This window comes from Camelus ferus, chromosome 10 (assembly GCF_009834535.1).
Source record: "Camelus ferus isolate YT-003-E chromosome 10, BCGSAC_Cfer_1.0, whole genome shotgun sequence".
Lineage (NCBI taxonomy): Eukaryota > Metazoa > Chordata > Mammalia > Artiodactyla > Camelidae > Camelus > Camelus ferus.
Genome location: NC_045705.1, coordinates 54,463,222 through 54,597,857, shown reverse-complemented (window position 1 = coordinate 54,597,857; position 134,636 = coordinate 54,463,222). Strand labels below are relative to the sequence as shown.

Below are 134,636 nucleotides of genomic sequence, written 5' to 3'. Positions count from 1 at the left end.
AAGGAAACTGCCTCCTACTGTCCAAACTCATTGACACCACCTAGTTGTCTACTCTGTGGTCCTGTGACCTCCATTCTTGCTCATACTTGTTGCTATTAATGGATCAATGACCATGTCAAATTCATATTTTGTCCTTTACAAGTCTTATAGTCTCACTCTACAACATGTCCAGTCTCCATACTGTTGTTAAAGTCATCTTTTCAAAATGACATTGTTGTTCCTTCATTCAAGATTCTTTAATGCTTCTCCATGACCAGTAGAAACTTTTTAGCTTGGCACAGTAAGACCTTCATGATCTGACCATTTTCTAACCTCACCTTTCTGCTCTAACAATGTGAGGCTCCTTGCAGCTGGTTATATACATTGTAATTTCATTATTCCATTTCTTTGCACAGCTTGTACCTTCTGCCTCCTATCTTTTAACCCAATAATTGAATATAGAAAATTGTAAAAATTACCTAAAATAGAAAACTTCATACATGATCACATTTATGGCAGTTTAATTCATAATATAAAAATTAAAAGTCTAAGTCCCTGATAACATAGAGATAATTAAGTATTATGGTACAGCCACACAATGGAATATCATGTACCATTAACATTTTTAAAAAGTTGTATATAAAAAAGTGATTTTTATTTTTTATGAAAAGACACCAGTAAAAATAGAAAACAATACAGAAAAGTATGAAGTACATAAAGATAACTACAATCCATCCTATCAAAGAAACCCACTAATAACATTTTTGTATATATTCAATAGTTTCCCCATGGAAATACCTGTATAAATATATAAATAGAATTTTACCCCATATAGAGTTCTATATCTTGAACTTTTCTCTTAACACCGTAAGTATAGTCTTATCGTTACAACGTTCTTGGAAAATATAAGTTTTAGTGACTGCATAACATAAAATCATATAGGTGCATTATAATTTATTTGACCTTTCCCCTATTTTAGGGGAAGGCAGCATAAAAATACTTCAATAAATATCTCAAACATTTATCTATGTATGTGTTCTAATGTAGTTCAGAATACTTGGTCCAGACCCACCACTTTCTAGAGAAATTTATTTGAACATCAGCCCTAACAACCATGTTACATGCCTGTCATCCCATCCCTGGGCATGTCTGAAAACACCAGAGTGAACATCTGATACGAAGCTAACCAGTCTGAAGCTTACTAGTAGCCTATGGTTTGGACTGGCCTAAAAGAGTTGTCTAGAGGTAGTAATTATAAACTGAGCCAATCATTTTCCCTCATTCAGAAATCTGAATCTCAGACTCAGAAAGAAGTTACATGTTAGTGGTGGGCAATAAAATCAAAAAAACTTAATCAGGGATGTGGTGGTAATTTGATAAGCATGCGCAGAGTGAGTAAACAGGAGGTCAGTCTGTAGAAAGAAAAGAGGATAACCAAAGAAACAAAAATAAGTTCTTGAAAAAGTAGTCTCATTGTCTAATGGCTTTCTGGAGCAAGTTCTCCTGTTGAAGCTTCTGTCCTTGGATTTGTGTGTGTGTGTGATTTTAAAACATAATGTTATATAACTTTATTTAAATGAGGTAAGTTAAGTGGATCTCTGTTCTTTGCAAACAGAAGTTCCCTAATAGAGTGCAACTCTATTTCCACAGGATATATGCCTAGATAGGAAATCAAGGAAAGAGTAGTAACAATTTTGAGGGTCACGATTGGCCAAATTGTTTTCCCAAAAAGTCTATTTACCTTCAACATAAGTAGTAAGTATCCATCTGTACTCTCACTGAAAATAGCTATTATAATTTTTGTTAATAAAAGTTGTATTTCATTGCTTTAATCTGTTGATGTCCTTTGCCATTTTAACTAGGTGTCCATCTTATTAATTTATAAAAGTTCCTATCATAATCATGGAAAATATTTTCCCTATTGTTGTCTTGACTTCCATATGTTCTTAACCTACAGTTTAAAATTTTTTACTGTGGTCCAATTCTTAGGCATTTTTTCTGAGTTCTTCCAGTTCATCAAACTCTCAAAAAATGCACACGTGTGTTATGTTTTCAACTATATAAAAACCATACATAACTATATGTAAAATTGGGTAAATGTTTAAAATTTTATGTTTCAGAGAGTAGCACCTCCTCTTAAAAAATATCTTGTGCTAATCTTGAATGTGAATCACTTAAAAAATGGGGTTAGCTTGTGTTTTTTTTATTTTTGATGACAGCTTTCATGAAAACATATAGGGGTTTGTGGAACACAGGCTGAAAATTTGTGCTTTAATCAATATATATTAGTAGGTCAAAATATATAAGATGTCAGTCATGAGATGAAAGTCTAATTTTATTTTTCACCAAAGAGTTAAATAATTTTCTCAGCACAATTTCCTGAATAATCCTTCTATTCATAAGTCTTTGTCATATGTATTTAAGCATATTTACTTAATGTTATATATACATATGTAATCCATACACTGATTTATTTCTGAGTTATTCAGTAACTGAGCATTCTGAACATTTTTTAAAATGTATGATCAAGTTCTCAACATTTTAATTTCAATATATCATTTATTATATATGAGGGTAATATCATTAATCTTTCTTATAATTATCTCTGCTCTTTTCCAATGTTTCTTTTTCTTAAAAGACTTTATAATATTTTTTAATTTCAGATCTCATTGGGATTTTGATCAGATTTGAAATAAATCTATAAATTAAGGAACATTCCCTCTGAAAAAATTATAGGACTTCTCTATTCAAGTCCTCTTTTATTTACAATTAAATGTTTTGCTTTTCATTATTTTCATTCTACATTTTTGCTATTTGTTCCTATTTAAGAAATTTTAGTATTAAAAACTCTTTTTTGCACCCACTGTATTCTGATTATTGCAAGTATTTAGGATACTATTGGTTTTTATATTTTTATCCACCTTAATGGGTTTAATTAGTTTATTTTTAAATTAACTTTTAAAAACATATTTTGGGATACCTTTATGTTTGCCAAATATTTGTGTATTCTTTTAAATCAATAAAATTAATAGCTCAGTATTGAGCAACTGATCAGTTGAAAATTGATCAGTATTTTGCTTTAATCTTTTCTGTTGTAGAGCATATAGGTAAAATTCTAACTCAATCTAGGGTTTTCAGACTTTTTAAGGGGAGATTTAACTTATTTTGATAAATCTGATTTGCTTTCATCTTGATCCATATTCTCTAATTTTTTAGATCATCTTGTTCTTTCTGTCTTTTGCTATAGGGACTGAATATTCTTTATTTTTATCTTCTGTTTTGAAAGAAATATGTGCTTTTGTTAGTAGTTAGTTGTAATTTCTAACTTTGTAAAAAAAAAAAATTAAGACCTTTATTTCTAGAACTGTTAAAGTCAGGAACAAAATGTAGTGAATCCACGCTATTTAAGATCAGAAATGTAGCACACTTTCTTTTGCTGTCCTTCCCTCATTTAGTTGCCAGATTTAACAAATAAAAACACAAAATGCTATTAAATTCAAACTTCATATAAACAAACAATTTCTTAGTATAAGTTCCATGCAATATTTGGGACATACTTAATACTAAAAAATTATCATTGTATATCTGAAATTCAAATTTAACTGAGTGTCTGAAAACTCTATTTTCCTACCCAGACTTTAACATATAATCTGTTTTTATACTCAGCATTTGTATATTATTTTCTTGCACAACTATTTAAAATTTTTAAAGCTTTGTAAACAAATTAATTATTCCAGACTTAACTGCATGTTTAACTGATTTTAGTGTTTGTCACCAGTTCTTTTATACTGTGACTTCCACATTCTTGAGCTCTCTTTAAGAAAGGTACACATATGATATATTTTGTTTTCTTATCTAATTTGTCACCTACACATGTAAAGGACAATTCAGCTGATTAAAAAAAAAAAACTATAGGCGATAAAAGAGATTTTCAATCTCACAATTCTGAAGATGTTATTCTGTTGTCTTTTGACATTTACTGTTGCAGAGGTCTTTATCCATTCTCCCTCTTTGGTTTTGAGAATAACCAGAATTTTCACACACCTACGAAGAGAAACTAAATCATACTTCTTGTTACTTGGTGTCTGAACCTATGAATAAATGTGGAAAACTGGGGAGGGGAATGGGTGAGTGTATTATGGTAACCTCAGAGTGCAGCACTTCTGTGACAAAAGGACGGTTCTTGAGTTTTCTGGTTGGCAGAAATAACATCTCTAAGATAATCCTATCTTGGATAACGGGTCATACAACGTTTTCCTGTCTTTTGTCATAAGCAACTGAAATCTACTGGCCCTGTAATTCACTTCTTCCGCAGTTGAGCAACAGGTTGTCTACCAGTTAGAATTTCAAGTTTTGTGTTTTCATTTTTTTCTGTAGCTTCCTAGGGACTTTACAGGGGAGTCAAGATGCTGTTTCATTGGTAGCTAACCAATTTCAATTCAAACCAAAATATAGTAAATGTTATGAAGTCAGTGGAAATACAAAGTTGAACATACAGTATAATTGCATACACATAAAAAAGACCAAAATGAAATAGGATGAAAAGTTTTCTTCTTGACTTACATTTTTTTTAGTGATTATGTATAATATTTATAATAGAAAAAATACTTTAATTTAAAATATTAGGCCCTCCTCTTGAAGCAAATGATTCCTAGTATGAATTAGGGCAAATATAAATATTGCTTGAGATTATTTGGGTTATTTATAGAATTTCCTTCCCATCAGCATTTACTGGGCTTAAGGTGAAGCTTTGATTAAAGCTGTTAACTAAATGAACAGAATTATAAGGTTTCTCTTCTGCAATTACTGTGAAGATGTGAATTCTGATCAAATCCCTTATAATACTCATGGCATTTATGAGTTTTCTCTCCTGTGTGGACTCTTTGATGAATTCGAAGAGCTGAGCTATGGCTGAAACCCTTACCACACTTAGCACATTGGTAAGGCTTCTCCCCGGTGTGGACCCTCTGATGAATGTGAAGGTTAGAGCTGTGACTAAAGCCTTTTCCACAGTCATCACATGTATAGGGTTTTTCTCCTGTATGGACTCTCTGATGAATGAGGAGATGTGAACGCTGACTGAATCCCTTACCACACTGTTCACATTTATAGGGTTTCTCTCCAGTATGTACTCTCTGATGAGTGTGGAGTTTGGAACTCTTGCTGAAGCCCTTCCCACACTCATGACACGTATAGGGTTTCTCCCCAGTATGGACCCTCTGGTGAATGCGAAGATCTGAGCTGTGACTGAAGTCCTTCCCACAGTACTCACATTTATAAGGCTTCTCTCCTGTATGCACTCTCTGATGAATTTGAAGATTTGAGCGCTGGGTAAAGCCCTTCCCACAGTCGTCACATTTATAGGACTTTTCTCCGGTGTGGACTAACTGATGAATTCGAAGATTTGAGCTCTGACTGAAGCCCTTACCACACTCATCACACTTATATGGCTTCTCTCCGGTGTGGACTCTCTGATGAACATGAAGTACTGAACTCCGACTAAAACTCTTACCACACTGACCACACTTAAAAGGCTTCTCTCCAATGTGAAGTCTCTGGTGAATGTGAAACAATGAGTTTCTACTGAGGTCCTTGTCACATTGCAGTCTATAGCATTTCTCTTCAGCGTGGACTCTTTGATGATGGTGAAGACTAGGGAACTGACTGAAGCTCTTACCACGCACATTATATATATAAGGCACCTCCCCTGGGTAGACTCTCTGATGAAAGCGAACACCTAAGCTCTGGCTAAGGTTACTGGCAGCTTCTTCACATCTGTACAGCTTGCTACCCATGTGGATTCTTGGATGTCTGTATAGGTCTGACCTCTGGGGGAAGCACGCTGTGCTGATGGAGCATTGATAGAACTTTCCTCCAAGTTGGTTTCTCTTGTGGAGAACACATGGTGAGTTCCAAAAATACATTTCTTTACATTTATCACATCCACAGTATTTCTCTTCTATAGAGCCATTTAGCAGGTCATTTTGGCATATCTCCCCAGCATACTCTGGAAGGTCTTCCACTATTGGAAGGTAAGAATGCTGACCTATGAACTTCTGTTCTTTTTCCATACAGAGATTTTTCCTGGATATGTCAACATGGCATCTACTTTGAAGACCACGTGAATCACGCACATAGATTCCTCTACCATAGTCTTCAGTGTGTTTTGTTTCTAAGGACTGACCAGGTATAAACTTTGTATATTTTAAGTTCCTGGGACCTTTGCCTTCAGAAGTCAGTTCATGGTTGCCATACTCTGGTACTTGTGTGGAGAGTAGTGACCATTCCTGATAGTGGGAAAGGTGTTGCTGCTTTAGGTCTTTGGAATCTCTACCTTGAACACTTTCCTCATAGTTTCGATTCTCATATATCTGAGTGCTGGCATTCCTCCAGCCATGCCAGCAAGAAAGATTGTCATGTGTTAAATATCTGAATCTTTTTTCTTGGGGTTTGTACCTCTCTCTCCAGTTTCCTAGAAAAATAAGCAGATAATCCAGTGGTAAAATGAAAGCTGTGTTTAAAAAATCTGCAACAACCTTTAGAATCACAGGAATATATATGTGTGTGCAAGAGGGGAAGAAGGTTGTGACTTAGGCTGCTCCATATTTGGGTGTGAAATCCATTTGTTTGTATATTCACTCATTCATTCAAAAAACATATCTTGAGCATTTATTACCACGTACTGTTAGAAATAAAAGAGAAAGCTTTCAGGGAAATAGTCTTAAAGACTAAGATTTAATTAGATTATTCTATTCGGGGCATTATTATGAGAAAAAATATGGTTTCTGTTTTTTTGTTCTAGAATAGTGTGGTAGGTTGTACAAACAACTCTTTACTTTTTCTACATCTTTGGGTGTTTTCTTTCCACACTGACTCTATGCTTGGTTATGTAAAATGCTTTTGTCACCGAGACAAAAGTGATACAAGGAGAGACTTGAAAAGTGCTTATGCATTGGGGCTTGGCCTTTCTTGATGGTTTTGAGAGTCCTGTGACCACCACCCTGTAAATGAGCCTGGACTAGCCTCCCTGAAGAGAGACATATGGTCAACATATGCCTGTTATAACACTGATACTGACCAACTGCCAGACATGTGAGTCAGGCTGTCCAGCCTTATCTTAGACCATCCAGCCCCAGTCAAGTCACTCCATGATAGGAGATCCATCTAACCAACCAGAATCATGAAAAATAATAAGGTTTATTTTAAGTCACTAAGTTAGGGGTAGTTTGTATATTATACAGAAAGAGCTAACTTGCACAAATAGTACATGGAGAAAAAATTTAATACTAAACAAAATTATGTGTGAAAATCTGTGCTTTAAGTGTAATCTGGAAAATAATTAATAATAATAATCACAAATACCTATTAATTACATAGCTTGTTTGGAAGATATATCTTTGTCATCTATTTGTCATGTGATTTAAGACCCATTTTTTAGAATAATTTCTTCCACCTCAATATAACACCCAGATAAATAACCAGAATATTCAATGAAACTGGTCCCTGAAGAGACTAACCCTATTTCCTAATAGCTGGGTAACTTTACCTACTGACATGACATTTGTGTAGTTCTCCCACATGACCTCTCTGTAGAGCTTTTTTTGAGAAGAATCCAGGAATCTCCATTCCTCCCAAGTAAAAATAACAGTCACATCTTCAAATGTTACTGCCATCTGTTCAAAGATCAGGCTTTCCAGAAAGAAGAAATCTAAGTGGGAAGATGGACAAAGAAAAAGACATCAGCAAGTAACAGAAGTGGCAAACCAAAAAGAGAAAGAACTCCAATAATGAAGAAAATCAAGAAACGCAAGAGGAGACACAATAATATAGATCAAGTCGTGAAATAATGTATCCAAATCATTGAACACCATCACCACCATCATAAGAGACATTTATATAAGCATTTGTCTGCTAACTACTGGGCTAAGTACTTCATGTACATTGCACATAATCCTCACCGCAATCCTAAATTGTAGATACTACTATCCCCATTTTACAGCTAGAGCCACTTTGTTTTTTTCCAAAGTCTACATACATTGGACCAAAACTGTTTCCCAACTGTACCAATATAGCTTCATGTTGCTTATATTATTGCTTCATGATTGATCATCTTAGATATTATCTATTTACTTCCTACTATGAAATGAGGAATCAGATGCGACCACCCATACCTCCACTCCTCATCCTCATGTAGCATTATCACTAATTTTCTGGTTAAATCAATAAGTAGTGCTTATATGATTTTGAATATGATTATATACTGTTTGGGAGAATTACTTGTTTAATTTTTACTTAATAAATTTACTGTCCTCAAAGTCTTATTACTTTGAAAGGCTCTATATAATCTATTTTATGTAGTGTCTCATCCCCTCACCCACTCCTTTTATCTTGGAAATGTCCATCTTCCTGCTCAAGTTAGGGCTGGCTACTCTTTAGTGCTCCATTTTCAAGATCATATGACTCTTCCTCTTTTGTGATTCACTCCATTAACTGGGAGGCACATAACCAAGTGAGTTCAGTCAGGCCTATGAATGCTAAGCCTGTGGCCACTGAAAAAAGCAAAGGTGAGAAACAGGTGACGTTTTCTTTAAAGGAGAATCTCCAAGCATGTGTACTAGGAAGAATTCCCAAGAATCATATGAATCACTCAAATCATATGAATCACTCTATGCCTGAAGTCTTTATTACTATCCTTCACAAATGGCTGGGTATAGAATTCTAGAGTGAAAAGAATTTTTCTCAGAACTGCTTCACTGTTTATAAGCTTTCAGTGTTGCTAAGAGTGATTAAAAAAAAAAACTGTAATTCCTTTGTAGGCAACTTTTTCTTTCCCCTTGGGAAATATTTTAGGATCTTCTTTTTTGTCTGGCCCTCTGCCCCAGATGGTATGGATGTGAGCCTCTCTGAAGTTCACAGGGCTCATCAGTTCCTTTCTTGTCTGTACTGCCCTAGGGAGTATTCTGGGATGTAATGTCTTTAGCCCTATGTGGCTCTTACCACTCCTCCTCTTGTTGCCTTCCAAGTTTGTGTTGCAATTTCTCATTTGCTGATGGCTCTTCAACTTCACCACTGTAAGTTCATAAATTTCTTAGTTTTTTATTATTATGCAGTTTTAGAGAAAAAGAAGAGATAAATGCATGTATTCTAACTACCTAAAAACAATTCTTTTAGTGGAAATAACATCATAAGTTGGTTAGGTGACAAATTCATTTTATTTCTTTGATGACACATTCTCAACTGTAAAGTTCAATTTATAATGCTCAGTAAATACCAAGAATAAAATAAATAGATACTTTTAAGGAATTTACAATAAAATGTAAGGAAACTAGACTGTCATCATCATCATCATCATCATATCATTATAATCATCGCAGCAGCTAAATACTATCTAGCAGTTATATGAAGAAGGTTATGTTATCTCATTTATCATTACAACAATCCAGTAAGGTATCATTATCAACATTCCTCTTCATTGAAGGAATGAGGAAATTAACATTTAGCAAGATTAAGTACAAGGTCATGTAGTTACAAAGTGGTGGTTTTTAAACCCAGGCATACCTACTAAGCGAAAGTGAGAGAAGTTTTAAAAACAACTTGGGAAGGTTTGTAAATCAGTATTTCCAAGTACAGCCATATTGTGTTAACGTAGAAAGGCAAAAGGAAGATATACTGAAATATTCAAGGATTTAAAATATACCACCCAAGTACTATTTTCCAAATAAACTAAATGATAATCCATGCCTAAAAAAATGAAACATTAATCACAAATCAGAATTCAAGAATGAGAAAATTCAGTGCTGTTTATTTTTAAATGTTTATAAAATAAATGTTAAAAAATTTTTAAGGCAGTAAGTCTACTTTAACACAAACAAATGAGTATATAAATAAGAAACCTGGGATCCTCAGAAGATGAAAATTTGGTGTCATTGTGATAAATGAATTCACTGGTCCTACATTCTGTAAAATGTACAGTAAACAAAACCCAGTCTGTTGTTATTGGCTTTGTTATTTTAACAAAGATTTAAGAATTTATTTAAAAAATATACTAGAGGGGAGGGTACAGCTCAAGTGGTAGAGTGCATGCTTAGCATGCACGAGGTCCTGGATTTGATCCCAGGTATGTCCTCTGAAAAATAAATAAATAAGTAAACCTAGTTACCTACCCCGCCCCCAAAATAAATTAAAAATATACTAGAGATTAAGAGTCTATTTTCTTTTACTGAAAATAAGTTCATAAAAATTATAACAATGCTGAAGTAATACAAATTAAAATTGAAAGCCAACCCTCCCCAAATAACTTAAAAATAACAACTAGAGTTTTCACTGTATCCTTTCTGACGCTTTTCATACATACATAGCCTGCTAATGTTTTTCTGTAACAAAGACATGATCATTCTGCAGTTTGCTTTTTTCATATAACATGTAGTGTACAACTTCCCATTACAGTACATATAGACCTATCTTATTTGTGGTGATTTTAAAATATGCCCACAAATTATTTGGTACCCTTCCCTTCAAAAAGTGGAGCCTAATTCCCCACCCCTTGAACGTGAGCCGATGATGAATAGAAGAAAAAGCAAAAGGGGAAGCAATGGTGTGCAACTTTCGAGACTAGCTCATAAAAGATTCCTCCTTGCTCTTTTTGTCGGATCAGTCACTCTGGGAGAAGCTACCTCTCATGTTGTGAGAATACTTAGGCAGTCCTGTGGAGAGGCCCACGTGGTGAGGAACTGAGGCTATCTGTCCTCAATGAGAAATGAGGCATCTGCCAATAGTCATGTGAGTGACTTAGCATCTTAGCAGTGGATCCTCCAGCCCCAGTGAAGCCTTCCAGTGACAAAGGCCTGCTGACAGCTTGACTGCAACCTCATGAGAAGCCCTGAGCCAGAACCCCACTGCTATGTTGCTCCAGATTCCTGACCCTTAGAAACTGAGTGAGATAACAAATGTTTGTTAATTTAAGCTGCTAAGTATAATTTATTATGCAGCAATAGATGACTAAGATATTGTACATGTTGCATGGCATTTCACTTTATGATGTTCCAGGATTTAACTGTTCCCAAACTGATGCACACTATTTCTAGTTTCCTGGCTATCTCAATAGAGCAGTGATCAACTCTCTCAAATGTATCATTGAACAACACTCACTTGTAATAACATATCTAGATGATACATTTCCAGAATTAGAACCTTTAGGCATGTGCATTTCAGTTTACTAAAAAACACTATAAAACTTCCCTTGAAAATATTTTTTAAAATATGTTGCAAATGATTTCCCCCACTAGAAAAGTTAAAAGCAGGACACCTACATTCAAAATTAGTAGGTACAAAATCTAGAGATGGAAAAAGAAGGAAGTTACATAAAGAATAAATTAAGATGGCAACTAAATTTATTAATAGACAAAAGGATATTAAAACAGTTTTAAAGTATAGAGGCATACTGCTTAGAAGAGACACACTGAACTACTGAATTCTAAAAGATTAAAATTAAGATAGGCTAATCTATAACAAAAATGTGGACAAAAATGAAGTCGCTTTTGCATTATTAATATTACATAAGGTAAAATGAAAGGAAACAGTATTACACTAGATTAGCAGTGATTTTATGAGAAATGAAATTATAGCCCTTTGTGTACCACCAACCAGAACTGATTAAGCTTCTGTCATAATTGCTACAAGACTTTGCATCATCAACAGAGTATGGAAAATTTCAAACATTCACAAGAGTAATAAAGAGGACAATATAGTGAGGTCCCATATAACAACTCAATAATTATCATTTATATATATAAATATATCAATATATATTATATTATTTTGTCAAATTTATTTCAATCCTCTGCTTCCCCTATTATTAATATTATTGTTATTATTATTTGCTGGAGTATTTGAAAGCAAATCCCAAGCCTAAATCATTTCACATATAATTATTTCAGAAATAGTTCAATATATATCTTTCACTAACTAATAGGGACTTTAAAAAACCTAACTGCCTAACAAAATTAATAGTACTTAATATCTAACATTCACTTCAAATTAATACTTGTTACAGCTGAATTGTCTGAATCAGGATCCAAAAAAGATCTACAACTTATATTTGGTTACTGTATATTTCTTAAATCTCTCTTGTCTGTAACAGTATCCTTCTACCTTTTAATTTTTTTAATTTATCATGCCATTGATTTGTTAAAGAAACCCAGACATTTATTGTGTAGAAAACTGGTTCTCAAAATTCATTAAGTATCAGAATCACCTGGAGAACTTGTTAAAGCACAGTTTCCTGGGCCCCATCTCCAGAGACTCTGATTCATTAGGTCCTAGGTAGGACCCAAGATTCATTTATAATAAGCTCTCATGTGATGCTAATGCTGCTGGACCAGGGACTGGACTTTGAATAGCACTTTTACAGAACATCCCTCATCAATTATTTGGCTAACTGTTTCCTTGTGGTGTTTTTACTTGTTCTTTATTCCATTCCTGTTACTTGGTCCTTTTATTCCCGAAGCCTCTGAAGACTAAAGTTCATTTTTTTTTCTGACAAGAATACCTGCTATATACTTCCTGTTATGGTACTTTAGGGTTGCTAAATTTACTAAGCGGTGGGTTCAAGCGCTGTCAGTGCAGTCCTTCGATTCTAATGTTTCCCATAAATCTTTCACTCAAAGTTTTAGCAGTAAATGATGACTATTTCTTAGATCTGTTATTTCATTAAGAATTGCAATTTGGTTTTCTAATTCTGCTATTCCTTGTGCATATATGAGCTGTAATCCTATAATGAAGAACTCCCCATCACAAATTTTCTGGTTACCCTGAAATGTTGTCCAATCAAAAAAGGATAAATGCTTGATTACTTCCCAAAGTACCCCATTTAAAAAATCAATTTGCAGAGTAATGAGATGGGACAAAGTAACCACCAACTACAACTCATACGATTTGTATTATTTTGCTTTTCAGCATTTTTATGAATTCATTGATTTTTACATATTTGATGTGTTTTGATCAAATTGCAGTACTTTTTCTTTTAGATGTTCAACACCCCCCCCCCTTATCTTAGATTAGTGGGATTTCTTTCAGGCTGGCTCTGGGCTCTTGTGACATGATCCCTTTCAGTGTTTGAGAACATCCTTACTTTACCACAACAAATGTCATAGGTTCAGTTTTGTTGCCTTTTCTATACTGACCAAGATTCACCATTTCTCCAGGGAGCTTGATAATTTCCCACTCTCTTCTCTTTCTATATAAATAAACCTCCCCCAGAACATTATGTAAACTTGACATCCCTCTTGTCTTCCTATCCATAAACACAGTTATCTTTCCAACTATTAAAGTCTTATTTAAAAAGTCCTTTTCAAGAAAGGTCTGTTAAAATAATTCTTTATGTATTTGAAATTTTGATTCATTCTTATTATTTTGTCAGGTTTTGCTATATACAAATTTGAAACTCATTCTTAACCATATATTAGTTCATGATTAATAAATCTAATTTTTGTGGCATTATTTTAGGTAGGTCTCTTGCAAATAGCATAGAGCAAGACTTTGTTTTTCATCAAATCTGTATGGCTAATTTTTTTATAGGTAAGTTTTATCCATGTTCATTTACTGTGATTGCTAATATATTTGGACTTATTTCTAAAATCTTACTTATTATTTTTAAAAATTCTTCCTCCATCTTTTCCTGTCTTCTCTTTGAGTTTTATTTTTTATTGCCTCCTATTTTTTCCTCTATGATTTTGATTTCATACATAAAACTTCTGTTTTTTAATAGTTAACCTATATATGCTTTAAACATATACACTTACCTCTCTATATTTTTAACAAATCATTTAAGAAGAGAAACAAATCCAAGAAAGGCTGCATAAGATATAATAAGGAAAGGTGATCAAGTACCTTAATAAAGTGTATTGTGATCATAAAACAAATGAAAACAAATGAAATCAGATAAACAAAACCTGGAACAAAAAAAGAAAAGAAAAAGAGAGAGCATATCTACACCTACCCTGAACTACGGCTGTTGACAATACAAACAGCTGATAAGGGAGGGATGGAGAAAAGGGACATGAGCGTAGGCTAAAGTACTTGTCTTTGTAGAAAAACTTCTTAGATATTAATAAGTTTGAGAAGTCAGTGGGCATAAATCAAAATTAACATGGGTTTCAAGTTAAGGGCAACCACCATAAGAACCAAAGTAGGATCTATAAAGAACAAAACAAAATAAAAACAGAAGACATCCTGTTTCAAAGAAAGAAAGTATATGATGGCAAAAATAGCAGTAATTATAATAAATGTAAAAATACATATTTTTTTCATGAACCCACAGTACTGTTACAGGATTGGCCATGTATTGGTCTATAATGCAGAATACATTCTCTAGCTACAATGTAATAAACTTAGGAACTATCAACAATGGAATTAAAAAACCTACACTTCTGGAATCCAAGTAACATATTAAATATCCCTTGGATTTAAAGGACAATATAATGATAATAAAGAAAAATTTGAATTGAATAATAATAATTACACATCAAAAATTTCAAGACTCAAATAAATAAATACTTAAAGGAAATAAGAATGGCTAGAGATAAAAAACCTAAGCATTCAACTCAGAAACTTAGAAAAGAGAAATCCTCACCCCCCTCAAAAAGGAGCAGACTTCAAAAAAGAAGGATAAAGCTGAAAGTCAAAGATGTAACAAACAGATGATTGAGAAAACGCATAAAGCCAAAAGATGCTCTTAAAAATTTAATAAGTCAGATCTCTGCAAGTCTGATTTTTTAAAAGTATGATTATAAACAAAACACAGGGATATACTTTTTCTCTAAAATTTATAAGTAGGGAAAAGAAGTCCACAAAGACTTAGTTGGAATGCAGTTAGGTGCAGCCATTGTGCAAAACAGTATGGAGATTCACAAAAAAACTAAAAATAGATTTGCCACATGATCCAGCCATCCCACTCCTGGGCATGTATCCAGAGGGACACCTGCACCCCAATGTTCATAGCAGCACTATTTACAATAGCCAAGACTTGGAAACAACCTAAATGTCCATCAACAGATGACTGGATAAAGAAGTTGTGGTATATTTATACAATGGAATACTACTCAGCCATAAAAAGTAATAAAATAATGCCATTTTCAGCAACATGGATGGCCTTGGAGAATGTCATTCTAAGTGAAGTAAGCCAGAAAGAGAAAGAAAAATACCATATGATATCATTTATAAGTGGAATCTAAAAAAAAAAAAGACAAATGAACTTATATATAATGCAGAAACAGACTCACAAACATAGAAAACAAACTTACGGTTACCAGAGGGGGAGGGGGTGGGAAGGGATAAACTGGAAGTTCGAGATTTGCAGATACTGACTGATATAATATAAAGTAGGTAAACAAGTTTATACTGTATAGCATAGGGAACTATATTTGATATCTAGTAGTAGCTTATGGTGAAAAAGAATATGAAAACAAATATATGTATACTCATGTATGATTGAAACATTGTGCTATACATGAGAAACTGACACAACATTGTAAACTGACTATACTTCAAAAAAAAAAAAACTTAGTTCAACCAAGCAGGAAGACTTGTCCTACCAGATAGTGACATATCACCAAACTACAGTAGTAAAATCAGAACAGCCCAGTGGAACAGAACTGAGGACTCAACGACTAAGCAATATTCTTGTTCATATATGAAAACCTATTAACAAGAAAGATGGCATTAAAAATCAAAGAGGAAAGAATGAATTATTTATACTAGATGGTGTTGTGAAACTGATTAAGTATATGAGAAAAAATAAAACTGGGCTCCAACATATCATATACATGGGAATACTAGATGGATTAAAAACTTGAATGTTAAAGGGAAAGTTACAGAGTTAGTGAAATAAAATGTTGGAATTGAAAAACATTTACCATTGCTAAATGAATCCAAAAGCCAGTTCTTCAGGGGGAAAATATTAACAATAAAATAGATTAATCCCCAACAAGCTACCAAAGGAGACAAAAAGGGATGAGCACAAATAGAAAAAAGTTAAAAATGAGATTAGGGAAATAGCAAAGATTAGTTGAATCTTGGGTAGGCACTTTCCACATTCTTTACAACATAAATCTGAAAATCTGAATGGGAAATATATTTTTTCCTAGAAAACCACTCAGTATGGCCCTGAGAAGAAGGAAAACAAACCTGAGCAGATCAGATATTGTGAAAGAAATTAGTCAAGTTATCAAAGAAATATGAAATATTATCTTCACACAACCCAAAAGTTTCCTCAGATGAAGTCTTTCAAATTTTCAAAGAACAGATTATTTGATTATATTAAATTATTCCAAGGTATACAATAATTGTCAAAAATTTTAAGAAATTTAGGAAAACACTAAGACAGCAAATGTTAGAAAACTATAGCTCTATATTAGTAATGAATCTTGATAGAAACTTCAGAAATAAAGTAAAATATAAGGTTGATAAACTGCAGCAACACCTGTATTTATAATCTACTGATACATAACTAGTTATTTCAAAACTTAGTGGCTTAAAACAATAATTATTATCTTTCACGGTTTCTCTGGGTCAGAAATTCAGGGGTGGCTTGGCTGGGCAGTTCTGACTTGGATTTCTCATGGGATTGTTGTTGAGTTGCCATCTAAAAGCTTGACTGGGTTGGAGGATTCACTTCTAGGGTGGCTCACTCACATGGCTGGCAGGTTGACTGTGATTGTTGATGGAAGGTCTCAGTTTCTTTTTAATTGGTCCTTTCATGTGGCCTGGGATGCCCCTCAACATGGTGACAAGTTTCTTGAGAAAGAAAGGCAAGCAAAACCTGCATCCTTTTTAATGAATTAGCCTGGGAAGTCACATATCATCACTTCCGCTGTGCTCCACTGGCTGAGGCAAACACATGCCCCAGCCAAATTTGACAGGAGGGGACACAATCCCACCTATTGGTGGAAAGAATGAAAGTCACATTGTAAGAAGAGCGTGAAGGATAGGGTAAATTATAGTTATGGCCATCTTTGGAAAATGCAATCTACAGGGGGTAGGGTATAGCTCAGTAGTAGAGCACCTGCTTAGCGTGCATGAGGTCCTGGGTTCAATCCCCAGTAATTCCATTTTAATTAAATAAATAAATAAACCTAATTCTCCGCACCCAAAGAATTAAATTAATCTGCTACAATACCAAAGTATATTATAGCATGATGAACTAGTAGCTTATTCCAAAAGGTAAAGGAAGGTTCAAAGGGGAACTCTATTAACTATAAGCCATCATAATAATGTCAAATAAGAAAAGCCATATAATTATTTTAATCAATGCCAAAAGTTATCTCTTAAAATTCACCACTGATCCTTTCTTTAAAACTACAAACAAAGCAAGTTAGCTACAGAAAAATAAAGAAATGCAAATATATCTCAAATCCAAAGGTAAATCATTAAAAGCATTCTCATTAAAATTGGAAACAAGGATACCACAAATTCACTATTTTAAAATCATTAATATGAAAGCACTTGCCAAAGCAAGCAGACAAAATTATCGTAGAGGGTCTGATTGTTTTTCTGGGAAAACCAACTGAAAATTATTAGCAATTATAAGGGAATTCAGTGTCCCAGAAATTCCAGGACTAGGTTTGTACCATAGAGAAACTTACACATTTATACCAGAAGATATGTACAAGCGCATTTAGAGTATCACTGCTCACCAGCAAAAAACTAGAAATAATCCAAAAAGCCCAACAACACCAAGTTGGATATATAAGCTGTTTTTCATACTGTGAAATAGTACACAGCAGTGAAAATAAACTGCATCTACATCAACATGGCTGCATTGTAAAAATCTAACACTATGTTAAAGTAGCCATTCACAGAAGAATATATGCAGTGATTCCATTTATATAATGTTCAAAAATAGGCAAAACTACACAGTTTTGTTTAGAAATGTAGACATAGGTAGTTAAAACTCAGAAAAAAAAAAGGTAGGGAATACAAAATGCAATATTGAAGATAATAGTTTAATAGTTGTCTCTCTAGCAGAAGGAGGAATGAAGATGTGGGCTTATCAGGGGGCTTTTAAAACTATTTGCTGGTCTACATGGTGGCTATCCATGTTGTTATTGTATTTTAAATTGTACATATATGTTTTCATATATTTTTGCATGTATGTAGTATATCCCAATAAATGTTCAAATTAACATATAAAATCCAATTACATAGCTTAGAGTTCAGACATAGAAATAATAATTAAGTTATTTTTAAATGACATTTATAATAGCAATTAAAAAATACAAATTCCTGAAAATAAGTTTAACAAAACTACTTGGAACCTTTATAAAGACAATTTTAGAATTCTGAGGGATTGAAAAAAATAGGAAGATATTCTTCAATCTTAGGTGGGAGAAATAAATATAACTTTGTTCTTATTAAACTTATCAAAATTTTCAGTGGGCTCCCAATCAAAATACTAACAACTTGGGGGTGGGGGGCATGAACTGATTTTCAAGTGCTTTTGTGAGATAAAAGAAAATTAGGAAAAAGGAATAATGAGGGGAGACTAACCCAATGGCATATTAAAACTTTAATAAGGCCTCTATAATTTTAACACTGTGTGGTAGACACAGGAAAAAAGATGATTAATGGAAAAGACTAGAAATCTGGAAATGGACCCAACTATTGTAGTGAATTCTAAACATGACAAAGGTGACATTAAACTTGTGGGGAAAAGATGGCTTATTTAATTAATGATACTGGGACAGCTGACTCACTATTTGGAAAAAAAATTTAAGCTAGATTCCATGCCTCAGTTCTTTTGTCTTAGTGACTAGAAAGAGTTATACCAGATACGCATTATAGCTTAAATATTAACTAATATAATAGCAACCAATTATTAGTTCTATTTGTCAATCACTTACATGTATGACTTTATTTAATCTTTGCAATAACCCTATATAGTAGGTTTTATTTCTCCACTTCATAGATGTGAATCTGGTTAAGTAACTCTGATTTATAGAACCAGAAAGTGGTAGAGACATGAAACAAGCTTAGGTAGTGGGTCCAGGGCTTGTATTTTGATATGCTATAGTAATAAAACATACTAACAGGCTAATATATCCAATATCTAAAAGTTACCATATGTAACTTTTACTTCCTTTTCTCCAAAATGAAAATCATCATAATATTATTCTGTGGAATGTTCCCAATATATGAGCTATTTCCTTCCTTTTCCTTATCCTCATTGAGTGAAAATGAAAGGGGAAATTCCTCTTCATTGCCGATTAAATGCACTACATATAAAGGAATAAAATTAAATACATTCTTCTACCTGTCTAAGAAGTGAGAAATGGACCCATGAAACAGGACAGCCCCAAAAGTGATCTGGGTGCATGAGGGCATGTGTGTGTTAATAATATAGTAATTTAGTATATGAAAAGTTAGCACCACAGTCAGTGGAGAAAGCAGATGTTACTAGGAAAGTAAGTGGGAAAAACACAGAATGTTTTATGTTCTCCCATCATTTCTCACACCAAAATAAATACCTGATAGGTTTAAGAGTTAAACTTTTAAAATACGTGAAGCTATAAAAAATAATTGAGGAAAATAAAAGTAATTACATATTAGATTTGGGAATGGAGAAGAGCTTTCAAAGCATAAAACTATACATAAAAAGAAAAAGAAAAAGAAAAAATATTTCACTTGATGTAAATTCAAGTTATATCAACAAAGAAGTCCTTAAAAGTAAAAGGGAAATGATAAACTAGGAGAAATACTTACAGCATATAACAAATAGTTTATATATTTTATATACAAAGAGTACATTTTATCAAATGGAAACAAAAACTCAGTAGGAAAAAAAGTAATGTATGTTGAGTCAATTTATCAGAGAAGGAATGAAATGACCAATACGTATATGTTTAAAATAGTCGCTCTTAATAAAGACTGAAAGGGTGCAATTCAAGGCTAAATTTTAAAAGTAATATTCAGTGCTGGTAAAGGTTCAACAACACAGGAACTTTCATCAAAAGGTTGTAGTAGTTAGTTCATGCAGTATTTCTACAAAAGAGCTTAAGTTTTCAAAAGCCTAAAACATGTTTATATCCTTTGAATCTGTTATCCTATTTCCCAGAGCATATCTTGAGGAAATAGAGATACACTTAATAAGTTATGTATAAGAATATTTATTATTAGTTGTTTACAATAGTAAAATATTGGGAAAAACTTAAGTTTTTTAAAAGGAAATTTAAATAACGCATGGCACATACCTGGAATGAAAAACTATATAATCTTTAAAACTCATGCTACCAAAACATACTTGGATAAAAGTTCACTGCATATGTTAAATGAAAAGAATTACACATATAACAGCCATTCATACATTCAACAAATATTAATTGAGTGCTTACTATCTGCTAGGCAGAGTTCTATATACCGGGAACATTCCCTACCCTAATGGAGCCTATTTGTCATGATTCAAATTTTTTTATATATACTAATTTCTCTATATTCATGTATCTTAAATTATGTTTGTATGTTTGTGTATGGATACATATGCACACATACTAGTATTTGTACCGATTAGTGATTATGTATGTATATTAAGTACTGGATAAAAGACTGTAAATAAATACATCCAAATGTCAATAATGGCAGTGGACTCTGAGTGGTGCACAAGGATGAGTAATCGATTAAACATTACCAGCCCTCCACAATATGCCCTCACCTTATACATTCACACTTACACTCTACTGCAACTAGACCAGTTTCCTTATTTGTCCCCTCATATTCTGCCTGAGACTGACAATCTTCATGTCTGGAATGATACCTTCCAATTTATAACAATTATTTAAATTTGAGTCCCTGTTCCTGTCTTTTGCTTAGAAGTGCTACTCATTGCAGCATTATTTACTGTGTGATAACTTTAGAAATTCTTATTAACCTCAGGTGCCTTATTTCCCCAAGGTTAAGGAAAGACATTCTTTATCTCAGGCTATCAAAACCAGTTTGAATTATATAGTAGACTTGAATGACTGGCTGAATAAATGAGTAAATGTTGGGAAAAGAAACTGGGTGGGAGGCAGGGCCTTGCTGCATAGGAGGCTTGAAAGCTTCCCAGCCCAGTGAGGAACATTTTCTATTTAGTCTGGCCCATCCATTCCCTTAGCTACTTCCACTACTCCCACTATCCATGGAGAATTCAGGGGCATTTTATAAGAGGAGAGACAATCCCACTCACCTGGGATCAGACTGTGAGGAAAATAATGAACATTCCTTCCTCCTCTATATTCCTTTTTTGGGGAAGGATGGAGTGTTGAAAAGGCTGAGCTGAGGGAAAAAGAAGGAGACATGAAAGACAGCATGATGTAAAATTCCCAGACTCACCACAATCCCCACATACTAACTGTACGTGATCCCTCAAGTCTCCTAGAAAGAGGTCAGAAGGAACCCAAGAACATTTCTGTTCCTTTTCAAGGGAGGAGAGCTATAAGAATTGGCACCCAAGATCTTATTTCTAACCGTTTAAAAAACGTACAATTCTAGTTTGGGCATGAAAACCCAGAATCTGATTGCACAGTTTAGTCTCTCCAGGGATGCAGATATTTTCTATATAATTTAACCTCTCTGAGCCTCAAGGATTTCCTAGTTCATTATGAATAGCAAGAACAATAAAAAATAATCGGAATAATAGCAGCACACTTAGTTTCCTCCTAAAAGTATTTTTCTTATTTTGTTCAATCAGTTAAGTAAAAAGATAATCCCACCACCCTCCCCTACTTCTTACAACATAAATAAAAGTACAGAGCCTTAGCGAAGGATCCCAGATTTAGACTCCCAGGATCTGATCATAGTCTCAACTCTATAACCAACAACTTGTAGAACTTGGAAAAAGACCAGACTCCTAGACCTCCCAGTGCCTCACTTTCCTCACCTGTAAAACGGGGGCATGAGCCTCTGCCGTCCCGGTCCTCCCTTGCTGATCACGGGTACCTGGGGAAAATGATAAACAGTTAAGAGCCTTCTTTCTCTAGAGAGAAAAATGATTCATGGTGTCCCAGGAGCAGGACAGATTTGGGCTCCTCCTATGCAGCAAGGGCCTCCAGAATTCTTACATCTCAAGCCCGGGATTCAGACGTACAAACGGTTCTCACGGAGCGGGACCCGCGCGGCCTCTGCTCCTGCAGCAAAGACACGCCCGGCTTCCGCTGCGCATCCAGACGCCCGGCCCGAACTCCGCCCCAACACCTCCCGGCACCTAGCACTCCGGCCCCAGGGCGCAAGCCGCCTGTGCCTCTCCGTTCCCGTCCCTCACTCCGTTTTAACGTGGGGAGGGCGGCTGTGTAGGACCCCCCCTACGCTGGTATCTCCTAGATTTCTAAGGCGGAGCGGCCTCTCGGCCTCCTGGCTGTCCTTCTGCCACTCAATCTTCAGTCACAGCTCTCCCCGCCCATGTTCGCTTCTAGCTTGATGCTCCCGGGAGTCTGCCTCACTTCCAGAGCCTCTGGGGAGGGACGGGGACCAGCCAAAATTCTCCGTCTAGACAAACAATGGCCGCAGCCCGCTAGTCAGAAACCGAAGCCCCAGGCCTTGGAGTAGACACTCGGGGCGTTCCCATGGAGACAGGAGGGGCGGGGCGGGAAAGAAGAGCGACGGAGGACGTGGCTCCTGATTGGCCAGAAGGATCGGGGCGCAGCCCAGACTTAAACCACCCGCGTTCCTGGAAGGAGGGTGGTGGATGACTGCACTCTACCGAGGAGGTGCTGAGCCACCCAAGATACTAACGTTAATGGGACGATTATAGGTGTTTTTAGGGCCCCTGGAAGGGAGGCAGGGCTGGAGACTCAGGGAAACAGCTACCTTTGGGGGCGAGGGGTGGTTGCGCACATTGTCCCGCGCCCTCGGCGGAATAGGCACCCCACTAGTTCTGGTCGTTGAGTCGTCCCTACATTCGAAGTTGGAGCCACACATCCGCGAAGAGAGCTTTTCAAATTTCGTATTATCATTGCGGAGGACCCGCTTCTCCTGCTAAGGCTCTGGTCGTGTCGGGCTTTCCTCCCGCCTCTCTTCCTGACAAGTCCTGGGCTTCTCTGCTACCATCAGTTTCTCTCACCTGGATTATTATAATAGGCTCTTAATTGGTCCCTTGCTTTTGCTATTGCCACTCCAGTTCTCTTCATGAGGATCCTGGATGATTCTTTCAAAGCATAATTGTGACTATACGCTTTGCTCAAAACCCTCCGTTGGCTCTGTAGTTTATTCCTAGTGAAAGCCAAAGTTCTTACAGTGATCTCTATGGCTCTATATGATGTTTCTCTCCTTACCTTTTCATCTTTCCTACCTCTCCGACTCCATATTTCATTATTCTGTTCCCTCTCCCCCTATTAGCCATTCTGGCTTAATTGTTTTTCCTTCAACTTGTCATGTTTGTTTCCACTTTAGTCCCTTTTTACATCCATAAGGTGTTGTGTTGATTGACTCATTCACTGTTGTAGGTGCTGGGGATGCAACGGTAAACTAAGTGGATAAAAATCTTTATCCATTATGGAGCCATTCTATTTGGTGGGACAGAGTGCGATGGGGAAGGGCATCAATAGTCAATGAACAAAATTGTTTGTTGGGTGAGGAATTTAAGATGCAAAAAAGCCAGGATAATGTAATTCCAACTTTGTAACTCAGTGTGTGTGTTTGGTATGTTATTGTGAGTATAATTATACAAGCATGGAGAAAAAAATACAAAATGATACATTCCAGTTAGTTGATGTACTTAATGTGGTTTATTTATTGGGAAAGATTGATGTGAGTTAAGAGAGGGAGAAAATTGAGGGCCTATAAGTCTCTCAAACTCTTAGTAAAAAGCAAATTCTACGACTTTTATTTTACCTCTGTGCTTGTGGGAAATAAGGAAAATGACTAGTTTTCTTATTTGAGAAATCTCCTTGCATTACCTTTTAGTAACACAGAGATGTCATTTATGATATTATTATCAGATGAGCAAGGACTACAATCACTCAGCATTCATACCTTTTAGATGTTAAAGATATTTTCACAGGGCATTACAATAGTTTCAAAAGTCCAAGTATCTTATAAGAGTACTCTGTACAAATAACACTTTCAAATATAAACATAAATAGAACAAGGTGGTAGGTTTATGAATATTTATGCAGGTCTCCTTATTGGACAGCAAAATAAGATGGATATTTTATTACTGTTTTCCACTTTGCACCATATTAGATTAGTTTTATGAAGAAGAATGGCGTCTCTCCTTCCAGCCGCAGGGGCTTGTGGAAATACCTATAAAAATTTTCAGAGATGCCTTTTTGCTGGTAGTTATTAATTAGAAGACTTACGTTTTAATTTTATTATTCAGCCTTTTAAGAAAAGACATGGGAGAGGGATAAATTAGGGGTTAGGGATTAACAGACACACAACACTATGTATAAAATAAACAACAAGGACCTACTGTATAGTACAAGGAACTAGATTCAGTTTCTTGTAATAACAAATAATGGGAAAAAATCTGAAAAGAAAAAATATATATCTATGCATATGTATAACTGAAACACCTTACTGTACACCTGAAACTAACAATGCAAATCAACTACACTTGAATAAAAAATTTTTTAAAAGAAAAGAAGTTATGGAAAATTAAATTTTACCAAAAGTAATAGAGAAAAGACAGAACAGAATAATAATGCAATTAAAGGCAAGCATATTCTTCCCAGGGGTTCCTTTTAGAGGAAGAGCTAAATCAAAAGGGAAAAGAAACAAAAAAAGATTACACTAAAATACATGATATTATAAATCTTAAGCATTTACATAAAATGAAACGTGGTCAGGTATATATAAATTAAATAAAAATGAAAAATGTCTAATTCATTTTTACTAAGGTACAGTCCTGGGACACTTGGTTTCTAAAACTTTAACAGATTCCTCAGTTTTTAATTTTTCCATGAAATAAATGTGTTCTATTTCATGGTGTTATGAGCATCTTAGAAATGGTTTCAGAACCAAAACCCCTAACATTCATAGCTTCTCTTAAGATGTATGTACTTGTGAATATAACATTTAGCATGATACTCAAATGACTATTATATTCATATAGTAGGCTGGAGCCAAACCAAGAGAGTTTATCCTGTTTTCTCTCATTCTCACACCATTCATTGTCATTGTCCTTTTGAGTTTGTATAAATCTTTATGATCTAGGGCTCTGATTTCTGATAGTGATTAAGATTGTTGGATCCATGTTGCCAACTAGCCTGCCTGAGCCCTTAGTATCAGTTGCCCAGAGAGTACATTTGCTTAAAGCCAATGAATACTGGCTCCTACTTTGCCAATAAGATTTAAAGATCTCCCTGAAGATTCCAGCTAGAGAAATGCTACTTTAAATGAGGTTACAGGCAACTCTAGAATCTCCCAAGTCTTGCTGTTATGTCAATAGGAAAAGGTTTTCAGGATGGGTAATTGGGACAAAAAGGAAGCCATTCTAAGGGGACACACCTTTTGCCTATTTGATCCGAATTCTCTCATCAGAGAGTTAGATGATTCTAATTCCTGAAGATGCTAGAGTTATTAGGGTCTGAGCCAATTTTGAAAGCCCTGTCTTCAGGGGCCAAGACCATAAATTCACAGAAGAGAGTTCTAATCCTGTGGGATTTGGATGAAATTGCATTATCCATATATCAACCCAGAGTCATGGTGACCATGATGCTTGATTTGACTCCAATGTTCCTCAATCTATCAGGCAGGCTCTTGCCTGAGGGCCTCTGCATTTGCTATTTCCTCCCCCTGGAATGCTCCATTTCCAGGATATCTGCATGGCTCATGCCCTCACTTTCTGCAAATGTCACCTTAGCAGTGTCTTCCCTTTCCACCCAGAGAGAAATAGGACCCACTCCCTGGTCCTTACCCTCCAGCACTAGGCCATTACCCAACTCTGTTTTTCTCCTTAGCAGTGATCACTATCTGATATACTACAGTTCATTATCTGTACTCCTTCAGTAGAATGTAAGCTCCATGGGAGGCGTGGAGGTCGGGGATGAGTAGCCAAATGTTGGGTGTTTCCTTCCCTGCTAGAGAAGGCCGAGAAAATTGTCAGGCATGAAGTAGGTGCTCAACAATTATAGAGATTATGGGAGGGATGAATAAAGGCTTGCTGCTTATTAGGAGTCAGCCCGTCTAGGAAAGGTCATCAGAAGCCAGGGTCCAACTCCCAGGCTCCCTCTTCTCCACGTTACTGGTTATCAGAAAAGGAAGGAGATTGTGTGCCCCCAGATGTGCTGCACATGGAGGATCCTGTATAGAACAATGTATCTTCTCCCAGGAGCAGTGCGTGGTAAAGAGGATCCGAGACCCAGGCGGGGAGCGGGAGCGTGGGAGCAGCCCCTTGCCGGGCGAGCCAATGGGAAGAGAGACTGGGCCGGGCGGCGAGGGTCGAACGGCTCCTGGCGGCCTAAGCAGCCCTCCGCGCGCTTGCTCGGCTCCCAGCGGAGGCGGGAGATTTGGCGTAAAGGGTCAGAGTTCCCACTTCGCATCAGACAACAGGTACCTGTTGAGCCCTTCCTTTCCCTTTTCCTCCTTGGCTCGTGGCTTTCAGCGCTGGAATTGCACCTTCCCCACGAATGCCTACTGTGTGACCCGAGGTATGGAATGGGCCTCTTCTGTGCATGTGTTTTGCCGGCTCTGAAGTACAGAGTTAGAGTCCGTAAGTCTTTCCAGCGCCCTCATTCTGGTGGAAGACCAGGAAGGGCAAGCAGACCCCAGCTTGAAGCCCAAGAGGAGAGCTGCCAGGATCCCCCTGGGTGGAGAAGGCAGCAGCCTGGAGGGCGCAGGCCATGACCTCGGGCAGGAGAGGTCACTTTCCACGTTAAAGTCCGCGGTCACGTGGGGGAGGCGGAGAGCTCAAGACGCGGGTGCGCACGTGGGCAAGGAGTCCAGTTTGGGTGGACCTAGAGTGGCCTTTAACTCGGGTGCAATGCTCCGTTTCTTAACTCTCCTGATGTCAGGTGGTAAGATTATCCCCACTTTGATGAATTCAGGCAGGTCTCTCTCTTCTCTGCCCTGGAGCAGGTGTTTAACCTTCACTCCGAGAATCTTCCCTCCACCTGTGCTCCGCGGTGATTTCTCCAGCCTGTGCCGCCTCCAAGCCCCTCTCCAGACCGAAGACAAAACCGCCAGCCTTAAACTTTGTAGTTTCTGTGCTCCCTGATACCAGTTTTCCTCTCTCCCCTTCTTCCTAGCAAAGTTCTAGAAAGAGTATCGCATGTTTGCTCCCTCCACCCATAATAGCGAGGCTTTATCACTCCTACACCCTCCTCCCCAGCAGTGACCTAAAATTGCTCTCTTCACAGAGGTTACCAGTGAGGTCCCACGCGCCAAATTCAAGTACAGTGGGCGGGGCATTCATTTCTTTATCTCTTTGAGATTTGACAAATTGATAATACCTCTGTCACCTTTTTATTTTCCCGCTTATTTAAGTAATATATTCTGATTAAAGAAAGTTGCCACGCGTTGTCCTAAACCCAAAACACAACTGTGGTTAATACTTCAATATATTTTGTCTCGTCTTTAATGCAGAGGTTTTAATTCCTTGGTTATCCTTATATTCCTACCATATGCTTTTAACCATACACATGTTGCATATCGCTGTATGAAGAAATCATTTTAATGACTGAAAAATCAAGTGTGGGCTGTATCTTTGCATTTATTTCATTAATCATAATTAAATTTTAATTTGTTGACAATTATTTACTATTATGCACAAAACTTTCTTTCCTGTATTTGGGAAACTTTCCGTTGCATAATTTCCCAGAGAGAGTTTAATAATTGAAAAGTCATGCATGTTTTACTCCATAGTTGTGGACATGCAGCTTTCCAAGAGTGTAGCAATTAATATTTACGCTAACAAAATCTGCACCATTCCATTCTCATCATCATATAGTATTCTTTAAAGCTCATTTTTGCAGTTTTAATAAGTGTGGAGTGATATCACCTGGTTTGTATTAGTTTTGGTATCTGCTTAAGTTTGAACATTTTCTGAAATACTTGTTAGCAATTTTCCTCCCTCTATGAAAAGGTTATTTACAATAGTTTGCTTTTGGTGCGTTTCTAATATATTCGTATTATGTCTTTCTGGTGATATTAACCTTTTTAAAACCATATTTTAGCATGGACTATAACTCACGTAGAAAATTGCATTAAACTTAGGTGTGCATCTTAGTCAACGATTACCCAGTGATCATTCATGTAAACCATCACCATTTCAAGGAATAGAGTGTTACTAATACTATTTGCATTACTTCAGAGTGCCCCAGAGCCCCGGGAAACTTCCTGACTACAAATTCCTCCCTCCCTGCAGATGTGACCCTAAACTGACTTTTATGGTAGTGACTTCCTTACCCCTACCCCATTTAAAGAATACGACTTTAGAGGGAAGGGTATATAGCTCAGTGGTAGAGTATGCACTTAGTATGCACAAGGCCCTGGGTTCAACCCCTGATATCTCCATTAAAATAAATAAACTTAATTACCCCCTCAAAAAAAAAAAAGAAAGAATATGGCTCTAACACTTATGCCTGCAACCATAAACAGTATACTAGTTCAGTTTTCTACTTTTTTAGCTTTGATTTTTTATAAATGGAATTATATGGTATATGATCTTTTGGGGTTTGGCTTTCACGGATTATCTTTGTGTGATTCATCCTAGGGGCATGTATCTGCAGATCATGTTTTTTCATGGCTGTGTAGGATTTCATTCTATGAATTAATCACAGTTTATTTATTGGTTCTACTACAGGTTTATTCTTGGATCTTTTCCAGTGCTTAGGAATTATAAACAATGCTGCTATGGCTATTTCTGTTATGTCTCTTGGTATATACCTGCACATTTATTTCTGTTAGGTATATTCTAAGGACTGTAACTGCTAGGCCATAGGGTATGCATAATCCAATTTTTAAAAACCATTTTATTTCAGAATAGTTTTCATTTTACAGAAAATTCTTGTGTACCCATCACCCAGTTTCCCCTGTTTTAACATCGTGTATTCCTGTAGCATATTTGTAACAACTAAGGCAATAAATTAAGACTATTTATTCATACTTAGTTCAGATTTCACTTTTTTTTCCTAGTACTCTTTTCTACTCTTGGATCCTTTCCAGGATACCATATTAAAATTAGTGATCTTGTCTTCTTAGTTGCCTCTGGTCCGTGACAGTTTCTCAGTCTTTCCTTGTTTTTGATGACCTTGACAGTTTTGAGAAGTACTGGTCAGGTATTTTGTAGCATTTCATTTTGGGTTTGTCTGATATTTTCCTCATAGTTAGACTGGGATTATGGATTTGGGGGAAGAATATCATAGTGTTTATGTGTCATCTCATCAGATCACATCAGTGGTACATCATGTCAACAATGGCTTATGATTGATGATATTAACCTTGATCGCCAGGCTAGGGTGGTGTTTGTCAGGTTTCTCTGCTTAGTAAACCACTAAGCACTGTCCACACTCCTGGGTGGGGGTGGGCTGGGGTTAAGATCCACCTCCTGGAGGAGAGAATATCTATGTAAAGTATCTGGAATTCTTCTCTAAGTAAAATTTGTCTCTCTCCCCCTGTTAATTTTTGCATTCAGTTGTTTGTCTGCATCAGTATCGACCTATGGACATTTGCTTTATACTTTAGATTATAATCCAATACTACATTATTTAATTTGGCCATTGGGAGCTGTTTTGGGTTGGTTTTTTTGCCATACTTCATCCTTTTATTTTCCTTACTTTCTGGCACAACAAGAAGGTCTAGGCTCAGTTTGTATACTCCTAACCCAGCCCCTGAATCAGCAGTGTCTCCAAGGAGCCCTCGTTGCTCCTGTTGGAGAAGGGTGTTAGAAACCGGCATCTGGGTCTGGGAGCATAGCTCCTGTTTTAGTAGTTAATGCCTACAGTTCTAAAGTGGTTTTACCAATTTACACTTCAACTCTTTACTTGTCAGATTTCCTGTAAACATTTGCTGGTTTTGGCTTCCCTTTTGTGTTTGAATTCTTCTGGACAGGAGGTTTTAATTTCAACATAGTTAACGATGTATCTTCTAACATTCATACTGTTCTTGATCATTTCCTTTATTGTGCCCAAGCTTTTAAGTTCTTCCTCTGGTAAGGTGTGATGAATATGTTCTGCTTTTTCACCCCTCTGGTTTGAAGTATTAACAATTTGCTTATTTGTTATATCTGAAATTTATTCTGTGAGGATCCTAATTTTTGTCTGAATGGTTTACCAGTTGTCCTAATAATCTACACTGAATGTTTCTCTTCCCAATTATGACATTTTTTCTATCATACATTAAAATCTCATGGGAGTGCCTTTTCCTGAGCTATCTACTCTTGTTTCTTTGATTTGTTACAGTTATATCACCGAGAAGGGGTGATGAGTTGTATACACAGAAGGCTTTGGAATTGGTTTCAACCGGGGCAGTTTGCTGCCCAGGGGACATGTGACATTTTGTTTGTCACAACTGTGGGAGATTGAGGGTTCTAATGGCATGTACTGGATAGAGGCCAGGAATGCTGCTAAACATCATATAGTGTACTTACAGTGTCCCCCAAATAAAGAATTACCTGAAAAAAATGTTAATAGTGGTGAGGTTGACAAACTGCTATAGGAGATCCCATTTGGTGCAAGAAAGGAAACCAGGCAGGGATGTATGAAAAGGGGAGAATAGCCTGTTTCCTAGATAAAATGTAACTTCTTCAAGACCTCGTCATCTCTACCCTCTTTGGAAAAGAACCCCTCCTTCCTTCGTGTTCTCCTGGAACTAGAAGATTGCCATTCTCTTCCCCTAGCACAAGGGCAGCTATCAGAGCATAGCCACACAGATTTCATATCACTCTGAATTCCCAGTGCCTGGGAAGATCAAGTGAAATGAAAAGGCAGGTGGCACCTGGTAGAAAGAAAATGAACTTTGCAGTCTGATAAGCTACCTGTCAACTCTGTAACCTGGGCAAGCTTCTTAATTTCTGAGTCCCAGTGTCTATAAAATTGTAGTTAAAACCAAACTTTTGGGACTAGAGAAAATTCTCATAAAGAACCTATCACAGTAGATCCTCAACAAATGTGGTGATTATTAAAACAGCTGGTATCTCACTAATTACTGTAGGATAAAATCCTGATTTACTATGTAATTTTGAGATAATTCACTTTTTGTTTAAGAAGTAAAATCTCCTTTCTGAACATTTTAATATTATTATTGAGGTATAGTCAGTTTACAGTGTGTCCATTTCTGGTGAATAGTATGTTTCAGTCATATATGTATATATAAATTTGTTCCTTTTCATATTCTTTCTCATTATAGGTTACTACAATGTATTGAATATAGTTGCCTCCCTTCTGTACATTTTAATTTCTCCCTTCCATCTTCTCCAATCCCATTGGCAAGAGTAGGGGATGGCGTTTTGAAAGACTGGAAAGGAGAGGGGGCTTAGAGAAAGATCTAGGTCGAGTTCCAGCTGTACTACTTACTATCCCTGTCTCTTTAGGCAAATCACCGAAGAGGGGGTGAGTAACTTGAAGATACAACTTAAATTATGAACTGGAGTGCCCGTGCTAAATAAGAAATTCAATAAGGCTTTTAAGACAGGTGATAAATAAGAGGAAAACACAGGGCTCAAAGGACTAGGATTTGATAACATTTGAAGAACTGTCACCATGGGAGTGAGGACATGAAACTGCTCAATTAACTGGAAGGTATTAATTTAAGAGTTTAATTAATTTAAGGGACTTGGCAGTTTAACAGTTCGTGTGGTCATTGCTGATAAATTCTGAGCGAGAACATCAGAGTGAAATGCTGGAGTGGAACAAGGTCATGGGAGTTGAGGTCAGGGATGGGAGAGAATGCTGTCTGGGATGGGTTTTAACTTTGCACTCACCCAGAATAATTGTGGTGTTGGGAAACAGATGTGAAAGGAGCTTGTGAACTAGGAACACAGACCTTCAGGGACTTGGTATGGATTTGTGACCAGAGATGACATGACAAGAAGACATGAAAGGTGACATATGCCAATTGCATGTGCTTCAAGAGTAATGATGGGGGCACAATAACATTTTATAGGCTGAGATATATGTTGGGTGTTGGTGGGGGAGAGAGGGAATGAGGAAACTTGCCAGTACTTAGGAGGAGTCTGTTCTGAGCCAGGCGACACGTGAACTCTACCTCCTTTAATCCATACTGTAGTCCTCTGAGATTGGCTCTGATATCCTCGCTTGGCAGAAGAGTAATGAAAGATGAATTGCTGTTTTTTTCTTTCTTACAGCTCATAAGTATGGGACTGGGAGTAACTCTTGGAAAGGTGGAAGAAAGGTGAAGTGGTTTGTATCAGAGGAATATTTTTATGATAGAACATGTATTACAGCGGACACTAGGTCAATCCTGAACCCTCATACAGTGGACTTCAACACACGTTTGTTGAATTAATCTAGGTTTTTAGAGGTATTTCATTTTCTAATCTTACTTTTCCATAGGTCCTGTTTATTCCATCTTTTGATTATTTTTCCACACTGAAGCTTGAATATTGATTCATGGACAAGATGACAGATGTGTCTTCTTCCTCCTACTTTTCTGATTTTGGGCTGCTCCTATATTTGGAGGAGCTAAACAAAGAGGAATTAAATATATTCAAGTCATTCCTGAAGAACGAGACCGTGGGACCTGGGTCCCGCAGGATACCCTGGTCTGACGTGAAGAAGGCCAAGCGGGAGGATCTGGCTAACTTGATGAGCCAGTATTACCCGGGAGGGCAGGCCTGGGATGTGGCTCTCAAAATCTTTGGCAAGATGAACCTGAAGGGCCTGTGCCAGAGAGCAAAAGCAGAGATCAGCTGTGAGTGATGCTGGAGACACATCCCGGGGTGGGGAGGAGGAAGTGCTTCCTGGAGCCCATTGATTCTATGAAAGGGACATGGGTGTTAAACTATTCTGTGGATACACACTCCATGATGCTCAAGTACAGTGGGAGCTTGTTGGGTCATTTGAGGAACACCAAAGAGGCCATAGGGTTTTGAGTACTGTTACTCAGCCTGGCTCCTTCACTGGGAGAGATCCATCCATCTTGTACCAGTTAGAATGATTAAAGGAATGGAGTGATAAGAATTGTCCCATCTAATGTTCCTTGGCCTAAACTACAAATAAAGTGACAGGTTAGGCTAAATTTTAAGGACTCACAAATATGATTTTAAATCTTTGCTGAAGGATAAGAAGTGGGCAAAAAATTATTAAGGGACGTAAGCCAAAATGATATTTTTAGTCATTCCCAGCTGTGAAATCCTGTAGTCATCTAAGTTCCTTACACATATACAAGGCTTTATAGCTGCAAAATGTGTATACATTGATGTTGTGTATCTTCTGAGCCTCCCCTTCTCTCTGTGAGGTCAGTATAGACGAGGAAGCTTAGGCTTAGACGAGACCACTTGCCTTAGAGTTACAGGGTGGGAGGCATGGCAAGAGGTGTCCTGCTTCAGTGCTGTTCACACCACTTCACATCTCCCTCAGCTAAGCTGGTCCAGTCTGAGGCTCTGTTGGCTCTAGTTTTCTTAAACCCAAATGATCAGAGAATTGGACCACTGAGGAAAATTGTGTTCTGGTCATCACCAAATTCTCCTTATTTTTGGTAAATCTCATGATCCTGTTGGAATCTGTTGCAGGGATAGCCAAGACGGTGAGACCAGAGGACACCGGGGCCAGAGAGGTACAAGGTCATCAAGAAGCTGTGCTGGGTAAGTTTGAGTCAGCTTTGGGAGGTTGGAGCTTCTGAAGCATGATGAAGGAGGGCTATCTCCCAGGGGACCTTTGTGCAACACTTGTTGACTTCTGGTAATATCCTACCTGTTCAGTGGTTATCTTTGAAAAAGCCATAAAAAAAGAATAACATAATGCCATTTGCAGCAACAGGGATGGACCTGGAGACCGTCATTCTAAGCCAGAAAGAGAAAGAACAATACTATGTGACATCACTTATATGTGGAATCTTTTTTAAAAAATGAGACAAATGAACTTACTTATAAAACAGAAACAGACTCACAGACATAGAAAACAAACTTGTGGTTACCAGAGCGGGAGAAAGGGGGTGGAGGGATAAATTGGGAGTTTGAGATTTGCAGATACTAAGTACTATATATAAAATAGGTAAACAACAAGGTCCTACTGTATAGCACAGGGAACTATATTCACTTCCTTGTAATAGCCTATAATGAAAGAGAATATGAAAAGGAATATATATATTGTATAACTGAGTCACTGTGCCATACACCAGAAATTAACACAACATGGTAAACTGACTATACTTCAATTTAAAAAAAATGAGTTGGCAAAACTGGCTCTCTGGACAAAGTCAGAAACAGGGCTCTGTTAATTCAGAGCCTCAAGAGAGCTGTATTTGGAAATGGCCAGTCAAAAGTTGACAGTCTGAAGAGCAAAGGTATGTTGATCTTGTTTTATGGACTGAAGAGTCCCTGAGTTGGTGGGGACTGTTTGGCTTATTGAATCTCTTTACTTCCATTAGAAATAATGCTGTAATTGAGTTCTGGGATAGTGACCAGCTAGTCTATGTAAAATGTAGTTTCTAGGTCTTCTCAGTCTTAGTTCAGTACCATTTCCATTTCCCCTACTTTGTTTTGAATTCTGTACAACTGAATTCCAGTTTATATAAATGGAATTACATTACAAAGAAAACTCAACCAAGTGAGAAACCTTCATTCTTAACTCAGCTATGCTGCATTCTAACGGGCCACCTAATTTCATTCAAGAAATAACTGAGAACCTACTTCATTCCGAGCACTAGTAAATAGAACTTTCTTACTGTATTAAATGATTTTGAAGATAACTTCCTGCTTGGACTTTAATTTCTAATACAATATAAGCAAGTTTATTTTTGTGGCGTAACTGGCCATAAATTTAGGAAACCAAGGTTCCATCTCCATAGAAATTTACTCTGGAAAATTCGGTAGATAAATGTATAATGAAGAAACTAAAAATCATCCTTATAATCTCAATTTTTAAAAATACAGCACTTCACTAGGTATTATACCATTCAAAGACAGAGTCCCTGCCTTCTAATACCATCCCTTCCACTGGGGGAGAACAAAGCATAATTTAGTGGGAAATGAACTATGTTAGATGTTTGTACCGAATGCCTCAGAGCGGGTGAGACTTGGTGTGTGCCCTTTAAGAGCAGTCTGTTTCCCACAGCCCCCCAGCTCACCTGCAAGTGAGCCCTGCTGCCTTCAAAGTCAAACGTTCTGGGGGCTCAGCCCATCTTCCCAGGGCAGGACCCCAGGGCTGGGAAGCTTGATGTGGGACTCAGCCCTCTCGCTCCTCAGGGAGGATCCTGTAACTGTTCATTTCCGTTAATGTTTTATCTGTATAAAGTGGATTCTTTTGATCTGTAGATTCAGGTCCTCTCTGGCAATTATTGTTAATTGTTGCCTAGGTCCTCTTTTTATCTGGATGATGGCTCTGTTCCCCACACATGCCATCCTTTTTCTCTGTAGAGTAGAAGTACAAAGGAGGTAAAAAATATTTCTAGAACGAATCTAATTTTTTTTTCCACCCTAAATGTCCTGCATTATCAGTTCTATTTTTACACAGCTTCTAATGTAGGTTTTAAATCTGCAGGAATGTTTTTGTTTTATTTCCATTCTTTTCTCATGTAAACTGCTGTAGGTTGATTTCAGCCTGTATCTTGTTCCTGCTCTAAGTCCTCCAGTATTCTTAACATTGCAAACCATAGAGTTTATTTTAATCTTGTGTATCTTTTCCCCCCATCTCCTTTCTAACTGACTTAGGTGATGGAACAAAATACAGAATTCAAATAGAGGAAAAATTTCGCATCATGTCGAATAAGAACTGTTTGCTTGGAGAATCTGGAAATTTCTGTCATGAAATCACTCAGGAGAGCCGAGAACTGTTGGAACGTTTGTTTGGTGAGGATGTCAGAACCGGCGTGCAGCCACAGACAGTGGTCCTTCAGGGGCCTGCTGGAGTCGGGAAGACAACCTTGGTGAGAAAGATGATGTTAGACTGGGCACAGGGCAATCTCTACCAGCAGAAATTTGCCTATGTTTTTTATCTCAATGCAAGAGAAATTAACCCATTGAGAGAGAAAAGCTTTGCTGAAATGCTGTCAGATGACTGGCCCAGCACAGAAGGGCCCATCGAAAGAATAATGTCCCAGCCGAGTAGTCTCCTTTTTATTATTGATAGTTTTGATGAACTGCACTTCGCCTTTGAGGAACCCGAGTTTGTGCTGTGTGGCGACTGGACCCAGGTACACCCTGTGTCCTTCCTCGTGAGTAGTTTGCTGAGAAAAGTGATGCTCCCCCAGTCGTCCTTATTGGTGACGACAAAACTCACAGCTTTTAAGAAACTAAAGCCTTTATTGAAGAGTCCGCGTTCTATACAGCTACTAGGTATGTCTGAGAATGCAAGAGAGGAGTATATTTGCCAGTTTTTTGAAGATGAGAGGTGGGCCCTGCAAGTGTCCAGTTCCCTAAGAAACAATGAGATGCTTTTCAGCATGTGCAAAGTCCCCCTGGTGTGCTGGGTCATTTGTAATTGTCTGGAGCAGCAGATGGAGAAGGGTGGTGATATCACGTTGACCTGCAGGACAACCACAGCTCTGTTTACCTGCTGTATCTCTAGCTTGTTCACACGTGTAGATGGAAGCTTTCCTAGTCTACCCAGCGAAACCCAACTGAGGAGCCTGTGTCACTTGGCTGCCAGAGGAGTATGGACTATGACTTATGTGTTTTACAAGGAGAATCTCAGAAAGCATGGGTTAGTTAAATCTGATGTCTCAATTTTCCTGGACATGAATATTCTTCAAAGGGATGCAGAGTATGAAAACTGCTATGTGTTCCCCCACCTCCACATTCAGGAGTTTTTTGCAGCTATGTTTTATATGTTGCAAGACAGTTGGGACACCGGGGACAGTTCCTTCCAGTCTTTTGAAGACCCAGAGCTGTTACTTGAAAGCAGCAGTTGTAATGACCCCCACTTGCTGCAGATGAAATGCTTTCTGTTTGGCCTTTTGAATGAAGATCTAGTAAAACAACTGGAGGAAACTTTCAACTGTAGAATGTCCCTGGAGATGAAATGGAAGACACTTCAGTGGATGGAAACACTAGGAAACAGTGACCCTTTTCCATCACACCTGGTTTTTCTGGAGTTGTTTCACATTCTATATGAAACTCAAGATGAAGCCTTTATAAACCAGGCAATGAGATACTTCCCAAAGGTTGTCATTAATATTTGTGAGGAAATCCATTTGCTCGTGTCTTCATTCTGCCTGAAGCATTGCCAGTACTTACGGACCATTAAACTGTCTGTAACCATGGTATTTGACAAGAAGGAGTTAAACTCCAGCCCCCAAGCTGAAACTTGGTAAGTGTGTCAGGTCAGTTCCCTGGAAGTGCCCTGCGAGGGAGTGAAGGGAATAGATTTTGTCCGAGGGCAGGGAGGAGTTGTTCGAGGTCCCAGAGCCAGGATAACCTTTCACAGTTGTCCCACCCTGATGCAAGGAGGCCAGGCACTGAAACCCCTTATTGACCAGGCACGGCTCCTGGTGAGGAATGGGCGGAACCCTCCCTGAGGAATGGGCGGAAGCTCTCTTGGCCTGGGGGCTATCCCAAGGGAGGGAGGGGGCTGAGAGCGGTCAGCTGTCAACACCCCCAACAACTGGGGAATGAATGCTTCAGTCCTCAAGGCGGGATGCGGCACGGGGCTACCTTCCATCCACTGCAACACAGTGTTTAACTTTTACGATGATGTCCTCCTGAAGAACAGGGACGAGGAATTTCTCACTGAACCTAGTGTACACGGGTCCTCTCTCTGGGCTGTTTCACTGTACTCGCCTTCCCTGTCACCTAGACAGAGCTAGGGCTTGTATGAAAGGTCTCAGCCCTCTAACAGCTAAATGGAGAGAGTCAGATGTGGGGCAAGAGATAGTAGGTTTTGAAGTGTTTTGAAAGCATAAATGAAGCTTCAGCATTTTAGGCATATTATTTTACCCTCTGCCTTTCCTCAAGTTGCCTTTTTTGACTCTACCCATCTGAGTCTGGGGGAGGAATTGAACTCATAAGTTCCAGATTTAATTCATTGAGGGCTTACTATGTGGTATACAGTTACATAATACAGGGGCTATTTAGCATGTTACCCAGCTTAACGCTGGTCAAAACCATATTTCAGTTTATTTTTAAGATTATAAAAGTGAGATTCAGAGAAATAAGTGTATAATGATTAATTCAAGCACACACCAAATAATAGCTAACATTTGCTTAACACATACCTGACAGTCTTCTAAGTCCCAGCTCAGTCTCCCAACAATCCTAGGTACATACTGTTATTTCCATTTTACTTATTTAAAAAACCGAGGTACCAAGAAGATACATAACTTGACGGATGTCACACGTCTGATTATAAGTCCTTGGTTGTCCCATTTTGCCCAAGCTCTCATTGCCATTACATACAATTGTATTCGTCTTATAAGAACATGTATTTCATTATTCTCTGAACTGTGGGAGTAGGAGTTTTAGGCTGGGATGTTATGACCTTTATTGTCCTTGAGGAGTTGTGATTAGTCACCTTCAGTGAATTTTCTTAATTCTGACTTCATAGTTCTATTTACAGAAGATGTGAGTGAACCCAGGACATTGGAATGTATTTTATGCTTAATAATAAGTGTTAGGAAGGCTTTCTGGCCACTGTCTTGCTAGTCTTTGCGTTACCTTTCCCTCACCTGTGTAATCCTAGAGTTGGCATTGTTGCGAAAATAAAAGAGGATGAGAACTCAGTGTTTTAAAAGGGACATTATCGGTGACCTCAGTCTTTTTCTACAACATAAGTATACTGTAAACGTCATCAGAGCAGGATCTCTGTCTTGTTCACTGTTCTATCTGTAGTATCCGTACATAGTGAGCACTTGAATGTTTGCCTAGTTTTCTCAAATTTAAGACCCCCAGTGATGTAGAGACCACCATTCTGCAGTGTCATTCATTTCACTTTAAGTAAGTCATGGGAGAACCAGTATTTATTGAGTAGTAGAGAGGATCAGTACACGCCACTTCAAAATATACAGCTTTTACTGAAGAATTATCTTACACTGAAGGCATTTAATTTCCTGAAATCCCTTGTCTGCCTAAAAGCAGTCCTCCCAAAAGAACTCAGTTGTCATAAATCCCCTCCCCAGAGCAGTTCTAATCTTGTCTTCTTGGAGACAGAAGTTGGCACCACACCCCGATAGACATTGTCAACAATGACCATACCTCCCATCTATTCTCCTAGGGGCCCGTTTATCTTCCTAAAAAGTCATTTGTTTCTCTATAAGTGCCCTTTCTCCCCATGCCTTTCCCATAGTAATTTAGGCCTATGGACCCCAAACTCTAACCACTCGTTTGAGTTACTCAGAACTGAGTTTCTCCCACGTGAAGCTGCAGTGCACATGCTAATACAATTTGTACGCTTTTCTCTTACGATATCTTTTGTCAGTCTCATTTACAGGGCCCCATTCACAGAACCCAGGGGAACAGAGGGGAAAAGATACTTTTCCTCCCCTACAGTAGCTATAATATATAAGGCAGCATGCTAGACTTTTATGTGTTTTAATATAAATAATAGGAGCTCTCAAATTGTTAGGATTTATAACATTTATAACATGAAACATTCACTAAACATTCTCTATAGATTGTCTTACTTATTCTTTACAGTAATCCTAAGAAATGGAGGCTATTACCTTTATTTTTTAAGATGAAGATAGGTTAGTAATATGGCCAAAATCACCCAGTTTAGTGAACGGTGGAGCTGGGATTCTGGACTGTCCCATTCTAGAGCTTATGCTTAAAATCACTAGGCTATCTTCTATTTTATTCCTTATTACTCTTTAACTGTTTAAATGAGCCTATTGATGATAAGCCCAGGAATTAAATTGGACACCACTTCAAAATTTACACAGTGCTTTTGTGTACCCACTGAAATTGACTATTAAACCCTTACAGCCCAGTGAAGGGAGATGGCATTTGCATTTTGTAGATGAAGAAAATGTGGAGCTCAGAGAACTGATGGAACTTGCTTAAAGTGACACAGCTAGTAAGTGGCAGAACTGGAGCTCACAGCCGGTGCTTCTTAATCTACGCCAGTCTCCTAATGTCTACCCGCTTTTTCTAATCTTACTCCTTGTGCTTATATATTATTTTTCTTCTTGATACTGGCTCTTCAGGTATTTGGAGAGTTCTCTCTTGTCCTTCTTGAATCTCTTCTTTTAATGTGAATTCACCCTAGTTTTTAATTCTGTGTGTGTTGCAGGGATGGCGGGAGCGTTCTATTGGGCCAATAAAACCCCTGGAGTGCCAAGAGGAAGACTTCCTGGGGATGGTGTTCAAGCCAGAGCTGCACTGGGTGGTCTTACCACTTCCAAATACACTTACTTTCATCCTATACCATCTTCGGAGAGCTGCCTAGGCTGAAATAGATTTGTTGGTCTCTTTTTCCAATCATTTAGGCAAAGGGATGGTGGTCGCATTACTCGTTGGTGGCAAGATCTCTGTTCTGTGCTTCATACAAATGAACATTTGAGAGAACTGGACCTGTGTCATAGCAACCTTGATAAATTAGCAATGAAGACTTTTAATCAAGAACTAAGGCATCCAGACTGTAAACTACAAAAACTACTGTAAGTCTGACATGAGAAAACATAATGGAGCCATTGTACTTTCTTTCTTTATCCCACCTCCCAGTCCTATTAAAGGGAACCAACAGTAAACAGATAATTAAAGTCTACTGGGTAAAATACTCTAAGAACATGAATTGCGGAAAGCTCTGGGGACGGGGGAGCATAGCTAACTTGTTCTGAGAAAGATTACACAGAACATAGTAGCAGTTGACCTGGGTCTTTGAGGCTTGGTTAGGAATTTTCTACATGGAGAGGAGCACAGAGCTAAGGCATTCTAGGGAAGTCAACAAGGCATTGTCTAAACAAATTCTGGAATATACTATTTTTTTTTCCATTCAATACAGTGCACAGATATGAAGTGTCCAGTTCATTGAGTTTTGACAGTTGCATACACCTGTGTAACCAGTACCCCAAACAAGCAAGAAAGTAATTACATCTACTCGTGAAGTTTCCCTGTAGTCCTTTCTGTATTCACTCCTCTCACCCTGCCCAGTCCCAAAGGCAACCACTTGCTAACCTCTATCACTTTAGATTAGTTTTGTCTGTTCTTGGAAATCTTTTAAATGGATTCATACAGTATATATATTTTTCTGTCCATTTTTTTTGCTCAACAAAATATTTTTAAAAATTTATTCATGTCACTGCTATTTCAATTGTTTCTTTCTTCTCATTCTGATTAGCATTCCATAGTATGCTATACTACAGCTTGCTTATTCATTCTCTTGTTAATGGCCCCTGGGTTGTTTCCAGTTTGGGGCAATTATGAATAAGGCTTCCTTGAATATTCTTGTACAAATCTATTGTGTGTGATAGATGTTTTCATCTCTTGGTCTAATACTTAGGAATGGAATTGTTAGCTCATAGATGTATGTTTAACTGTTTAAGAAATTGCCAACCAATTCTTCAAAGTGATTTTACCATTGTATAGTCCCACCAGCAGTATATGACAGTTCCAGCTGCTCCTCATCCTCGCCAACATTTGCTATGTCCTTTTAAAAATTTTTATTATATCTTAATTTGATTCTAGATACCCTACTACCTTCTTACACTTGGTCATTTACAGGTCTCCCTCTCTTTGTCTATTGGCTCTGCTAAGAGCTGGAACTGATCCTATTCTCTTTTGTGTTCTGTGCTCATCGACGTGCTCAGGGCTCAGCAGTATGTACCAAATGCTGAACAATCGATAAGATACTTGTTTCCATTAGCACTGTTGATTAATGTTATTTTATGGGGAACAGGCTTCCCCCTAAATACTGCCCATAAAATCTCAGTGTTTTTCGTGAGATCTGACCTTAGATTTTAAGCGACTAGATTAGGTCAGGTCTTGCATGTAGGTATGGGAGGCAGTTACACACACGTTACAATGAAGGCGTTCCTGGAATCCTTTTCACTCACCCCCCATTCATCTCCCGCACAGTGTCCCTTCACTGAATGCCCCCAACCCAGATCCTAACAGTAGCTAGTGCTTCTTTCGGGTTAAATGGCTTCCTCTTTTAGAATGCAAGGGTCTCTCGGGGGACGGCTCCATGAGGGCAGCTCTCAGTCTTTCCCACCTTAGTCTGGCCTGCCTTACTCAAATCACTCTTCCTTAACAAGTGACACTGTACTTTCAACTTAGGTTTAGTGAGTGCATTGGGAACTTTTACTAGAGATGATGGTGAGCACTCTAAATGGGTAAAAGCTTTATTTTCTTGATGTGCTTGGCTGGATGGAGGGTGAGGGCAAAGGGTGAGTGATCTTCAGAAGTGAGGGGAGGTGAGATCACAAAGGGAAGTTTTTGAAAAGTTAGCAGTAGGAACACACTGGGCATCTGGAGCCAGCAGAGGCACTATAGAAGAATCAGATATAGCTAACAATGACTAAGAGATGGAAAACAGGAAGAAAAATTGGCAGATTTAACTTCCTTCATATTTTGCTTTGGGTTGTCTCTACACCTAACAAAGTCCACGAGATGACAGGGAATATTTTGCAATAATGTATTTTGCTAATGATGCACATCAAATAGTTGATATTAACTGTGAACTCATGTTGGGTTATTTAAAGGATTAATATATGGATTAATGTTGTGATTGCAGTATTAGGAATGGCCTCGATAATTTTCGGTCCTCATTCCTGGGACTAAGAGTTCAAAAACTTCTCTTCTGCTTTTCCTGATGCCACACTTTCTTTGCCTTTAGAGTCAAAAGAAAAAAAAAAGTTGAGAGTATCAGTTGTCAGGATATAATGGACATTTAAGTTGTAACCCATTTTTTTCCTAAGCAACATCCTGAAGCTTGAATTTACGACCTTGACCTGAAACAGGAGTAACCCAGTGTAAGATAAGAGATGGCAGGAATATTTAGATAGTATCTCGGAGCTGTGCTGGAAAGGAAAGGGATGTTGGAACCAGGGACAGAGATGATTTTGTAATCCCTCTTGTGTGTTTTCCTTCTGAAGGTTGAGATTTATTTCTTTCCCTGACGCTTGTCAGGATATCTCTAGTTCTTTGACTCACAACCAGAACCTGATGCATCTTGACCTGAAAGGGAGCGATATAGGGGATAATGGAGTAAAGTCACTATGTGATGCCTTGAAACACCCGGAGTGTAAACTACAGAACCTGAGGTAAGTCATGAGTTTGTGCGTGTGTGTGCGTGTGTTTATAATTGAGACTTTCGTCTGCCAAATAGATTCTTACAGCCTGGACTTGCCGTTCACAGGGCTAGCTTAGATCTACTTTCTTGGTATGAAAGAGTGGGGATTCGTAGATTCAGGCTTATTTCCTCCTGATAGGACTTCTAACTCCCCCCGCCCTCCACTGAAGGCCCCTCATTGTATAGTTCTCTGTGTCTCCATCTCCTAAATCTGGGGGGAAAAAAAGGGAGAGGAGACCCAGAATTTATAAATTTTTCATATTTTTTCATATTTAGATGCTGGAACAGCTATAGTCATTATATCTTTGAACTCTCACAGAAAAGGCTGCACAAGCAGTAGCTGAGGGCAGTGCTGAGGCAGGCTCAGTTTTACTTGATTTTTGACACTGAATCTCCCTCACCCATCACTGCAACTCAGTGAGCAGCACAGAAAGTTGAGGAAGAACAGTGTGGCAACTGTCCAGGTGCCTGCTCCCTACCACACACTAGTGATGGGCCTGATTTCCTTTCTCTACGAAAGTGAAAAGATTAGCAATCATGCTTGGTCTCCACATCGTGTGACAGGTTTCGAGAAAAATCTTATTTTCCAATGAAAGACATTTAAATCAGTTTCTGACAAAATAAAACCAACCCAAAAAAAGCAAAACAAAAAAAAAATCATTATAGTAAGTTTTACCTTAGAAATTTTGGAATCCCTAGATCCAGTTCAGGGGGCACAAGACTGAACCTTGATGCAGGAAGGACCAAAGTAGGTCTGTATTTGTGGGAAGCAAATTATAATGTATGTGTAGAAAAAGATGCCAAGAAAAATCTGAACCAAGACCTTCTTTTTGACAATAGGCAGATGAATTCTGTTACCATTGGGGAATTTTTTTTTTTAAGAGTTTCACTAGTTTTTACAGGATGCAACTCACAGTGTGCCTGGAAAGGTGCTGGGTAATTCTTGACCATGTGTTCAGTTGTCAGCAAGCCAGGTTGGGGTGTGGGTTTTACCAACTATGAAGCAGGTTTAGGACATTTTGAGAGATTTTCTGTAACCTGCAGCCTCTGGTCTGGAACCCCAGTGAGAAGTAGGTCATGGGTTCCTCTGTCTAATCATAAACATGTTAGCAGCAAAGATGTGTTAAACAGAGGGAAAGATGTTCTCCTCCAGTGAGAGCCACGGATCCAAGACAGAATGCCGTGGCACTTGCCAGATAGGCAGGACTTGCTATTATCCCTTTCATCAGCTGGGACTTGAACAATGTATTCCAGTGATGACCCTTCATGTAGACCCAGTTACCAGGCTTTCAGATAGGAAACCATCTCTCCGAGCCAACTAGTAGGGCTCTTGCACCAGTGAATAGAATGTTTTGGTGGCAGAAGTCATGAGAGATTTGTAATAATCTAACACTGCGTTATGTAGGACTAGATGTTTTCCCAGTGTGGGTGGTCACTGGGGCGCAATCAATAATCTCATAAGGTCTAGGTATCTTATAAGATTCCCTTGTTATGATAAAACAATAAAAGAAAGCAAAACTATTTTAAAAAATATTTTCTGACTTGTGATACCATCTCTGCTTTTCTTTGCAGTTGCAAAGGAAAGAGGGAATATTTTCTTTTTATGGGGCTCAGATTCCATTTGTCAGACATTAGGAGGTCCATAGCTGAAATTCTATTAATTGGCACTAAGAAAAGGAGAGAGTTCGAGAAACTCAAATTTATAATACAGAAAGGATAAGAGCAAAACAGATTATTGAACAAAAGGACTCTAGGACATCTACTATTTATATCTCCAGTTAGAAGCATTTTTTAATGTTTTCAGTGCCATTTTCTATTTTTTGCTTCACAGATGAGCTACGTTTTGTTTCATTTTTGGTTTGTGTCCAGCTATGTCCAGAAATTTGCAGGTTATATTGCCTGATTTTAATTTAATTGGTGATTATTAGTTACCGCCCTTCAGGGTTTTCTTCCCCAAATAAATACTTGATCAAATTCAAAAGGATCACAACATTTAAAATACCCTTATGTAAGGCAAAACATTTAGTATACCTCTGTGGTACAATTTCCGGTAAGTTAATTTAATCTAGGATTACAAGGGCTAGACATTTTACACTTTGAACTCTTCCAAAACTTCTGACTTTTTATCATGGCAATGCACCTGAATACAACAGTTACTTAGATTAATTCTATGCACATAGTTTTAAATCAATGTATACTGCTAGCTTTTTGGTTTTGTTTTCTTAAATTCACCTTTCCCACTGTACAAACTCTTAATTTTGATTCAGTGCATCATTGGCTGATACAGTTTTAAATTAACATTTTCATGCAGCATGTGAAGGATGCATTTTATGACTTTCTTTACACCCTTTGATCCCCTTTGTAGATGAATGACAACGTGTCTGGGTCTCAGGCCTCCACTTTGTTCTTAACACTGACTTTGCTACGGTAATTTCCAGCATTTAGTGTTCTAGAGAGAAGTCTGAGGATAACCTGACACTTCAACCCCTTAACTCCCTCCCACCTTCCCAACTGTAGTGTTTACTTTCTCATTTGTGTCCTCAGGATTTTTTAAATTACTTTCACATTTTATTACTTTTGATCTGCTCATAAGGTTTTTTTTCCCCCCTTCTCAGAAATAATTTCTTTAAATGGGAGTTTTAAAATGGTTTCAGGGCTCACTCTCTTGCACATGCTGTCACCATTTCTGTTTCTCTGTTTTTCAAGAGCATTTAATCGTCATTAGTTGTAGCTCTTTTCGTATATAACTCTTTTTTTTTTGTCCTCATCTTTTTCTCCCTTCCTTCTTGCAGAGTCTCTCAGATTTATTCATAATGATTTTGCTCTTTATTGCCTCAAATGCAGATCTCAGTGTTGTTGCTTCTAATTTCGTTGCACTCTTTTATCTTAAACCTGCTCCCTTTCTCACTGTCGTCTCCACTCACGAAGTGCTCTTCTCATTTCACAGAGTCGTCATCTTCCTGTACATTTAAAATGTAAAGCAGACCTTTCTAAACACTTTCTTCCATTTCCTAGTTTTTGGGTTTTATATGTGTGTTTATTTTCTGTTCCTTAGTGTAATACTCTCTTTCTGTAAACTTTAACATTTTATCCACAGGTCCCATAATATTGGAATCTCTTTTCTGTCTAAAAGAGCTCTATCCAAACACAGTGTATAAGTTTCCCTAACTGCCTGATGCTGATATAATAAATACCCTTTTGTATGAGTTTGCTCTGGCTGCCGTAACAAAATACCCCACAGACTTGGTGAATTAAAGAATATAAATTTATTTCTCACAGTTCTGGAGGCTGGAAGTTCATGATCAGGGTGCTGGCAGGGTCAGTTTCTGGTAAGGCCCCTCTCCTTGCCTGTGGACAGCTGCCTCATCATTGGGTCCTCACATGGCCTTTCTGTGCGTGTGCTCACCCCTGATGTCTCTTCCTCTTCTTATGAGGACATCAAGTACTACTGGGTTAGGGGTCCATTCTTAAGACCTCATTAGCCTTAATTACCTCCTGAGAGGCCCTCTCTCCATATACAGTCACATTGGTGGGGGGTGGGGGTTAGGGCTTCAACATGCAAATCAGGGGGAAGACAATTCGGTCCATAACACCTCTTCAGAGCAAGCTGAGGCTTTCAGCCTTAAGCCATGTTCTAGGTCGTCCAATAAGGTCTAATTCTGGATTGAGGTGGGAGCTTCCCCTGTTCTGACCTCTCTATGCTCTGATTTTGATGAAGGGAAACAATTCTGAAGGCACTCAAGTTGATAAGTCCTCAAAATCAATAAATGGAACAAGTCCAAGTCCAAGTTCCAGGAGTGCCGCTGCCTGAGTCTTCTTACAAGCAGCTGACATTATGCCCAGCCACGCCCAGACCCAAGTTGTTGCTAAATATGAGTCTGTAAAAACAGGGGCTCTCCATGTACTTCTTCTTTTCTCTTTCTGCTTCCCTTCCTCTTTTACTTTATTTTTAGAAACCATTTTATTAATTTCTTGTTTTCACTGTTAAGGATGGGGTTCCTCAGAAAATGCAGGTTGGCTCCCATGAAGAAATGAGCTCTGGGCAGAGAGTTCTGTGGGAGTCCCCAGCTTTTGCCCCTGCTTTCCAGCCCAACTCTGTTCTGCCTCAAAGTCAAAGAGTGAAGGGGTACACTCCTTCAGTCCATCTTCTTCCATGATGCGGTTAAAGGAAATTCCTCCCAGATTCAAAAAAATGACCATTTAAAAATATTTTTTAATGTTTTCATACATATTTTGTAGGGAGTTAGGGAGGTGGAGATGGAAGAGGGAAGCTCCCTACCCTCCCCCCTACCCTTCCTAACTCTAGCAGAGCCCCGGGCTTTAGGTAAATCATTCTCATTTGATGTAGAGAAGCCAGATTTTCAGAACAGGTCCCAACAACTGAGAAATCACACCCTCTGGCTAAGTGAGTGGGTGTTATAATAATTCTCTGTGGAGTGGTCATTTCTAATTTTCTGTATTGTTTTCCAGCTTGGAATCCTGCAGCCTAACTACGGTTTGTTGTCTAAATATCTCTAAGGCTCTCATCAGAAGCCAGAGCCTGAGATCTCTGAATCTATCGACTAATAACCTACTGGATGACGGAGTGATGCTGTTGTGCGAGGCCTTGATGCATCCAAAGTGTTACCTGGAGAGACTGTCGTGAGTCTTTCTCTACTGTTTTCTGTAGAGTCATTCTGTGCAGTCTTGTATACTTCCGTTATGATCTGAACGGGGAAGCTGCTTGGGGCTTGACACTAACTGGCTGATCCGTCAGTCCTGGATGACTGCCTCCTTTTCTTTGTCTACCTGCATTCCTCTTTGACTTGACTCTTAAGAGACACTTTTTTTAATGACAGACTTCTTACTTTCATTCCTTTCCAGGCTTCTCTTTTCTCCTTCCTCTGTTTATCTCATCAGACCCTGTCCATAGCTGCAATGGAATTCATAATTAAAGTAGGTCTGCCGAGGCTGCTTCTGGAGTAGAGATGGAGGGGTTGTAAGTACCAGCTAGCTTCCCTGTGAAGGAGAAGAGAAGCATGAACCTTCTCTTCCCTCCCCATCTGTATTTCTCCTTCAGCTTAGAACACTGTGGCCTCACGGCAGCTGGCTGTGAGGATCTGTCTTTGGCTCTCATCAGCAATGAACGGCTGACACATTTATGCTTGGCGGACAACGTCTTGGGAGATGGTGGAGTCAAGCTTATTAGCCATGCCTTGAAACATCCACAGTGCACTCTACAGAGCCTTGTGTAAGCTACTAGTTTTCATCCTTCCAATATAACACACCTTCTGACATACATTTAAAATGGAAAAATATTATGAACATATTCTGTCCCTTGCTTTTTTCTCTCCTGTTATCCCTAACGACAGTGAAGATGATGAAGATGATATTAATCATTGCCATTTATTATGTCCTTACTCTGTGCTGAGCCCTGTGCAAAATTTAATCGGCACAAAAGCACCTGTTGGTGTCAGATTAGCCACTTGAGTTTGAAATGCCTCACTGAACAATGAGGAATGTGAGGCATAGAAAGATTATGCAGCTTGCATGATGCTTCCAAGAAAATGATGGATTCAGGCCTAAAGTCCACCCATCCCAGATCGCTTGTGTGCATTCCCTCTGCAGTTCAGGGGCCTGCATTGTTTAATATCTTCACTATGTCTCTCTAATCCTTTTGGTCAATATTAATTAGATAGTTTAAAATAACTTTTGAAATCATTTGATGTTGAACATCTTTTCAAATGTTAACCTTTAATATTCTAGGAATTGCCTCTTCATAAGGTGTTTTCTCCTGGATATTTTCTGTTTTATAGGCTATGTTATTAATTATATTATATATTAATATATATATTATTACTATTACATTATTGCTATTTTTTTATATATTATAAGTAACTTACCTGGCATGTTGCTGTATTTCTTTTATGGTCATTTTTAGACTACAGACATTCAAAACTTCTGTGAGGTCAAATTACCTCCCCCCTGCATGACTTCTAGAAGTTTTTTCATAATTGGAAATCTTTTTTTTTAATCCACTTCTATCATCTTTTTCCTACTCTTTGCGGATGAATTTTTAACATTTAAATGTTAAATTATTCCAAATGTATTGTGTTATAACTTAAACTTTCTTTCCCCCGTACATCAGGCCTATCATCTGCACTTCATTTACATCCGAATACATCTTTTCCCTTCTGGTGGGAAGTGCCACTTTTCCCATGCACAGAAAGTCCTTATTGTATTACGATTGCGCCCATCCTACTTCGCGTGCCTGCGCCTCCGCTCCAGGCAGCTGCTTCTGCAGTAGAACACTGTATTTATGAGTGATGTAAAGATGTTAATGTGTTATTTATAATTCTGAAGAATGTGATTCCAGTTTTGTAGCCAAATCTGGTACCAACCTAAGTACCCAAGTGAGACAGCCAAAGAGGCAGCGAGGGAGGAGGGCCTTAGGTCTGAGATGCAGTGCTGGCAAGTGGATACAGGACGGTAATGTGAAACCTTCCTAAAGATACAGGGCTCTGAGCAGTGACCCCGTCTTCCCTCGCCATCCTCTCCACAGGCTGAGGCGCTGCCACTTCTCGTCACTCAGCAGTGAGTGTCTCTCTGCCTCGCTCCTGCGCAACAGGAGCCTGACGCACCTGGACCTGGGGTCAAACTGCCTGCGAGACGACGGAGTGAAGCTTCTGTGCGAAGTCTTCCGGCGTCCAGGCTGCCATCTCCAGGCCCTGGAGTAGGTTTTCCGTGGCCTCCCGTCTGCGTCGCTTTAAGTACTGTGAGGGCAGGGGGGATGCAGCAGGAAAGGCAGGGAGCCGATTAGCTGTCAGAGAATAGAATCCACAGCCGATTCCCTCTCCCCCTCATTCTGTGAGACAGGCTGGGGAAGTCTGTGGGTCCGATTTTCCTTAAACAATTACTGCAGTGACGACAGTCGGCTTCCCTCAGGTAAGGAGCACCGGGGACACCAGGCCGAGCTTTAGCCGTTTTTTTTTTCCCCTTAGTCATGCTCCAGGGAGTCTACTCTGTGTCTTCTGCCGCACATCCATGAAGCTGAAACTGTGCTCACTGGTTTTTCTCTCTTAAACTCAGGCTTGTAATTCGGTCAGCGTCTAAAGAAGCTGGGAAGGGAAGTTTTTTAAAATATGCAGCAATCCAGTCATTCTCAAACAGCAAAGAGTTTTGCTCTCCTCACGTTCTCTCTTCCTCTGGTAGTGGGCGCACGTCCATGTGCGCGATGTGCGTCTGTGTAGTTGTGACCACTGTGCAGACTTAGAAGTTTCCTTTTTACATGATAGACTTCAGAAGCACATTTAAGTACTTACATACAATTATTATTTTAATGGCTACACGATGTTTAATGTTTCACTAGGTAAATATTGTGGCTAGTGTGAAGCAAGAGAGAGATGTCACTTAGAGATCTTAGCTCATTTCCCACCAGGGCCTCCCGTGGGACTAGCAGCCTGGGTGAGTCACTAAGGGTCCAACCCCAGCATTGCTTTGCTAGAACTCTAAACTGAAGATCGTTGGTATACCCAGAGGTGCTTGGGCTGACGACTGACTCATGAGAATCAGATTTCCAAATGAGTTTAGTAGTTGATTGTAAACATTGTGGTAAACATTGTGGTAAACACTACGGTGTAACACATCCGTAAACACTACGGTGATTCAACTCTTCGGCCCAATAAGCATCTGTACTTCCTTTTGGAAATGTATGGGGTATGGGTTATGATGTGATTCTTTGGTTTCCTTGATGATTATTCAACTGGAAGACAAAATTATACTTAATGGAGTTTATCACTTAATCCAGTGCCATCATGTAATTTACAGAGACATACTTTCTAAGTGACCTATGCATGTAAGCATTGCTGTAACGCCTGGACACACTGCTTTCTTAGCTGCCTTCGCAGCCTCTGTGGGCACATGCCAGTTCTCTCAGCCAGTATTTAAGCCAAATATGAGCTACATGCTCAGAGGACTAAAGGTTATTTCTCAGGTGATGCTTTTGTCCTTGGGTAACTCACAAAATGCCGATGGCAGGGAAAAAAATACAAAGCCAACTATACTACATTCCATCTGTTGTTACAAGGATATGGCAGAAGTCCCAGGGAGCAAGGAATGGGATGGAAGAAACTGAGTTTCTTTAGGCTTAAAAGATAAAGAAGACTTTGTTACGTGCAGATTTCCTAGGCAGAAGGAAAGGAGTGAAAAGAAGGGAAATGCAGATAGATGTGGTATATTTGGGAGAAACTGGACGTGTATGGTGGGAAAATGGGTGAGACAAAGTATGGAAAGAGAACACAAGGCCAGATCGTGAATGCTCTTAAATACCCTACAAAGGACCTGAAAGAAATATCTTTTTGTGTGTAGCTATCTTCCTTGGAGATAACACTTTGAGACAGATTCCTGGAAAGCATTTTTATGTCAAAAATACATTAGAAATTGAAAGCCTAGAGATCTGCGGGTTCCTTCGGAAAGCTTATGTCCATTGGTAGAAATAAGTGTTTATGCCCTAGATTTGGGAAGTTTGTTAGAAAGCAACCTGTTTGTGGGAGAAAGCAGTTTCACTTGCGTTTTTTTTGTTCTGTTCATTAAGAAATCCCATCTGTTTCTACTGTTAATGTTAGATCTTCCTGTGGGCATCCTAGATTGTAGATAGAAAAGGCTCAGAAAAAAAGGCTCAAATACCTGGGCCTCTCTCCTGGGAATAAGCAAATTAAGCCTCACAACTGAGGGTCTCACTTCCCTCTGTGCTTCTCGCAGACTGATGGGCTGTGTTCTCACCAGTGCATGTTGTCTGGATCTGGCCTCTGCTATTCTGAACAACCCAAACCTGCGGAGCCTGGACCTTGGGAACAATGACTTGAAGGATGATGGAGTCAAAATTCTGTTTGAGGCTTTGAGACATCCAGACTGTAATATTCAGAGGCTTGGGTGAGTTCAGTTTTCTATTATGATAATGCTACCTGTTTGATGGCTTGTGTAGCTAGAAGAGATTTAGTATATGGAGAGAGGACAGAAAATAAATGGGGCTAGAAGGTAAGTTACTCTCAGAAATGAGAATGTGAATTTCAAATATATGGATCAATGCAGTGCATGTTGTTAGTACAGAAGCCACATTTCACGTTTGTTTCTTTGTGTCCTTGGTGCCTTGGCCAGAGTATGTATTAAGTAAGTCGTCTTTGATTTAGGTCTGTGTTCTATTATCCTTCCATCTGTCCTTGAATTAATTTTCTTATTAAATCAAAGATTCTACTAATCATCTTCCATCTGGAAAAATGCTATTGATGCTCTCAAGGAGGCTGCAACCTAATAAAATCTCACTCTGTGTGCTGAGTACTTTTTATGTCCAATCATATATTGTTTAGATTTTTATTTTCTTTTTAAATCTTGAACTGATATTGGCTAGTACATTTTTACTTACACGGCATGAATTACTGACATCTGGGTCAAGAATTTTGCTCAGAATGTGGGAAGCCCAGGCACTGTGATATGTCTTCATGATTCTCCCAAGAAAGTGCTCTTTTTTCTGGTTGCATTGACTGTTTATATATGGTTTTTTTGCCCCACAACAATGATGATGTTGTAACTGTTGGGTCTGAATTTTAATTTTATAATCTAATAAGTCAGCCTATTACTGTTTTGTGGATGCTGGCAGGAGACACAGAATCCTATCAGAGTCAGAGGACTTTATTACTTACTCATAGCATAGCCCCCATTAGCTCTGGGCACTTTGGTGTGCTCTTCCCTTGTGCCCCAAGGCCCCCAGGGTGGATGTGGGGGATGAGGATGGATGCCTGCACATGCAGTGGGCTGCATTCCAGGAGAGGAGCATTGAGTTTGGTGGACTCACCATTTTACAGCAAGCAGTGAGCAAGCCTGATCTTTGTCCTGGAGGGAGACATTACCTCAAACCTCAAGGCTGCTCATTGCTCAAACATCCTAGGAAATGGCCCAGGTAAAGAGTTGTCAGGGCCTGGCATTTCTGTCAGCAGTACATATAGGAGTTCCATCCATGGAAGAAGGTCTCCCAACAATATCCAACCCTTTTTTCTACACAGTAATACAGTCTTGGCTTCTGATTATTCCCAAGGATATGCCACTCCATTGGCCACTCTGATTAATCTGACCAGCAGAGGCTGGGACCACCTTTGTTCAGTGTCTCTCATACAATATTTAATTAAGGCCCCTATCAACAAGACTCCAAGCACAGGAAGAGGCCAAATTTGCAGTACTGATTTAAACTATGCCCCCAGGGTCCTGGACTCAGCCAACTGAGTAACAACAGGAGGAACAATAGTGCTTGTTTTCCATTACAATTCCTTGAAAGGAAGTTTAGAAGGACCTGCTGCTCCTGGTGTCACTGGCAGTAAATTAAGGAGGCAAAAGATGGGCCAAAAGCAACCCCTTCCCCATTAAAGAGACATGCAGTGGTCCACACTTCCCCACGTGCAGACAGACATACGACCTGAAGGAGCACAGGCTGCACCAGCGTGGGGTTCGCTGTTATATTTGATCTGGGTCATTGTTACATTGATTTGGTTATGTCAGGTGGGCATCGTCACCAAGTAGTTACAGCTGCTTTGTTTGCCACATGAGGCATAAACCCAAGGCTGTTCCAGCGTCAAGAGAATCTTAGGAATTTGTATCAGACTGAAACAAGGTCCTACCGGTTGTCATGTTTGTACCCAGATGAGAGGGATCCACATTTGGGGTCTGCCATCTATGGCCTCAGGTACAACAGAATCGTTCAGAGCCTGCCATGTCCACATGAGCTTTTCTGTTTTCATAGCACGTGGACAGCATGACAACGGGGCAGTGGGTCAGGCCACCGGCTGCAGCTCCTGCTTGACTAAGCAGATCACAGAATCATTTTGCCAGGTGGCAGTGTTGGATCTGGGGGGAAAAAGAGCCTTAACTGTTCTACCCACTTCCTACACCTTCCAGCTTCTAAGGTGGCCCTTCCCTGGGTCTTAGTGTTGCTAGTCTTCCCCCCCATGAAGTCAGTGCATCCCATCCCGGTGCCTGTGACTTCACTTTTTCTCTAATCATCCCCTGCTTGCACCCAGGCCTTCAGGCCAGAGGGATCAGATGGAAGAGAGACATAAGTAGTTTTACAGTATCTACAGAAACCCATTATCTCCCACTCCTTGGTCCCTAAGGAGATTTATCCAGCATTGTCTTCAACCAGATGATCACTGTCCTCATGATCTAGGGCCTTGTCAATCCAAAAGAGAACCCAGTTGTCTAAACAGATTTAGGTTTGAATCCCAAAGGCCTTTTTGGGTAGCCTACCACCTACCAATCTGGCTGGCCTGGAGCTGCTGTCAGGGAAAGAAAAGAAGCATGCCCAGGAATGGTCAGGATACAATCGTGAAACTTCAAAATAGGTTTTTGGGGTTTTTTAAATATATATAACCTGCTATCCCTTTCATCTTAACCGTTACCCTGGAGGTGGCCAAAAAGAGTCAAGCCATTTCAGGGGACAGCCACGTTTAGTGACCAAACTGCCCCACTAAGCTATGTAGACCGGGAGTTGTTGAGGGAGGTAGGGTCAGTAATCTTTTTGATTTAATTTCAAGGGGCTATTCCAGGGTTTTTTTTTGCATATATGAAAATGTCTTAGTTTTCTATGAACTTGAATAGCAGCCTGGTTGTGTTCATAATATTTTGGTCATCCTCTGAGAGTTTTACGAGTCCGCTGCCTGCTAGCATTGAATCTGGTTGTAGGAAAGTCTGAAACCAGCTGATTCTTCCCCTTCAATGTCCTTATTGGTTTTTAAAAGAAATTTTTTTCCCCTGGATGTCCTTAGAATTTCTCCTTTAGCCCAATAATTTGTCCTGTGTTGAATTTTCTTTATTAATATTTTTCTGGGGACATGATGTTCCATTTAAGCCTGTAGATTGTGCTTTTTAGGGGTAAGGTTTCCTATCTTTAATTTCTTTATATTTGTCAATTTTTTTGCAAGGTCGCCAGTTATGCTTATGTTGGATCTCTTTTGTTTGTATTCCTTATCGATAATTTTCTTTAATCTTTTAAAGACTTTTCTAACTCATCCTACATATTCCTAAGTGTTTTGTTAGCAGTTGTGACTTTTTTGCTCCTTTTAATGAGAACTTCATTCTGTCATTTTAATTTTTCTGTTCTGTTATGTTTAAGCTCTGCCAAATCATATTTTAAACATTTTTAAATAAAATACAGAAAAATAGATTAAACTAGTATTTTAAAAAATCAAGCGTGTATGTAATCACACTCAGGCCAGGAAATTTTCCCAGTGAATTTCCCTCAGTCCCTCCCAAATCACAACAACTTCTGTCTTCTTCAAGAAGTAAACATTATCCTGACTTTGATAGCAGTCACTTATGTGTTTTCTTGTACAGTGAGCCATGATGTACATAATCATAAACAATGGACTTGAATTTTGCTTGATTTTGAATTTTATATTGAGGGAATCATACTTTATATATTCTTTTGTGTTATGATTTTATTTTATGATTGTAAGAGTTATCTGGTTGTTTCCAGTGGCTGTTTTTATTCATCTTTTATTGCTATAAAAGATGAATGAATGACCATACCACAGACTATTGCTAACCTGAAACCAATAGATTGCCAGATATTTCTCTGGCAATAATGGGTTTATTCAGGATCAACAGAGAATTATAATTCAGCATCTGTAACCATGATGAGCTATGTGCAGTCTCCACATGGCAAGGGAAGGAGAATGCTTTTATACAGGGGAAAGGAAGTTGGGAGGGCTACAGTAAACTAAGAGTCCAGGGCTTTTCATCGGCTGAGTCCTTGCCAGAAATAGAAGTCCTTTTTCTTCCAGTGGGGTTCTATCTTTGCAGGGTGTGAGAGCTCCCCCTGCTGGTCTCCCAGTTCTATTTAATTGAGGTTTCTGTTTAGTAGTTTTCCTAGGCTATATAAACCATTCTATTGGTGGACTTTTGGGTTGTTTTCATTTCTTTTCTTTAATGATTAGTGCTGCTATGGGCATTTTAATACATTAACTGTGAGACACCCATGTACACATTTATCTAGGGTAAATAATTAAGAGTGGAATTTAATATCTTGGGGAATATTCCCCAGGGATTAGACTAATTTATTCTACCACTGGCAATGTACAAGAGTTCCTGTTGCTCTCTGTTCTTGTCAATTTTATCAGACTTAATTTTTAAAAGTTTAGCCAGTCATGTGTGGTTTTAGCATATGATTGTGTAAGACTGGAATTATTTCTTCCTTGTACTTTGTAGAAATTTCTGGTGAAGTCATGTGATCTGGAGTTCATTTTTGTGGAGAGTTTTTTGACTTCTGCCTCAATTTTTAAATAATTATATACTTACATAGATTTTCTCTTATTGAGTAATTTTTGGTAAGTGATAATATTCCTGTAATTTTATCCATTTTCAATTTTAAAACTTATTGGCAAGTGTCTAATAATACTGTATTATTATCTGTTTAATGTCTCAATCATCTCTAGTGATTTAGATATCAGTCATGTTTCATTAATATTTTATCTTATTATTTCTTCTACTTTTGTTGAGTTTATTTTACCATTCTTTTTCTAAATTCTTGAGTTGGATGAGTTAGCTCATACATATTTCCTTCTTTTCCTACAGACTTTATGATTTTCCTTCAAATCACTGCATTAACTTCACCCTACAAGATTTTATACTATATGTAGTGTTTTTGTTATTTTTGAGTCTAAAATATTTAACTTCCTGAAGATTTTTTTCTTCAACTCATGGATTATTCTAAAGTGTACTCCTTACTTTTCAAACATAAGAGGAGTTTCTTGTTATCTTTTTACATTTAATCTCTAGCACTGTAGTCTGAGAACACTTCTGTGCATGATTTCAGCTCCTTAAAATTTGTTAACATTTGTTTCACGGCCCATGTATAGTCAGTTTTGTATGTGTCCATAGTGCACTTGAGAAGAACACGAAGAGTTCTGGGCTGCAGTTTTCATATCAGTTAAGATTGTTAATTCTGTTGTTCAAATCATCTGGTATTTTTAGTGATTTTTTTTCCAGATAATTCAATTACTGTGAAAAATAGGTTAAAATTTCTGTTATAATTACAGATGTGTGTATTTCATTTTGTAGTCCTGTTAGTTTTTATTTTCTATATCTTGAGACTTTTATTAGTGACTGCAAATTCAGAATGATTGTTTCCTGATGAATTCTTGATGACCTTTTCTCTTACAATGCTTTTAACCCTAACGTTTACTTTGTATGACATTTATGTAACTTGTGTCAAAATTGGACTATTGCCCCCACCAATTTATGTGTGTTCCATGTGGGTAGCAACTGGAAAATATTTTTACATACTCAGCACCTATATAGACACTTAAATGTTGATAGGCTAGATAAACAGAAGATGAAAATTAAAATTAATGGGTTGGGGGCGAATCATCAGGTCCAGAAGGTTGAGTTGAATATGATTCATCAGTTCGTGATATTATATTATCTTTGGTTTATGCAAGGGCCCTCTGTTGCCTGTTGGTTGGTTGGTTAGTTAATGTATCTCCATTAACCATATCTCCTTCTCACCTGTAGGCAACTTACCTAATGTGTTTGAAATACACCATAGAATTGTGTGTCCTTATAAAAGATGTAATATTGTTTCTAGGTGTATGCATTTTTATTTGCATAAATGGCATGGTGCTAGAGACCTCATTATATACCTTGCCCTTTTACACTCAACACCGTATTTCTAAAATCTACTTATGTTGCTATACTTTTAATCCTGTTCAAGGATTCAGTTGCTTCATAGTTTTCCTTTGTGTGTTTCCACATTTTATTTACTCCCTGGACCATAATTATGACTTTGTAATTCATGATATGATATAGGAGTGGATATCTTCAACCCATAAATAGCTAGAAGTAATGAACATTATACTTATATTCCTTGACTTTACCCATGTTGTGTTCATTTTTTAAGCTTCTGGGGTCCTCCTACATGCCCCGCTCTCAGATCTCGTGTGTGTGTGCTGTCATGGGAGATAGTTCATTTCATCTTTAGTCTCTCCTCCCTGCAGGTTGGAATACTGTGGTTTGACCGCCCTCTGTTGTCAGGATCTCTCCTCTACCCTGAGCAGCAACCAAAGACTGATAAAAATAAACCTGACCTTGAATACCTTAGGGCATGAAGGAATTAAGAAGTTATGTGAAGTCTTGAGGTCTCCTGAATGTAAACTGCAGGTTCTAGGGTAAGTCGTCACTGGCTTCTCAGGGGGAAAGGTTCCTGGAATGAGGGGTTTGGGGAGCCACTCGTTCAGGGCTAGCCTCAGCCTCAGCCTGACTGTGGGTCCTCTGGTGTTGTCCAGGCCCTTATTTGTTTTTCTCCCATCGAACACTGAATTCCAAGAGATATGATGTAGCATAGGAGTTAGGAACCAAGAACTCTGGAGCCAGACTACCTGAGTTTAAATTCCGGCCCTGCCACTTACTAGATACTTGAACTCGCGCTAGTCCCCAGTCTCTGTGTTTCTGTTTCCTTATCTGTAAACTGGATGAAATGCTAACATCTGCCCACAGGGTTTCTGTGAGGCTGGACCACCTGAGTCAACACAGGCAGTATTTAGAGCAGTGCCTAGCATATAATGCGTTTGTGTTGGCTGTTTTCATAGTCATGATTAGTAGAACTATCTTGCTTGAATAGGAAAAGGCTCTCGGCAGATCCTTTAAAATCTTAACCTATTTTCTCTTTCTCTCTATACTCTGTTGTCCTTCAGCTGCTGTATCTCCCTCAGTGGATCGGTCAGTTTCCTTGCCCGCTGCCCAGCCATGTTCATATTCTCTTTCAGGTCTCCCCCGCTCAAATAAATCCCCAGAGAAAGTAAAGGGCTGTGGGGAAACCGGGAGGTGCTTTCGTGGCAAGTAGAGATGTTCCCTTGTTTTCTCAGGCTGTGCAAAGAGGCATTTGACGAGGAAGCCCAGGAGCTGCTAGAAGCGGTGTGCAGCAGCAACCCACACCTTGCCATTCAGCAGGACTGTGATGACCTTGACGAAGAGGACGGCTCCTGGTGGCGGTGTCTCTGACTCAAAAAACCTGGTAGTCTTGAACAGAGCCAAATAAAGAACCCGGCAAGACAAGGCCGGGGGGCTTCATGTCCAGATGTCCCGCATTTGACGTCTGCCAGGTATAGGTTAGTCACTTCTCTGTAAAATGCTCTAGTTCACATGGGGGTTAAGAGGCAAAAATAAAATGGAAGACTTAAAGCTCTGTGCAAGTGTAACATGTTTTTCACTGAACTTGGAATTGAAGAATTCAGAGAAGCCTAGAAGTGAGACTAGAGGAGGGGGGCTGGGGAAGATTACGTTCAAGCACCTGGCTTGCCTTTCTCTCCATTCCCACCGCCAGGGCTTTCTTCACAGCCTCGCCATCTGCGGCACATTTTACTGAATGCTTCCCCGTTGAGTGCCTGGGGCCACTCGGGTCAAAATCACTTGGGTGTTTTTTTAAAATGGAGATTCCTAAGCCCCCACACCAGACTTACTGAATCAAGGTATCTGGGTGAGGGCCCTAGAAACAGGCATTTTTGATAATTTTCCAGGCAATTCTTTGATACATTAATATTTAAGACTCACTAATCTCAGTAGAAACAGGAGTCCACTTCTGCAATCAATCTTTTCCGTAGCTGATTGTGAAGATACAAGGAGATATAAAGGTTATTGGGGTTGGAACTTAAAAACGGATTCTTCCATTTGGCAGAAACACGGCACAATGACATTTTCTGGGAAGGAATCTTTTGGTTATTTATCGCTATGTAACAAACTATTCCAAAACACAGGGGCTTAAAACATGAGTCACTTTGTTATATTTCATGATGTGATGGATTAGAACCAGAAGGGGCTCAGCTAAGCATTTCTTACGCTCCACAGGACATCCCCCTGTGTCCCTTGGTGGTGTTCAGCTGACAGCCGGGTTGCTGTAGAAGCCTGAGGATGACTTTAGTCACATGCCTGGTGCCTTGGACAGGATGGGTGACTGGCAGGCTGAGTTGGGCTGGGCCCCTCTTCCCTCTAGGCTTAGGGCCTCTCCAGCAGGGAGGAAGGACTACTTTGTTAGAGATTCAGGGCTTGAAAAAGTCAAGTGGAAGTTGCCAATGCTCTTAAAAGCTAGGCCCAGAACTGGCATAAGGTCACTTTTCTTTCACTTCCTTGGTCAGAACTATCGAGGCCACCCCAGATTCAAGGGCCATCACTTGTTGATGGCAATAGCGTCAAAGAATTTGTGGCATTCCTTAGTCCACCACCAACTCTTACCAGTTTTTTCTCCCTGTCTGTAGGGGATAAGAAAGCCTCTTAGCTGGGATAACAGCTCCTGGGTCACTGTAGCAGGGCTGGAGACAAGAGTGAACCAAGGCAGTTAGAAAGGGGCAGATGGCAATCATGGGACAACTTGCAGGTAATGTAACTGGAGCTGATAGCTGCACAGAACAGTGATACGCTGACATATGGCAGAGATGATACCTAGAGAGGGGTCAGTATTGAGGTTGACTCCCTGTGATGACAATCATGCTGGTTAGAGAAAGCTAGCCTCGGGCTGTTGTAACAAACACAGAAAAGGAAGTACATGTCAGAGAAGGGGTGTTCCTTTCCCACAGCAGCTTTGGGCTGCAGTGAGCATCTTATCTTTCAAAGACAACAGGATTTCCAAGCTGCCCAAGTAAAACTCCAGCCAAGGTGTTGATAAATGCTTCTCATCAAGGTGATTTTTTTTTTTTACCAAATTTTCAGATAAAAGAAAATTCTTTTGTTTTTTAAACCCAATTTCAGAGCACTGAAGATAACAGAGGAAGATAACTTTCTCATTTCATTTTATACAGTGAGAACTTTGATGATAGAACTTACAAAGGTAGCACTAAAGAGAAAGCTGAATATTGCTTATGAATATATATGCAAAGACCAAATGTATTTGAAAATTAATTCTAACAATTAATTAAAATATACCATGACTATTATGATTTATAACAAGTGCAAGAGAGGACAAGTACTAGGAGGAATGTTATAATTTACGACATTAGCTACTTGGTGGAGAAAGACCAAGGAATCCCCTTTATATTGTCAACTACTTCTGTAGCACGACAAGGACTGTTTCCCTTGTGCTGACAACAGTACACTAGAAGCACCGCCATTTAAATGTTGAAAACATGCCTGGTATCACTGCTGTCAGGGAACCTATGGGCCGGGATTAGGGTGTGGCAAGTGAGGCATTTATTCTCAGGGTTTCAAGTACAGGGTCAGACACTGTCTTTCTTTAAATGTTTAATATTTGGTTACCATGAATATTTTTGCATTGATTTTGACTTTTACAAATATTCCCCTAAAATGTTGTTTATCTTGATTACTGAGGTTCCTTTTTTGTTTGTTTTGTTGTTGTTGTTTTTGGTGGGGGAGGTAATTAGGTTTGTTTATTTATTTATTTATTTATTTATTTAGAGGAGTAATTGGGGATTGAACCCAGGACCCTGTGCATGCCAAGTATGCACTCTACCATTTAAGCTATACCCTCCTCCCCTACTGAGATTCTTTGTTTTTTGGCATCTCCTTAAATTTCATGCATCAGGCAAACCATTCCCCTTATCCTAAACACAGCTCTGTGTTAGGGATGGTTTGTAATTTTAAATGGTGTAGTTAAGGAGTCAAAGAGGATAGTCAAAAAATCAAACATCAGCTTTGTTGATTCTTTATATTTTGTCTGTTTTCTTTTTTATAAGCTTATTTTGTAAATTCTTGTTTCATATTTTCTGTTATCGTTGAATTTGTTTTGTCAGTATGCTTACTTCTTAAGTTAGAGTCTTACCTTATTGATTTCCAGCCTTTTATTTTAAGCATTAAGGTTTTAATTCCCTTCTTATTTACATTTTAGCTGAATTCTCATGCTTTGAACATGGAGTCTTTTTTTTTTGAGGTATAATTGATTTACAATATTATATAAGTTTCAAGTATACAACGTAGTGATTCAGAATTTTTAAACATATTCCGTTTATAGTTATTATAAAATGTTGGCTATATTCCCTGTGCTGTACAATATATCCCTGTAGCTTACTTATTTTATATATAGTAGCTTGTACATCTTAATCTCCTACCCCTATTTTGCTCCTTCTCACTGGTAATCATTAGTTTGTTCTTTCTCTGTTGATCTGAGTCTCTTTCTTTTTCGTTACATTCACTAGTTTGTTTTACTTTTTAGATTCCACATATATGTGGTATCATACAGTGTTTGTTTGACTTTTTTCACTAAGCATAATACCCTCCAATTCATCCAGAATATGGAGTATTTTCACTAACATTCAGGTCCAAATATTTTCTGATTTACACAATTCTTTTTCTGTGACCCATATGTCACAAAGAAGCATGCTTATAAATTTCCAAACAGGCATTTTAAAAGTTATCATCTTGCTATTGGTTTTTAACGTAACAGAGTTCAGATAATGTGTTCTGTATGAAAATCATTTTTGAAATTAGTTAAAATAGAATTTCTGGCCTCATATATAATCAACTTTCTATGTGTACTTGAAAATAATATGCATTTTCCCATGAGTGAAAATGTGTATGTGTATATGTAGCCGTTAAGTCAAGGTTTTTAATGATGCAGTTCAAATTTTCCTGTACTAATTTTCTCAGTCTATAAATTATTAAGAATATTTTCTTTAAATCTTTTAATAGGATGGACAGATTTCCTATTTGTATAGTTCTTTAAAATTTTCCTTTAGATATTTTGAGGCTATGGTATTGGGTAAATGTGGTAGAAACATGTTACAGGCAGCTTGGAGCTCACATGCTTTCAGCTTGGCAACCAAGGAGAAAAGATCTCTTCTTTCCCCTGCTTTGGTTTAAAATGTTTTCCAAAGACTAATTGGTCCATTGTAGATCCAGAGAAGCAGTAAAATAATTTTCAAAGATTTTAAATCATGACTCTTATAGAGATGCAGAGTGAATTCTTGTGAAAGAATATTATCAATTCATTAGTAAGGGAGCTAGTGAGATGCTGATTTACAAAGCATTTGAGGAACAAGAGTTTATATATCCATCATGAAAGGCATTTTTAGAAGTTAGAATAACATAGTAAGGTAGATACAAAACTGATTAATGTCCTACTAGGCAATAAATGATAACCTTTGGGATTATCTTTTCAACCATATAGAGAAAATTTACACTGGTAAGAATTATTTGCACTGCTATTAGGTTTCTACAAGATAACCTTTACCCTTACAAAGTTGTGAATGTTCTGATCAATAGAACTAAGAGTCAGAGAACTGTTAAAATATAAAATGAGGCACATCAAAAATTTTAAGAGTTTATTTAAACAAAAAACTATTTAAATAGGGGAATGCCAAACCAGAAATGGTTAGGCGCACTCCACCCGACAGGAGCTAGGGGAAAGACTTTAATAGAGAAGATGCAAAAAGCAAAGCAAGGAAATTACTTGATTGGCCAAAGCTGAAGTATTTTCCTTATTTGGAAAAGCCTAGCTGGCTGTAATTGGTTGTCCTTAGGTTTCGATTTCTTAACCTTGAGGCATTTATAACCTTTTGGTTTGCTTAGTAGCAAGGTAATACTAAAGTTTTAGAACCACCTCAGTCTAATGGCCTCCTTGTTTAGCTAATTGAACATAAAGAGACACACCCATAGGAAATCAGACAACCCCCAGTCTGCTAGACAATATGCCTCAAACTACAATTAAAAGGACACTTAGTAACACCAGTAATACCTTTTGCCTAATTTTGTTTTGGATAATTTTTCTTAACAGTGCTCACCTCTTAGAACAAGTAGATCTCTGTTGGCGATGTGGCCACCAAGATTATTGTTGGTTGTCACAACTGAGGGTTTCTACTGGCATCAGATGATGTTTCACACATCAAGTGAATCTGGAATCAAAGGATTTGGGATTTAGTCCTTTTACTATCAGTTACAAGTTCTGTAATATTGGCAAATATTTCGTATTTTCATACTTCAATTATCTATACAATGGAGGCTAAAAAAATATGTCTCACTAACTTTCTTGATTCTTAGCCCAGGAGAAAGTGAACTTTGGGTTGAAGGAGGAGGGAGATTGTCTGAAGGACAACTGTCTATACCCTCCTAGGGTGTTGTGATTTATAATAAAATAAATTTTGTTCCTGGCTCGCCACACAAAAACCCTTGGGATTTCCTAATAAGAGCAATGGTAGCATCTTTTGTTCTAATATTTTAATTTTGTCCTCAGTTTCTGAAATTGCTTCAGAGCCATACAGGTGAAATGGGTAACTCATAACAACCCCCTCTCAACCACACTTGAGTTAATGTTATTGCGGTGACTGTTGGAAATCCCTTAAGGATGGGGGGCTGGTTACCAGGGAAACCAACCAATTAAAGAGTTGGAACTTTCAGTCATACCTCCTAACGCCAGGGATGGGGTGCGGCTGGAGGTTGAGTCAATCACCAATGGCCCGTGATTTAATCAATCATGCCTGTGTGCTGCGGCCTCCATTAAAACCCAAACGGAGGGGTCTGGAGAGCTTCCAGAATGGTAAACCAGAACATATCCACCTGCCAGGCTCCAAACTCCTTGGGGACAGAAGCTCTTGCTGTTCAGGACGTTGCCATATGTATCTCTTCGTCTGGCTGTTCATTCGTATCCTTTATTGTCATTTGTAATAAATCAGGTAACCTAGTAAGTAAAGTAAACTACCTTCCTGAGTCCTGTGAGCCGCTCTAGCAAATTAATTGAACCTCAGGAGGGGGTCTTGGAAACCTCAGATTTATAGTCAGTTGATCAGATGCACAGTTAACAACTTGGACTTGTGACTAGCATCTGAAGTGGGAGCACTTTAACCTACAGGATCCGATGCTATCTCCAGGCAGACAGTGTCGGAACTGAGTTAAATCTGTGCGACAGCTGGTCTCATCTGAGGAGAATGGAGTTAATTGCTTGGTGGTGTGGGGAGAAAACACGTATCATACCTTCTATCATCAATACGACATAGAATGCAAGAGAAAATTATAATGAAAAACTAGGTTGAAAAGACTTCTTTTCAGTCTCCTACTACAGCTTCTTTAAATCATCATTTCCTGTCTGGTCTCCTGGCTTCTCTTACTGAATTCTACTGTATTTTCCACACCACTTTCAATGTAATTTTCTTTAAAAACAAAACACAAAAAATGCTCAAGTCTGTTTTCCCCCTCCTTCCACCTCTAATGCTTACATTCAGCCTCATCTTTTGACCCCTAAACACAGTGTAAACCTTTATACATATTCTTTTTCATTATAGGTTATTACAAGCTATTGAATATAGTTCCCCATGCTATGCTATTTTTGTTTATCTATTTTATATATAGTAGTTAGTATCTGCAAATCCTGAACTCCCAATTTATCCCTCCCCACCCTCTCTGTTTCCCCCTGGTAACCATAAGCTTATTTTCTGTGTCTGTGAGTCTGTCTGTGTTTTGTAAATATGTTCATTTGTGTCTTTATTTTTAAAGATTCCACATATGAGTGATATCATATAGTATTTTTCTTTCTCTTTCTGGCTTACTTAGCACGCCAGTCTCCAGGTCGACAACAGTACTTTCAAACAGAAAAACACTGATTAGCTTATCATTGTGTCTGTTTTCCTTTGCATATATTGTTCCCTCTGTAATATTTTTCTCTTCCTGCCTTAGTCTTCATTACTTTATCATCACAAATCTTCTCTCAGCAAATATTGATACTTCTTTAAGAACAGAGGACAGGGTGAAAACTAATGGGTTCCTTTATAGCAACAAGGGGAAAGAAAGACTATGAGCTCACATGTTAGTACTTTTGTCTTTCAGATGTGATTAGTCGTTTAACAGCCCCCTTTACTATTTGTCATCACCTTCAGAATCTCCTTCACCTACAGTGCCTGCCATAGAGCAGGTGCTCACTGCCTGCTCTGCTCGTCCACTCTTCACAGAGCCAGCTCTGGATCATCTACAGACTGCAGTTTCACTATCACATCCTCCCCGATGCTGAGCACTCTAAGTACCAGCACCTTCTCCCCATTTCCTAATGAAGCACCACCGTGTTTCCTTCCTACCACTAACAGATTTCTCAGTAAATGAATGAAAGCAAAAATATCCTACTCCTCCTGGGAACATCTGCATTACTTTCCAGCTTCCCAGCAACTCAATGAAGCAGGTGATCTTTTTAGCACAGGAAAACCCACTGACTCCCACAGTTTGGGAGACTGCTCCAGGAACAGCCAGCTCTCCGGAGGCTTCTGGAATCGCAGCATCCACATCCAGTGGGAGTCCCTGGATCCTAGGTAGTTGAGGAAAGGAGCTCAGCAGGCTTTAGCCGCCCCACGGGAGCAGGTTGGTGCTAGCTGTAGGTAGGGAGGGGCGGGCACCACTGGCCGGGCTGGCGTCTCAGTGGGTGCCGGTCTTTGTCCCTAAGACAGGTGCGGTCAGAACTTGGCTTAGGGCGCCAGGTAGGAGCGTGGGCATGCCTGGAAAGGAGGCGACCCCAACCCTGGTCTCCATACCAGAGAAAGCAGAACCCCAGACAGAGCTTTGAGGCTGCGACTGCTCTCGTTACTTGCTGTCCTGGGTTCTCCTTTCTCTTGTAGTTCCCAGATCTTTGCTGCTTGGTCAGTTTCACGACTCATAATAATCACCAGTGTCCCAATCTGTGAAGGCCCTTCCCTAAAAAGGGCCAGAAATGAATTTCTCCAAAGTGGGCACTTGCTATAAATCATTGTAAGAAATGAATGATAGATACATATTTCATCACATGTAAGAAAAAGAAAGGTGAGGTGATGTGGGAAAGAAAGAAAAAATTATAGTCATCAGTCATCCCCCCTGTGGGAAAAACTGCATAGTCTTACTAGCATCCTCCTCCATCCCAGATCCACCAGTAAAAAGACAAGGACTCTAGTGAGGACACTCCTTAGCCCCACTCGTGTGTGTGTGTGCACACTCATGAAGATGTGCAAGCCAGCCCTTCGTAACTATATCTAGCCCTTTAGACAACCGATGTTTTAACTGTCCATTCCAACTCTCTACCAGACTATTATCTAAGCAGGAGAGCTCCCTGTCCATCTCTTTACAATAGGGGCTGTAAAGGATGTTCCTTGGTCTGAAGAAATGTCACCTGGTGATCCAAATTAGTGCAATACGTACTATAATGGTTCTTTTTTAGAACTGAAGTATAGTTGATTTAAATGCTGTGTTAATATCTGATGTACAACAAGTGATTCAGTTATACATATATAGATATATACTCTTTTGCATTATAGGTTATTACAAGCTATTGAATGTAGTTCCCTGCGCTGTACAGTAGGACCTGTTGTTTGTCTATTCTAGTTTGTATCTAATCTCAAACTCCTAATTTATGTCCTCCCTTCCCCTTTAGTACCCATAAGTTTGTCTTCTATGTCTCTTTCTATTTTTGTAAATAAGTTCATTTGTGTCATTGTTTTAGATTCCACATGTAAGTGATGTATTTGTCTTTCTGTCTGATTTACTTTACTTATATGATAATCTCTAGGTCCATCCATGTTGCTGCAAATGGCATATAAATATGTATGATAAATATATGTGTGTATGTGTGTGTATATGTTTGTATCTCACAACTTCTTTATCCAATCATCTGTCTATGGACATTTAAATTGCTTCCATGTCTTGGCTATTGTAAGTAGTGCTGCTATGAACATGGATGTAAAATATCTGAGACTCAATTCTTTTGTAGATATACCCAAAAGTAGATTGCTGAATCATATGGTAATTCTATTTTTATTTTTTTTGAAGAACCACTGTGCTGTTTCCCATAGTAGCTGCACCATTTTACATTCCCACCAATAATGCACAAGTGTTCCAGTTTCTCCACATCCTGCTCAACATTTGTTCTTCTGGTCTTTCTTTCTTTCTTCCTTTCTTTTTTTGATAGTAACCATACTAATGGGTATGAGGTGATAAGATTATTTTATGTCCTTCAGTCATAGGGACAGTGTCCAACAGCAAGCTAGTAACTGCCCCTCAAATGGAAATTCTCCAGTCAGTTCTGTGGGGCGTTCACAGGCTTCTGCTATTAGCCCCAGTATACATTCCAGATAGGTCTATGGTAGAGAGAATTCACTCGATACCAGCACTCAAGGTTTTATCCTGTACTGTGTGGGCTCAGGCGATCTTGTTTGTTCCCATTGACCATGTCCAACTAATATTGCCTGAAAGGTGAATTTACATGCCTTGTGTTTTACAATGCAATGTCCATCCACATAATTCATTCAAGTAAAAGAGACAGACCCAATCACATCATGTAAAGCATTACATGTTTAAACATTCTCAACTTCCACTTAAATCCTATCAATCCTTACATTTCTATATTCTCTCAATCTAATTGCAGCTCTAGTTTTGATACCATAATGCATGAGCCTCCCTTGTCAAGGAGTCCCAGACCCTTGGGACCACTGGCCATTTTACCCACTCATAAGACTGTGTCCGCATTATTAGAGAAATGAATGAAGACAAACCCTGTGATACAAGAGAAAGCAAGAAAGACGGGAAAAAGGCAAGAAAGGCATAGTTAACAGGCAGCGTACACTAAGCTGGCAGAAAAAAATCTGAAAAATACTGAGCTATATAAGTATTGGACAAAACAAATTAAGGTAAAAATATTATGAATAATGAGAATCATTACATAATAAAGGCATTCACATAGCAATTCTTAATTTTTACATATCTAACAATATAATCTTAAATTACATGAAGCAAAAATGGACATAAAAATAAAGAGAAATTGACAAATCCACAATTAGGGGATTTTAAAACAGTTCTCAGTGACAACTCTATCAAATAAAAAATAAGTTAGGATAAGGAAGACTTGAACATCACTATGTAAGGAAAGAATTCTACCCAAATATTTAGAGAACACACTTCTCAAGCATCTATGGAACATCAGACACACATAAAAAAAATACACATACAAACACACATGTGTGTTAGGTCACAAAGCAAGTCTCAGCAGACACCAATGAATGGATCGTATAGAGCAAGTTAAAGAAAAATCAGAAATACATGTTTGAAAATTTTAAAAATTCTTCGTGAGTCAAGAAAACGAAAAATGAGAAAATGTTAGGAACTAAACAACAATGAAAACACCATGTACCAGCTCAGGACATGCTGTTAACTAGTAAGTACATTGAGAATAAATTTTAAACTTAGATACAAGTAGAAGAAATGTTTTTTTTTAAAAACTCTTAATGCACTGTGTCTCACCTAACCAGGACAAAAATAACACAAATTCTAAATCAAAAGAATATGGAAAGAAGGGGGAAAAAAGACAATAGCAGCAAATAAAATACAGAGGATCAGCAAAGAAAAAGGCTTGTATTTTGAAAATATAAACAAATTCTGGTAACACTGGTCACAAAAAAGAGAAAGCAAAACAGGACATGGCTATTGATAAAATTTGAAGTTAAAGTAAAAAGGATAACTCCCAGAAAAAAGTATATCTTCCAAAGACCAAGTCAAGAAGAAATTTTTAAAACTCTGAATAGACTGAAACTAGAAGAAATTTAGGAGAAATCTCCACTCAGTATGGGGGAAAAAAAGTATTGGCTGATACCTTTTACGCTCAGAAATGTAAAATTTCTAAGTATGAGCAAACAAAAATCGTTAATATAATTAAGAATGAATACATCCCAAACAAGTTTACCTTAGAAATATAGTAATTATTTAATAATAAAAATCTGTTACTGCAGTTCATCACATGAACTGATGCATTTAAACTTTACTTCCATTCATGCATGCTAAAAATCTCAAAACCTTAAAAGATTCGCTATTAAAATCAAAACGTAAAAACACCTGCTTTCACTACCTTTTTCAATGTTATATGGTTATTGCAGCAAACAATATAACATAAGTAAATATATACATGCACAAACAGCACTGAGTAAAGATAGTTTTTTAAAAAGATGTCTTTAGACATTACAATCTCAGGGAAAGATGGTTCACCCATTTACTCGTCACACTTACTTCCATTCAGAAAATATCGTGAGGAACAAATCTGAATTGTGTAATTTGCCTGAATGACCCCCAAATGTTTTGTTTTTCTGAGGTATGCCTGTTTCCAGAGGGTCCAAGTGCTTTTACATTTCGTCTTTATTTTGTCCCTCAAGTGACTTTCTGTTTCAATGTTTAGCTTAAAGGGCAGTTCCAACACTACATAACCATGAGGCCTTTGAAAGTTGAAAAATGGAAGAAAACGATGCAGAAGGGAAAGATGGTACAAAGAATGACTCCCTCATCTTCCTGTTCCACACTTACCAAGTTCTCTCTCCCCGTTCGGCAATGCAAAAAATCTTATTCTTAATACACTACATACAAACTGCATTTTAAAACTTTTAAATTGCCATTATTTCATTTTTCAGTTAATTTTTCCGTCTGAATGTGGTTTCGGTAACTTGGATTGTAATGTATTAAAATTCCTCTCAGGAAGAACAATGGGGGGGAATTTTTTTTTAACCTAACGACTTCTCATTTTGCATCTGTGCTTTCAGGAGTGAACTGAAGAACTTAAGCCAAGGGTAGGTTAATCGGTCGAAGTCGAACGAATGGAAAGAAAGCCGCAAAACCGCCAACCTTCCTGGACGGCGGGACTGCCCTCCCCACACCACCAACCAATCACAACCTGCAAGAGCGGGCCTGGCTGCGAGGACCCGACCCCAGAGGGCACAACCCGGAGCGTTCTGCCCGCGCAGCGGGGGCGGCGACCGCGGTTCCGGGGACGACGCGACGACGCGCCGCCCGACCGGTAGGAGTCGCCCTCGGCGAGCGGGCTCGAAGGCCACGACGTGTGCCGCGCCTCCGCCTCACGCTGCCACTGACCGCTCGACCCGCAGACATGGTGGAAGCGGATCGCCCGGGGAAGCTTTTCATCGGCGGGCTCAACCCCGAAACCGACGAGAAAGCCCTCGAGACCGCGTTTGGCAAGTATGGCCGCATCACCGAGGTGCTCCTGATGAAGGATCGAGAAACCAGCAAGTCCAGGGGCTTCGCGTTCGTCACCTTCGAAAACCCGGCAGACGCCAAGGCCGCCGCCAGAGACATGAACGGCAAGTCCCTGGATGGTAAGGCCATCAAGGTGGCGCAGGCCACCAAGCCGGCGTTCGAGAGCGGCCGGCGGGGCCTGCTGCCCGCCCGCAGCCGCGGCCGCCCGAGGGGCCTGCGCGGGGCCCGCGGCGGCGGCCCGCGGCGACCCCCATCCCGGGGTGGGCCCGGGGACGACGGCAGCTACGCGGGCGATTTCGACCTGCGGCCCTCCAGGGCCCCGATGCCCATGAAGCGCGGGCCTCCGCCACCGCCCCGCAGGGCCGGCCCGCCCCCGAAGAGAGCCGCGCCGTCGGGCCCGGCTCGCAGCGGCGGCGGCGGAATGCGCGGGCGGGCCCCGGCCGCGCGGGGGCGAGACGGCTACGCAGGCCCGCCGCGCCGGGAGCCGCCGCCCCCGCGCCGGGACCCCTACCTGGGCCCCCGGGAGGAGGGTTACTCGCCCCGAGACGGCTACTCGAGCCGCGACTACCCGAGCGCCCGCGACCCCCGGGATTTCGCCCCCTCGCCGCGAGAGTACACCTACCGCGACTACGGCCACTCCAGCGCCCGGGACGACTGTCCATCGAGAGGCTACGGCGACCGAGACGGCTACGGGGGCCGCGACCGCGACTACGCCGACCATCCGAGCGGAGGCTCCTACCGAGACACCTTCGAGAGCTACGGGGACCCGCGCAGCGCCGCCCCCGCGCGGGGGCCCCCGCCATCCTACGGCGGCGGCGGCCGCTACGACGAGTACCGCGGCTGCTCCCCCGACGCCTACGGCGGAGGCCGCGACGGTTACGCCGGTGGCCGGAGCGAGCGCTACTCGAGGGGCCGCGACCGGGTAGGCCGAGCGGATCGCGGGCTCCCGCCGTCCATGGAGAGGGGCTGCCCTCCCCCGCGCGATTCCTACAGCCGTTCGGGCCGCAGGGTCCCCCGAGGCGGAGGCCGCCTGGGAAGCCGCTCGGAGAGAGGGGGAGGCCGGAGCCGATACTGAGCCCGAACAGACCTGGGGCCGAAATCCGTTCTCAGAAGCGCCCGAAAAGAAGAGCCGGTTCTGTGGTAACTACCAGAGGACTAGTACAAGGAAGAGTTGTTTTTACCTTTTAAGAATGTCCTGTTAACTTCCTCTCCACAATTTTTTGTGCTTTTGCGAGGAAAAAGTTAAAACTCGTTTCATTTCGTTTTGGAATTGTTAACGTTTCTTTCAACAAGCTCATTTAAAAGCATACGACTTGAACCTGCGTACTCGTCTTCTTGTGTTTCCAAGTAGAGTCTCCTAAAGGCTTCCTTCCTTGTAAATTTTCCTGATCAGTGAGGCCAAAAGGTCTCAGATCTTTTACAAACATCTGACCACCTAAAGTGGACAATTGGATCATTCTGTCCATTCAAACCAACCAGATTTTGGGGGGAGAGTGGGAGGGATTGGTGTATGCTACTCCTATAAGATTTCAAGGTGTCTTTCAACTGAATCTTAGTGTTGCCCATGTTAAAAAAACAACGGACAGAAATACCAACAAAAACCACTTAGATCAGATGCATATATAAAGAAAATTCTATTCCTTCAGTAGATCTAAAAAAAGCAAATGGAGAATCCTGGCCATATTTTGCCTTTTGCCATTTTCTTTGGAAATCTGCAGAATCTCCTGTTCCCTTGCTCCCAAAAATACCATTCGTGTGTTGAATAAGGATGGAATACTAAATTAAAGATTTGGCTGGCCAACTGCAAAGCTGCAAAACTCCCCCTTCTCCAACATTAATACCACTTATTTTCACCACCTAAAAAGTATTAAGAAACAAGTAGAAAATATATCAATGGTGGATTTGGGGATCAAATGGCTTCCATTCCTAACTCCAAACTCCTTGCCCTTGGCTCTAGAGCCAGCTGCTGGCTCCTGTGGAGAACTGGGCTTCTTCCCTTAGGAGTGGAGAAATCAGAAGTGAGCATCATTAGAGCTCAGAAACTCAGAGAATCCACTCTGAGAGCTTTTCAGCATCTGAGGATCTCAACCTGGTATGACATCCTGGGTCTTCCTGTCCACAAAAGGCAAGAACGTGCGTTAAGTGGTCCATACTCTTAGGGAGAAGGGCTTGAGCAAAGATCATAGAGGCTTCCTTCAGAGTGCCTCAGGAAGGATATGAGAGTCTCCTCTCTTCATCCCAAACTCAGGGCAAGAGACATCTTTTCCATTCAGCACCTGTGGACTCCCCCCTGTTTATCTGAAAGGAAGGTAACTGTACAGTCAGGGGTCTCAAAACAACCAAAGAAAGAAGGATCAGGTAAAAAAAAAAAAATTAGGACTCATGTTTGGTGTATAAACTGCTGGAGGAAACAGATGAACACCTGAACAACAACAAAAATTACCTAAAGAAAGTCTTAAGTGTAACGCACATACATGACTCTAAAAACATGATTTCTTTTACAAAATTATTAGTAGGTGATTTACAGGAGAGGCTGCATTAGTGGCCGAGAAGACCAAATGCAAGAAATAGCTCAAAAAAAAAAAAAAATCTAGGAATTACTCTAGCAAATATGTGTAAGACCTTTATGGAAAAATTATTAACCATTATTAAAGGACATAAAAGAAGCCTAAATAAATGGAGACTTGTCATGTTATGGTTGGGAAGACTTTATCATAACTGTTCTCAACCTTAGCAAATTAATTTGGAAAATCAGTACAACTTCAAATGAAGTTACAACATGATTTTTTTCCACAGATCTCCCTCCTCTCTTTCCCAGTAACACCATATATTGTATTGATCAGCGATGGAATGCTAAATAAAAGATTTGGCCAATCAACCACAAAGCTGAAAAAAGAAATATCAATAGCTTCCTTTCAATACCAACAAATTATTAAGAAACAGATTTTTTAAAAAGACACTAATGGGAGGTTTAGCTAATCCTAAAACTTACATGGTGGAATAAAGAGCAAGAAGAGCCAAAGCAATTTAAAAAAAAGAGAGAGAAAAATTAGAAAGGACTTAACCCTACCAGATATCAAGATTTACTAGAAAATTCAAGCAATTTAAGCTGTGGGACATCGACCAAGATAGACCAGTAGTCACAATAGTGAGCCTAGAAAGAGGCTGACTTGTATGTGAAAAATTATGTTGACAGCTTTAGAAGTAATTGGTAAAAGGATGGATTTCCTTTAATGGCTATCTTTGCAAAACAATAAAATGAGATTCCCTGACTCACAGCATAAACAAAAATACATTCTAGTTGGTTTGAAGATAAAAATGTGAAGAGGAAAAAAATTTCAAACACTTAGAGGAAAATAAAGTAATATATCACACTGAGGTAGAGAGTTTCTTTTTAAGATAAAAAGTACAAACCTAGGAGGAAAATGATAATAGTTTTCCACATTATTATTAAGAATTTTTGTGTGTGATAAAAGACATTGGTAAAGTGAACTATCAACCATAGATTGGAAGAATTTATTTTCATTGAAATAATTTTCAAAGAATACTTAGAAATCAATAAGAAAGAAAAAAACACAAAAAAAAAGTGGGCAAAAGAACTCATACCTTTCTGATATATGTATAAAATGGCAATCACTTTGGAAGTAATTTTGGCAATGCCTGGTAAAGTTGGAGGGTGTATACCTTCGACCCAGAAAATCTGCTTCAAGGAGAGGACCTAGAGAAATTTGCACATGTACACACGGAGATATGCACAAGATTGGTCCTTACAGCACTCTTTGAACATTAGAAAGTAGAAACAGCCTGCTGGAGTGGATCAACTGAGGTGCATTCAGTGAAATTCAATGTAGAAGCTAATGTGAATCAACCAGATCCACATGTATCGACATAGGTAAATACCAAAATATTTGTTGGGTGAAAAAAGGGCAAATTGCATAAATACAGGTGTAACAAAAAGAACAAAAATATGATTGGATAGAGCACACAACAATAAGGATATTTAGTGTAAGGAAGAGAGGAAGATGGGATGAGGTGTGGGCTTCAGCTGAATTTGTAATGTTTTATCTCTTAAAAAGATGGATTTTAAGCAACAGGCTTTGTTCTCTCTTTGTGGGTGATGCCTTATTCTGTTGGACTCAGTTCATAGACCATTCCTATTCTAGACTGTGTTCATAGCTAGCTCTCGGTAACTGCAAGCATAAAACTGTTATATCTGAGAACTATATCTCAGATGAAAATACAGTTTTCCCTTTGATACTCTTTTTGAAGTACTATAGCGATGAAAACCTTTTCCCGGTTAACAGAGTAGTTATTTCTAAAGAGTAGTCTCATGGCTATGGAAACTATTAGTAACTTTTTAAAAAAGTAAGATGCAAACATTTGGAAATAAAGCTTAAATGAGCTCAAGAGATCATAGCTTACAAAGGCTGTGGATTTCTCATGTACATCTATAACAGACTAGATATTTCCTTAGTGGAAATTAATGTATTAGAGCTATCTTTGTAGGAAAATATGCAAGAGAGCTAGTCAAATGAGAACTCGTTTATAATCACCTACATGAGAAACAGAATTATCCTCGTTTCACAGGACTTACTCACTGGGTATAATTTAAGGGATGTGCATCTCATAGCCAAATCCTTTTATCTCCGTCCTTGTCTCAACCTATTCCTGAGACCCCCTTCTCCACATTCCTTCTATCCGAAACAGGGTTCCAGGAGCATCCAAACTGTCCACGTGGCAACTGACAGCATTGCTGAGTTTTTCTCCACCAGGTGAGGCCTGAACGTCTTCCATCTCTGATTGCATCTTGAATCCTGGGGTTCTCTTAGATGCTGGAGGTAGACTTATTTCCTGTAGGTGAATAGCTCAGGGCTATTCCCCTTGCCTGGGGACAGTTACTACGTTCTCTTTGGGGCATATTCACGAACTCACCAGACAGAATCAGACTGTGTTGCTTTGGCTGTGCCCATGTGAAATCCAGTGGTGGTGGGAATTCCTCTCAGAATCTCTATGTTTGCAATGATGTTTCTGAAGCAGTTTCTTTCACAGAACTCTTTCAAGGTGATTCTGAGTCCACATATTTTGTGTGTGACATTGAACATGGGTATCGAGTACCAAAAATAAACTAAGTCTTGAGGAACTACAGAGCGATGTTGATCCACTCTCATACTTACTAAAATATTCAAGGAGAACGAAAAAGCTGAGGATGTGTTATGAAAGTTTTAGGGAAGAAATTAGGAAAAAAATACTCTCACTTCCCCATTAATGTTTGGAGGCTCCTTGCTACAGTAGAGAGGTAATCTTTTGGTCATATATATGAGTCCTCATTTCTGTTATTTATGTGGCCTGGGCAATTTTCTTAAAAATTTTTTTTTGACCTTTAGTTTTTTTCCCATGTGCAAATGGCAACAATCATCTCATAAGATTTTTGAAAGTTTAAAGTAAGATAAGGCATATAAAGCACACAGCACAGTGCCTGGGATGAGTAGGGATCATTAAGCGGTTGTCCCACAGCGTTCTACGCGCAGCAGTAGCATGGTTTTCCTTTCCAGTTTTATCATTGCCACTGACTGGAAAAATTGCTTATGTACTAGGAGTCTTCAGAAAAGTTCAACGTGAGAGTTTTACTGTATTTATTCAAACTATATTCACCCACCTTGAAGTTTGGGAGATGTATTTGACTCTTTACAGCCCTGATTTATATTCTGCTGCCTCTGCCGTCTCCACTTCTTGATAGCTAAGGTGACGGAGAACTTCCATCAGCAGGTGCAGTGTCCCATTCCTAACTAGTCTGAAGTGAGGCAGATGTATGTTATTATCAGGACCTTGATTCCTTCAGGGAAGTGAGTGGGTAGGGGTGAAACAGCCTAAGAGAATTAAGAGGTACAAGCCTCCAGTAATAAAATAAATAAGCACAGGGATGTAACATGCAGCATAAACAGTGCGGTCAGTAATATAGTACTAATGTTGTAAGGGGACAGATGGCCATTAGACTTATCTTGGTGATCATTTCATAATGTATGCAAGTGTCAAATCACTGTGTAGTACACCTGAAGCTAACATAATATTGTGCATCAGCTGTGTTTCAATTTTTAAGAAGTGAGAGACCAAAAGACAAAAGAAAACCCTGATTCCTTCAAATCTCGTAGAGTTCAGGATGATCACTCTGGTATAATTGGCTTAGACGTCACCTCATGGATAAACTAGCTAGCACAGTGCCTAGATTTTTTAAAGTGTGGATGCCATTATTGTTACTTACAATTGACTTGCTGGGCCTGTGCACCTAGGGAAGTCCCTGGGTTGCAGCAGAGTGTAGTGATTCAGAATAAATGGCATGAAATCTAGTAGACCGGAATTCAGATCCTACACCCATCATTCACTAACTGTGTGTTACTGGTCAGGTTACTTCATCACTCTCTGCTTTGTTTCCCTTACCTCTAGGATAGAGATAAGAGTGCTCACCTCGTGAGGTTGTTTGTACACCCCTCCATTCACGTGTTAGATCCAATGTTGAGCTGATATTTATCGAGTACCTGCTGTATATCAAGCACTGCTGATTTCATGCTAGCAAGGCAAACAGCACAGCAGCACCTGTACTTGGCTGCTGAATTAAGGAGGATTCACAGAGACAGAGCAGGAGCAGTTGGTGGTTACCCAGATGCATTCTAGGGGAATGCACAGAAATTCAGCAGGATTAGACATCAGCTTTGGGAGAGAACTCCTACATTTGGGCTCTGGGGCTTTTGAGTTTTACAGTATAGGAAGTGCCAGCCTCTACCCAGGAATAATTAGGGGTTAGGGTACACTTGCAGTGTGTCATGAAAGAACCTTAGCTTTAACCCTCTTGTCATTCACTGCTCATGGTTGGGGCTTGAAGAAATTGAGGCCTTGATAATAAATCTGCCTTACTTCAGAGTGGTTAAGAGGACACTGAGACCCCTGGTGGAGGTTTTTGGCCAGCCCAGCTGTCAAGGATGGGAGAAAGCAGAGACAGTAGAATATGAGTGGGGCTGCAAAGGTGTTACTGTGACTCACACCTCTTATAAGGTGTTAGGGGGCTGAGGTAAAAGTCTTGCAATTGAAGCTGCATGATGGCAAACTAGTGGCAGAATTTACTACATCAGCTTTCATGACTGGGGAAGCATTAGCTCTTTTCTGTAAAGAGCTACTGTTGTCCAAGCTGTGCAGCTGGCCATGATCGATTGCCTTAAAAACTGGACCTTCACCAGTTTCCATTGAACTTTGCATAAGGCCAGTGTTTTGTGGAAGGCCACTCTGCCGGGGATTAGTTTTAGACAAGTTAATCCTGATGGCTTAGCTAAGCAACAGAGACACTGGTGAACAACAGTAGATAGTATTAATCCTCAAAGGAATTAATGTTCAAAAGGGAAGATAGACTTGGGTGAAAAGTGTAAAATTTTAACTATGGTAACCACTATGAAAGAGATGCATAGTGCTACGAGATGCTATATTTAATAAAGGTTTGGTGTAGTATAGCACATCAGAGAATGCATCCTTAAGGAAGTGATGATTGAGGAGTGAAGGACAAATAAACTAGATTTCTGTGAAAGTTAAGTGAGACAATACATTAAAGCATGTAGCACATAGTAAGTTGTCAGTAAACAGACTGTGTTTTTCTTGTTACTAGTCTTTTTGACATTAACATAGTTTTTGCTGAAAGTTTAAGCTGTCCAAATGAGTGAAGGTACACAGATGAATCACTAACATACTAACTTACAAAGGCACACCTTACAGTTGATTAACAGGAGAGCAGAAATTAGGAATACCAAAATGTGGATCCACAAATAAGGAAGGCAGAGAATATGAGATCAGTTTGAGGTCAAACTAATAAGAAAATGAACAGGTAAAATGTAGAAACTAGGAAACAGGCATGGATTGTCTGGATTAATACTCTGGAATGAGCTGCATATGCCCTGATACCCTCTTTAAAATCTCAGGGTCCCTTTCAACAGAGAAAGTCATTCTTCTTAAAGGTGGCAGGGCTGTCTGAGTCTGAGGTGAACCAGATACTGTCTTTACTCTTAAGGCATTCATGGTCTAAGGTGGGTGACAGGTTGTCCCGCATTAAACTACCTAGAGTGCAAAATGGAGAGAGATGAGTGCTATGAGGTAGGCGTGGTCAGTGTGCTGAGGGAGCAAGTGAATTCTGACTAGAGGAGGGCTTTTTGGAGGATGTGAATTTCAAGGTTTCCCTGAAACAAAGAAGGTCCTCTGTAGTGTGTTATGTTACCCACTTTAGATACAGCTAGATCCATTTGTTTCATCTGTAGTGAATTTGGGGGGTTTCCTCATCTTTGTTGGTTTTTATTTCCCTCTCTACTAATTTACATGTACGTTATTCCATTGCCAATTGGAAGCCGTTGAAACTTCTGAAGATAGGAGTGGTGATGTCAGCTGTTTTATAACATTTGACTGTTGTATCCCTGGCATCTGAAAGATGGACTGCAGGGGAAGGTCGGAGGCAGAGGGCCATCCTGTACATGATGAGGCTTAATTTGTTTTTTATATTTAAATAATTGCCCTAGTGCATTAAGAAGCTGGCTACGAGAAAGTGTTTTCTGACTCTGAACAGAGGATAACCCATGAAGACAGCTCACTAGAGGGCACCAAAAGCTTAAGGATTGTGGCTTCATGTTTCCTTCCTTGTATCTGCCTTGAGCTCCAGGGCCAGTGGCTTCTGGCTGGGTGCTGCCTTTCTTCAGGATATAATGAAAATGAAATAGAGGCAACTGGAAGTCTTCATCCGATCAGATAATGAGCATTATATGCAGTTGGAAAGGCCAAAAGTGTATCCAAATCTATGAAAGTATGCAAATTGGTGGGAAAGAGTGAGTAATTCCATAAGTAGTGGTGACTTAATTGGCTAGGTTGTTTGGAAAAAAAATTTATATATCCTGTCATTATAGTCCAAGATAAGTTCCAGGTGAATTACCTCTTTTTTTTTCTTTAGATAATTTTTTTTTTTAATTTTTGGTAAAATACTCGTTAAATTTACCATTTTGATGTTTTTAAGCACACCATTCATTGGCATGAAGCACATTCACGCGGTTGTGCTGCCATCATTCTCTTCCATCTACAGAACTTTTTTCATCTTCTTAAATGGTGGATTAACATTTTAAATATAAAAAATAGAAACTGCAAAAAGCTTTAAAGAAGATGTAGGTGTGTTTTTTATGTAATCTTGAGTTTGGAAAGATTTTTTTAGGCCCCAAAGTAGAGGTATCAAAAATTATATATTTCTTCATTTGATTGCATAAAGGTAAAACTTTATTTCCTTTTAAATAAATAAATGTATTTATCATATGTATTTATACACATGTATATTCCTTCTATTGGCAGAATTCATCTTCATATGATTAGAGAGCTCTAACACTGAGGTCCCTGTTTCCTTGCTGGCTGTCAGCTGGGGACTGGCAGCAGCTTATTTCTTCAAAGCCTGAAGGAGAGTCTCTTCAATTTGCTAATGCAGACTCTCATATGACAACAGACCAGAACATTAGTCTCATATAACATCTCCATAACGTCTCCATAAGCATGGAGACCCCATATCCCATGATTCAGGACATCCCATCACCTTTGCCATGTAATGTAACACAATACAAGGAATGTCCCCTCCGTATCTGTTTATCATATGGAGGAAACATGAAATGTGAGTTTTAAAAAGATACTAAAAAATTGGATGAGAATAGGAATTTTGTGAGGCTTTGTTAAGTAATGTATAGTCTATAGTTGTATTTTCTTTTTAAAATAAATTTACAGTCTAAAATTCATATTGGAACTTATTACTATAAAGAAAGTATACATTTTTTAAAAAAAAAGGTTTTATATACGTAGGATAATATCAGAATATTGGTGTAAATTATGCTGTTATTTAGTCTGTTTAGCCTAGTATTTTTCAAATTCAAAAATAGAAAATTGAGAGAAGTTAAGATAATTTTGACCTATACAATCTCTAAGTTTCCTTTCTGGCTCTAACAGAAATAACTCATATTTTTGAGTGATTCCTCTGAGTAGGCATTAAGATAATTTATCTCATTTAGTCTTCACAACTACCCTATGAAGTAGATGCCTTTTTTATACCCATATTACAGATGAGGACACTGAGGCATAGAGAAAGTGAGTAATTTGCCCAAGGTTACAGAGATAGAAATTTGGTAAAGTAATAATTTTAATCCAGTTAAGTGGCCTCCTAGAGCCCAAGGTTTTACTTCCTAGGTTATACTGCCTGAAAAACAGTCACTATGCCAGGCAGGCCAGGGCATAAGAGCCCAGGTCTCTGTGATGTCAGTCCAAATGACTCAGTTCTAGGAAAAAATACTAAATGGGGAATATTCTCCCCCTATTTAATAAGCATTCATATTTCAGATTTATAGAAAATGTTTATTGAGAAGAACTGTATTAAAAATTAGGATGTAGATTACTTAACAAAGATGAAGCTTCACACAATCCCTAGTTTCACCCAGTATCCTTTTATAATTCACACGTCACACTCCCCCAGGGAGAAGATAAAAGGATAGTACAGGATTACCTCTTGGGTGGCTGTTGTGGCATTCTGAGGGCTACTGCCTGGTCTGAATTACTTTTATCATTAATTTCTTTACACTTAGCATTTTATCCCTCAATCACGTTCAGTCTTGGTTTTGAACTAAGAAATCTCAGTCTTAAATTGGAATTGATTATGTGTGTTTTTAAAGGTCCTACAGTGATTTTTTTATATAAAATGCAGAGTCAGGCTCAACTTTGTCAGAATCTTGGGGGACACACTACCTTCATTTGACCCCTTTCTGGTGGCAATTGTCTGGATATAATTTGAGATAAATCCTTAGTATTTGATTCCCTGGTCAAGCATGCCCTCACCTGCATCCTCCAACTACCTCACAGGCAGCAACTTGTTGACTCTCGTCTGGTTTGAGATTATAAACTCATAAATGTCCTAATTTTTCCATTGCATTGTAGTACCATATGATTTTATTTTCCCAGTAACATCAAGGTACATAACAGGATTCTGTCGCCAGTCTTGAATTTGTGCCAGAGAACTAGATTGTTACAACATTCTTGTTTTCTTTTGTGTTTTATTTCATTATTGAGGCCACATGTACCAGTGTATGGCTGCAGCCTTCCTTTTAGTCTGGACATTTGTTATGTGTTTTTCTCCAGACCTCATTATGTGTTTGGGTGAGATTCTAAACCTTCTACAGCTGGTACGATGGGTGTTTCCACCGAAATTAGAGACCTGGGAAAACGAACCATTTATGTAATATTTACTTCAGGGGACGTGTTCTCGGGATAGTAATCAATCTGGGCATTTAGGCAGACTGGAAATTCAGTTCCATTCTTCACATGCTCAGTGATTTCCAAGAAGACATCCAACCCACTGGAGAGGAATGCATGGCACGGGGCTTGTGGAAGGGAACCACGTCGTGTTTGCAGCTGTCCTCAGCCTCCCGTCCCCTCATTTTGTAAAGATGAATTCAGTGTTTCTTCTGGCTGAGCAAGCTTCTGAAAGGTGGAAATGCAAACATATGACACTGATTATGGTCTCTAACTTTGAATATTTACCTCTCAGTCCAGTGGGGAAGAAAAGACACAAAGTAGAAATTGTAACCCAGCTCACATATAAGAGTACAAATAAAAGCACTTCACACGAGCAGCGGAAAACAAGCTTTTGCTTTGGCATAGAAGGAAAATTGAAGACCAGAAATGAACCTAAATAAAAGGCTGCAGTGAAGTGGGGTTTTGATAAGCCGTTGTGTGTTTCCTCTTTTATGTCCAGTGAAATGTTTTTGACAGCAGAATTCCAAAAGTACATCACAACAGGGAATTGAAAAATTGCTTTCTAGAAGCTTTGAAGAAGCACCATTTCCCTGATGCAAGGAAATCATAAATATTACGAAGGTTTTGATATACTAAAATAACAAACTAAGAAGATTAGTTTTCACCAAATGGATTTTATGGCCTCAATAATAACACTGCTTTATTTATTTTCATTATTTCCAGTGGAGTAAACACTCCCCATGTAACTAATATATTTGGATTAACTCCTCTGTGCTTTATTTGTTCTGGAAAGGATTAACAGCAAAACTAGATTTATGAACCTTGGGGGAGGGATGTGCTTTGTTGAAACACTCATCTGATTTTAGAGATGTTTCTAAACAACTATATTTATAGATACCTAGAATGACACCCCAGAGAGATGAAATTAACCAGACCTCATCTCCTTAAGGGTATGACTGCTGGCTAAGCAGCACGATAACTACAAAATTAAGAAAAGCAGTGGACTAGTGCTCAGTCTAGGGCTAATTTACTGTGGCGGCAGTCGGCACTTTTCTTGACCCCAGCAGGAGGACCTGGTACTGCTGCATCCTAAGCTGTGTGGATGGTGCTTCCCCCAGCCTCAGATAGTTTCCTGATACATGTGCACTGATCAGTTCTTGACTGGATGCTCTAGGTGGACCTTCTGCAGATGTTCAGGGTTCTCTTTGTGCTGCACTTTTCTCTCTTTAGTACTGTAGTCTGCATATAACTGTGGCCTTGTTCCCCTCCAGACTCTTGTCTCTGTATCCTCCAAAAGGATTCTTAGTTAAGACCAGGCTTGGCCTGGGTTCCCCTTCTCTGCTCTTTGTGAAATAGATGTTTTTATAGAAAAACAAAAATTATGGAAATTATAGACTGGGTGCCCATGAAGCAAAATGGAATAGGAGGGTGGGTAGGGAATTAACAGAAAAAAACAATAGAATAAACTGTAACAAGGGGAAGGGCCTTGCACAAACTGATAATGACGTGTGGAGCATGGCTGATTCAATTCCCTGCACCTGGGGCTTAATTTTTTTATATTAAAACAAATAAATAAATGATCTTTCCAGGAAAGACAAGGGCAGCTAGTATGATCTGACACTTCAGAATAAAGTCTTCTTTATTCTAATAAGTAAGGCTTCTCCAGAAGAAAGTCCAGCCTCCTGCTTGCTTGCTCTCAAGTAGATATGTTAAGTTCCAATGTCAGTATGAACCAGGCAGGTCACGTATTCTGCAGGCAGAATAGCCGCCAACTCTTGGCCGACTGGCATTTGTGAATGTGAGCTAAGTATTGTTAGTCTCTATTTTTCAAAAGAAGCCAAAAATATAATTTTTATGTAAAATCTCCCAATTTTTATTTACAATCTAATTTATAAAGTTTAAATCACTATGTGAGTCCTAATTATGCTCATGGGCCAATGATTTAATACATCTGAACAGATATGAAACCTGTCAGTAGCTAAACTCCACCCACAGATACAGAACTTGTCAGTCTTATTCCCTTATTATTAAATGTGAATGGACAGCTGTGGATCACCACACATTTAAGGAATGCCTGCAGCGTGACCATTACTATCGCACATAGTAATCTCCTTTCTAAGTCTAATAACTATTTCCCCATCCCTACTCTGTAAGTTCTAGAAGGTCAGAATCCTTATTGGCTTGCTGGGCTTATGGGAAATTAGATACCTAATCTAGAATGTAATTCACATTGCAGAATCCTGTTGTACTGATAGATGGGTCACCTCTGACTCCACACTGCCTGCAGAGTAAGAGAAGTGTCACCACAGTACTACAGAGTGCTGGGATGTATTAAAATTGATGTACAATTCTTGTGAGAAACACCACCATGTCAGTGTTGTTCATTGTTCTTGATGAGATGCATCGGGCTTTGCAGGCTTAAGACAAGATTTGATGACAGGACACTTTCTTTGTTGCTTTTGTGATATGTTATCCTGGGATATTTTTAGAACCATGTAAAAGGAAAGTGTCAATTCCTTCATACCTCCTTCCATTTTTTAGAGTAATAAGACAGAATAAGGTCAAGCAAATATTTTATTATAATAGCCTATATGCTTTTAAGAAATAATTAGAACAAATCACAGATTTCTTAGTTTGACCTAGAATCTTACCAGGGATTTGTGCTTTAAGATTGATGAATTCTGAGCTTTTAATGCAAAAGTTGAACAGAGGAATTTGCTTGATTATCTGGGTCCTTTATTCCCTAAGTAAAATTCTGTGCCTTTAATGATTCTTTTAGTGACCAAGGTCTACATATTTCTCCATTCAAAACTGTTTGCCACTTGTAATGGAATCTTGTTTTCTTTTTAGTTTAATGAAATGTACTGAGCAACTACCAAAGCACAAGGGTAGGGTGGGGAGGGATACGAAATAGATCAGATGTGAGCTTCACACTCAAAATGCTCATGCTCATCATGCTGAAAATTGCTGGTTGTTTGCATTAGGTCCAAAAAGAAAGCTATATTATAGTTCGCTAGAAATAGTATAATGTAGGCTAAAAATTGTAGGCTCTGGAGTCAGATTGCCTGAATTCTAATTAGCTCCACAATCTAATAGCTATGTGACCTTGGATAAATTACTAAACCTTTCTGCCTCTCTGTTTTCTCGAGTGTAAAATTGTAGTAAGAAATGGCTACTATCACATAGATTGCTGTGCAGATTTAATGTAATGCTATTTGTAAAAGGTTGAGAGCTGCTTCTGGATTCTCACATTATATGGAAATTTGGGGTTTGGCTCCTGTAATCACCCTTTGAAACAGATTTTATTATGCCATTTGGTGATAAGAAAACCAAGGTTTAAGAAGATCAAAAAACTTTTATTGAGTCCCCAGGTAGTGCCAGAGTTGGGTCTGAACCCCTATTTAATTTTCACATTGCAAACAAGGTTCTAGAATTTTCTGGGGGAATCACATTTTCAGATGTTCTGTGTCCTTAATGACACTGTGTCCCAGTTTTGGGTTTGTAAACTCTAACCTCCGTAATCTTCACTGCCTGTTTACGAGTGACTGGGATTTTCAGGGCTCAAGTCTCAGAAAGTGATTAAAGAAGGGGAAGGTTGAGAAAAAGAGCAACGCTTTCCTTTTCAGGGAAAGTTCTTTTTTTCAACCCTAGTCTTGCACAGTGATGCCAGTTGGTGTGATTTAAGGAAAACCTCCCTGCTCCAAACTTGTTTCCTGAGAGATAGAATGGACAAACACCCCAGAGGGACATCAATTGGCTCTCAGAAACTTAGACCCTTGTGTGGCTTGATGTAATCAATTTGCTTTCCTGATACAGAATTGAGCTGAACTGAAGGAGTGAATAGAAATTTTGTTGGGATAAGAATAAAATAAGGAAGACAATGGCACTGTTGAATGCCATGATAAAAGTAATAGGTGCATAGCAGGTCAAAAGAAAGGAGGAGAGAATTTAGGGAGGTTGAAACAAGCAGCAATAGGGTCATAAGAGGGACAGAGACTGAGGGCGGTGTGGTATATACAGGTGGACATATGAGAGAAGGCACAGAGGACTCTGTACTCTCGCTACTCAAAAGTGTGGTCCTGGGATCAGCTGCAACACATCCCCTGTTAGACTCCACCCACAATTAGAATCTGCATTTTAATAAAATCCCCAAATAAGTTGACTACACATTCAACTTTGAGAAGAGAGCATAAAAGGCACAAAGGTGGAGTGACGAAAGAAACATTCAGATGAGTGGTGGAAGGAGCAGCCTAATGGATGAGCTGAAAATGCATGTAAGGAGATCCAAAAGTACCAGGAGAGGGGTGCTCGTACAGCAATTTGTGGGTAGTTCTGCTGATTGTGAATTACGTGTTAGTCTCCACTCAGGCTTTCAGAGCCTCAGCAGTATGAGAGAAAGCTAGGAAGCTTTTTAAGGAATAAAGTTATTGGAGATTCCTAAAAGATTCCGATATTATTGTTAGTTTTAATTTTCAGCTTTTGGTGCTGCATGTACATTTTTGGTTCCCTTTTTGTTTGGTGGGTAATTTTAGTTGAGGAGGCTATATTATGGGGAGCTGTCTAGAAGTAATTTGACATGGGAAGTGACTCCCATCAGCTTAACTTCTGAACATTTTTGCTGCTTCTCAGCCTCATTCTTAAACCATTCCTTCAAAGGTCCTTTTGCAAGGCTTGCTTCTTCTGAGCATGCCTTTGTTTCCAGACTGTCTTTAGCCATCTCTTCTCTTTTCACAGAACAAACTTCTCTAGGTTGTTCTGTCTGTTACCGTGGATTCCACTATCACCAGTACACTGCTGCCTCTCAGAGATACATCGTCAATCTTGTTCAGTCTTCAGGGCCCCACATCTACTGCTCAGTTTCTTACTGAATATCCAGGAGGCAACACAGACTCAACAGATCACAAACTGAATTCATCATCTTCTCCCTGACACACTTCCTCCTTTCTCTGTGCTCAGTGAGTATCACCACCATGAACTCAGTCTTCCATGTGAGGATCACAGATGTCCCCCTACGTTCCAGGTTTTTCCACACTTCCCACCTCTAATCACTAGTAAAACATTGATTTTTATCTCCTTAACATGTCTTGCATCCACTTTTATGGTCTCTTCCCTGAAGTATGACAAGTCTCTTGCTGTTTCTCATCTTCAGTCTAGTTTCATTTAAATTATAATCTCAGTGCTGCTGACAGTGTGACATTTTAAAAATGTTAAGGATATCCTGATTCTTCCATGTTAAAACTAGGCAATAGCTCCTCACTCTCTATTGAATAATTTTTAAACTTTTTTGTAGATCATGTCAAAAAAACCTGTATCCTGCCTACGTATACAGCTTTATATCTCACTGACAGTGTCTTCTTATAATTACCTGAATAGAAAAATCTGTTTTCTCATACTGCCATACCTCTGCCCGTGCTATGCACTTCACCTGCCCCCTCCCGTTCTCTGCCAGATGCAGCTTTGAGGGGTTGATCAGTGGTCATCTTACACATAGAATATCTCTTGACTGCCTCCATCTTTTGTATGTACACTGAACCTTGTATAGTCTTAGATAATAGCTCACAGATTCCACCAACCTGCTGTTCTGAGACCTTGATCTATTTACATAATTAAACTTACTTGTGGGTGCTTCACTGTAAAAAAAAATACAGATATTCCTGTGAGGACGGCATGGTCTGGGCTGAGTTGGTGCTCAGGGCTGAGGAGGTAGCCTGGGTCTGGGGTGGAAGAGGCATTGTTTGTAAACAAGAGAAATGACCAAGAAAGAATATATATTAAGAGAAGTGGGAGGCAGATTTTTCACTGTCAGAGAAAGGATATTCAAACATTGAAAGGGTGAATGTTAGAATAGACAGTGTTGTTAGATTGGAATTGAAGGTATTCCATGAACTCTTTATAGCTATACCTAACTGGAGAGACATGGATATAGCTGTGTGTGTGTGTGTGTGTGTGTGTGTGTGTGTGTAGGTGTGTGTGTGTTGTGTATGTGTGTGTTCATTTTAGAGCTCTGTCTGCTGAAAGTAATGTAACCCCAGTAACAAAGAGCACATCTAGTACCCAGATCTTGGTTTCTAAATAGCTTTATCAAATAAGGGAAACCTTATTAGAGGCCTTCTTATTATTAGAGACATTTCTTGGGAAATGTCTTATTTCAGGACTGAGGAAAGGGAAGTACAAGAGGAGCCCAGAATATCTTGATTCGTCATAAACCAAGGAAGTAATAAGGCATTGTGAAGACCTGTCTAAAGGACACAGCAGTCAGCTTGAAGGACAACTGGGACAGTTTGAGCATGAAAATAAATAGTAACTGTAATATAACCTGTTGATTAAAATAAGGATCAACGAGTCAATGAATGAATGAATGAACACAGGAAAAGGAAAAGCTCTTTCTTATAATACCAATGAATAAATGTACAAGAAATGATTGAATTAGGAAGTCATCAGAAGCAAACATCATAGTAATTATTTAGTAACAAGTCATTGGTAGAGTGTAAGACTAGTAGGTATAAGTGTTAGTAATGTAATCTCAAAGGATCTCCCCACAGGTTTCTTATTAATTACAAAGGGAAACCTGTGGCTTTATAGTGAAGAAATTTGATAGGCACCACCTTAACCCAGTGACGAAAATTAGCATCACTAGGAATGGTACAAATCAACATTGTGTTCTTGACAAGATGTCCTGAGAGGAACACAGCATTACTTCCGTGACCTTCCTGCCGGAAGTGCAGAACCTAAATCTAATATTGAGGAAACAAGAGTGAAATAAAACTGAGGGGAATTCTAAAAAAATAACTATGTTGTACTCTTCAAAAATGTCAAGATCATGAACAGGAAAGACTGAGAAACTGTTCTGGACTGAAAAAGAATAAAAAATGACAGTGAAATGTGGATCTTGAGCTAGAAGATCCTTATACTTTCCTTTGCTATAAAATACGTTACTGGGACAATTTGTGAAATTTAAATGGTCTCAGTGTTAATTCTATTAATTTTGTGATTATGTAGGAGGGTGTCCTTTTCTTTAAGATACAACAGTAGTGAGTCTTCATGCTAACTACTTATTCTCAACTAATTTGGAAAGAAAAAAATGTGTGCATACAGACATACGTATATGTAGATAGAGGATGGGGAAGGGAGGAAGGAGAGAAAATGATGAAGAAAATGTGTCAGAGTTAACCATTGGGAAACCTGGTTGAAGGCAAACTGGAGTTCTCCTTATTCTTGCAACCTTTGTATAACTTTGGAATTATTTTAAAAATTTAGAAGTTTTTTAAGAAATCTGTTTCTCTGACACTTTTTTGACTTCCATTTTCTCTCCTGACTTCAGCTTCTTACTAATGATCACTAAAAGTACATGGTGGAAATTAGTAAATGAAGAAGTCAATTCATCAAGTGAAGAAGTAGTAAAATACGATGGTTAAGCTTCTGGGCTTGTGATCAGACTGCCTGAGCTCAAAATCCCATCCCTGGTGTGGTTTGAGGCAAGTCTCTGAACCTCTCTGTGTCTGCTTTATCATCTGTAAAATAAGAATGTGAGAATGCCCACTTCATGAGGGCTTGGGGAGGATTAAATCATTTAACACATTTAAAACACTTAACACAGCGCTCGACCATGGTAAAACTTAAATGTATATTCAGTTTTTTTCCAAAGGACTTACTGAGAGAGAGTGCTGCTGAAAGAATAGCTGGTTTGTGTAGCATTTTGTTTACTAGAATCTTTATAGAGTCCTGTATGGCAGTAGTTCTAAGAAAACCTCCCATATCCATGCAATATTGAATTAATTCAGTATCTCCAAGCCATGAAAATGCAAGATATTTTGTATCATAGGCTGAGGAAGCACCCCTAAGTGAGGTTTCTGATTAATTATAATAATGAATGGATTTTCTGGTTAATATAACTTAAAAACCACAGCCACACTGCCCAGAATCATCAGAGAATAGGGTGGATGGAGGGAAGGGTGAGAGATTCAGGAGGACAGAACAAACTCTGGGTGCTGCAGGCAATGACTGACAATGATTCCTTGAGCTATTTAGAAGCTTATTTTAAGAAATACTGGATTTTATTAGGTCAGTCAGTGAAGCAGAAAAAGCTCAGCTTGCCTGTGATGCTTCTGGAATACAAGAAATGTATCTGCACTAGAGCATGGAGGAGCAGTGTAGGAAAGGAGCCTACAAGAGAAAACAACTGGATGAGGGGAAAACACAATTAAAATCTCATGCTCCTAGCTCTTAGTCAGAAATAAAGTCCTGCCCAAGTGATGCTCAACAGAGATTGTCTTTGAAGGATATTATGATATTAAGAACACCAGTTTTAGAGGCAGGCAAGTCTGCAGGTGAATCTTGACTTTGACACTTGATAACCAACTGTGTGATCTTGGATAAGCTATTTAAACTTTCGAAGACAGATACTGCACATATAAAATGGGGATAGCATAACTTGCCTCAGAGTGTTACGTGATCATCAAAAGAGGTAATATTAAAATGTCTATCACATAATATGTTCAATCAACATTTATTGTTCCTATTATGATAGGAAGCATAAAGCAATGACAAAATCAAGACAAAATTTGAAGGAAAAAGTATTCATTTTTGAAGATTAAGCTAACTTTTTATTTTGAGATAATTATAGGTTCCTATGCAGTTGTAAGAAATAGCACAGAAAGATCCCACTTTAGAGCACCTTTACCCAGTCTGCTCAGTTCAGAGTACTCTTTGCTTGACCTCTGGCAACCACTGATTGGTTTTTCAGTTCCATAAGTTTGTAATTTTAAGAATGTTGTACAAATGGAATCATAGAGTAGTTAACCTTTGGAGACTAGCTGTTTTTACTCAACATAATTCTCTGGAGATTCAGGCAGGTTTTTATGTGCATCAGTAGTTTGTTTCCTTTTATTGCTAAGTAGTAATCTACGGTACAGATGTACCACAGTTTGTTTAACCATTCAGCAACTGAAGGACTTCAGGGTTGTCTGACTATTATAAATAAAGCAACTATAAACATTTGTTTACAGATTCTGGTATGACCCTCAGCTTTTCTTTCTCTGGGATAAATGCCCAGGAGTGCAACTGCCAGAGCATATGGTAGTTGCGTGTTAGTGTTTGGAAACACTACCAAATTGTTCTCCACAGGGGCTGTACCATTTTACACATCAGCAGTGTATGAGTGATTCAGTTTGAGTGTCTATTTTTCATTTCAGCCATTCTGATAGATGTGTAATGACATCTCAGTTGTTGTTTTAATTTGCATTTCCCAAATGGCTAACAATGTTAAACATCTTTTCAAGTGTTTATTTGCCATCCGCTTTATCCTCTTTGTTGGAGTCTCTTCATGCCCTTTCCCCATTTTCTAATTTGATGATTGGTTTTATTACTGGTGAGTTTTGTGGATTCTTTATATAGTCTAGATGTTAGTCCTTCATCAGATATGTGGCTTACAAATGTTTTCTTATGCTATGTAGCTTGCCTTTTTGCCCTAACAGGTTTTCACAGAGAAAAAGTTTTAATTTTAATGACAAATCTAAGGTAACTTTGCCTAGTCAATTGTTCCTTAAGATTTTTTTATGAAATATTAGTATTCTAATGAAGTATTATAGTTTTACACTTTACATAAAGTCCGTGACCATTTCGAGTTAATTTTATATAAGGTGTGAAACTTAGGTCAGAGTTCTGCCTATGGATGTCCAATTGCTCCAGCACCGTTTGTTGAAAAAGTTGTCTTTCCTCCGCTGAATTGCCTGTATTATAACCTTTGAACCTTTGTCAACAATCTATCTGGCATATCTGGGTCAATTTCAGGGTTCTCTTTTGTGTTCTGTTGTTTTGTTTGTTCATCCCTCTGCCAGTACCACACAGTTTTGATTACTGTAGCTATATAATAAGTCCTCAAATCAGGTAGACTCTTTCCTCCTAATTCTTGTTTCTCAAAATTGTTTTAGCTATTCTAGTTTCTTTGCATTTTCATATAAATGTTAGAGTAGTCTCATCTCAGCTAGGTCAAAAGCCAAAGACAGAAAGTTTTTCTTGGAATTTGGTAAGAGTTGTATTAAACATGCATATCAATTTGGGGAAAATTGACATCTTTACTGTGTTGTCTTCCAATCCAGGAACCTAGTGTATCTCTCCATTTATTTTGATCTTTGATTTCTTTCATCAGCATTTTGTAGCTATCAGCATGCTAGTCCCTTACATGTTTTGTTAGATTGACACTTCTGTGAGTCATTTTAAAGTGACTATATGTAGTATTGTATTTTAAATTTCATTGCCCATGTAATCATTGCTAATGTAATAGTATTTATAATAGTGTTTATATGTTCATCTTATATCCCATTACTTTGCTGAACCTACTTACTAGTTCTTGGAGATTTTTGTAGATTCCTTGATATTTTCTATGTAGACAATCATGTTATCTGCATATAGATTTTAATTTCTTCTTTTTCTATCTGTATGCCTTTTGTTTCTTTTTCTTGCCTTATTGTACTGGTTATAACTTAGAGTGAAATGTTGAATATGAGTGGTAAATGCCAATCTCAGGGGAAAGCATTCAGTCTTTGTCCCTTAAGTATAATACTATCATGCATTTTTTGATGCTCTGTCAAGTTAAGGAAGTTGCCCTCTATTCCTATGTTTCTGAGAGTTTTTACCATAAATGGGTATAAATGAATTTTGTCAAATGCCTTTGCTGTGTTGATTGTTATGTTTATATGATTTTTTCTTCTGTGGTCTGTTAATATGGTGGATTACACTGATTGAGTTTTGAATTGAACCAGCCTTGTATCTCTGGAATAATCCCAACCTGGTCATTCTGTATATAATTCTTTTCATAGGTTGCTAGTTGTATTTGCTAGAGTTGCTTTCATCTATATTAATGAGGGATGTTGGTCTTTAAATTTAGTTTTTAATATACTGGCTTTGTTTTATTTTGGTATCAGGGTAATATTAGCTTGATAAAATTAATTGGGAAGTGATCCCTCATCTTCTACTTTCTGGAAGAGATTATGTGGAATTGATGCTAATTATTTTTTAAACATATGGTAGAATTCTCTGGTAAAACCATCCGAGTCTGAAGATTACTTTTGGGGGGCGGGGTTTATTTATGAATTAAATTTCTTTAACAGTTATAGATTTATTAAAATTATCCTATTTCATCTTGGGTGAGTTGTAGTAGCTTGTGTTTTTTGAGGAACTGGCTCATTTTGTCTAAGTTGTCAAATTTATGGATGCAGAATTGTTCATATTCTTCCCTTATTATCCCTTTGACATCTGCAAGGTCTGCAGTAATGTCCTGTGTTTCATTCCTGATACTGGGAATTTGTGTCTTCTCTCTTTTTCATCTTTGTCAGTCTTGCTAAAGTTTTGTCAGTTTTATTGATCTTTCCATCTTTGTTTCATCGATTTCTCTATAATTTTTATGTTTTCAAGTTCATTGATTTCTGGTATCTTCAGTATTTTTTTCTTCCTTGTTGCTTTGGGTTTATTTTGCTCTTCTTTTTCTAAGTTCTTGAGGTACCAGTTTAGATGATTGATTTGAGACTTTTTATTTTTCATAATCTATAAATCAAGGGTATATTTATAAATATTGTCTTCATTCATATTTTTGCTTACCACCCTCTTTCTTTCTTCCTAATGTGCCTCTGTTGTTATTTCCTTTGTATTTAGAGACTTCTTTTAGCCATTGTTTTAAGGTAGATTTATTTGTGACAGATTTTTCATGTTCCTTCATCTGAGAATGTTTTGATTCTTCCCTGAATTCCTGAAGGATATGTTCATTGGCTGTAGGATTCTGGGTTGACAGTTCTTCTAGCACTTGAAAAATATTGTGCTGGTACTTCCTTTTGGCCTCAGTGGATTCTGATGAGAAATATACCGTTATCCAAGTTGATTTTCCCCTCTATGTAGTGTGTCATTTTCCTTTGGCTGCTTTCAAGATTTTCTCCTTATTTTTAGTCTTCAGAAGTTTATTTAAGTTTGGGTAGGTTTGGTGTGGGAGGGTTATCCTGTTTGAGATTCACTCAGCTTCTTAAATCTGTAGATTAATGTCTCTTGCTAAATTTGGGAAGATCTCATATATTACTTCTTTGAGTACTTTTTTTAGTCCCTCGCTTTTACTCCTCTCTTTCTGGGACACTGGATTTTTTGTTATGTTTTGTTTTGTTTTGTAGTCTATTTTTTCTCTTTTGTTCCAATTAAATAGTTTCTGTTGTTTTTTTCTTCAAGTTCCCTGATTCTTTCCTCTGTCTTCTCTAGCAGGGAGAGAGAGAGGCCACTAGTGCCAGGTGGAGGTAGAAGTTCAGGCTTTCCATGTGAATTCTGGCAGTTTTAATATATAGTCACTTAGAGAAAAGCTTGGTATCCCATTGGGAAGTTGGCTGGCTATCCTGATAGATCCCTTTAATAGACATTTCCTTGGAAAATTTATGACAAGCCTCCTATAAGCCTGAATATGGGTCTCAAACCATCAGCTTGGAAACATGATTGTCAGCATGACAAAAGCGAGCTCTGTTTTTCAAAGTGGACTCCCATTAAAAAACCTCATGAAGGCCAATGACTGAAGCCTAAAATGCCAATTAATTAATTTAAATTAGGAAGTTTATTATGGTTATCAGTGGGGAAAGGGAAGAGTGGTAGGGACAAGATGGGGTAAGGGATTAAAAGGTGCAAACTACCATGTATAAAATAAATAAGCTACAAGGATGTGTTGTACAATAAAGGGAATATAGCCAAATTTTTATAACTGTGCATGGAATATAGCCTTTAATAATTGTGAGCCACTGTGTTGTACAACTGAAACTTAACAATCTTGTGCATCAACTATACTGTGATTCTAAAAGAAGTTGTTTAGCCATTAGAAGACTTAAAAGAAAATAAATGCTTTCTCTGGAGACAAATGAAAATGGAAAAGTTAATTATAACAAGAAGGCTGCTTAGTGAGCCTGCAATTTAGAAAAAGAGCAGCTGGTTGGGGATTTTAATGCCTAGAGTCATAGAGCCCTGAAAATTGCCAAGTGCTCAGGGTCATACCTGCCACACCACCTGGTTGGTCATCACACTGGCTCAGGACACCCTCTCTTCTGACTAAGAAAAAAAAACACTACCAATATTTGACTTTCCCTTTTCTAAGCTTACTTTGCTGACTAAATTTCCTAAAGATTGTCATGTTTTTACCCTGTATGTGTTAGTATATTAAATAATACAGTTTTGTTCGAGTCTTGGCCAGAGCTTATTCTGTCTCTGTTTTGTCACTTTACATATCTCTGATACAAACCAGTAAACTAAAAACTCAAAGTGCAGCCCTATTTCAGGTTCTTGAAGGGACTCTTATCGTCCCTGTGAACCACTTATAAAATGAGAAAACATTATTTTACAACAAAGATTAAGTGAGACTTGGTCCTTTCTTTACCCTGAAAAAGCCTGTTCCTTTTAAGGGAGTAAAAGCTGACAAGCGTTTGTCTCCTCTATAACGTCAACTTTAGGAAACATAAAGAAAGAGAAGTTAAAGATACTAGAAGGTGGGTGAGAGTAAGTTTGGTTCTTTGCTTGTATGTCTGATTTTAGGGTCTTCAGGGAAAGTGTTTGGAGGGGCTATGAGGTATAACCTCCCCTTTTCTGTGTAGACACTCTCCTTCAGGTGCTGTCTTTGGAGATTTATGGATTGCCTTTAAGGGAGCTGGGAGGTTTCCTTTAGTATATGTTGATGAATTGGTTCCTCTGGTCAGATAGTTATCATGCTTAGTTGTAATACAACAAACTGATTTTTTATTATCTAAAAATTTAGCTCAAATTCATTTCCATTTAGGGAGAGAATTAAAATTTTCTCATATTTAAGGAGGAAATCCAAATTGCCTCCTGTTTATTAGTTGTTCAGTAATAACTGGTAGAGTTCCTGACCTTAGGGAGCATGTGCCTAGGGTGGGAAATGGACATTAGTCAAACAACCACACAAGTAGGAGAAATACCACAGTTGTAACAAATGTTATGAAAGAGGAAAGCACGTTACTATAAGAACAATAAAATAAGGTATATTTTTATGTTATCAAGGACGTAAGGGAAGTCAGGAAAGTTTTCTCTGAGGAAACGACGATTGAGTTGAGATCCGAAGGAAGGGGTAGAGTTAACAAGGCCAAGAGGGAAAGGGAAAATACTGAAATCAGGAGGAAATGATATATATTCAAAAACCCCTAGCAAGAATGCAGACTGTAGCCCACAAAATGCCACTGCAGCTTGAGTTAAGTGAGTGATGGAGGTGCAAGTTCAGGTCAGATATAACTAGGAAGATAGATACAGGATGAATTATGTTAAGGAATTTATCTTTATTATAAGTTCAATGGGAAGCCACTGAAATGTTTTAAACAGAAAAATGACACAATAAAATACAGTGCTTTCAAAATAACACTGTACCCACTATGTGGAAAACAGATGGCAAAGGGACAAAAGTGGGTTCAGGAAGATCATTTATTTATGAGACTATTGGAATAGTCTGAGCAGTTGATGGCAATAGCTTGGCCTCGCCACACAGTGTGGTAAAAATGAGGTTGTGATAGATCTTAGAAATATTTAGGAAGCAAAATCAAGTAGAGAGGGAGGTAGGGGGTGGAAAACCCTTTGTGACTGTATACTCCCCAGGCCTGGATTAGGAAATCCTCCTATAAACATGCGTAATTCCTTGGCCTTGCCAGCATTGCAGGCTGTTGTATGAGGCACTGAAAACCGCCTGTCTCCCTGTACAGTGTAAGCTCCACGTCTTGCTCATTGTTGTGTCTGCAGTGTCTAGTGCCACCCCGAGTGCACATCAGTTGTGAGTTTGTATGGAGAAAGAGTAGAAATAGAGAGACTCTGAAGTGGAGTTCAAACAATATCAATAGATTTTCAGAAAAGAGAAGTAACTTGAAACATGAAAAGTAGTAAGGTATCCTCAATATTTAACTCTTGGTTGTGTTACAGATATTTACGTGTTCAGAAATAGAGCATGCGTGCTTTTGTATTCCAGTGGTACCCACATCCAATGAAAGCAAAATGAACAGCAGTTCTAATTGAAGTTATTCAGGACTTCCAGGAAGAGGCTTAGAACAGACACAGGTACTAATTCTAAGACCTAAGAAAATGCAGCATCTCTTCAACAGTCCCTTCCAGCAGTTATACTCAGAGCTCAACTCAAGTTCTTAGGGCTAGACTGATGGTGCCCCATTCCCCAGGCTACCTTGGAATAGAGAAGAGCACCTGTACATGTCTCCATCTAATGCAATGCTGTTTACAAAATCCTCTTCTTTCATACCCTTCCCTATCTTCTTTTGGCTCATCACCCCTTCTTGCTGCTTGTAAAATGTGTCTAAGGATACTGATGAATGCTCCGAGCAACGTGTTTCTAAAAGTTCTCTTCCATTCCCTCATGAACTATCAGCAGTGCCATTTTACATTTGATTATTAGTCATTTTCTTTCATGCTTCAGGCTTTCTCTACATGTCTGGACATGTCTGTTTTTGCCTGCTGTGGCAGCCAGCCTCCTATATGGTGTCCATTGATGTCACCTTCTGATATTCTTGTCCTTGTGTAGTTGGTCTGTGCAACTTGTAGAATATGGCTGACAAGATTTGCAGTTTCACAAGTTAGGTCATAAAAGGCACTGTGACTTCTTGTTTCCTGTTTTGTCCTTTCCCTTGGATTGCTCTCTCTGGAGGAATCTAACTACTGTAACATTATGAGAGGCCCTCAAAGCAAGGGGTAAGGTCTGGATCATAGCCTCATGAGTGAGCTTGGAAGCAGATCCTTGGGTCCCAGTCAAGCCTTCAGATAACTGTAGTCCCAGCCAAGATCTAGACTCATGAGAGATCTGAGCCAGAATGACCCAACTAAGTTATGAGTTCCCAACCCTCAGAAACTGTGTAAGACTTAAATGTTTGTTATTTTCAGCCACAGAGTTTTGGAGTGATTTGTTACACAGCAGTGGGTAACTGAAACATCTACTCATATTTAAGAATGGAGGGACTGGGAGGGCTGACTAGGAGTTCTTTGTATGTGGGTGAAGTTTATTGAGTGGAAGTTCTTCTTCAAAATGAATTCTTAAGAAAGTGAGCAAACTCTGTGAAAAATAGGGCCTAACCTTTGTATGACAATGGTCTCATTAGGCAGCCTACTTCTCCCTTAATAGTTCACTTAGTTTCTTTAGAGACTTTTTTCCTGGTGATAAATGATGGGCTGTCTAATCTCTCTCTATGGCTGTGAAGGCTGGAAGAGTCTGTTCTATAAACAGATCTTCAGTTAATCTTTGTTTTCAACCTCACTTCTAACCCTCGCCTTCTGGTTATAGATTTTTGCCAGGCATGTGATTTCCTCTTCCCCGTGGTGCTTTGCAGCTCTGTTCAGGCTACGCCTTTCTCTGGTTTATTGCATTTGTCAGCAGTCTTCCATGTGCATTCAGAAGTACGTTGAAATGTTTTGTCTGCTGAGACTACATCCTCACACCTCCCTTCTACCTTCTATTGTTCTCTTTGCTGTTATGTGTTTATACTATTTAAAAAGTATTATTTTGCTATTATTTTAGTGGGATTTAGGGATTGGGGAAGGCAAAGTTTGCTCACTCTGCCATGTTGAACCAGCAGTCCTCTGTGTAGCATCTTTTTTTCCATTCATTCAGTACACAACACTTCACTTTTAAAGATCCAAAGCAGGCTACTGGTCTTTTCCAAGTGGTCTCTTGAACAACTCCAAATCCCTTAATTCACTTCATTTAGCCTTCACAGTGGGGTCACTGTCCTCTCCAGGCAAAGTCTCCATTCTTTCCAACATTTCCCCTCACACCCCCAAATAATCACAGGTATTCTATGGAACCCAGATCTTCTGGAGAAATGATCCTTTCCTGTTTGGTGTTCTAGGGATCTTTAGGAAGGTCCTGGTTGGGAATGATCTGGTGACACAGTCCTGGCCTTCCTTGTACAGCTTTGTGAGTTGAGCCTGGAGGGAGCAGTCCCTGCTAGGACAGGCAGGAAGAGCCAGTATGATGAGGGGTGAAGATTCCATTCACATTTCTTGTGCTGGAAGTGTCCACTGTCTCCCTGGGCCACAAGACACTCCTTACTGGTCTGTGTGATCACTATATCACAAGAAACCCTGAACCAGAGAGAAAGAAAGCACAGTTCTTAGGATGAAAGAACCTCCTTCCCCACCCTGCCCTCCATACTGGCTCCATAAACCTCAGAGAAAGGCAGTTCTGGAAATGAAACTTTTGATAGCTATTCAAGTTCCTAAACTGGTTCTGTATATTTGTTTCACATCAGGGTTTATAAAATAACAATTGCCACTTTGATATTTTAAGTTTCTGATAGTGATGCTCTCCCTATATGAACTGTGTGTGATTTCTCCTTTCTACACATAGAATATTGATAAACAACAGAGTTAATAATTTTAAAATTTGAGTTTGTAAACTTAATTATCACAATATTTACCCCAAAAGGTGTTTTTCATGTAAACACCCAATGACAAAGAAATGGTTTCTTAACATATAGGCAAAGTATTGTGTTGACGAATACAAAGCAAATGATATTTGGGGGTACCTGGGAAGGTTTTTTGACATTTGGAAGGTCTGATCACAGAGGGAGTTTCCCAGGTTGAGGACTCATTTAGAGAATTAACTCCAGTAATGAGCTTATCAAGAACATGACAGAGCCTCCTTTCCAGAAGGGAGATGGAGGAGGAGGCAGGTCACAGGTCAGGAACTCAAGAACTCAAGGACTTCATTTATACCACAGACCTTGGGGAAATGCCAAAGTCAGGTCATGTGAAAAATGTATGTTATGCTTTTCTTCTGGCTTGAACTAAATTTTAAAGATGTTAACCTCATTAAGGAAAGCAAAATCAGACTTAGCATGGTTTACAAGAAGAATTGCAAGAACTGGAGAGGCTGCTTAAAAATAGAGTTGACCCTGTGCCCTGAGTTTCCACTCTTTGGAGGGTTCTCTCAGTCCAGCTTCATCTGAGCCTATCCCTCTGGGCCTGGGGATCACCAGGTCTTTGTTCTTAGTAGATAGAAGGCAGATTAAAACTCCCAAAGACTTTGCTGGGTATAAAAGGGGCGGAGGGTGCGAAGGGATAGACTGGGATTTCAAAATTGTAAAATAGATAAACAAGATTATACTGTATAGCACAGGGAAATACATACAAGACTTTATGGTAGCTCATGGAGAAAAAAATGTGACAATGAATATATATATATATATATATGTTCATGTATAACTGAAAAATTGTCTCTACACTGGAATTTGATACAACATTGCAAAATGATTATAAATCAATATAAAAAAAAGAAAAGCATAGAGAATAACTGGTAAGTAGATGGAATGTCAAAATGTTTCATTTAACAAACTCCAGGGAGGGATCCAATCCCATCATACCTGATTTGTTGAGATTTCTGTATTTGGCCCTAATTCATTGAAATCTGTGTCCCTTCTCAGTTTCTGGCCAGTCCCTGTGCATCAGTTTTAACTTTGACTGACTTGTCCCCATCCCTCCTGATGAATTCCCTAAAAACTTGTCACTTTCCAGTGCAGACTGAAGGAGAGACTTTGTATATTTGTTGCATCTGCATCTTTTGTGTATCTGTTGTCCACTTTTTCAATTCCAGTTTTTAGTCTGAAAAAGATGGGTTTATTCCTCATGTGATTGACACAGGGAGTGACTTTTCAGGTGAGACTTTGACCCCACTTCTGCTCTACAGATCCATGGATTTATAATTGCAGGCTGAGAAGTGTAACCACCTCTTTCAAATTGCAAAAATACTACCTTACAACAGGGTTACACACATACAGTAACAGATGAGTTGTTCCCTCACATAGGGTCTTGTTCTCTCTCTGTATAAGGCATGACTGTCATTCTGTTTCATGGAAAGTGAACAGGTTTATTTAGAAGTGTTCCTCTATTCTTTTACTTATGGGGAGGAGGAAGAGTTCCCAGAGAGAAGGGAGGAAATACTACAGATAGTAAATATGAAAGTACAGGATTCTGATGACCTGAAGAATTAAAGCCTAATCAAGAGTTAAGAGTTTGGAAATAGTGCCTAGAGGAGGTTAAGATGCACAAGAAACTCTAAACAACTGAAGATGCACGATCCGGATGATTCCCATGGAAGGAAAGACATATTCTAGGGAAGAAATCTCAGAATAATTAGTGAGTTCTTGTCAGAAAAGAATCGTGGCACTTGGTGAGCTATAGGTGTTACCGTTTTCAGGAGAGCAGATGATCACTACAAACCCCCATGAAAAATCTGCCTGCAAGGAATAATGAAAAATAAGAAGCTAAATATGACTTGTTTTCTAGACGTGGGCCCCTGAGCCCTAATGCTGAGAATTCTTATATGTTGCACTGGAGGGCACAGTTTAAGAAGGAGCACTGGTTCATGCTCCTTTTTAGAAGCCCAAGCCTCAACCTCAGAATTGTCCACAGAGGATGGTGGCCTTAAGGCCACTTGCCATTTTGTTGAAGAGAAAAGAGAGGAGAGAGAATCAATATATGGGCAGTCTTTAAATCTACAGTGACCCTCTGTCATTAAATGTGGCCCAATTAGTGGTCTGGATCCAACTATTCAAAACAATATTTCTCCTTAGCAAGAAGAGTTACGAAAAGGCATGGGTGGTATGAGAGCAGTTTTGGAAATTTTGTAATTCTCTTTCAAGTTCTATTCCTGGTCCAGCAAGAGGCGCAGATAAAAAGGAGGGTCTGGTGAATGCTTATTTTTAATAATCTCACCCTAAACCACACCAGTTCTCTTGATAATACTTGACTGCTCACCAGTTCTTCCTTCCTTCCTGTACAGCTGTTTCTTTTCTGCCTCTTCTATTATTGACAGTTTTTTTCTCTGCTTGATCTATTGTCTTAATAGAGTTAGATTAAAATCTCCCCTTGTGATAGTGGTCTTGTCGGTTTTCCCTTGTAGTTTCAATAAATTTTGCTGTACATATTTTAAAGCTATGTCATTAAGTACCTACAATCGAAAATCTTTTGTTTTCCCACTGACTTGAAACCTTTAAGAATTAACAAGTCACAATAAAAATGAAAGATCACAGGTACAAGTATCATGTGGATAAATCTCAAAGGCAGTGCTGAGAAAAACATGCAAATTACAGAAGAGGACAAGCAGTTTGATTTCATACACATAAAATTCAAAACTGAAAAACTGAATAGTGTGTTGTTTAGGGACACACGGTACTGGTGCCAACATCTGTAAGAAAATCCAGGATAGTGGTAACTTATGGGGGAAGGGAAAAAGTTATGATTAAGGAGTACATGGGAGGCTTCAAAGGTTCTGGTAATGTTCTGTATTTTATGTTGGTTGGTAGATATACAGGTGTATGTTTTATTATTAGTCTATATATATGTTATATATTCTTTTGTATATGATGTATTTCATAATGAAAATGACTAAATAATTGTGTGGAAAAAGAGGTCAGACACAATCCCAAGACCGCCCTGCATGAATCCCCAAGCTGGGACAGCTTCCTCTCCATCTGAGATTCTGAGACATCTGCTCATAAGGTCTGACATAACTATAAGGCCATAGTCTCAGCTCAACAAGGCCTTCTAGGCCTGGCCAAGTGTGCCAGGGTGACTTTTTCACTCCCACGTTTATGACCACATTGCAGTCATTCACTCTCCTATTCTGATATAAACATTCTTTATTAAATTTTCAGACCTGAAAACACTCCTAATTTATCTCAACCTCATTTACTTTTGATAAGAATCTTCTGCATTAGTTCCTATTTAGACAACCTGTAAAGTAACAAGAACGAAATTGAAATGCCTACTTTGTGCTAGGTTCTTCGTATTCTAATTTACATATATTCATTTAAACTTCACAAGAATCCTGTGAAGTAAGTACTGTAAGTTTTTCCACTTTACAGATGAAAAAACCAGGGTAAATAGAGATTAAATAATTTGCCCGAGAATTTTCAGTTGTGATGTGGATCTAAAATCAGGCATTCTGGCTTCAAAGTCTGAGCTGTGAACCACCAAGGTCAGGCCTTGTTTTTGCCAATTCTTGTGGTCTTGTACCTGAACTTCAGTCCAGCTAATGAAACACAAATATCTTGGATGCCAGCAGCTTCTCTCCCAGTCCTTCAGAATTCTGCCCACAGAACTCTGTAGATTCTCCATCACAGCATTCCACCTCTGTTGGTCCAGCAGCTCTTGCAGTGCTGTCCTTTTGCCCATAACTCAACATTCCTGAGACACCTTGAATTGTGGACCTCACTTAACAGCCGCTGTCAGCCGAGAGGGTGTCACTGTTTCTCTGCCCTGTTCAAGTGGGTGAATCTGTTTCCAGGTTGTGACTCCTTTTGCTCCTTGCATTTATCTTGCTATGAGTAAACCGCTAGCTTTGCCTGTGAATTATAAGCCACAACGATGTGCAGATAAGTAAGTAAATAATCAATCTGACTATCCATTGAGAAAAATACTGCTTATATATGAAGAAGTTATGTGCTTGCAAGAAGACACAGGGACTGAGAGTGGCCCTTCTCCTGAGAGCGTGTAGGTGAAGCCATCAGGATAGCAGAACTGAAATGAAATAATCATGGGTGCCCATAGGCCCCTGGGTGAGATAAAGGAGTTGATGATTGCTGGCACAATGCCTGCTGCATAATAGGTGCTCAATATAAAACTTTTGCTTGTGGAATATATGACTGAATGCTGCACATTTCATGCAAAACAAACTTGGCAGAGACAGGATGTCATCATGAAAGGAAATAAGAATTAACTAGATATCTGGAGGAAACCTCTGGTTGAAAGCAGAGTCTAGAATGACCTTGATTCCTCTCTGAAACTTTATTTTCTTAAAGTAAAGAAAGAACTAAGGGACCTGGCAACTAAAGGCCTGTGATGGTTAAATTTATGTGTCAGTTTGGCCATGGGACGCCCAGATATTTGGTCAGACACTACTCTGGGTATGTCTCTGAGGCTGTGTTTGGATGAGATTAACATTTGAATCAGTAGACTGAGTACAACAGATTGCCCTCCCTAACGTGGGTGGGCCTTATCCAATCAGTTGAAGGCCTGAATAGAACAAAAAAGGGTGACCCTCCCCTGAGTAAGAGCAAACTCCTTCTGCCTAACTGAGCTAGGACATTGGTCTTTTCCTACCTTCAGATTTAGACTGAAACATTGGCTCTTCTTGGGTCTCAGCCTCCTGGCTTTTGGACTGGAACCACACCATCGGCTCTCCTGGATCTTCAGCATTATCACTTGAGCCAACTTCTTATAATGAATCTCTATCTCTGTCTCTTCCTCTATCCTGTTGGTTCTGTTTCCCTGGAGAACCCTGGCAGAGGCCGACGTCTAACCAATAATGAGGAATTTGTTTGTGATGTAAACATTGAGAAAAAAGTGAAAGAGTAGTATTAGATTTGAAAATGGTAGATATTCTAAAGAGGAGAAAGAAGACAATCATAGTTCTGCAATGCGAAACTTTAAAGTTGGCTTTAAAAGAATTGGAAAATTATGATTTAAAAAATACAAAACATGATAGCAAAGAAGAAAAGGAAGAGGCACGTGAAGATGTCAAGCAGACTGTAGAGGGAGCTGTCTGATCAGCTCAGATACCAAAGGACAGTTTAAAGATGAAAGAAGGGCACATGACCAGAGGCTTCCTTACATGCACTATTGACTGAGAATTAACGTAATGAACATTTGTATGAATAAAATTGACATGAAGAACAATGATAAGACATACAAGACTTGTGTCCAGAAAAATAACATCCAAGTATGCTAGAATTGCAGAAACATGCTTCAGAGAAAAGAAAGAAGTGAAGGGGCTTTATTTTTAACCACAGGCCATACTAGAACAAATCCTGTTTTAAGAAAGAACAGACCCTGCTTAGAGATCATGCTTGAATACTTATGGGGACAAGAAAGTATATGTCTCAGTCCTGATTTGGTTCTTTCTTGGCTTTCAAGGTATAATATTGAGCTGAGAAGTGTTACAGGGACTCTGGAGAGAAGGAAGAGAGTGCAGAGTCAGGACTTACAACACCCCACATTCCAGAAGTTTGCAGAGGGATTCCTGACATACTCACAGTCCACTCATTTCAACAATCATTTATCAAACATGTGTCCTCTACCTGGCACCAGGTCAGACGTTCAAAACACAGAGATGAAGACTACACAAGATAGTCTCCCTGGGAGCTTGATGATGTCCAGAGAATGGAACAGGTGCTAGAGAGCAAGACATCTTCTGATTTCCCCACAGGTAATGAAGTAGATTCCTCAAACTACCTGATCTTCATGTAATCAGGCTTCGAATCAAGTTGACTTACTCCGTATTCAACATCTGGTGGACAGTAGAAGTGAGATTCAGTCTTCTGAACCATGGCATTCTCACTGGGACTCTGCTCTGACTCCTAGTTCTCCTTCTGTCTCTGTATTCTCCTGTTTTCTAGTCCTTAGCTTTGTCTCTTGGTTGTAATTCTGTCCTATCTCTCTGAATAAAATGCCAGATGTGACTTTCATTCATTCATTTATTCATATTGACTGAATGTCTCTTATGTGCCAGACTCCATTCTAGGTGCTGAGGATACACCAGTGAGTAAAACAAAGATTCTGCCCTAATGGAACTTACCTTCTGATATTAGGTGTAGTGGTGGACACAAAATATAAACAAATATATATATATGTTTATAGATACATAGGTATGGTTTACAGTAGTGCTATAAAGAAAAATAAAATAGGTAAGACTAAAAGGGACAAGGAGTCCTAGGGGTTACTGTTTAAGGTAGTGTGATCAGGGAAATCTCAAATAAGGCAACACTTGAACAAAAATTGAAAGGAATTTAGAGTGAGAGCATACTTGTGTCTGGTATGAAGGACATCTCATTAGAGGGAAATGCTAGTGTAAAAGCTGGAACAGAGTGAGTGGAACAAGACTGGTGAGAGGTAAGGTCATCGTATTAGTGAGGACAAGGGGAACACAGGATATGGGGTCTTCTAAGCCATGGTTGAGACTTTGGCTTTAATCTGAAACTATAATCCTTGAAGGGTTTTGAATAAGGAAGTCCCATCACCTGGCATGTCTTAAAAGGACAACTTGGACTTTCATATGGAGAATAGGCTTGAGGTGGGGCAGATAAAATCAGAAGAGAGAGCAGTTAGGAGTCTATCACAGTTACCCGGGAAGGAGTTGATGGTGGCTTGGGCCAGGTTGTAATGGTAGAAGCAGGAAGAAGTGATACAATTCTGAATGTATTTTGAAGGTACAGCTGGAAGGCTTTGCTGTTGGATTGAATGTAGGGTGTGTGGAGTACTGAGATGGGGTGTTCCTGGCTTTGGCCTATTCTCACCTTCTGATGTTACCCACTTCTAGGGGCTTTGGTAGCCCACTCTTTCTACCCTGACTAAGAACCCAGCACCCAGCTCTGGCTTTGGCCTCTCTGGCCAGTGTCCCTCCTAGGTTTGTTCTAAACTCCAGAGGAAAATTAGGCAGGTGTTTTCTTCTCTTAAGTTGAAAAACAAAAACAAAAAATTAACTGAAATAGCTTCCTTTGTGTTCTGAAAGTGCATGTCGATGCAGGGAAAATTGAGATTATGTATTAAAACATAGCATTTTACTTATTTTTAATTTTTTAAAAAATATTTTATTTATTATTGTATTATTTAATTGGGGGAGGTAATTGGCTTTTTTTTGGTTTTGTTTTGGTTTTTTTTGGAGGAGGTACTGGGGATTGAACCAGGACCTCCTGCATATTAAGCATTCACTATACCACTTGAGCAGTACTCTCCCCCCTCACTTAATTTTATTCTTGATTAAAGAACCAATGTTTAGGCACATAGGTGATCATAAAGTCAAAATGGGCACACAAATCCTGAAGGAAAGGTCCTAGGAAGATGAACCTGTGTTTCTATATCAAGTCCAAAAGATAGATGGTTCAGATGTCTTTTCCCTCATGGTATGGGAATGAATTTGCTTCTGATGAATAACTTCTGATTCTAGCAGTAGTCTGATGACTGCAAAGGAAACTAAGTGTTGATGCCTGTTCTGTTTTTTCATAGTAGAAGTGCATGTCACCTGCCCTACCACTAATTTCTCCCCTTTTACACTTATTGGAACCCGGACCATTATCTTTGAAATAGGAGCCGAGGGTGGCATTACTGCATCCCTGGGTCAGACCAAGGGAGTCCAGCTTTGTGTCTCTGTTTCGGCTGCTACACAGATGGCTTGCCATTCCCACACATGAACAGGAGCTGATTAGCACTCCAGTGCCCTATTTAAGCTTTCTGGCTCCAGAGAGAAGCTATTTTGAAAAGTGAAAAGATTACACTCCGATAATAGACCAGAGGCCTTACACATGTGGATGGCTCACAGAGGATTAAAAGAGCAGACCCAGAATAAATGCAGCCTGCGCCTGCTGGAACAATGAGGGGGACTTGCTTTCATGCTGACTGCAGGGGCTGTTTGAAGGAAGTTCCCCGCTCAGCTCAGCTATGAGTCTGTGAACCACACAATGGTGGTGGTTTAGGGGCCAGTGTCTGATCCAATTAGACCACTTCATACATCTTTGATGTTTCAGGGATCTCAGGTCCTAATTAGTAGACTCCTCTCCCCAAAATTTGTTCCTTTTCTGAGTGTTCCTACGCAGAAATATCTTCCCGGGGTCACTAATCATCTGAAGAAGTAGATGACTGGGAAAATTCACACTCGTTCTAATTTATTTTAGACAAAAATGATGCAGATTGGAATTTTGTTCATTTCAGACCAAGATCTCTTAAGCTACTCTTAAGAGGCACTCATGGCTAGACAGGGCCTTTAAGTCGTCTACATCAAATTTAAGGAGATCAAGGCTTTGGAAAGAATAGCTCACTCAACTGTGATAATATCCATATGTTAAAGTGTTCACTAACCAAGAAAAATTGTATGGCCCAAGGATACAAAGTTTATTGTAACTTTAGTCTAAATGCATTTTCTGTCCGGGAAAGCCAACCTTGGAAACTAATTTAACAAATACATTCAACAACATTTTATTAAACACATATTATGTGTTAAGAACCTTGCCTGGCACTGAGGATGCAATGATGAAAGAAGATTATGGCACTGGTCTTGGTGTCTATAGTCAATCAAGAGGAAACTGTTTGAACTGTACCCAGCCCCCTCCCCCCAGTCCTGTGGATGTGGAGGACTCATTATGTAATTCATGGTGTTTGTCCTAGAAACTTTTCAGGAGTCTGTCAGGTCTATTTTTGACTCAAGCATGTATGTTATAGGTAGAAATGAATTGTAGCGATCCATTCCAGCAGTCTTTGAACGTTTGTTTTCAGGTACCAACAAAATGCTGCAGGATCATCTTACAAATTTCATCCCCCAAACCTGAATTCAGCCATTTATCCAAAGAATCTTGGTTCCTTTTAACGTAAAACTATGTTATATTTTTGCTGTTTTTTCTAATTGTAAAGGCATAGTTTCATTACAGAAAGTATGGAACTAACATAGTCATGTGAATAAGTAGAAAAATAATCTAGGCATTTTAAAGCAACTACTGATAACATTTTAACATATTTCTTTCCAAATCTTTTTGTGATGAAATTCTACATAGCTGAATTATATTTTATATATAAAGTAATAGCTTGCATTTTTCACTTGAAAAAGAACATTCATAATAGTTTTCCTCTATCATTAAAAACTTTCACAAGCATCATTTCAATAGTAGTATCATGTCCCACTATATAGACTTACCATAACTTCCTTAATCATTCTCCAAATGTTGGACATTGGCTTACTTTTGTAAATTATGCTTCAGAGGGCAGCTGTGTGCTTAAATCTTGGATCCTATTTTATATTGTTTCCTTAGAATGTGTTCCAGAAGTAGAAGTCATGGATCAGAGGATATAAACATATTTAAAGCTCTTGAAACATATTACCAAATAGCTATCTGGAAACTGTTATCCTATGCCCTTGCCAGCACTGAACATTCTCGTTTTAAAATCTTTATTGTGATAGATGAAAAATTACTATCTTTGTTGTCATTTAAATGTTTATTCTAAATAGATTGACACTTGATCTGTTAGAATACTGCAAATATTTCTCCCAGTTTATCATCTGCCTTTCAGTTTTGGGTTAGTTTTTGATATACAGAGACCGTCTCTACTCATCAGCTGATATCTTCAATTGAAACTTCTTCTTTTGGAGATTGCTTTGGCTGTTCAGGCTCTTTTGTGGTTCCTTATAAATTTTGGAATTGTTTGTTCTAGTTCTGTAAGGAATGAAGTGAGTATTTTGACGGAGGTTGTGTTGGATCTGTAGATTGCTTTGGGTAGTGTGGCCATTTTGACAGTGTTGATTCTTCTAATCCAAGAGCATAAGAAATCTTTCCATTTCTTTGTGTCATTTCGATTTTTGGAGTATAGGTAACCTCCTTGGTTAAGTTTATTTCTAGGTATTTTGATGTTTTTGATGTAATGGAAAGGTCTCTGCCAGTTATAAGATTCTTGATTTTTGAAGTGAAAAAAAAAAGTGACTGAAATAACAAAATATCCTTCTTTCTTATGGGTGAGTTGTATTCCATTACATATATATATGCTTCACCTTCATTATCTGTTCAACTATTGATGTGCATTTAGGATGCTTCCATATCTTGGCAATTATAAATAATGTTGCTGTTAATAGCAGGGTGTATGTATCTTTTTGAATTAGTTCTTATTTTGTGGTTGGCTTTATTCCTTTGATAACTATATAAGTTTAAAAAACTATAGCTCTAAATGTTCTTAGAAACAATGAAAAGTACATATATGTAAATTAAAAATACATGTACAGTAAAGAAAAATGAGCTATCAAGCCATGAAAGACATGGAAGAAACTTAAAAGACATATTACTAAACGAAAGAAGCCAGTCTGAAAAGACTACAAACTGTACGATTCCAACCAAATGACATTCTGGAAAAGGCAAAGCTACAGAAACAATAAAAAGATTGTGCTTTCCAGGGGTTTGAGGAGAGGGAGGGAGGGAGGAGTGAATAGCTGGAGCACAAGAGATTTTTAGGGCAATGAAATTATTCTGTATGATACTATAGTGGTGGCTACATGTCATTATGCATTTGTCAAAACCCATAGAATATACATCATCAAGAGTGAACCCTAATGTAAACTACAGACTTTGGTTGATAATAATGTGTCCATGTTGGTTCATCAATTGTACCAAATATACCACATTGATGAGGGATGTTGAGGGTAGGGTAATATGCGTAGGTGGGGAGGACTATGTGCAAACTCTCTGTATTTTCTGCTCAATTCTGCTGTGAACCTGAAACTGCTCTGAAAAAAATAAGACTCTTAATAAAAATAAATAAATAAACCTACCCCTACAAACAAATAAAAATAAAAAAATAGAATCAGAACACCAAAAAAAAAAAAAAAAGAAAAGAAACTTCTTCTTTTGGGTTTATAATGTCTACAATGATAGCAGAAATAAAAGGGAGGTTGACATCCAATTTATATAAATTAACTATAAAACTGATTTTACAAGAGCACAAATGTTATATAAAGCAAGAAAGAAGGGCCAGGAAGAGACCTGCAAGTCCTCCATGTGGTCACACAGGAGTGGGGCCCGGCTCCGCGTTGTAATCTGAGTGTGGCAGGGCCCTTCTCAGCTCTGCTCATTTGTGACGGGCCATTGAGTCTCCCACTTTTGAGGGGGTGATCTTTGTTGAGATAGTCACTTCTGAAAACCAGTTGTCATTTAATAATCCACATGGACCACAACCCTTCAAAAATGTCTCAGCCAGAGCCCTGTGATGGGACTAGGAACAACAAAATTTTTCCTGGCTGCACTGCCAGAGTCTCCCTGTTCTTCATCAGAAAAACAGGCAGAACTATAATAATAGAAGGGAAGGAAGAGGCCACCTCACTATGGGAACAAGCTCAGAACTCAGTCCAGTTTGTGCCACAAAAGCCATCCTTCAGCCTCTGCTCAGATGTGCCCAGTGGACATTCCCTCCCATTGACGCTGCTTTCTCCCTGGGTCAGCTTCCCCTTCTTGCATCTCTCTTTCCAGCGCCCTCCTTCTTCACTCAGGGAGCTCCCTGCACACCTTAGGATTAAGAGTTTCATCTTGGCATTTTGCAAACTACAGTAGTATCTCGAGTTTCGCCAATGCATTCACTGCAGTTTCCTTATGCTCAATTCATTGCTAAATTGGGAGGGGTAAGGTGGGGTGAGGCTTACCTTTAATTTCCTAAAGAGAAAACTGAAAACTAGATTTTTTTTGCTATTTATCCTAACATGTAAATACATCTCATCAAGGTGAATATAATTTTTGCCAAGGACAATACAATTTAATATGTACCAAGAAGGAAATAATTTGTATCAGCATGACTCTGGGCCTTGCCTACGTTGGAACGATACACTTCACCATTATTGTGTTAAGGAGCATTTGGCAATCTCGGAGCCTGGCCTGCTTCACAGAAGGACCCACACTCCTCTAAAAGACCCTTTCCTTGCTGTGCAGGATGGCCGCTGCCTGCTCCAATTAATTTGAGCATCAGTTCATCTCACCTCAAAATGGCATGTTCCCCACCTGCCACCAAGATAAATTATGTTCTTGGAAGATTGTCAGTCTCCATATTGGCTTTGACTCATTGACTACTATATATATTTTTCAGAATACTACTTGTATTTTATATATACACACTTTTTCAGGGAGACATATAAACTTAATTTTGCTTGTATAAGTAGGTAACTTTTGAGGCAGAAAATTTGGCTTTATGGCCTTCTTCTATTTCTACTAATGGAGATGGCAACTGGCTAATTGTGAGCAAAACATTTGAATCATTATTTATTTAAATAAATAACCAGTAGGCTTACCTGGCCCTGGGACTAGGTTTAAAAGAGCATTTTTCTCTCTTTATGTAGCTGAGCAAAAGCTGTGGTCCTGTCTGCACAGTGTGCTGAGCTCAGAGGAGGATGTGAAATGATTTGCAGAAGGCGATTCATTGATGGGAAAACTCCTAGAGTCCATCGACATAGCAAACATGAGGCCCAGGGCCGGAAATGAAACAAAGGCCCCAAACAGGAGCCTGCCGTGGGTGAGTCTGGGCTGCGGCCGGGAGTGCGGCGCGTGGGCCTTGGGTGGGGCTGGGGGCTCTGCTTCGGGGTGTGGTTGGGGCTGGCACGGCAGCAGGCGCAGCCACCCCGGCAGGCTGTGGACTCTGGGGGAAATGGCGAAGGTGTGTTTCTGGAGCTGACCAAGTCACACGCTGGGGATCCAAGGATGAGGCGTTACTGCGGAGGTGAAGGATCTTTATAGAGGTTATTGCCGCAGCTGTAAACAAGCACCCCCTCACTTTATGAAACCAGTGCCCAATCACATGAGACAGCAGCGGAAGAGTGGAGGATGTGAAGCGATCGTGTTTTCCTGCATGTGTTTTTAGAAGTAGGATGGAGCTGTTCAGAGCGAGTGAGCCCCTGGTGTTCTGGCACTTTGAGCATGGTGGGGGTTTCACTGGGGAGAAACTGGATTTCTTAAAGTTGCTCAAGCCAGAAATCTGTTTTCCCTTTCCCTATTTCCAGTCTTATCAATAAGCCCTAATGACTCCCATCTCTCAAACCTACATAAATTCATCTGCCTTTCTTTACTTCTGCTTCTGTGATGCTGGTTTGGGCCACTGGCATTGCTGTCCTGGTTTACTTACCTCCTGACTCATTTCAGCTCTCTCCCCTGTAATATTCACTCTCTACACAGAGTTAACTTTTAAAAATAGAAATCAACCTTGTCATTCCCATGCCAAAACACGCCAGTGGCTTAACATCCTCCTCGAAACGAAATTGAATCTCCATACACTGGACTACAAGGCCCTGCAAGGTCTGACCCCTTTCCAGCCCCTTCTTTTATCACTCTTCCCCTTGCCCTCTGCACTGGAGCCACATTTTTCGGGAGCAGGAAAGTTCATTCCCACCCCAGGGCCTGGGTACCAGCTGTTCCCTTTGCTTCATTGCACTTCTGGCTCCTCAGCTTCCACATCCCAGCATCAGAGAGGCCTTTCTTGGACATCCAAGTAAAAGTAGCCCCCACTTCCCATCATTCTAATATTTTCAAGTTAGCATTTACCACTACTTAATGTTTTCATAATTATTTTTGTCTACCTACCTATTTGTCTGTCACCTCTCTAATCTAAGCTAACAACTAGTTTATGGTGTAGTGGGGGGTGGGGTGCAGTCAGGGAGGGAGTGGCAACAGATGAATGAATAATTGAAGGAGTGTCTAGCTATGAATTAATTCATTTAGTATTTCTTCTAGTATTAGACTGCAAGTTCCATGGGAGCGGGGATCTTGAATGGATCCTCAGCTCCTGGAACAATCCTTAGTACATAGTAATCATTTAATAAATGTTTATTGAATGAATGAATAGCTGAAGTGAGTAATTGAAAAAAATAAAGGAGTTGTGCTCACCTTTAGTCCCTAAGGGTGTGAAGTGCATCGCACCTGTTGCACATAAAGTGGTCTAGTGCTTCCCAGGAGACAAGTCATGTGCAAAGTGTTTTGCAGTGATTCGTTTAATACTTACAACAGCCTTCTGAGTTCCATACTGTTATTCCATTTTATAGGTAGAACAACTGAGGCTCAGAGAGATTAAGTAACTGCTATTTAAGTCAAAGAGCAGAATCTCTGGTCATTTGATGCTATCTAGTAATCCCTTAATATGATTTCATCTCAGTAAAGTGTGCTTATTTAAGTTACAATTTTTAAAATAAGATTTTATACATCTTAGAACAGTAGATATAATAATAATAATAGCAACAATAAATGGTGAAAGGCATCCTTTCTGGCTTCTTTTCTGTTCCTGGAGGGAAGTGCTGCCTTTTAGCAGAAACAGTTATCAGCAGAGGATCAGATTTTAAACGATCAAATATGTGAACAAGGCTCTGCTCCAGTACAGATTGTTTTTTCAGCTTGCGGGAAACGAAGAAACAGAGAGAAAATCTTGAAATAAAGGGTTTTTGAAAGAGACCTAATCTAATTAGTAATCTCTTCCTCTCACATAGGGAAGACATTCTGCTTTTCCTTTGAAAAGTCCAGGCCCCTTTTGGAGGCAGAGTTTGCTTTGCCTAACTCCATAGGGTGCCTGGCTCCCAGGAGCAGCTTGCTTCAGAAGGGGGCCCCACCACCAGCTTTAAGTAGGCCTGGCATTTATCTCCTTGTGTCCTTCCTACTGGGTTCTATGACAGACAGATGGAGTTGATTCTGAACCGACCTGCTGAGCTTGGGTGTGATGCTTTCAGACATGAAATCTTGATTAACAGCAAATGTTAATTGAAGCAGTGAATTATTAAAGTGTTTTGCCATAAATGATAAATGCTGCTGTTGGCAGTTTTGCCTCTTGTGACATCATAAAACTTTCCAAGAAGTTGCTAGCTTTGTCCAAGGAAAACAAGAAAAGGTGGCTGCATCTGATGGCACTTGTGGTGACCTGTTTATTCTCTGTACCCAGGCCTCTCTGGGGAAGACACCATTTTTTCTCCTGGGATCCCACGTCACCTCAACCAAACAGGGAAATCATCTTCCCCTTAAAGGCAGGATTCTGTCCAAGTGATCTCATCTAGCCTCCAAGCTTCACAGCCCGTCAGTAGCTGATGACTACCATCCTTTACGTCTAACTCCAATTTTCCCCTGAGCTCCAGACTTATAAACACAGTTATTATGTGACAGCTCCACCTGATGCCCCATGAGATCTCAAACTCATATCCATTCATTTAACAAATAGTTATCTATTACCTACTATATGTCCCCAGTGCCCCTTTGTTCTAAGCAATGAACAAAATAGATACCGCTCCTTGTGGAACTTACATTCTAGTGGGGAGGGGAGGAGACAGATAAACTAAGGTAACGGAAAGGGCAGCAGGGAGTACTGAACATTGGAGATGGTGGCAGTGGTAGGGGTTTCTGTAAAGTGCTCAGGGAATGTCCCATTAGATGACATTTGAGCAGAGACTTAGAACAAATTCTAGCTGGAGCTAAGATTTAAACATAAAAAAGAAACTGTAACATATTCCAAATTGGCTGTCTTTTCAAATTTTCCTCTTGTCCTGCGTTCACAATCTCCAGGATTGTTGCACACGAGAGTCACATACGTGGGGTAATCTTCCTCCCCCGTCTCTATACTTACAGGAGAAAGCATCCTCTCACCCATTCTGAATTCCTGCCAGCCCCAAGCAGGAACTTACACCTTCACAGGCATCAGGTAGAATCTTCTGCCTCTTATGCCCCTTTCACTGGCTCCTCCCATGGGAGAAGGAAGGCTGGATCTCATAGGCCAGATGGAGAGTCTCTCATCTATCCAGTTTCTCTAGTGCTCTCTGGTAGCATTTCTCAAACTTCAATGTTCACAGAAGTCAGCTAAAGGATCTCATTCAGATGCAGACTCTGGTCCAGTAGGTCTTTGCCAGGGCCCGAGAGTATGCATTTCTATTAAACTTTCAGGTAATGCTGATGCTGCTGTGGTCTGTGGACCATACTCTAAGGGTCTCCAAGGGTCTCCAAAGGTGTTAGAAGGCTTCAGTCCTTCACACTAAGTACTTTTTCAGCAGCTCCAACTCTCCTCACATGTAGGGTCCAACATGTGGCTTTGAGAGCAAGTATTAGGAAGCCCATTTTTTATTCTGAATCCAAGCCAAATACTTCAATCCATACTTATCAGATTAAAACCTTTTGGTTGATTTCTATTTGACACCTGTCTATTATTGTCTTGTTATCATTTCCATTTTATAGATGAGGAAATTGAGGCTTAATGAAGCTGAACAGCTGATTTAAAACCAAACAGAGAGGAAGTACAGATTTGAAGCCTATCAGTTCGACCCTAGCATTTACCCTCTTACCTGCTGTTTTATACTGCCTCAGTGAAACTGCCCTGCCTCACGGGATCTGGCACCTGTCTACCATGTGATTCCAGCCTCGCAGTGAATGATAATGCACTCACCATCCCCTGCTCCGTATACCTCCACACCAGTCACAGTTTCCTTACCCCTTTTTGCTACTTGGCCATCTTCTTACCTATCAATACGCAGATCAAGGTCTAACTCCTTTGTGAAGCTTTTCTTTGATGCTTCATCAGGAAATAATCCCTTCCTAAATGTCTCTTGGTTTACTGTGCACAGAATCCCATCTTCCCCTTGCAGTAGTTAAACTGCATTTATTTGTTACATGCCAATTTCCTCTACTGTTTTGAAAGATAGGAATAGTGTTTGATTCATCTTTTCTCCCCAGCACCCTGCTCAGGGCTTGCACTTGTAAGTGCTATATATACGTTGAATGAATGTTTCATGCTTATGTTGGAACTTAATGGCTGGATGCCTCTGTGCTCAATCTTCCTTTTTCTGTCTCCTCTTCATTCCCTTGCATTTTGTTTGAAGTGTCCGTTCACTTCTCCACTGTATTAGGAATAGGGAGGGCAGGGACAGTGTCTGATTATGTTAGAGACCTGCTCAACATTTGGCAAGGACCTTGCACAAACTTGTGGTAAAATAAGTTAGATAATAAAATATTTTTTAATCCTAAGAAGAGAAGACTACAACCTTTAACTCAAAAGAACCAGCTCTTTCACTAACAAGTATATGATCTTGGGCTAGTTAACCTAAGTTATCTGAATTTTCCTGTCCTCATCTGTAAGATGGTGGTGTTGACATCTGTATCACAGAGTTACTGAAGGATCAGGTGAAATACTGCGTCTTAAAGAACGGCAGGGGCTCAGTTAACTGTCCATCTCCAGGATTCCTCTAGTCCATTCTCGCTGCCAACGTGAGGTTTAGGCCCTCAGCATACTTGTTTCTTTCTGCTTCCTGTCTCTCCCTCTTTTGTCCATTTTACATACAGTGCCGTGGCTCTCTCCCTAAACACAGTATTTATCCTGTTGCTCTTCTGGTCTAATATTCAATCACCAAGTTAAAATTCAAGCAGCCTTATTCCAAGATGCCCCTTCAGCCTCCCACTGTGCCCTGGCACCAGCTCCTATTCCAGGAAAAGTAGGCAGCCACTACTTTTTTGAACATACAGTTTTACTCTCTTATCCTGGGCCATTTATCATCTGGTTCCATCTACTAATTATTACTTAAGAATCCAAATCTTATCCTCAGAACACGGTGCTGGTCTCTATTTCCCAGTTACCAGATGTTATGTGTGCTTGCTCTTCTGACATGTGTATCCCATTAAGGTAATTCGTTTTCCATTTTCTTGTTGGAATAGTACTTTTTCTAGTGTTTGAAAAGGCCCTTTAGTCTTGCCTCACCATTTTCCCTCTTTTACCAGATGGTAAAATCCTTGCGAGCAGGGACCATGTCTTCTATTCCTTATATCTTTGTATTCCAACCACTGCCTGACATGCAGCCTGATGTTTATCTAATTTCACATGGAGCAGTTTACTCTGTGCCAAGTACCCAGGACATGAAAACATATCAAGACAAGGCATACAAGGATTTCTCAACCTAATTATGGAAACAGACAATAAACAGATGGAGTACAGTGGATTTAGTAGATAAAAACGTCCATGGAGGCTTTGTAACTCCTTTTATCACTAGGGTAAGTCTATTACCCTGTCCCTTGAATTTGGCTGGTCTTATGATGTGCTTTTGCAGAAGAATGCAGCAGAAGTGACATCATTTGAGTTGTGCTCTCATTCTTTTAAGAGATTGCAACCATGAGACCAGGTCAAGGCCAGACTCATTGGGACCATGTAGAGAGAGGGAGGCCTGGCCTTCCCAGCATCTCTCTGTGAGTGAATCCAACCAGTCACATAGAGCAGAGATGAGCTGTCCCAGCTGAACTCAGCCCAGATTGCTGACCCATTGAATCATGCGAAATAAATGACTGTTACTTTAAGCAACCGAGATTTTTTTTGGATGAACCAGAAACTAACTATGCACCAGAAACTAGCTATTACAGCTGTGATAGATCAATATAATAAAACCCAGCCTACTGGAGGCAGAGGCCAGATAGGGAAAATCTTCTAGATGTGATATTTAACCTTAATATTTCATGTCCAGAAGTTTCCATAATGAATGGTTGTAGGGAGAACATATTGTAGGTATTAAACAAAATTATATTGCTTTAATGATCAAATATACATTAAATAAAACCTAAGAAAAAGTATAATTGTTATTATCTCACATTTAACAAAGAGGTAAGTTATCAGACCAATATGTAGGGGAAAAAATATTTAAGACCATGTACTGCTATTAAGCACCTAACACTCTAACTGAAATATAGTGTACTTAAGACAAAAACAAGAGACAAGATTCAAAGCATATGTAATAAATGGAACAGGCAGTGGCATTAGCAGGTGGCAAAAGGGAAGAATATTAAAGAACTGGGTCTCGGGAGAGCTTCATGGAAGAAACAGGGTGGAGACTAAGTTGTAAAGGATAGGGAATGCTGAAACTCAGAGAAATTCAGGTTCCATTTAAAACAGAACTAAGAGGAGAGGGTGTTCCAGAAAGAAAAATGGTGAGAGCGAAACATGGAAGGAAGCATATGGCCCATCTGGGGAATGAGTGGACCCTTGGAAGTATTAAGTATAATGGGTGGGGTTGGTTTTGGAAAGATTTATCAGCCAGTGGGTCTTGAATGCCAGATAAGGATGTTTTATTTTATTTTGTGGAAATGGGAGCTATTGAACACTTTTAATAAGACTACAGCAGGGTTCTGTGAAAAACCAACCTATGTGAAAGTGATCTATTTATTGACAATGCTGAGATTTTTCTCCTGAAGCCCAGAGGCTATTCTCCTAATATACAGTTTTCTTTCTCCCCCCCCCCAAACTTTTGTGATCAAATTGAGTTTAGGAAAATCTCCAAACACCTATGGGGTTTGGGTATATTCCAATATAGAAAGTGGTTATTCAGCACACTTCTTATTTGAGAAGCAGCTGACTTAGGTATGATAGATCTAAGTTCCCACTGCTCACCTGGTCCATATTCCAGCTTTTCAGGCTCACTTGCTTGCTTCTCAGTACATGTGGAGTGTGTCCATTCAGTAAGAGACCGAATAATGCCCCATAGTCTATGTTGACCTTAGTAGCAAAACAAATAGGAGATAGTAAAGAATTAGTCTTTACTCCACAAATATCTATTGATACTTTTGAAGGAGGGGATTAGAAAAGTCAAATAAGATGTTTTTGCTCCCCCTTATGAGCCACTAGTGAAAGCAGATACACCCAAATTCAGCCCTCACTGTGCTTGGTAGGTGATACGAACTGACTCACTCAGCTTCATTTTTCTTCCTTCTGGTGAGCCTTGCTGTTTGCAAAGGCTGGAAAGCTAAAACTTTCATTTCCTAGACTCCCTTTCAGCTAGGTTCTGGATAAATTAGGTTCACCAGTTTGATGCATTGGAAGGGCAAACCCCTGCCCCTTTGGTTATTTTCTGCTGCCAGTCAAGGTCCTGGGGACTGTGGTTATTCTGCTGCAGCATGTATAGGCTCTCTTGCCAACTCTGTGGCTGGCAAGAGGCAATTTCGGTTGCAGTGTTGGCAACTTTCCAACTCTGATTTTCCGTCCCCTGAATCCTAGGTATGGTGTGGTTTGGTGGTGGTGCTCTTAGAGTCCATTTCAGAAGACCTAGCCTGGAACCCTTGCAACACTATATAAGCATCAAATTTCCTGTATTAAATCTGCTTAAAGTACTTAGTGTGGTTTCTGTCTCATGCACAACGTTTACAGATGGTATAAAAGGTGTATAAACAAAGCAATTGAGAATCCAGCCAAGTGCATGACTAATTCTGCTCGGGAGATTTGGAGAAGTTTCCATGGAGGAAGTGATAATATTATGTATCTTGAAGTATGAATAGTAATTATTATTCAGTAGGCAGCTAAGGGTGAAAAGGGCAGTCTAGGCATTGAAAGAACTTGTGTAGCAGCACAAAGGTGTCAAAGATAATAGTGTTCAGGGAATGATAAGTAGTCTACTGAATTCCTACTGCCTTTTCCAGCCCATTTTTAGTACATTCTTTTAATAATGCAGATATAATAATTATACCTTAGTTAGTGTTTCTGCATAGAGTGCACATTCTTTATAGTGCTTTTCACGTCACAAGTAACATATATGTATGTTTACATATGGTAATATAATAGTATTACACATCTTTCTCAGGTCCAGGCAACTAGTATGTAGAGAGGCTCAGCGAGAAGTACAGTCAAGGGATTAGGATGCGGGCTTGGGAGTCAGACTGGCCTGATGTTGACCACTCTCTCCATTTCCTGCTCTGTAAAAACAGAGATAATAATAGTACCCTCCCACAGGCTCCTGTTGTAGAACTGCTTTAAGGATTAGAATTAGTGCATGTAAAGTGCTAAGAACATAGTAGACATGCAGAAAGCCCTCAGTCCAGGTTAGTGTGGTACCTCATTGTTCTCACGGTTGTACCGTCTCGGCCAGTGAGTGCTAGTGTGCAAGCCTGCGCTCTTTGCAGTTGAAATGACCTTCACAAATCTGTTGGTGGCCCTGTGGTATTTCTTCATACTTTTATTAACTTGTTTTTGAGAACTCTTTTGACCTTTTCTATTAAAAGATACGCCAAGAGAGTGCTTGTAGTGCCACAAACTTGCCGGGAAAGACTTTCATGCTGGATGTTAAAATGCAAAGTTTATGACGGTTCAGGGCATTTGATGTAATGGGCAAGGCAACAGAAGATAAATATCAGTAGAAATTGGTGGAAATCCTTTGACATTTTAAAGGGTGTTGTAAAGATTACAACAGACCAACAGTTGTTTGACAGAACCTGGAAGGAACTATGGAGGTGGCAGAGAGATTCTGCTAATACAGCTCTAAAACTTACTTAGTTAATACTCTCACTTCTAAAAAACTCTTCCCTACGCTAAAAAGGTGATGCCTGTATCTTCTTTTTAAATGGATATTATTGATTTGTATTGTCCTCTTCCATCCTTGTCACTGTTCCACATTTCTTGAGATCTTTGGGACTTGACTTTTTCTTGTCTATTTCAGACTTTCCTGCCAACACTCAGAACAACTTCAAGTGACAAGTGGTCATTTGATAGAGCTACAGCTAGGCCCCTGTTGTCCAGCAACTTTGATCTCCTTACACGAGGAGCATCTACGTTGTGAAAACCCTTAAGTTCCCCCCGACCCCCCCACTTGATACTGCTCTGCTCTAGAGAACTCGATCTCTTGTTTTCATACCCCATCCTTGGATTTGCTCCATCACACTATGCTTTTTTAAAGTTTTGCAATCTTTTCCTAATCTAAAATAAAACAGAACTCTTCCTTTTCTCTTTATTATTAATCTAATTACTTCCTCATATTCTTTCTCTCAACCAACATTCACTAAAGCATGTACTCTGTGTGTTCTAGGCTCTTGGGATTCAGAACAGAAGGAACGTTCACTGTGATGGAAGGGACAAAGCAGTAAGACTTACAATAGTAGTGATGCAGGCTATGAAATAAGCAGCTATAGAATTCTGGGACACAGAACCAAGACTTCCTTGAGGAGGAAAACTAGAGTTTAGTCTTGGAAGACATCTAGGGATGGCAGAGATTTGGGTTTTATGGGTTTTGATGATTTACATATTTCTAACAGCTTTCTTGAAATATAATTCACATACCATACAATTCACCCATTTAAAGTATACAATTCAGTGGCTTTTATAATATTAAGATATGTGGATCTATTACCACATTCAATTTTAGAATATTTTATTACCGCCAAAAGAAACCCCATACCCATTAGCCATCACCCCAGTCAGCCCTGCCCATCTCTTCCCTAGTTACAGGCAACCACTAACCTACTTTCTGTCTCTCTCTATAGTTGCGTGTTCTAAACATTTCATGTAAATATTAAATCATACAATATATGGTACTTCGTGACTTCCTTCTTTCACTTAGCATAATGTTTTAAAGTTTATCCATGCTGTAGCATATAGCAGTATTTCACTCATTATTGCTAAATAATTATTAGATGGATATACTACATTTTATTTATTTATTGACAATTCTATGGACACGAGTTCTTTCCACTTCGTCGCCACTATAAATAATGCTCCTGTGAATGTTCATATATGTTTTTGTGTAGACATATGTTTTTTGTTTTTTGGAGTATATATCTAGGAGTAGAATTGCTAAATTGTATGAAAAACTCTGTGCTTAATTGTTTGTGGAACTGCCAAACTATTTTTGAAAATGGCTGCATCATTTTATATTTTGACCAGCAGCACATGAGGTTCCAGATTCACATACTTGCCACATTTGTTACTGTCTGTCTTATATTGTTATTGTCTGTTATAACCATCCCAGTGACCTAGTGGGTGTGAAGTAGTAACTCATTGTGGTAGAAACTTTGTTTTACTTAACTTCATATTCATATTAATACAGTGCCTGACACGTAGTGTGTACTTTAAATTTTAGAACTTGAGGAAGAGGGAGAAGAGATCTGTTGGCAGAAGGAACAGAAAATTCAAAGATACAGGATCAAGAGGGAATAGATTGTATTCTGTGAATTGTTAGAAGCTCAGTATGTTGGAGCATAGGCTTTATTTGGAGAAGTTTTAGGAAATAAAATGAAGGAATTCCATCATGTACCAGGCAGTTTTTTTTTGTCCTGGGACACAGCAGTGAACAAATAGGTGAAGACTCTGCCCATGAGGAAGATTGAAAATAAAAATATTAGAAAATAAGCAGATCAGAACCTTTCAGAAATTAAATTCTTCAAAGAAAACTACATAGCCTAACATGATGGAGAGTAACCTAGGAAGGAGTAAGGCTACAGTAACTTGAGAAAAAAAGAATTAACATTAAAGTACAGAAACGAAAAATAAAACAAAGGGACTAAACAACAAAACAGAAGCAGACTCACAAATACAGAGAACAAGCTAGTGGTTACCAGACAGAGAGAAGGGTGAGAGGAGGAGCAAAGTAGTGAAGGGGATTAAGAGGTACAGACTACTAGATAAACATAAGTTGCAAGGAAGGAGTGTGCAGCACAAGGAATATTGTCAATGTTTTATAATATTATATGGAGTGTATCTATAAAATATCAAACTACTGTGTTGTACAGCTGAAACTAATATAATATTACAGGTCAACTATATTTCAGTATAAACAACAACAGCAAAACTGATCAGTTGCACGAAGCCCTGGTGTAAGAGCGCTCTTACACCAGGATGAATAGCAGGTGTGAAGACCCTGAGCCAGTGCACACGTTAGATTGCACTGGGCAGCAAGTAAAAAGAAAGCTTAAGAGTGGCTTAAAAATGAGGATTTACTATTTCACACAATAAGAATCTGGTGATAGATGATCCCAGGTTTGGTTAGTTCAGCAGCAGAACAATGACATCAAGGACCCAAGTACTTTCCATTTTTCTACTCTGTCATCTTTAGAATGTTTCCCTTATTCCTGTGTGATATGTTAATGACAGTGAGCTTCCATTTAGTCTGCCAGACAATCAAATGTGGCATAGGTTTTATCCAATAAAGACATGGGGTTCATGAAGTATTCTCACATCTTTTTTGCTTTCAGATTTTGTTAATGCTTTGTAGTTTACAAGTCTAGCTAAGTGGATTGATTTTTCTTATATAGAGGACTCTTCACAATGCTTATTTATGGAATGAGATATGATTATAAAAATCTTTTAAGCTCCACATATTATTTTATGTACGGAATATTAAAATAATTGTCAAGCTCAATCTGAACTACACAGACTTCTCTTTAAAGAAAAGTAAACATTCTGCATTTGCTGACCTTTTCAGCAGTAACCATGTCATTAGTATACTAACTAGCCGACAGTTTTGAAGAAATAAACTCATTTAATTTCTTCTTTAAAGAAAATGTGATATTTTATTAATGAAGTAAAATCAAGGCATGGAGTGAACATTTTGAAAACGATTTTTTGGAAACATTTCCGTTGTGATTTCTGTTGCTGAAAATGTTACGTCACCAGTAAAAATCTCCTATATACATACCTTAAAAATGTAGAAACAATTTTCTAACATTCAAAAAATATTCTAAAGGGTTTCCATAGATTTTAAACTCAGCTGTTTAAAATATGTAAATGTAGCACTTTCTTACTCATTTCCAAGACCAACTAAGGATATTTCCTCTCAAATTTATATGAAAATTTCTGTTGGATGGTGGAAAGGATTGAAAAATTAATTTTATTTTTAGTAAGTATCGCCAGAGAAACTTGTTCCCTTTGAAACAGTTATGCCATTTAGATCTCTGCATTATTGTGAGGTATAATTTTCATTTATGAATGCCGTTAAAAACTAAAGATCAAAATACTTGGAACTTGAAACCAAATTGTTGACTCAGTGTATTACAAAGTGTTAAATGAAGGTTTTCAAAAAGCTATTACTCTCACTACAATTTAAAAATAATATTATTATAATATTATTAATATAACATTATATTAAAATATTATTAATTTTATAAGAGGAAAAATGCCTTGTATCTTTAAGGAGCAAAATAAAATAGTTGGAAATTACTCTTTATTTCATCTTTACTGCATATTGTTTAAATAGCTTTATTGAGATGTAATTCACATACCATACAATTCGTTCATTTAAAGAGTGCAATTCAATATTTCTTAATATAGACCTAGAAATGTGCAACCATCACCACATTCAGTTTTAGGACATTTTCATTATCTCCAAAAGAAATACTATACCCATTAGCAGCCATTCCCCATTTCCTATCAAAACCCTCACTTCTAAGCAACCACTACTTTCTATGTCTCCTGATTTGCCTATTTTGGACATTTCATATAAATGGAATCATGTAATATGTGGTCTTTTGTGACTGGCTTTTTTTCACATAGCATAATGTTTTCAAGGTTTGTCCATATTACAACATGTATCAGTATTTCATTACTTTTAATGACCGAATAATATTCCATTGTGATAGCTATACTACCTTTTGTTTATCCATTCTTCCGTTGGTGGTTATTTAGATTGTATCTACTTTTGGCAGTTGTCAGTAGTGCTGCTATGAACATTCATATATGGATATTTATTTGAACTCCTGTTTTCAATTCTTTTGGTTATGTACCTAGGAGTACAGTTGCTGGATCTTATGGTAGTTTTATGTTTAGCTTTTTGAGGAACTGCCAAACTGCTTTCCATTGTGGATTCAGCATTTCGAATTCCTACCATCAGTGAATGAGGGCTTCAGTTAATCTGCATCCTTGCCAATACTTCTTATATTCTGTTTTTTTCCCCCTAAATTATCATTATCCTAGTGGGTATGAAGTGTGGTATTTCATTGTGGTTTTGATTTACATTTCCCTAATGACTAATGATGTTGAATATCTAATCATGTGCTTGTTGGTTGTTTGTAAATCTTCCTGTGAAAGGACAAATTATGTACTTTGCTCATTTTTAATTTGGGCTGTTTGTCTTTTTGTCATTGAATTATAAGAGTTTTTTATATATTCTAGGTACTAGAACCTTATCAGATAAATGATTCAGAAATACTTTCTCCCATTCTGGGGTTGTCTTTTCACTTTTTTTTTTATCATATCCTTTGATGCACAAAAATTTTTAGTTTTTTTTTTTTTAACATTTTTTATTGACTTATAATCATTTTACAATGTTGTGTCAAATTCCAGTGTTCAGCACAATTTTTCAGTCATTCATGGACATATACACACTCATTGTCACATTTTTTTCTCTGTGAGTTATCATAACATTTTGTGTATATTTCCCTGTGCTATACAGTGTAATCTTGTTTATCTATTCTACAATTTTGAAATCCCAGTCTATCCCTTCCCACCCTCCACCCCACTGGTAACCACAAGTCTGTATTCTCTGTCTGTGAGTCTATTTCTGTCCTGTATTTACGCTTTGTTTTTGTTTGTTTGTTTGTTTTTGTTTTTTAGATTCCACATATGAGCGATCTCATATGGTATTTTTCTTTCTCTTTCTGGCTTACTTCACTTAGAATGACATTCTCCAGGAGCATCCATGTTGCTGCAAATGGCATTATGTTGTCGGTTTTTATGGCTGAGTAGTATTCCATTGTATAAATATACCACATCTTCTTTATCCAGTCACCTGTTGATGGACATTTAGGCTGTTTCCATGTTTTGGCTATTGTAAATAGTGCTGCTATGAACATTGGGGTGCAGGTGCCATCCTGAAGTAGATTTCCTTCTGGATACAAGCCCAGGAGTGGGATTCCTGGGTCATATAAAAATTTTTAGTTTTGATGAACTAGTTTATTTTTTCTTTTTTTATATATACTTTTGGTCATATCTAAGAAACATTGCCAAATCTGAGGTCATGAAGATTTACCCTGTGTTTTTTTCTAAGAATTTTATTATTTTAGCTCTTACATTTAGGTCTTTAATCCATTTTGAGTTTATTTTTGTAAATGATGTAAGATATGAGCCGATACCATTCTTTTGCATATGGTAATCCAGTTGTACCAGCATTCTTTGTTGAAAAGACTGTTCTTCCTCCACTGGACTGTGTTGGCACTATTGTCAAAAATTAGTTAACCTTAGATACATAAGCTTATTTCTAGACTCTCAGTTCCAGTCCATTGGTCTCTATGTCTGTCCTTATGCCAATATCACACTGTCTTGATTACTGTTGCTTTGTGTAAGTTTCGAGATCTGGAAGTATGACACTTCTTACTTTGTTCATCATTTCCAAAACTGTTTCAGCTATATGATGTCTCAGATAATGGAGTAGATCCCAATGATCAAGCTTGTAAGATCTGGGTCTTCAAGTCCTTGGTGCCAAATTACCCATTTGGATTGTCTGGCCTACTGACCTTGGGTAGCATTTCTTAATGTCAGGACAATGTGTCTAGCTGAATAGGATCTTGCACAAGATCACAGAAGAAAAGTTTACTTATAGCTGTAGGGGCTTCATACCTTTTCTAGGATCATGAAATTAAGGAAGTCATCAGGCATTTCTTTGCAGTATTTCTTTTAAATATTATCTTATCTGCTGATGAGACGTAGATGCCAACTCTCTTTCTCTTCCTTGGTTATCAGCTGGGAAACTACCTGGGCCAGTTCTTCTTCCAGTCATCTGCACTTGGTCTTTCAGACTGCTTTGCCTGAAATGTCCTGTTCTGGCTCCTAAGTTTGTGGCTCAGCAGTGACTTTTCTCAGTTGCCAACCACCCCTTCTCTTTCTTTGGATTCTTATCTGAATTTTCTCTCCTATACCTTGTTATTTCTTACCAAAGAAACATATTTTAAAAGAAATATTCCAAAGAAATGCCCGCTGACTTACTTAATTTTTCAGTTCAGTTAGTAGAGATTTGTAGATACACTCCACAGAATGCTTCTCCACAGGAGTCTACCTCTGACTGAGAAGTCTTTCTACTTCACATTTCCATAACTTAACATATAATTTGCATAGATAGATAGATAGATAGGTAGATAGATAGATAGATAGATAGATAGATAGATAGATAGATAGACAGACAGGCAGACAGACAGACAGACTGGCTTATTCAAATTCACAATCATTTATAAGAATGGAGTCTCCCTTACTATAGACTGGTTGTTTTGTCATATTTCTTCCAAATTTAAAGGCAGTCTTTCCCCATGTAATTGCTGTCTGTTTTCTAAGCTATGTGATAAGTTGGGATGGGGCAGAGGTGGAAACTTGGAGAACAATGAGTGTGCGTTCCAGGCAGCAGAACATTGAGATCCAAGTCTCTGAGGCATCAGGGACTAGGGATAGCTAGGAGGCTGGGATGGCTGGAACACAGTGAGTGAGAAGAAGATTGTTAGGAACTGAGGGTGTAGTGCTGGGTGGGGTGGGGGGCAGGAAGTGCAGGACCTTTGGAACCTTGGAGACCATGGTAAGCACTGGATTTTTTCTAAGGAATGTGGAAAATTATCTGTTCTCCCTCATTTTTTCTTCTTCTTTTTTTCCAGAAACATTTTTTTAGTTTTTCCAGTTTTTAAAATTGTTGTAAAATACGTATAACATAAAACTTACTATCTTAACCATTTTTAAGTGTGAAGTTCAGTGGCATTAAGTGCATTCATGTTGTTGTGCGACCATCACCACCATCTCCAGAACTGTTCATCTTGTAGAACTGAAACTCTATATCTATTAAACAGTAGCTCCTTGAACCCCTCCCCCTAGACCTTGACAATCACTGTCTGTTTTCTTTCTTTTTTTTTAATTTCTCCCTTTCCTCAGTGTCCCAGCTCTGGTAACCACCCTTAATCTTCTTACTTTGTTACGACTCTACTCTTATTACTTTAAGTTCAGCATTTTTAGTTCCAAATACAAGTGAGATCATGTAACATTTGTCTTTCTATATCTGGTTTATTTTACTTAGCATAATGTCCTCCAGTTTCTTGCACTTTGTCACAAATAGTAGGATTTCCTTTATTAAGGCTGAATAATAGTCAAGTGTGTGTTTATGTGTGTGAGTGTGTATCTCATCTTATTTATCTATTCATCCACTAATGAACATTTAGGTTGCTCTTCATATCTTGTCTACTGTGAATAATACTGCAGCGAACGTGGAAGTACAGCTGTCTTTCCAAGAAAGTGGTTTTATTTCCTTTGGATATATATACCCAGAAGTGGGGTTGCTGGATCATCTGGTAGTTCTATTTTTTTTAATGGAGGTACTGGAGATTCAACCCAGGACCTCATGCATGCTAAGCATGCACTCTACCACTGAGCTATTACCCTCTCCCTATTTTTAATATTTTAAGAAACCTTCATACTCTTTCCACAGTGGCTGCACCAATTTACCTTCCCAGCCACAGTGCTCAAGTGTTCCATTTTCTCAATATCCTCACCAATGCTTATCTCTTGTCTTTTTGATGATAGCCATTCTAACAGATATGAGGAGATATCTCATTGAAGTTTTGATTTGCATTTCCCTGATAATTAGTGATGTTGAGCATCTTTTCATATACCTGTTGTCTATTTGTTTTTCTCATTTGGAAAGATATCTGTTCAGAACCTCTGCTCATTTTTAAGTTGGCTTATTTGGGGGTTTTTTTGTTCTTTTTTTTTTTTTTTTTTTTTGATGTTGAGTTGTATGAGTTCCCTATATATTTTGATATTAACCCTTTATCAGATATATATTTTGCAAATAATTTCTCCCATTCCATAGGTTACCTTCTCATTTTGTTGTTTCTTTTGCTGTGTAGAAGCTTCTTAGTTTGATATAGTCCTTTTGTTTATTTTTGCTTTTCTTGCTTATGATTTTGATGTCATATCCAAAAAGTCTTTGCCAAGACCAACGTCAAGGAATTTTCCCTATTTTTTCTTCTAGGAGTTTTATGGTTTGGGGTCTTATATTTAAGTCTTTTTTTTTTTTAATGGAGGTACTGGGGATTGAACCCAGAACCTCATGGATGCTAAATGTGCACTCTACCACTGACCTATACCCTTCACCCCCTATACTTATATTTATTTTTATATATATACATATATGTGTGTGTGTTCATGTGTGTGTGTGTGTATAGACATACATACACAGCAGACAATAAAGTCTTATATGTAACTGTCAAAGAGAAACAGAGCTGGATAGTAGTTAAAGCAGTGACAGATTTTATTCAGGAACTATTGCAGCAGACAAAAAGCTACCTCAGTATGGAACTACTCTCAGTTCTGAATACAACAAAAACAGCTGGGGATTATAGTCACAGAACCAAACGTGGAGGTCAGTGGATGGAAAATAGGGAAGAAGAGACATCAAAGGCAGGGGGATTGTTGCTAAACCTACTTGACAGGATTCTTGCTGAAGGCAGGATGGGGTGATCAGACATCAAGGTTGGGTAGTTCTCTCTAAACTGACTTAGCAGGATTCTAGCTAAAACTGAACCCTGAAGACATACCCCCCTGCCAACTATGGGGGCCAAGGTCAAGGTCTAATCTGAAAGGTCTAATCTCAGAGGAGCCTGATCAAAGTTTGGTCACAGAGAGTGTCTTTGCTAACTCACAGATTGTCCCTAATGTAGAATTATATCCATATTTGATAAATTATCGATTAATCAAACAAATCTGATCGTCAGTAGAATGAAGAGCAAGAATTTGACCTGTTTCAGATAAGTTGTTTTTGGCTGTTTTTAAGCAGATTAAAAGATGTCATCTTCTATTTTTAAAAAATCCTTTTGACATGTTCATGATCTGTAGGAAAAATCCCCAACTTGTTGTCTTGACATATAAAATCTATTAAGATCTTTGCCATGAATATCTTTCCACTCTCATTTACTGCCTCTCCTCAACATGCTTGTGAATTGCAGGCAAGCCAGACTATACACGATCTTTTTCCTAGATGTGATCTTTCTTAAATCCAAGACTTTACTCAAGATGTTCCTTCTTTCTAGCATGGCCTTGTCAACTTGGTAAACTCTTGTGTTACCTTTCAAGACTCATCTCAGTGTCACCTGTCCTGAAGGACTTTCTTTCGCCTTCCTAGCCAGGTTTAAGAGTACCATCCGCAGTACTCCCTTTGGATCCCGTCTGTAGCACTTACAGTATCACACTGCAGTTACTGGTTTACATGTTTATCTGTCCCCAAAGACCCTGGAGGCACTGATGTTGTTTCAGGCATCCCTGTGTGCCCACGTCTACCTCAGTGCTTGGCACCATGTGGGTCTGCAGTACATGCAGGCTGAATGAACGAACAAACATCTTATAACTGGAACTTACCTAACACCTGGCAGTCAGTAGAAATAATTGTTCAAATAAACTAAAAGTCTCTATTTCTTCCACGCAGTAAGGAAGAGACTTCTGTGATTGTCTAGCCTAGGCAGTGCCAGAAGACAGGACCGCAGACAAAAAATGGCACGCTGCCAAGCATTAATCCCAGTGAGTTTCTGAGAGGCATTTTTATGGTCTAAACAAACTCCTTCAAGCTTTTTCTATGTAACTATGTAAATTAAGTTCTTCTAACTCAGAATTTTGTCTCATCAAGCACCTAAACCATTATGTAGTAGGGGCAATGGGAAAAGAGGAAGTGCAAACAGAACTGGGGTATGCTTTTTTTTTCCATAGAGATCAGAACATAAAGCAATGATTTTCAATAAACTTGTCTACAATTATAGCTCCTCTTCTTCCCCCAGCAGCCTTGCCAGCTAACTGGCTAACAAGGTAGTATCGGCCAGGCCACCTTAAGGTCTAAGGACAGAGCTCAGGGGAAGAGAAAGGAGAATATTCTTAGACAAACAGTAGGTATGAACAGGAAAAAGAAACAGAATTTGTGTAAACTTTGGCCACAAAGAAGTAAATAAACACTGCAGTGTATAATTGTGGGATGTAAAAATGTGCATGAAAACTTACTCCAGAACGTAGATTGAAATTTTGGAAAGTAACTATTTTGCATGTTTGAGAAATTAAAGATATTATAGACTCTGTAATAATGAAGACTCAAAGAGATCCTAAAACTAGAGACGAGAGGTTAGCTGGGAAAGCTTGGAGAGGAAAGAAGGAGAGACGGAGGGAGAGAGAGGAGAGAGAGGGAGGGAAGGAGGGAGACAGAGAGAGCCTATTTTCACAGATTCAGAAATAAATATAAAATGGATTTGGAAGCAACAGAGAATAGAAACATTACAGACAATTATATTAGAGAAGGAAAGACTTGAGAAAAAGGTATGGGGATTAAAAGTGTTTTTTTTTTCTTTATTATCATTTTAATAGGATTTTAGGAAGACGAGAAGGTAAAAGCTGTGGCTGAAAAACCACCTTTAACAAGGAGTCCCCATCTTGTCTTCACTTTTGAGGAAGAAAATTGGACTGTTGGAAGAGAAAATAGGACATGAGCCCTTAGTAAGCACTAATGAGCCCTAAAAACACTGGATGTCCATTATTAAAAAAGGATTATTTCTAATCTGGACTACAGACAACTTTTATATTTTATATGAAACCCTTGCCTGAGCAATGTATGGCTCAGAAACTCCACTTGCAGGTCTTAAGCATCATCTTATTGAACTTGTCTTATGCATGTGCCATAAGTATCTGGAAATCTTTGGCTGGTCCATTCATATTTAGAGACAGCACAATGGTGACTAGAAGCATTGTATGCACGGGGCTGTTGTAGTTTGTTTGCTTTTTCAGTTGGGTGAACCAGGAAGCACAAATCTATTTCATTTGAGAACTACAAAGTGTTGATATTCAGATGTTTTCTCTTAGTCAGGTGGATTTCCCCATACAGTAACCCCTAATCACCTTTGTGTATGTTTAGAGGGGATGTCATTTTGTCTGTCATCAATCTGGAAGCTGAGAAATCAGAAGAGATTGGGAGGGTCTCATCATTTAATTTCATTCTCCAGTTTCCACTGCAGTACTCCAGCTGTTACATGTGCTCGGTGTCCTCCCATCAAATCCCTCTAGTTGATCTTCTCCACACAATTAACTTTCAGTCTTCCGCTGAGGTGGGAGGCCAGGCAATCATCTGTAAAATGTCAGAGAGGGGATGTGAACACCTAATTGCTTCTTTTGTGGATTTTTTTTCTTTTCAAAGCCGTATGCTTCATCATCAAGTTACACACAATTCTAGGGCCTTTCTGGAGTTTGGGAGTGTGAGCCCGTCTACTTATGGGACTTCTGCATTTCTGGATTTGACTGCAGCTTTGTTTTTCCAACTGGGAAAATCAGTTACATTTGTTTTTCAGCCCCCTAAATTCTGGGTTGTTACCTCCAAACATTCACTCTTTCTCCTTGAGAATTCCGACCCTTTTCTATAACTGGGGGAGAGGCACTGAAGAGAGGAGAGCTAGGTACATTTAGGCAGTCTGCCATTAGAAAGTCCTAATCAATGCTTTCTCCCAACTCTGTGCTTGAAAAACTTCAAACATACATAAAAAATTGGAAGAATAGTACAATGAGCACCCATATACCCTTAACTCAGATTTACCAATTGTTAGCCTTTTGCTATAATTACTTCTTCTCTGCTTTATTTTAAGGTGACTCTTCTGGCATTTCGATGGCAAACCTGAAATGTTTATTTACCTGGTTCCCCTAATTTGTCATGACTTGAACTCCAAACTTTGCCTCCCAAGAAGATGCTGAAATCCCTGCTTAGCTCTTTTAGCCTGTCTTCTGCTGCTTTCTGCTGGGTTTCTTGGACTCTTGCCTTATGCCTGCGCAGTTGAGGAGCCAATCAAGGATCTGAGAAGAGTTTTACACAGATTTTGAGAATCCTTTCTTTGGCTGCTCTTTGCTAAGATTTCTTCTCTTAACTTCCAGTCACTTCAGCAGCCCCAGGCTCTGAGTCCTTGGCACAGTGAGCCTGCTGCTTCCTAACTGAGCTCCATTTCCTGTGTGCAACACTGAGTTAGGGTGGCTGTTAGGTACGTAGTCAGCAAATAGAAGTCAAACCAATGTGTTTCCCTTCTTTTAAGGCTCGTATTGCCTGTGATATCTGCCTGCATTTGGTTGCTCTGGTGCCCAGAGATTATAACCATTATTGGGGGGAGATCAGTCTGATACAACCTATTCTGTCACCGCTGGAAATGGAGCCTCTAATTTGCTAACATTGTTTGGAATTTTACATTTATTTATTTACTTTGGAATTTTGCGTGTATGTTCATGAATGACATTGGCCTATAATTTTCTTACAATGTCCTTATTAAGTTTTGGGTTCAAATTTATAGGGCCTCATCAAACATATGGGAAAGTGTCCTCTTTTCTTAGTTCTCTGGAGGAGTTTCTACTATGCTGGTGTTATTTCTTCTTTAAATTTGGGTAGAATTTATTCATTAAGACATTTAGGTTTAGATTTTTCTCTATGGAAAATTTTCAAATTGTAGATTAATTTGCTTAATTGTTATTAAATTATTCAGATTTTTTCTATCTCTTCATAAATCAGTTTTATTAGGTTTTTGCTTTCTCTTTCTTTCTGCCTGTATCTTTCTCTTTTTTTCCTGCTTGCATGGACGCTAAATTTTGAACAATTTAAGCATGAGAAATAGTGATCTATTTTTGCTGATCCATTTGAAAGATGCAGAATCCATGAACTACACTCCAAAATACACACATAGCCTTAGGTATCTGAGGAGTAAAGAGATCCTCATACATAAATACAATATCATTTTGACACCTAAAGAGTAATAATAATCTGTAACATCGACTAATACCCAGTCCATATTCAACTGACCCCAACTGAGCATATATGTAAAATTGGTCATTCATACTAATATTTCCCATTAAGATTTAATGTCTTAAGCAGTTTGTGATATT

At 38.8% G+C, this 134,636-nt stretch overlaps 3 protein-coding genes and 1 long non-coding RNA gene across 11 annotated transcripts; 3 read left to right on the top strand and 1 right to left on the bottom strand.

Annotated features, from left to right (window-relative positions):
* Nucleotides 1-3,752: 3,752 nt before the first annotated feature.
* ZNF214 (zinc finger protein 214) lies at nucleotides 3,753-23,184 on the bottom strand. Of its 6 annotated transcripts, none has more exons than XM_032489139.1 (6): nucleotides 22,068-23,184; nucleotides 21,887-21,945; nucleotides 21,194-21,282; nucleotides 8,977-9,048; nucleotides 7,526-7,687; nucleotides 3,753-6,451 (listed from the first exon to the last, which is right to left on the bottom strand). In XM_032489139.1, exons 2-6 carry the CDS (start codon nucleotides 21,901-21,903, stop codon nucleotides 4,761-4,763), a joined length of 2,031 nt encoding a protein of 676 aa, XP_032345030.1. In that variant the 5' UTR covers nucleotides 21,904-21,945; nucleotides 22,068-23,184; the 3' UTR covers nucleotides 3,753-4,760. The 6 variants fall into 6 exon arrangements, with proteins under 6 accessions (XP_032345030.1, XP_032345031.1, XP_032345032.1 ...); XM_032489140.1 differs by having other exon boundaries at nucleotides 22,446-23,184; XM_032489141.1 differs by lacking the exon at nucleotides 8,977-9,048 and having other exon boundaries at nucleotides 22,068-23,182.
* An 8,155-nt stretch (nucleotides 23,185-31,339) lies between these two features.
* On the top strand, nucleotides 31,340-70,905 carry NLRP14 (NLR family pyrin domain containing 14). 3 transcript variants are annotated; one of them, XR_004323320.1, is made up of 12 exons: nucleotides 31,340-32,814; nucleotides 33,635-33,706; nucleotides 35,774-37,370; nucleotides 40,483-40,653; nucleotides 43,090-43,257; nucleotides 47,757-47,927; nucleotides 48,346-48,516; nucleotides 49,828-49,998; nucleotides 52,026-52,196; nucleotides 58,304-58,474; nucleotides 59,171-59,407; nucleotides 70,772-70,893. XR_004323320.1 is itself a non-coding variant. In XM_032489136.1 (11 exons), the coding sequence occupies exons 1-11, from the start codon at nucleotides 32,514-32,516 to the stop codon at nucleotides 59,304-59,306; spliced, it is 3,300 nt and encodes a 1,099-aa protein (XP_032345027.1). In that variant the 5' UTR covers nucleotides 31,340-32,513; the 3' UTR covers nucleotides 59,307-59,539. The 3 variants fall into 3 exon arrangements, 1 of the variants encoding a protein (XP_032345027.1); XR_004323321.1 differs by lacking the exon at nucleotides 48,346-48,516 and having other exon boundaries at nucleotides 59,171-59,413; nucleotides 70,772-70,905; XM_032489136.1 differs by lacking the exon at nucleotides 70,772-70,893 and having other exon boundaries at nucleotides 59,171-59,539.
* Nucleotides 70,906-70,982: 77 nt separating this feature from the next.
* Nucleotides 70,983-72,529, top strand: RBMXL2 (RBMX like 2). Its single transcript, XM_032489137.1, has one exon. It carries the CDS (start codon nucleotides 71,116-71,118, stop codon nucleotides 72,295-72,297), a length of 1,182 nt encoding a protein of 393 aa, XP_032345028.1. The 5' UTR covers nucleotides 70,983-71,115; the 3' UTR covers nucleotides 72,298-72,529.
* Nucleotides 72,530-72,550: 21 nt separating this feature from the next.
* Nucleotides 72,551-132,233, top strand: LOC116666454. Its single transcript, XR_004323322.1, has 4 exons — nucleotides 72,551-75,114; nucleotides 75,930-75,994; nucleotides 112,381-112,553; nucleotides 132,096-132,233. It is a non-coding gene; the product is annotated as an uncharacterized LOC116666454 (long non-coding RNA).
* Nucleotides 132,234-134,636: the final 2,403 nt, after the last annotated feature.

Excerpts from the sequence above, each read along its gene's own strand:
- ZNF214 (XM_032489139.1), bottom strand. Across the intron at positions 9,049-21,193 it reads TCCTCACAGTCTGATCCCAG|TGGTGAAGTTGAAGAGCCAT; the intron begins GTGAGTGGGATT and ends ATGAACTTACAG. Across the intron at positions 7,688-8,976 it reads AGGCAACAAGAGGAGGAGTG|ATTTCTTCTTTCTGGAAAGC; the intron begins GTAAGAGCCACA and ends CTTCCCACTTAG.
- NLRP14 (XM_032489136.1), top strand. The coding sequence starts at position 32,514 with ATGGACAAGATGACAGATGTGTCTTCTTCCTCCTACTTTTCTGATTTT. Across the intron at positions 32,815-33,634 it reads AGCAAAAGCAGAGATCAGCT|GGATAGCCAAGACGGTGAGA; the intron begins GTGAGTGATGCT and ends AATCTGTTGCAG. Across the intron at positions 48,517-49,827 it reads TGCACTCTACAGAGCCTTGT|GCTGAGGCGCTGCCACTTCT; the intron begins GTAAGCTACTAG and ends TCCTCTCCACAG.
- RBMXL2 (XM_032489137.1), top strand. The coding sequence starts at position 71,116 with ATGGTGGAAGCGGATCGCCCGGGGAAGCTTTTCATCGGCGGGCTCAAC.